Source organism: Eubalaena glacialis, chromosome 9 (genome assembly GCF_028564815.1).
Source record: "Eubalaena glacialis isolate mEubGla1 chromosome 9, mEubGla1.1.hap2.+ XY, whole genome shotgun sequence".
Lineage (NCBI taxonomy): Eukaryota > Metazoa > Chordata > Mammalia > Artiodactyla > Balaenidae > Eubalaena > Eubalaena glacialis.
Window position 1 is genome coordinate 25,791,412 of NC_083724.1, and position 144,179 is coordinate 25,935,590.

A 144,179-nucleotide genomic window follows, 5' to 3' on the forward strand; every position below is an offset into this window, starting at 1 on the left:
CTTTATTTTATTTTTCTCTTTCTTTCTTTCTTTTTTTTTCTCCCTTTTCTTCTGAGCTGTGTGGCTGACAGGGTCTTGGTGCTCCAGCCGGATGTCAGGCCTGAGCCTCTGAGGTGGGAGAGCCAACTTCAGGACACTGGTCTACCAGAGACCTCCAGGCCCCACGTAATATCAAATGGCGAAAGCTCTCCCAGAGATCTCCATCTCAGTGCTAAGACCCAGCTTCACTCAGCGACCAGCAAGCTACAGTGCTGGACACCCTATGCTAAACAACTAGCAAGACAGGAACACAACCCCACCCATTAGCAGAGAGACTGCCTTAAATCATAATAAGGTCACAGACACCCCAAAACACACCACCAGATGTGGTACTGCCCACCAGAAAGGCAAGATCCAGCCTCTTACACCAGAACACAGGCACCAGTCCCCTGCACCAGGAAGCCTACACAACCCACTGAACCAACATTAACCACTTGGGGCAGACACCAGAAACAATGGGAACTACAAACCTGCAGCCTGCAAAAAGGAGACCCCAAACACAGTAAGTTAAGCAAAATGAGAACACAGAGAAACACGCAGCAGATGAAGGAGCAAGTTAAAAACCCACCAGACCAAACAAATGAAGAGGAAATAGGCAGTCTACCTGAAAAAGAATTCAGAGTAATGATAGGAAAGATGTTCCAAAATCTTGGAAATAAAACGGAGAAAATACAAGAAACGTTTAACAAGTACCTAGAAGAACTAAAGAGCAAACAAACAATGATGAACAACACAGTAAATGAAATTAAAAACTCTCTAGAAGGAATCAATAGCAGAATAACTGAGACAGAAGAACGGATAAGTGACCTGGAAGATAAAATAGTGGAAATAACTACTGCAGAGCAGAATAAAGAAAAAAGAATGAAAAGAATTGAGGTCAGTCTCAGAGACCTCTGGGACAACTTTAAATGCACCAACATTCGAATTATAGGGGTCCCAGAAGAAGAAGAGAAAAAAAAAGGGACTGAGGAAATATTTGAAGAGATTATAGTTGAAAACGTACCTAATATGGGAAATAGTCAGTCAATCCAGGAAGCGCAGAGAGTCCCATACAGGATAAATCCAAGGAGAAACACGCCAAGACACATATTACTCAAACTATCAAAAATTAAATACCAAGGAAAAATATTAAAAGCAGCAAGGGAAAAGCAACAAATAACATACAAGGGACTCCCCATTAGCTTAACAGCTGATTTTTCAGCAGAAACTCTGCAAGCCAGAAGGGAGTGGCAGGACATATTTAAAGTGATGAAAGGGAAAAACCTACAACCAAGATTACTCTACACAGCAAGGATCTCATTCAGATTTGATGGAAAATTAAAACCTTTGCAGACAAGCAAAAGCTAAGACAATTTAGCACCACCACAGCAGCTTTACAACAAATGCTAAAGGAACTTCTCTAGGCAGGAAATACAAGAGAAGGAAAAGACCTGCAATAACAAACCCAGAACAATGAAGAAAATCGTAATAGGAACATACATATCAATAGCTACCTTAAATGTAATTGGATTAAATGTTCCAACCAAAAGACATAGACTGGCTGGATGGATACAAAAACAAGACCTGTATATATGCTGTCTACAAGAGACCCACTTCAGACCTAGGGACACATACAGACTGAAAGTGAGGGGATGGAAAAAGGTATTCCGTGCAAATGGAAATCAAAAGAAAGCTGGAGTAACAATTCTCATATCAGACAAAATAGACTTTAAAATAAAGACTATTACAAGAGACAAAGAAGGACACTACATATTGATCAAGGGATCAATCCAAGAAGAAGATATAACAATTGTAAATATTTATGCACCCAACATAGGAGCACCTCAATGCAGAATTCAAATGCTAACAGCCATAAAAGGGGAAATTGACAGTAACACAATTATAGTAGGGGAATTTAGCACCCCACTTTCACCAATGGACAGATCAACCAAAATGAAAATAAATAAGGAAACACAAGCTTTAAATGACACATTAAGCAAGATGGACTTAATAGATATTTATAGGACATTCCATCCAAAAACAACAGAATACACTTTCTTCTCAAGTGCTCACAGACCATTCTCCAGGATGTAGCATATCTTGGGTCACAAATCAAGCCTTGGTAAATTTAAGAAAATTGAAATCATATCAAGTATCTTTTCTGACCAGAACACTATGGGACTAGATATCAATTATGGGAGAAAATATGTAAAAAATACAAACACATGGAGACTAAACAACATGCTACTAAATAACCAAGAGATCACTGAGGAAATCAAAGAGGAAATCAAAAAATACCTAGAAACAAATGACAATGAAAACATGACGACCCAAAACCTATGGGATGCAGCTAAAACAGGTCTAAGAGGGAAGTTTATAGCAATACAATCCTACCTGAAGAAACAAGAAAAATCTCAAATAAACAACCTAACTTTACACCTAAAGCAATTAGAGAAAGAACAAAAAACCTCCAAAGTTAGCAGAAGGAAAGAAATCATAAAGATCAGATCAGAAATAAATGAAAAAGAAATGAAGGAAATGATGGCAAAGATCAATAAAACTAAAAGCTGGTTCCTTGAGAAGATAAACAAGATTTATAAACCATTAGCCATACTCATCAAGAAAAGAAGGGAGAAGACTCAAATCAATAGAATTTGAAATGATAAAGGAGACGTGACAGCTGACACTGCAGAAATACAAAGGATCATGAGAGATTACTACAAGCAACTCTATGCCAATAAAATGGACAACTTGGAAGAAATGGACAAATTCTTAGAAAAGCACAACCTTCTGAGACTGAACCAGGAAGAAATAGAAAATACAAACTGACCACTCACAAGCACTGAAATTGAAACTGTGATTAAAAATCTTCCAACAAACAAAAGCCGAGGACCAGATGGCTTCACAGCTGAATTCTATCAAACAGTTAGAGAAGAGCTAATACCTATCCTTTTCAAACTCTTCCAAAATACAGCAGAGGGAGGAACACTCCTAAACTCATTCTATGAGGCCACCATCACCCTGACACCAAAACCAAACAAAGATGTCATAAAGAAAGAAAACTACAGGCCCGTATCACTGAAGAACATAGATACCAAAATTCTCAACAAAATACCAGCAAACAGAATCCAACAGCACATTAAAAGGTTCATATACCATGATCAAGTGCGGTTTATCCCAGGAATGCAAGGATTCTTCAATATATGCAAATCAATCAATGTGATACAGCATATTAACAAATTGAAGGAGAAAAAACATATGATCATCTCAATAGATGGAGAAAAAGCTTTTGACAAAATTCAACACCCATTTATGATAAAAACCCTCCAGAAAGTAGGCATAGAGGGAAGTTACCTCAACATAATAAAAGCCATATATGACAAACGCACAGCCAACATCGTTCTCAATGGTGAAAAACTAAAACCATTTCCTCTTAAGATCAGGAACAAGACAAGGTTGTCCACTCTCACCAGTATTATTCAACACAGTTTTGGAAGTTTTAGCCACAGCAGTCAGAGAACAAAAAGAGAAAAAAGCAATACAAATTGGAAAAGAAGAAGTAAAACAGTCACTGTTTGCAGATGACATGATTCTATACATAGAGAATCCTAAAGACACTACCAGAAAACTACTAGAGCTAATCAATGAATTTGGTAAAGTAGGAGGATACAAAATTAATGCACAGAAATCTCTTGCATTCCTATACACTAACAATGAAAAATCAGAAAGAGAAATTAAGGAAACACTCCCATTTACCATAGCAACAAAAAGAATAAAATACCTAAGAATAAACCTACCTAGGGAGAAAAAAGACCTGTAAGTAGAAAACTATAAGACACTGATGAAAGAAATTAAAGATGATACAAACAGGTGGAAAGATATACCATATTCTTGGAATGGAAGAATCAACATTGTGAAAAGGACTATACTACCCAAAGTAATCTACAGATTCAATGCAATCCCTATCAAACTACCAATGGCATTTTTCACAGAAGTAGAACAAAAAATTTCACAATTTGTATGGAAACACAAAAGACCCCGAATAGCCAAAGCAAACTTGAGAACGAAAAACGGAGCTGGAGGAATCAGGCTCCCGGACATCAGACTATACTACAAAGCTACAGTAATCAAGACAGCATGGTACTGGCAGAAAAACAGAAATATAGATCAATGGAACAGTATAGAAAGCCCAGAGGTAAACCCATGCATATATGGTCACCTTATCTTTGATAAAGGAGGCAAGAATATACAACGGAGAAAAGACAGCCTCTTCAATGATTGGTGCTGGGAAAACTGGACAGCTACGTGTAAAAGAAGGAAATTAGAACACTTCCTAACACCATACACAAAAATAAACTCAAAATGGATTAAAGACCTAAATGTAAGGTCAGACACTATAAAACTCTTAGAGGAAAACATAGGCAAAACACTCTATGACATAAATCACAGCAAGATCCTTTTTGACCCACCTCCTAGAGAAATGGAAATGAAATAGAAATAAACAAATGGGACCTAATGAAACTTAGAAGCTTTTGCACAGCAAAGGAAACCATAAACAAGACGAAAAGACAACCCTCAGAATGGGAGAAAATATTTGCAAATGAAGCAACTGAAAAGGATTAATCTCCAAAATTTATAAGCAGCTCATGCAGCTCAATATCAAAAAAACAAACAAACTAATCCAAAAATGGGCAGAAGTCATAAATAGACATTTCTCCAAAGAAGATATACATATTGACACACAAAACATGAAAGAATGCGCAGCATCACTAGTCATTAGAGAAATGCAAATCAAAACTACAATGAGGTATCACCTCACACCGGTCAGAATGGCCATCATCAAAAAATCTACAAAGAACAAATGCTGGAGAGGGTGTGGAGAAAAGGGAACCCTCTTGCACTGTTGGAGGGAATGTAAATTGATAGAGCCACTATGGAGAACAGTGTGGAGGTTCCTTAAAAAACTAAAAATAGAACTACCATACAACCCAGCAATCCCACTACTGGGCATATACCCTGAGAAAACCATAATTCAAAAACAGTCATGTACCACAATGTTCACTGTAGCACCATTTACAATAGGCAGGACATGGAAGCAACCTGAGTGTCCATTGACAGATGAATGGATAAAGAAGATGTGGCACATATATACAGTGGAATATTAGCCAGAAAAAGAAATGAAATTGAGTCATTTGTAGTGAGGTTGATGGACCTAGAGACTGTCATACAGAGTAAAGTAAGTCAGAAAGAGAAAAACAAATACTGTATGCTAACACATATATATGGAATCAAAAAAAAAAAAGGTTCTGAAGAACCTAGGGGCAGGACAGGAATAAAGACACAGATGTAGAGAATGGACTTGAGGACACGGGGAGTGGGAAGGGTAAGCTCGGATGAAGTGAGAGAGTGGCATGGACATATAATACACTACCAAATGTAAAATGGATAGCTAGTGGGAAGCAGCAGCATTGCACAGGGAGATCAGCTTGGTGCTTTGTGTCCACCTAGAGGGATGGGATAGGGAGGGTGGCAGGGAGATGCAAGAGGGAGGAGATATGGGGATATATGTATATGTATAGCTGATTCACTTTGTTATACAGCAGAAAATAACACAACATTGTAAAGCAATTATACTCTAATAAAAATGTTAAAAAAAAAAAAGACAGTATGGTACTGGCACAAAAACAGAAATATAGATCAATGGAACAGGATAGAATGCCCAGAGATAAACCCACGCACATGTGGTCACCAAATTTATGACAAAGGAAGCAAGAACATACAATGGAGAAAAGACAACCTCTTCAATAAGTGGTGCTGGGAAAACTGGACAGCTATATGTAAAAGAATGAAATTAAAACACTACCTAACACCATACACAAAAATAAACTCCAAATGGATTAAAGACTTAAGTATAAGCCCAGACACTATAAAACTCTTAGAGGAAAACATAGGAAGAACACTGTTTGACATAAACCACAGCAAGATGTTTTTTGACCCACCTCCTAGAGTAATGGAAATAAGAACAAAAATAAACAAATGGGACTTAATTAAACTTAAAGGGTTTTGCACAGCAAAGGAAACCATAAACAAGACAAAAAGACAACCCTCAGAATGGGAGAAAATATTTGCAAATGAAACAGACAAAGGATTAATCCCCAAAATATACAAACCCCTCATGGATCTCAATATCAAGAAAACAAACAATCCACTTAAAAAATGGGTGGAAGACCTAAATAGACATTTCACCAAGGAAGACATACAGATGGCCAAGATGCTCAACATCAGTAATTATTTGCAAATCAAAACTGCAATGAGATATCACCTTATGCGGTCAGAATGGCCATCATCAAAAAATCTAGAAACAATAAATGCTGGAAAGGGTGTGGTGAAAAGGGAACCCTCCTGCACTGTAAAATATAAATTGATACACCCACTATGGAAAACAGTATGGAGGTTCCTTAAAAAACTAAAAATAGAAGTACCATATGACCCAGCAATCCCACTACTGGGCATATACCTTGAGAAAACCATAACTCAAAAAGAGTCATGTACCACAATGTTCATTGCAGCACTATTTACAATAGCCAGGACATGGAACCAACTTAAATGTCCATGGACAGATGAATGGATAAAGAAGATGTGGCACATATATACAATGGAATATTACTCAGCCATAAAAAAAAATGAAATTGAGTTATTTGTAGTGAGGTGGATGGACCTAGAGTCTGTCATACAGAGTGAAGTAAGTCAGAAAGAGAAAAACAAACACCGTATGCTAACGCATATTTATGGAATCTAAAAAAAAAAAAAAAAAAGTGGTACTGGTGAACCTAGTTGCAGGGCAGGAATAAAGAGGTAGACATAGGGAATGGACTTGAGGACATGGGGTGGGAGGGCAAAGCTGGGGCCAAGTGAGAGTAGCATGGACATATATACACTACTGAATGTAAAATAGTTGGCCGGTGGGGAGCAGCAGCATAGCACAGGGAGATCGTCTCGCTGCTTTGCCATGACCTAGAGGGGTGGGATAAGAAGGATGGGAGGGATGCTCAAGAGGGAGGGGATATGGGGACATGTGTATGCTTATGGCTGATTCACTTTTTTGTACAACAGAAACTAACACAGTATTGTGAAGGAACTATACTCCAATAAAAATCTATTAAAAATAAATAAATAAACCTAGCCCAAATGTGCATCTGAAAAAGAAAAAAAAGAAAACTGTCCCTAAGAAAGGGAGTGTTTGGTTCTTGAAATGTTGAACAGGGAGCTGAGTATTTGGATCTGAGCTCCACTGTACTTTGGGAAGCTGTCTTAAGCAGAGGTAACCATACTTCTTTTCCTTCTTTTCTCAGAAGGAGTTTGTTTTTATCTGCACACTTGTCCATGTGCATAATCCTGAATTTCCTCTGATAACAAAATTTGATCACTACAAGGTGGTAATAGTGTTCACTTATCAGTTTTAATTATTAAATAAATAACTTCAAGCTACACAGGCAATGTGGAATAAAGTCAACATGGAAGAGAGATTACTTAAATCTTGAAGCTCCAATGTTGCACAATTAACAATAAATCCATTATTACTTGATGTCTTTTCTCAAACAAAAAACACATGTGACTGGGAATTTAAAAACTGAACAGGCATTGGCAAATGTTTTCCAAATATAATACACCATCCTGACAGCTAATGCATCAGCAATGTTTACTTCAGCAAATGTTTCCAATTTGGAGGGGGAAAAAAATGAGTGTCTAATAATAATCTTCTACTTTTGAACACGTATACGGTGCTTTAGAGTTTACAAAGCACTTTCAGTGTATACATCCACTCAACTGATCCTTGAAACCACCCTGGGAGGTAGACGGGACGCATATTATATTATCTTCCAACAATTTGCCATTGCCTGCTCTTGTCATGCTGTTTCGTGTTTTTGTGACTTCACACGTGCTCTTCCTGAGTCCTGGAATGCCCTCTTACCCTTCCTCCTCTGTGCCATTTTCCATCTAGTTAATTCCCAATCATCTTTAAAAATCAGTGCAACTGCCACCTCTTTTGAAACCCTGTGGAATTCTCCAGTCTGATTTAGTTCTCTCCCTTCTGTGCTTCTTCCGTGACCCATGTAGTGTAGCAATGATCACAATTTACTGTAATCATTTTTTTGCTTTTCTGTCTCTCTTACTAGACTGTGCACTAACTTGATTACATGGCTCTTTTTTCATTTACTTGACACTGTCACTGTCACATAGTAAGGACTCAATGTTGAAAAAATGAGTACACTCTGTTTATGAGATGAGGAAACTGATGCTCATGAAATTAAGTGTTTTGTTCAAAGTCACACAGCCAGAGAGGTGCAGAGGTTGAACTTTAACCTATGATGCTGGTCTCCCAGTCCTGTAGCCTTTCCTTGATATCATGCTGTGTTTGCTTTGCTTGTTTCTATTGAAATATATTAAATGATCATGGATATAACATAACAGCATCTTGAGGGTATTTCTGCAGCACATATAAGGAACCATTGAGAAGAAATATGCTTTTTTCTAGTTATTTATTCATTTATTATTTTTTTTTTAAAGTTTTTTTTTTTTTTAACTGATTGATTTATTGATTGCTTGATTGCTATGTTGGGTCTTCGTTTCTGTGCTAGGGCTTTCTCTAGTTGTGGCAAGCGGGGGCCACTCTTCATCGTGGTGCGCGGGCCTCTCACTATCGTGGCCTCTCTTGTTGCGGAGCACAGGCTCCAGACGCGCAGGCTCAGTAGTTGTGGCTCATGGGTCTAGTTGATCCGCGGCATGTGGGATCTTCCCAGACCAGGGCACGAACCCGTGTCCCCTGCATTGGCAGGCAGATTCTCAACCACTGCGCCACCAGGGAAGCCCCATTTATTATTTTTAATTTACTTCCTATTTTCTTCCAACAGGGATTTAAGTCAGCTTAAAATAATGTTTATGTAAAACAAGGATAAAAGACAAGGAGCCAGGTAATAGAGAAAGTAAGGAGGGAAAGTATTGTGTCAAAAATCTTAGGCTAAGGAGAGTGACTGTTGAACTTAAAACTTGGCCTTGAGCTTCCTGGGTTCCAAGTAAACAAGGGAAACATAATGTGCTATATTGCTCTTATTATTATGTAAAGAGAAAGAACATCATGGCAGACAGTTTTTCCCCTAGCATTAAACTTTAAGAGGAATTTATTGCATATGTATTTATATGAGTTCATGAAAAACATAATAGAAAAGGTTTCACCTGCAGCTCACAAAAGAGAAATTTCTTAATCAAACATTTATTGAATATCTCCTCTATGTTAGACACTGTATTGGAACAAAGATTCAAAGATGAATAAGATATGACCTTGCCTTCAAAAGATTTCACAGTCATCTAGAAAACAAAAGTAATATACAGCTTACTAGACATAAAGCAGCAGAAATTTTTGACAAGAATATACATATTTAGGCATATTATCAATGTTTGATGAATGGAAGGATTGATGGCTTATTTGTTTTTGTTTTTCTTAATTCTTTCATTTAAAGTCTATGTGCTTTGCAGCAAAGGAAAATATAAACAAGGTGAAAAGACAACCCTCAGAATGGGAGAAAATATTTCCAAATGAAGCAACTGACAAAGGATTAATCTCCAAAATTTATAAGCAGCTCATGCAGCTCAATATCAAAAAAAACAAACCACCCAATCCAAAAATGGGCAGAAGACCTAAACAGACATTTCTCCAAAGAAGATATACAGATTGCCAACAAACACATGAAAGGATGCTCAACATCACTAATTGTTAGAGAAATGCAAATCAAACTGCAATGAGGTATCACCTCACACCGGTCAGAATGGCCATCATCAAAAAATCTACAAAGAATAAATGCTGGAGAAGGTGCGGAGAAAAGGGAACCCTCTTGCACTGTTGGTGGGGATGTAAATTGATAGAGCCACTATGGAGAACAGTATGGAGGTTCCTTGAAAAACTAAAAATAGAACTATCATATGACCCAGCAATCCCACTACTGGTCATATACCCTGAGAAAACCATAATTCAAAAACAGTCATGTACCACAGTCTTCGTTGCAGCTCTGTTTACAGTAACCAGGACTTGGAAGCAACCTAAGTGTCCATCGACAGATGAATGGATAAAGAAGATGTGGCACATATATACAATGGAATATTACTCAGCCCTAAAAAGTAACGAAATTGAATTATTTGTAGTGAGGTGGATGGACCTAGAGTCTGTCATACAGAGTGAAGTAAGTCAGAAAGAGAAAAATACCATATGCTAACACATATATATGGAATCTAAAAAAAAAAAAAAAAGTGTCTGAAGAACCTAGGGGCAGGACAGGAATGAAGACTCAGACGTAGAGAATAGACTTGAGGAGACGGGGAGTGGGAAGGGTAGGCTGGGATGAAGTGAGAGAGTGGCATGGACATATATACACTACCACATGTAAAATAGATAGCTAGTGGGAAGCAGCCACATAGCACAGGGAGACCAGTCTGGTGCTTTGTGACCATCTAGAGGGGTGGGATTGGGAGGGTGGGAGGGAGACGCAAGAGGGAGGAGATACGGGATATATGTATATGTATAGCTGATTCACTTTGTTATAAAGCAGAAACTAACACACCATTGTAAAGCAATTATACTCCAATAAAGATGTTAAAAAAATACATAAAGTCTATGTGCTTTGTACAGTTGCTGTTCAATATAAGAATGTATGTGCTTTAGAAGCTTATAAACATTATCCATACATGGAGGCATCTTTTTCAACTCTAGCCCCCTCGGAAGTAAACCAATAATAAATTGTCTGGACTCAGAAAACATGGTTAGAGTGAAAAGTCCACATTTTGTTCCTGTAATTTGTAACGCACTCAGAAAATCCCAAGGCTGGCTCAGAACCAGCTGACAATCCCTCCAGCTCTGGGCTTATAATGGGGAGCCTATTTTTCTTTTTATTACTGGTAACTGGAAAAGCCTAGCAACTATTTTCCATTGACATTCCCTCCAGGATGGAGAGCTTGTTTTTCCTAGATTTTCGTATATTTTTAGATGGTCATCTTGGGCAGTCTGGCTTCGTATCAAAAGTGTTTTTAATTGAAGAGGTTCTCCCTTGGGCTATTGGGTAGAAAAATACATTCTCTGTATCTCCGTGTCTATTTTGGGGGTCACAGCTGGATTCCAGTTCCCCATCTTTTTGCAAAGTGGCTGCTCTTTCATCTTATCCTTGCAGTGTGCCTGAAAAAGGAAGGAAGGAACAGAATCTATGATCAGTCTTCTAAATGGCTGACTTAGAAGTGGCAAAAGCAGGAACCTTGGGCCACCTACTCCATTTTCTCAAACTTCTGGAAAATGTAAAAAATGTTGATGCAGAAGCAGGAGTGTTGATTATTGGACAATAAAAAAATGGTGGTCTCCACCTTAAGATTTGCTGTTGGATGGAACTTATGGGAGTCTTATTTACACCCAAGGACACTGCCTCCTCCTTGCGTTTTTCATTTGTGTAGTTGTCATTTTCTTAGAGGCAGAACATGATAGTGCTTAACTTTGGGTTTACGAAACCCAGAACTTTTTAAAAATCCTATGGCACATGTATAGCTTTTTCTCCTTTTGCTTCCTGCTTGGTGTGATGAAGCAAAGCACACTTAATTATAAAGGAGAATCATGCTTGATATTTGATCATTTCAGAACATTGTTTAGCAATCTAAAGAAGCCTGGTCTCTCACTGGGTGTAACATGGGGAAGATGGGAAGTGAACTACCCGGAATCCATAGGCTGTAGGTCACTGGTATCATGATAGGTATTTTAGCACACTAGCTCATTTAGTCCTCACAACCAAGTGTAAGAAAGCAATGCTATCCCCATTTTCCAGTGACAGATTTCAGAGATCAACTAACTTGTGAGGGTCACACAGTTGGTAGTGTGGAACAGGGGTGGCCTGTAGTTGATATGACTCCAAAGTCTGGTAATCCATTCTCTTAACCCCATGGAGGCCTGGTGTGCCCAGAACACCATGACACATCTTTAGGAGAATAATGTTCCCTTGACAATTTTCCTTAAATGATTCTTTCCACAAGGTAGGATTATCAGTAGAGAAGAGTTTTAGGCTGTAACCCAGCATTCATCTTCTGAGGAAAACACTGATTCACCCAGTTATATTATTCAGAGGAGACCAAGAATATGAGCCATCAGCAGATGGTGGAATTCCTTTTCAGTGAAGCCAGAGATGTCAGAGAAAAAACAATTAATGACATTTCATAATACTTTATACACAGTGTACTTATCTGATTCTCAAGTTCTCTTGTCCTATTTAAGAGGACAGGATAAGGGGTGTGACGCCCACCTGGTTTCACTTGGAAAAGGGACACATGCTAAAGGCAAACCTTCGAGGTATTTGCTGATATGGTTTGTTGGGGGTGGCTTCTTTTCAGTTGAGGCCATTGTGGTTCAAGTATGGAGCTTAGAGACCTAGATATGTGCTTCTGAGAGTTTCACTGTTGCACTCTATAGAAAGTCATTCTGCTAAAAGGAGTCACACTAGATGCTGCTTAATATCAGATGCTGCTGATAATTTGCTTTCATTGATAACAAAAAAATTTTTGAAACTCTAGTCATAAGTAAAAATCCTTTGGAAGCTTCTAGGGTATCTTGAGTTATTAATCAGCATGTGTATATTCTGGGATTATAATCAAAATATTAAACATCTGCTTTTGGCATGGCCACCAGCTGTTAGAATGGACCCAGCCTGCAGATTTGGGGCTGGATTCGGGGAGGAGCCTTCCTTGTCAGGCTCTAATCCTTCAGGGATTGGGAAGGTCTGGATTGGGGGCGGGGGTGGAGGGAGGCACTCCCATGGGAGGCACTAAGGTATCCAGAACAGCAGGGAGGATCTCAAGGGTTATTTACGAACTGATAGAAAATGTTTAACATTTTAACAATGGTTACTGCATGCCAGTGTTATGAGCTGAATATCAGGTCTGTGTATATACGATGAATCTAAAATAGTAAAGTCCTACAGACATCCAGTGCTATGGGGATAAACAAGGGAAACCCTGAAGCCAATGTGAAACTGCTTTTATAGAGTCTTTTCTAGGAATATCGACAACTAACACTGGAAAGATGACCTAAATATATTTAAGAATATAGTTTCTGGAGTCAGGCTGCCTGGATGTATTAGTTTCCTATTGCTACTGTAACAAGTTATCACAAATTTAGTGGCTTATAATAGTGCACATTTGTTCTCTTGCAATTCTGGAGGTGAAAAGTCTAAAATCAAGGTATTGGCAGGGCTACTTTCCTTCAGGAGGTTTCAGGGGAGAATTCATTTCCTTGCCTTTTCAGCCTCTAGAGGCCACCCACATTCCTTGGCTCATAGCCCCTTCCTTATATCACTCCAACCTCCTGCTTCTGACAACACATATCCTATTACTGACTTTGACCTTCTTGCTTCCCTCATAAAAAGACCCTTGTAATTACCTTGGGCCCTCTTGGATAATCCAGGATAATCCTCCCATCTCAAGATCCTTAAATAATTCCATCAGCAAAGTCCTTTTGGCCATGTTAGGTAACACCTTCATAGGTTCTGGGGATTAGATCGTGGACATCTTTGGGGAGTTATTATTCTGTCTACATAATGGATACCCACCCTATCTCTGCTACTTCCTAGCTCTGTGACCTAGTGATTAGCTATAAGCACATTACTCACTCTCTCTGTGCCTTGGTTCCCTTGAAAGAAAAATGGGGGTAGTAGTAGTACTTTCCTTGTAGGATGAAGATTAAATGTGTTATTATAGGTGGAGGGCTTGGAACCATGCCTAGCCCCTAGGATGTGTTCAGTGACTGCTACCTGTTGTGAACTGTGGGTATCAGTGCTCCTCTGGTGAATCTGGTCTCCAACAAACTCTGTTTTGTTCTCTGCTACTGACTGCAGAGCCAATGTCCTTGTCAGGCCAATTTATGTATGTATTTATGTATTTATGGCTGCACCGCCTGGCTTGCGTGATCTTAGTTCCTGACCAGAGATAGAACCTGTGCCCCCTGCAGTGGAAGCGCTGAGTCCTAACCACTGGACTGCCAGGGAATTCCCCTTGTCAGGCCAATTTAAGGAGACAGTGCCTTTTGGTCCTTCATCAGTCTGTTGCAGTACAATAACCTTCCTGGTTTTGTATTCCTGCAACCACTCCTTCACTAGTCAGGGAGCTTCTTGAGTTCCACCTGCAGCATCAACCTAGCTATGCCTCCGGAACAAGAAAAAGGATAGACTAGCTTTAAGAAATTGTAGCTCAGTGTTACGGGACTAACCATGAATCCATGCCTGAAGTCTACCAATTCCTTGTTTCAGTGACCATCCTTGTAAGAATCTTCCAAAATGGAGTTTCATCCTGTCCTCACCCATCTTCCAAGCACAGGGTTGCTGTCCCCAGTCTGATGGAACCCCTGACATCGCCATCTTCTAGTCTTTATGCCTCACATCCCTACATCCTCCAAAGTGTGTAGCAGCACACCACCAGCATGTGCCCTCCCCCCTGGAAAGGATTTCAAAGCCCTGCCTTCGTATCAAATGTGGGGAATAAACGTCTGTTCCTTTTATAGAATAAATTGGATTTGGACTTGCAGGCGTCTGCTGTCTGAGGGTTGTCATGAAAGAAGAAAGTGGCATGTGTAGATGAGAGTGGAACAGATGTCTCCTTACAGCTTGGGGGATCTATGAATTCAGTGGAAACACTATAAGGAAAATTGTAAGATGCTTTCCTGGCATGACTGAATCCAGAGAGACTGTGTTTCTCCAGAGTATTATAAGAACTTATTCCATTTCTGTAGTGTCAAGGTTTGCCTTTTTTTATATCCCTATTTGTGGAAATTTCTCACCTGTAAAATCATATGCAGGAAAAGAAAATATATTCTCTGACACTAAAAATCAATCTGTTTAAACCACTGGTCTTTCCCAGCCCCCTTTCCTGCCCCATTACCACCATTTGAAAAAAAAAGAATTTCAGTTTGTGGCATCACTTTGGTAACTTCTATTCCTTCTAAACTGGGTTGTACTATTTTGAAAAACAAAAAAAGTATTTTACCCAGACTTATTTTCCTTGTCAACTGCCTTTGCCACAAAAGACTAAATTCGTCTCTATTATAAATAGAGCTCAGTTACAGAGAAGTTTTACTGGCTACCTTAAAAGAAGTATGGTTATTTTAATGAGTAGAATAATCTGAGTTTTGTTTTCTTCATTTTCCAGCCCTGTTTTCAAATTAAAAAATAATCCTTCATTAAAAGAAATGCAAACAATTTGTGTAACATAAAAACTTTATAACTCTTTAACATTAAGCATCCGAAGAGGAAGACACAAATACTCATCCCAGAGTCAGCTTTTAGTTTGATGATGTGAAAAGAACACTTGATTAGGAGTCAGCAAACCTGGGTACTAGTTCTTAGTTACTAATTATTAGGTTAAGACGTTCATGCTTTTTGCTTCAGCTCTTCATCTGTAAAATGTGGGTAATAATTCCTCCACCTCATACACTTATAACAGGGCTCTGAGCAAGTAATCTTTAAGAAAATGAGTTGGAGAGCACAAATGGTCATTTTAAAATATAAAATTCCAGCACAGTATAGTAGAGAATGCACAGGTCTGCAGTCAGCCTATGCGGTGAATTCTGGTTCTGTCAAGTAACAAGCTGTGGGACTTGCCCAAGTTAGTTAACCTCTCTGAGCTTTGAATTCCTCATCTGTAAACATAAAAAACCCTCTGGGTGACTGTGAGCATGGAAAGAGAGCACAAAACAAGTGTTCAGTGATGGTAGCTCTTATTACTTTTCTCCACCGAACAAGGCATTCCTGTTTGTATATCGAAGCTATAAATATACCAGAGGTTTCCCTGGCCCAGGCGCTCTTGGAACATTTGACTCAATAGCCTTTCTCCTTTTTTTATGAAAAATTGATACTGTGGGCAGGCTTGTGGTTCTCCATGTCATTAAATTCAGAAATAAATGTGCTCAACCACAAACCCCCCATCTTGCTCCAAAGGCATCTCAGGTTTTCAGTCTGCACGTTGAGTAGGGTGTACTCTTGCCTGCAAGGAGCATTTCTATCCCTTCAGACAGGGCCGAGGGCCCAGGTGGGGCTCAGGGCTGAGCAACTTTCAATGCATCCTGACTATGAATTTGCTTCACTTTTCTCAGAAAGGCCCAGTGTCTCTTGCAGCTCAGTCTGGCATGGCCTTAAGTCAGCAAGTGCAAACTCAAGTGAGGGCAGGGCGGTAACCAAATGGGTGTTGCAGGGGGCAGCAAGAAGACCATGGAGAACAGGAAATGGCAGCTCTCAGTCTGGTTGATGGTTGCCAGATAAGAATGCAGGCCCAAGTTTACTATATCCTGTTTGTTTTCCCCAAGAAAAGCCACAAATCAGAATTTTCATGTGATATTTTTCCAATTTTTACGTTTTGGCAGCTAATCCTCATTACTCTCTAACTCTATAGAGATTAGAGTTGTCCCATGGACTACCCATGTTTATCTTCTTATATTCAGTGCCAGCCTGTGGGCCTCTAGTCACTCTGTGGGTCAGGAGACACTACCTTTATCTGCATGAACTTAGGTCACTTAGAATCAAAATCACCTTTAAGTGAAAAAGCCACAAAAACCCCATAGAAAGATTTTAGCTCTGAAATTATCTAATATCTTTACTGTTCTTGACTGTGAATAATTTTCTAAAAGCTTAAGAAGATGTAACCCTCGTTGATCACTATCTCTTGATAAAAATTACAGTTTTCAAACCATGTTCATATAAGATGAAAGCACTTCAGAATAGCATGTGTAACTCACCTATACATACAGACTCCGAACACCGGAGTGTTTTTGGAATGGGAGAGAGTAGTCTTGCCCAGATATGATTTCCATCCATATCAAGTTCTTCTGACTTAAAGACCCATCTAGGATCAACAATTTGCAGATTGAAAACCAAATTGGAGTGGAGCCCTTGGCGCACCTATGGAGAGAAGTGGGTTTTGGACTCTATCCCTTCTACCCTCTTAGATTCGGTAGAAGGGGAGGAGGTGCACTCCTCTAGATAGGGGAAGTGGGGAGAAGTGCAGCTGATAGTTAGCTAATTCCTTGTTTAGAATACCAGTGCTGGAAGGGAAAATATACTCTTGGAAACAGTCTAATTCAATGGCTTTAACACTGTGTTCTGAGGTCTTCAGAGGAGCTTGAGGTCTTTCAGAGGCACTGGCCTTTTAAATGACACTGTAAAGCTTACAACAGAGTATTGGTATTGCATATAAGAGGTCATTTGAGGAAAGGGTTCCACTAATTAACGAAAGAAAACCCCACTGGTCTAATTTTGACTTTTAGTTGAAGAACCAGCCCAACGTCTAAATTGTCCAAGGCTACTCTGTTGAAGAAAGTCAAGCCAATCCACACCCTGGCTCTGTTGTCTCCAAGCCCTTTCCTGCACTGTGTGCACATTAGCTACCTCTTTTAGCAACTGATATATCTCTTCTTAAAGGTGCTGGAGGAATTTTCAGTTGTTTTCTGAAAGTTAAAGTAGCTTGAACTGCTTTGTTTTTTATAAGTTTGAGCAATTTTTATATTTTTGACAAGGTCTTAGCAGCCACTAGTTAGCACACCAACCATATACCATTTAGACTCAGATTTCTTTGTCTAGTGGGACTCTGACCACCACCAGACTTTATTTCTGGCTTCCATCCATAAGGACTGTGGTCAGCTGGGAGGATTAGAGGTTGGTATGTTCTAGTGGTGTGTTTTCTGAGGGTAGGTAACCTTGATTTGTAGCATTTGCCAATTTCCATTGTGTAAGTATTCCCACCATGGCCAATTTCATGTTACAAACGAGACATCACTGAGCAAAAAGTTGACAATAGATGTGCACAGTTGGCTCTCTCCAGCAGTGCTAGCTGGCTCCAGCACACCATTGTACATTCTCCTCTTCTCAGTTAGGAATTCATACACCCTTAGCCCAGCCCCAGTTCTCACCTCCATAGCCAGTGTTTTTCATTCTTCCTTACTCCAACATGTCTCTCCCTGTAATGCCAAACCAATGCCTAAGGATGGTCACTGTATCAAATGACTGATTGAATTAAAAAGCATCCTCATATTATCTAAGAATTTAAAAGTGTATTTCAAGTGAGAAAATAAGCTCATTTTTCCCATTCCATCCTTTTAAGACCCTACATCTTCCATTGATTTATACTTTTAACCATTTCTTAAGTTTTTATTTTTAAAAGCCTAAGTATTCTGTTATTTCACTAGATGGTGCTATATATAGTTTAGAGTTAGGGCAAGTATCAGCTCAGAAATCTGGGAGTCCTCTGAGGAACGCATGTCTTCTTATAACCAGAAGTTGTCATCAAACTGAAATCAGGACATTCCAATTTACTTTATTCTTTTCCTTGCCTTTGTCTGTGGGGCTGGTGAAATCTTCTCACCAAGGCAGATTGTCCTTTGCCACTTACTTTAAGCGTTACTTTCCCCAGGGTTGGAAGGTGTTTTAAATTTTCTCATAATTGGCCATAAAGATCTTGCCATATATTTTGTAACTTTGAGCTCTGCCACCAGTCACACTTCATTTGGAAGAAGTCTCTGTCCCCTGCTCTGTGACGACTCCTTAATCTTTATTCTTTGGGTGCCAACATTCTATGTCTCTATAGTTTCATTTCTGCAAAATATGAGCTGCAGAATATGTTGCTGAAATATTTTCAAGAGGGTTCATAAAGATTTGAATTCTAAAAAACTCATTCAGTACTTACAATTTTGGGGGAAATGTATAAGTCCTTCTACATGTTTCATTTTATTTCATTCATTATATACAGGAAATTAGTATTTTAACCCAACTTCTATAGTGTTTTTTTCTACTCTCCATTATCAAGAGACACCTAGAGAACCTCTCTAAAGAGAGGATAAAAACCTTATCACCTGCATTTTGCCACTTGTAAAATAGTCATCAATCATTTTCACTGTTAACCACAATGGTTTATAGGCCTATTGATTGATTGTGTTATTAATTTAAAAAACTTTAATTCTACATTAAGCAGAGAAATGAAGAAAAAACTGCTAATTAATATTGAAAGTATCTTTTCAACCACTCTTTCGCCTCTGTGAAGAAGCCATGTTTTACTTGAAATTGTATCCCCCAGTAGAGTACCAGGTATATGGTAGATGATCAATAATAGCTGCTACATTAATTGTTAAGTTACACACTTTGAGATACTACCCAATTATTCTTTGTAATTCTAGAATAAAACCACATTGTACCCATATTGTCCCATAGAATGAGGACATGGTTTCTCAAAGACTTGTCCTTACATCCCACAGGCAATGTAAGCAAAAAGCCTGGAACTTTATCCCAGGCTTGATTCCAAAGCCATCACCTTACTGATTTTATGAAGATTAAGTATTAGGTCAGCTGGAATTCTTTCAGGTCCTGAAACCTGGGAGAGAATTACAAATGCCTATTTGGTTTTCTTTTGGGGGGAGGGGTGGGAAACCAAATGTTATGGCCAGTAGGAATAGTATAGCACTTAATTTTGATAACCATATCTTTATGTTGTTCACAGAAATATCATTCTCCCTACCTAGAGGGGCAAAGCATTTTACATCACATCTTGCAAATCTTTACAACTGACCATAGAAGAATTCTTAAAAATGGAAACATTGAGGAGTACTTGACAAATCAGATAAGCTGAATTGATTAATAATTCAATCTCCTTATAGGTTCAGATCATTTCTTTATTTTTGAGTCAGTTTTGGTAGTTTGTGTTTTTCTAGGAATTTGCCTGTTTCATCTAGATTGTCTCATTGTTGGGCATACAGTTGTTTAGAGTAGTTCCTTATAATCTTTTTTATTTCTGTAAGGTCAGTAGTAATGTCTCCCCTTTTCATTCCTGATTTTAGTAATTTGAATCATCTTTCTTTTTTCTTGGTCAGTCTAGCTAAATGTTTGTCAATTTTGTTGCTCTTTCTAAGGACTTACATTCCAGCAGGGGAGAGAGTAATAACAAAATGACTTGAGAAGGTCATAAGTTCTGTATAGAAAATGAGCAAGGAGAGGTGATAGAGAAGGAATGAATGGATAAAGAGAGCAGGGCCCACTTTAGGCAGCATGTTTGGAGAAGGTAACATTTTAGCTAATCCAGGAAGAAAGAGAAGGGGACTACTGGAGGAAACTGAGAAACATGGAATAACAGGGCCAAGCGGTGTTAACAGGGAAAAAGCTTGGTATATTCAAGGAAGGGAAAAACTGGAGATAGTGGTGGAAGGGGAAAGGTACAAACAAGGTTGGAGAGTTAGTGAGGCTGATTAGGTGGAGCCTTTGATGTTCTGATGAGGACCCTCGGTTTTATTATCAGTGCAATGTTTGTAGGGTTTTAAAAAGGTGAATGTCATGATCTGATACATTTCAAAAATTTCTCTCTAGCTACTATGTGAGAATAAATTTAAAGAAGCAAGGAGAGACCAGTTAGAAGGGTACTGCAGTTGTTTAGCTAAGAGATGATAGGGGCTTGGACTGGGAAGGGGTGGTGGTGGAATCAGGAATTGTCTACAGTACCTAGTTTCTGATGAGATCTCTATCCTATTGCTAAAAAGGCAAATAGATTATAGTTTTTGAGGTCAGGGTGACAGGTTGACTTTAGAGGAATATGGCATAGAGCAGCAGTCCCCAACATTTTTGGCACCAAGGACTGGTTTCATGGAAGAAAATTTTTCCACGGCGGGGGGGGCGCAGGGGTTGGTTCAGGTGGTAATGCGAGCATTGGGGAGTGATGGTGAGCGGCAGATGAAGCTTTGTTCGCTCACACACCGCTCACCTCCTTCTGCGCTGCCCCAGTTCCTAACAGGCTGTGGACTTGTATCGGTCCACGGCCCCGGGGTTGGGGACCCCTGGCATAGAGGAAGGATGGATCAATGGACAGATAGTGGAAGGAAGGAAACTAGGTAGGTAGGTAGATCAGTAGGTGGGTATGCTCCATGCCTTAAACTTTTACATTATTATCTAATAGGGTTTTAAAATGGCACAGTAAAATGCTCAGATTTGTACTTTTGTGAGCTTCAGTCCTCTGGCGGCTTATATAACACCATGTTGTACCTATATTATGCACAAGTGATATGAAGACTTATGCCCATGCATTTGTGTGTCTTGTTTAGGTTTTATTTTAAATTGAATCTTATTTTTAAAAAGTTTAAGGACACTCTCTTATTACTGATTTTTCATCAGGATGCCTTGCATATGGTATGGACTCCATAAATATTTGTTGAATTTAAAGTAATTGGATCCAGTCAGAAAACTAGCCTCAACTTGTATGCTTTGAAACACATATTGAATGATGCCATTTTTTCCTTCCCTCCCTGCTTCTTTCCTTCTCTCCCTCCCTGCCTCCATCGCTCCTTCCTTCTTTTTTCCCTTGTTATGCCCCCACTTCTTCTCTTCCTTCCTTTCATCTTTTTTTTGACTCACTCTTTCTTTCTTCTTCCTGGGATTAGAAGTATAACATCTAACTGATATCCCGGTGTTTGGTTAGCTGTAGGTGAGTCAGTAGACCTTTAAGTTTGGGGCAAGGAATATATTTACAAGAACTTATAAATATGTAAAAATCCTCAGAGTTACATACTCAGCTATTCTCTGCTGTGTTCAGAAATATCATCATGCAGGCTACTGTTGGTTTGAAGAGATCCATGAGTAAATTAAACTTTTTTTTTCAATGCTCTTGAAATAGAAAAAAGCATCAGCCCAGCTGCCCAGTGAAAAATATACCAGTTGTATATGGTTTCAAAGTTCTTAAATGTTTCCAAGCTAATACATAGATAAATGTTTTAAAAAAATACACATCATTCCTAATTTGAAATGGAATCCTTTCAGTTTAAAGGTCAATTTGATCCTGAAGATATTTCTGAGCATCAGTTTGTAAATTTTCAAGTCTATACTTCAAATACAACTTAGAAATGAGGATGAAACATCTTGCTATGACTGTTAACCATAAGCAGAAGCCTCTCCAGTTGACAAGCTCCGGAGACATCATTTCTACTATGAATATGTCCTTGCCCCATGTACACAGACTCAGATCTTCTGGTCTTTCCTAAAAAACTTAATTGTGAAGGATTTGAGGGAAAATCCAGGGTCCCTTTTCATATGTTTCCCCTTTAAGTCATAGCTCTGCCAAGCATGAGAGACTGGGACCGGAGGTAGACCCCAGGTTGGGCCTGGCCAGTGCCAAGCCATGGTCCAGGGGTCAGGAGGTGGAGTGCCCAGGAGAACACTTGCCTACTTGCCCATGTCTGAGTGGACAGCAGATTTCTCAGTGGGGACAAGGGAATGTGAGCTCAGTGAGCAAAGGCAATTTGGGGTTCGTCTTCCTGTTCTTACCTGGCATGCCACTTATACAGGAGGCAAAAAACTCTTTTTTGTAACTAGGAAGAACTTTTGAGCTATCCAAAATGGGTTATATAAAGGCTGCTTAGAATAATAAAGGAAGGTGGAGAAAATGAGACAAGTTTTACCTAAATATGGGAAAATAGTCATTGTCCTCTTACTTCTTTTGGCAACACTCGCTTTACAATTGTTGTCCATTTCTTCATAATGGAAACATTTTTAAGGCTCATTAAAAATTGCCTGGGAAATGCCCTAAAGATAAAGAGACAAAAGTAAACAAACATACAAACATTTAGAAGGTAATTAAAGATTGTGTTTCTATCCATAGACTTAAAGAAATAGAGATTGATGGTATGTTTAAAAGAAAAACAGTACTTATGTTACCTGGATGCTTTATCCTGAAGGATCTGGGCCATGCCTCGCATTCCCCCAAGGGGTATAGCATGGAATGTGCACTTAAACTTGGTGGAGTCCTGCAAGAGTAGTTCTCCAAAGGTATCCCGTTGTTTTAGGCCAGAGGCAGGTTATAGGATGGCCTCTTCTCTCCCACTGGTTTCCTCACTGCAATGCCAGGTACCCCCATCAAGAGCATTTGGCAGCACAGTAGAGGGAGGCATGCCAGCAAAGCTCTCACAGTGTTTATGGTGCCAGCTGCTTCCTTGGCAGCCAACAAAGTTTCATCAGCTTTTGTTTGGGATTTTCTTGGAGTTCATGCTAATTTCTTTAAGGTCGTAAAAGGATGAGGTATTTCCACATCTGCAACCACCAATGCTGGCTCAGTGGAAAACGATGAGAAATTGTTTGGTTGCTTCTGTAGGAAGCCAAAGGCATGGGTATATAGCACTTTACAAAGTGTTCTCACACCCAGTGTTTCACTGCAGTCTCTTGGAGAGCCTGGGAAGTAAATACTACTTGTACCAGCAGTTTACAAGGCTTAATAAGTTGATTGTCCCAGGGCAACTTAACCAGTAAGCAGCAGTGTCAGAACTCAAACCCAAGACTTTTTTTTGAATTAGTAAACTTTATTTCTTAGAGTAGTTTTAGGTTCATAGCAAAATTGAACAGAAAGTACAGAGATTTCTCATATACTCCCTGTCCCCACACATGTGCAACCTTTCCCACTATCAACATCCTTGGTTGCCCCAGAGTGCTACATTTGTTACAACTGATGAACTACCTTGACACATCATTATTACCCAAAGTCTATAGTCTACATAAGGGTTCACTCTTGGTTTTGTACATTGTTTGGTTTTGACAAATGTATAATGATATGTATCCACCCTTGTAGTATCATACAGAATAGTTTCACTGCTCCCCAAATCCTCTGTGCTGTGCTTATTCATTCTTCCCTCTCCTCTAACCCCTGGAAACCACTAACATTTTTATTATCTCCATAGTTTGTCCTTTTTCATAACGTCATAACTTATAACCATACAAAATGTAGCCTTTTCAGATCAGCTTCTTTAACTTAGTAATATGTATTTAAGTTTCCTACATGTCTTTTCAGAGTTTGAGAGCACATTTCTTTTTAGTGCTGAATAATATTCCATCGTCTGGATGTACCACAGTTTATTTATCTGCTGAAGGACATCTTTGTTGCTTTCAAGTTTTGGCAATTATGAAACTGACTGCTATAAACATCCATGTGCAGGTTTTTGTATGGACATAAATTTCAACTTTGGGTAAATAACTAAGAGTATGATTGCCAGATTATATGGTAAGAGTATGTTGAGTTTTGTAAGAAACTACCAAACTGTCTTCCAAAGTGGCTGTACTACTATTTTGTTCCCACAAGCAATGAATGATAGTTCCTGTTGTTCCATATTCTTGCCAGCATTTGGTGATGTCAGGGTTCCAGATTTTGGCCATTCTAATAGGTGTGTAATGGTATCTCATTGTTTTTTTAACTTGCAGTTCCCTAATGACATACGATATTGCCCATCTTTTCATATGCTTGCTTGCCATCTGTATATCTTCTTTGGTGAGGTATCTGTTCAGGTCTTTTTTTAAAAAAATATATTTATTTATTTTTATTTATTTATTTTTGGCTGCGTTTTGTCCTCGTTGCTGCACCTGGGCTTTTTTTAGTTGCGGAGAGCAGAGGCTACTCTTCGTTGCGGTGCGGGCTCTAGGCACACGGGCTTCAGTAGTTGTGGCTCAGGTTCTAGAACGCAGGCTCGGTAGTTGTGGTGCATGTGGCATGTGGGAATCTTCCTGGACTAGGGATCGAACCCGTGTCCCCATCATTGGCAGGTGGATTCTTAACCACTGAGCCACCAGGGAGGTCCCTCTGTTCAGGTCTTTTGCCCAATTTTAAACCAGGCTGTTCAGTTTCTTACTGTTAAGTATTGTATATTTTGGATAATAGTCCTTAATCAGCTGTGTCTTTTATAACTATTTTCTCCCAGTCTGTGGCTTTTCCTCTCATTCTCTTGACATTTTCTCTCATGTAGCAGAAGTTTTTAATTTTAATGAATTCCGGCTTATCAGTTTTTTTTCTTTCATGGATTGTGCCTTGGTGTTATATCTAAAAAGTCATCACCATCCTCAGGGTCATATAGGTTTTCTTTGTTATTTTGAAGAGTTTTGTAGTTTTGCACTTTTCATTTAGGCCTATGATCCTTTTTTTTTTTTTTTTTCTTATTGAAGTATAGTTGATTTACAATGTTATGTTAGTTTCTGGTGTACAGCAAAGTAAGTCAGTTATACATATGTATATGTATTCTTTTTCATATTCTTTTCCATTATGGTTTATTACACAATATTGAATATAGTTCCCTGTGCTATACAGTAGGATCTTGTTGTTTATTTATTTTATATATAGTAGTTTGTATCTGTTAATTCCAAACTCCTAGTCTATCCATTCCCCACCCCCTTTCCCCTTTGGTAACCATAAGTTTGTTTTCTGTGTCTGTCAGTCTGTTTCTGTTTTGTAGATAAGTTCATTTGTGTCATATTTTAGATTCCACATATAAGTGATATCATATGGCATTTGTCTTTCTCTGTCTGACTTACTTCACTTAGTTTGATAATCTCTAGGTCCATCCATATTGCTGCAAATGGCATTATTATCTGTGGGTAAATAGTATTCCATTGTGTATATATACCACATCTTCTTTATCTATTCATCTGTTGATGGACATTTAGGTTGCTTCCATGTCTTGGCTATTGTAAATAGTGCTGCTTTGAACATTGGGGTACATGTATCTTTTTGAATTAGAGTTTTCTCTGGATATATGTCCAGGAGTGGGATTGCTGGATCATATGGCAACTCTATTTTTAGTTTTTTGAGGTACCTCCGTACTGTCTTCTGTAGTGGCTACACCAATTTACATTCCCACCAACAGTGTAGGACGGTTCCCTTTTCTCCACACCCTCTCCAGCCTTTGTCATTCGTAAACTTTTTAATACTGGCCATTCTGACTGGTGTGAGGTGGTACCTCATTGTAGTTTTGATTTGCATTTCTCTAATAATTATCGATGCTGAACATCTTTTCATGTGCCTATTGACCATCTGTATGTCTTCTTTGGAGAAATGTCTATTTAGGTCTTCTGCCCATTTTTTGATTGGATTATTTGGGGTTTTTTTGTTATTGAATTACATGAGCTGTTTGTATATTTTGGAAATTAAGCCCTCGTCAGTCACATAATTTGCAAATATTTTCTTCCATTCCATAGGTTGTCTTTTCATTTTGTTTACGGCATCCTTTGCTGTATTTGATTAGGTCCCATTTGTTTATTTTCACTTTTACTTCTTTTGCCTTGGGAGACTGATCTAAGACAGTATAGCTATGATTTATGTCAGAGAATGTTTTGCCTATGTTCTCTTCTAGGAGTTTTATGGTGTCATGTTTTATATTTAAGTCTTTAAGTCATTTTGAGTTTATTTTTGTGTATGATGTGAGGCTGTGTTCTAACTTCACTGATTTACATGCAGCTGTCCAGCTTTCCCAACACCACTTTCTGAAGAGACTGTCTTTTCTCCATTGTATATTCTTGCCTCCTTTGTTGAAGATTAATTGACCATAGGTTTGTGAGTTGATTTCTGGGTTCTTTCTTCTGTTCCATTGATCTATGTGTCTGTTTTTGTGCCAGTACCATGCTGTTTTGACTACTGTAGTTTTGTAGTATTGTCTGAAGTCTGTGAGGGTTATGCCTCCAGCTTTGTTCTTTTTCCTCAGGATTGCTGTGGCAATTCTGGGTCTTTTATGGTTCCATATAAATTTTAGGATTATTTGTCTTAGTTCTGTGAAAAATGTCATGGATCATTTGATAGGGATCACATTAAATCTGTGGATTGCTTTGAGTAGTATGGCCATTTTAACAATACTAATTCTTCCAATCCAAGATCATGGGATATCTTTCCATTTCTTTGAATCATCTTCAGTTTCCTTTATCAATGTTTTATAGTTCTCAGCATATAAGTCTTTCGCCTCCTTGGTCAGGTTTATTCCTAAGTATTTTATTTTTTTGGATGTGATTTTAAAAGGGATTTTTTTTTTTTTTACTTTCCGTTTCTGATATTTGTCAGTGGAAAGAAATGCAACAGACTTCTGTATGTTAACCTTGTATCCTGCAACCTTGCTGAATTTGTTTATCAGTTCTAGTAGTTTTTGTGTGGAGTCTTTAGGGTTTTCTATATGTAGTGTCGTGTCATTTGCGTATAATGACAGTTTCATCTCTTCTCTTCCAATTTGAATGTCTTTTATTTTCTTTTTCTTTTCTGATTGCTGTGGCTAGGACTTCCAATACTATGTTGAATAGAAGTGGTGAGAATGGGCATTATTGTCTTGTTCCAGATTTTAGCAGGAAGGCTTTCAACTTTTCACCGTTGAGTATTATGTTGGTTGTGGGTTTGTCACAAATAACTTTTATTATGTTGAGATATGTTCCCTCTGTACCCACTTTAGTAAGAGTTTTGATCATGAATGGTTGTTGAATTTTATAAAATACTTTTTCTGCATCTATTGAGATGATCATGTGGTTTTTGTCTTTTCTTTTGTTGACGTGGTGTATCACATTGATTGATGTGCATATGTTGAACCATCTTTGTGACCGTGGGATGAATGCAACTTGATCGTGGTGTATGATCTTTTTTATGTGTTGTTGGGCTTGGTTTGCTAATATTTTGTTGAGAATTTTTGCATCTATATTCATTAAAGATATTGGCCTGTAATTTTCTTTTTTGGTGGTGTCTTTGTCTGCTTTTGGTATCAGGGTGATGGTGGCTTCACAGAACACCTTTAGGAGTGTTCCCTCCTCTTCAATCTTTTGGAATAGTTTGAGAAGGATTGGTACAATTTCTTTGTTGTATATGTTTGGTAGAATTCCCCAGTGAAGCCATTTGGTCCTGGACTTTTGTTTGCAGGGTGTTTTTATTATTATTATTATTATTATTATTATTATTATTATTATTATTATTATAACAGATGCTATTTCACTTCTAGTGATTAGTCTGTTCAAAATATCTATTTCTTCTTGATTCAGTTTCGGTGGGCTAGAAACGTGTCCATTTCTTCTAGGGTGTCCAAGTTTTTGGAATGTAACTGTTTGTAGTGTTCTGTCTCTCTCTCTCTCTCTCTCTCTCTCTCTTTGCATTTGAGTGGTATTGGTTGTTACTTCTCCTCTTTAATTCTTATTTTGTTTATTTGGGTTCTCTCTCTTTTCTTCTTTCTGATCCTGTCCAGAGGTTTGTCAATGTTGTTTACCCTTTCAAAGAACCAGCTCTTGGGGCTTCCCTGGTGGTGCAGTGGTTAAGAATCTGCCTGCCCATGCAGGGGACATGGGTTCAAGCTCTGGCCCAGGAAGATCCCACATGCTGCCGAGCAACTAAGCCCATGTGCCACAACTACTGAGCCTGCGCTCAGAGCCCGTGAGCCACAACTACTGAGCCCATGTGCCACAACTACTGAGCCCATGTGCCACAACTACTGAAGCCCACATGTCTAGAGCCCGTGCTCCACAACAAGAGAAGCCACCGCAATGAGAAACCCACACACCACAATGAAGAGTAGCCTACGCTTGAAGAGTAGCCCCCTCTCACCGCAACTAGAGAAAGCCCACATGCAGCAACGAAGACCCAACACAGCCAATAAATAAATAAATAAATAAGTAAATAAATAAATAAATTTAAAGAAAAAGGGAAAACAAAGAACCAACTCTTGGTGTTACTGATTTTTTTCTATTTTTTAATCTCTATTATATTTATTTCCTTCTTGATCTTTATTATTTCCTTCCTTCTGCTGACTTTAGGTTTTATTTGTTCTTCTTTTTCTAATTCTTTTATTTTTTTTTTAAACATCTTTATTGAAGTATAATTGCTTTACAATGGTGTGTTAGTTTCTGCTTTATAACAAAGTGAATCAGTTATACATATACATATGTTCCCATATCTCTTCCCTCTTGCATCTCCCTCCCTCCCACCCTCCCTATCCCACCCCTCTAGGTGATCACAAAGCACCAAGCTGATCTCCCTGTGCTATGCGGCTGCTTCCCACTAGCTATCTATTTTACATTTGGTAGTGTATATATGTCCATGACACTCTCTCACCCTGTCACATCTCACCCCTCCCCCTCCCCATATCCTCAAGTCCATTCTCTAGTAGGTCTGTGCCTTTATTCCCGTCTTGCCACTAGGTTCTTCATGACCTTTTTTTTTTTTTTTTCCTTAGATTCCATATATATGTGTTAGCATACTGTATTTCTTTTTCTCTTTCTGACTTACTTCACTCTGTATGACAGACTCTAACTCCATCCACCTCATTACAAATACCTCCATTTCATTTCTTTTTATGGCTGAGTAATATTCCATTGTATATATGTGCCACATCTTCTTTATCCATTCATCTGATGATGGACACCTAGGTTGCTTCCATGTCCTGGCTATTGTAAACAGAGCTGCAATGAATATTTTGGTACATGACTCTTTCTGAATTATGGTTTTCTCAGGGTATATGCCCAGTAGTGGGATTGCTGGGTCGTATGGTAGTTTTATTTTTAGATTTTTAAGGAACCTTCCTACTGTTCTCCATAGTGGCTGTATCAATTTACATTCCCACCAACAGTGCAAGAGTGTTCCCTTTTCTCCACACCCTTTCCAGCATTTATTGTTTCTAGATTTTTTGATGATGGCCATTCTGACCGGTGTGAGATGATACCTCATTGTAGTTTTGATTCGCATTTCTCTAATGATTAATGATGTTGAGCATTCTTTCATGTGTCTGTTGGCAATCTGTATATCTTCTTTGGAGAAATGTCTATTTAGGTCTTCTGCCCATTTTTGGATTGGGTTGTTTGTTTTTTTGTTATTGAGCTGCATGAGCTGCTTGTAAATCTTGGAGATTAATCCTTTGTCAGTTGCTTCATTTGCAAATATTTTCTCCCATTCTGAGGGTTGTCTTTTCATCTTGTTTATGGTTTCCTTTGTGTGCAAAAGGTTTTAAGTTTCATTAGGTCCCATTTGTTTATTTGTGTTTTTATTTCCATTTCTCTAGGAGCTGGGTCAAAAAGGATCTTGCTGTGATTTATGTCATAGAGTGTTCTGCCTATGTTTTCCTCTAAGAGTTTGATAGTGTCTGGCCTTACACTTAGGTCTTTAATCCATTTTGAGTTTATTTTTGTGTATGGTGTCAGGGAGCATTCTAATTTCATACTTTTACATGTACCTGTCCAATTTTCCCAGCACCACTTATTGAAGAGGCTGTCTTTTCTCCACTGTATATGCTTGCCTCCTTTATCAAAGATAAGGTGACCATATGTGCGTGGGCTTATCTCTGGGCTTTCTATCCTGTTCCATTGATCTATATTTCTGTTTTTGTGCCAGTACCAAACTGTCTTGATTACTGTAGCTTTGTACTATAGTCTGAAGTCAGGGAGCCTGATTCCTCCAGCTCCGTTTTTCTTTCTCAAGATTGCTTTGGCTATTCGGGGTCTTTTGTGTTTCCATACAAATTGTGAAATTTTTTGTTCTAGTTCTGTGAAAAATGCCAGTGGTAGTTTGATAGGGATTGCATTGAATCTGTAGATTGCTTTGGGTAGCAGAGTCATTTTCAAAATGTTGATTCTTCCAATCCAAGAACATGGTATATCTCTCCATCTATTTGTATCATCTTTAATTTCTTTCATCAGTGTCCTATAATTTTCTGCATACAGGTCTTTTGTCTCCTTAGGTAGGTTTATTCCTAGATATTTTATTCTTTTTGTTGCAATGGTAAACGGGAGTGTTTTCTTAATTTCACTTTCAGATTTTTCATCATTAGTATACAGGAATGCAAGAGATTTCTGTGCATTAATTTTGTATCCTGCTACTTTACCAAATTCATTGATTAGCCTTAGTAGTTTTCTGGTAGCATCTTTAGGATTCTCTATGTATAGTATCATGTCATCTGCAAACAGTGACAGCTTTACTTCTTCTTTTCCAATTTGGATTCCTCTTATTTCTTTTTCTTCTCTGATTGCTGTGGCTAACACTTCCAAAACTATGTTGAATAATAGTGGTGAGAGTGGGCAACCTTGTTTTGTTACTGATCTTAGTGGAAATGGTTTCAGTTTTTCACCATTGAGGACAATGTTGGCTGTGGGTTTGTCATATATGGCCTTTATTATGTTGAGGAAAGTTCCCTCTGTGCCTACTTTCTGCAGGGCTTTTATCATAAATGGGTGTTGAATTTTGTCGAAAGCTTTCTCTGCATCGATTGAGATGATCATATGGTTTTTCTCCTTCAATTTGTTAATATGATGTATCACTTTGATTGATTTGCGTATATTGAAGAATCCTTGCATTCCTGGGATAAACCCCACTTGATCATGGTGTATAATCCTCTTAATGTGCTGTTGGATTCTGTTTGCTAGTATTTTGTTGAGGATTTTTGCATCTATGTTCATCAGTGATATTGGCCTGTAGTTTCCTTTCTTTGTGACATCTTTGTCTGGTTTTGGTATCAGGGTGATGGTGGCCTCGTAGAATGAGTTGGGGAGTGTTCCTCCCTCTGCAATATTTTGGAAGAGTTTGAGAAGGATAGGTGTTAGCTCTTCTCTAAATGTTTGATAGAATTCGCCTGTGAAGCCATCTGGTCCTGGGCTTTTGTGTGTTGGAAGATTTTTAATCACAGTTTCAATTTCAGTGCTTGTGATTGCTCTGCTCATATTTTCTATTTCTTCCTAGTTCAGTCTCGGCAGGTTGTGCATTTCTAAGAATCTGTCCATTTCTTCCAGGTTGTCCATTTTATTGGCATAGAGTTGCTTGTAGTAATCTCTCATGATTGTTTGTATTTCTGCAGTGTCAGTGGTTACTTCTTTTTCATTTCTAATTCTATTGATTTGAGTCTTCTCCCTTTTTCTCTTGATGAGTCTGGCTAATGGTTTATCAATTTTGTTTATCTTCTCAAAGAACCAGCTTTTAGTTTCATTGATTTTTGCTATTGTTTCCTTCATTTCTTTTTCATTTATTTCTGATCTGATCTTTATGATTTCTTTCCTTCTGCTAGCTTTGGGGTTTTTTTGTTCTTCTTTCTCTAATTGCTTTAGTCTAATTCTTTTAGGTGGTAGGTTAGGTTGTTTATTTGAGATTTTTCATTTTTTTTTTTTTTGAGGAACACCGTATTGCTATGAACTTCCCTCTAAGAACTGTATTGCTGCATCCCATAGATTTTATAAAGTTATGTTTTCATTGTCATTTGTCAAGATATTTAATTTCCTCTTTGATTTCATTGTTGACCCATTGGTTTTTTTTAGTAGCATGTTGTTTAGTCTCCGTGTAATTGGTTTTTTTTCTCATTTCTCTTTCTGTGATTGACTTCTAGTTTCATGCCGTTATAGTCAGAAAAGATGCTTGAAATAATTTCTATTCTCTTAAATTGGTTGAGGCTTGTTTTGTGTCTTAGCATGTGGTCAGTCCTAGGGAATGTTCCATGTGCACTTGAAATGAATATGTATTCTGGGTTTTTTTTTTTTTTGATGTAATGTACTAAAAATATCAATTAAGTCTAACTGTTTTGTTGTATTATTTAGGATCTCTGTTGCCTTATTGATTTTCTGTCTGGAAGAAAATCACAATTGGAAAGTAAATCATTTAAATAAACCAGTACACAGATTTTTAAAAAATCAAAAAAATTTTGTGAAAGCGATGATAACTACAATGAGCAGCAAAAGGATAAACATGAAGATGTAAAAGAGGACATCAAAATCATAAATTGTTAGGGAGGAGAGTAAAGAAATGTATATTTCTTTTTAGAATGTGTTTTAGCCTATATGACTACCAGTCTAAAGCAAGTAGATATAGTAATGGATTAACATACGTGAAAACCAGGGTGGGCTTCCCTGGTGGCGCAGTGGTTGAGAATCTGCCTGCCAATGCAGGGGACACGGGTTCGAGCCCTGGTCTGGGAAGATCCCACATGCCGCGGAGCAACTAGGCCCGTGAGCCACAACTACTGAGCCTGTGCGTCTGAAGCCTGTGCTCTGCAACAAAAAAGGCTGCGATAGTGAGAGGCCCGCGCACTGCGATGAAGAGTGGCCCCCACTTGCCGCAACTAGAGAAAGCCCTCGCACAGAAACGAAGACCCAACACAGCCAAAAATAAATAAATAATTAAAAAGTTGGCAAGAACAGGGCCCTGTCATGCCCAGCCATGCTTCCAAAAAAAAAAAGAAAACCAGGGTAACCATAAATCAAAACATACACTAGATTCACAAAAACCAAAAGGAAGAGAACATAAGCATAATACAAAAGAAAACCATCCAGCCACAAAAGGAAAAACAAAAAGAAAGGGACAAAGAAGAAATACAAAATTAACTGGAAAACAAGGTTTAAATTGGCAATAAATACGTATCTATCAATAATTACCTTAAATGTCAATGGACTAAATGCTCAAATCAAAAAACACAGAGTGGCAGATTGGATAGAAAAACAAGAGCCTACAATATGCTGCCTACAAGAGACCCATGTTAGGGTGAAGGACACACATATATTGAAAGTGAGGGGATGGAAAAATCTATTTCATGTAAACAGAAATGAGAAGTGGGGGTCGCAATACTCATATCAGACAAAAAAGACTTTAAAACAAAGGCCATAAAGAAAGATAAAGAAGGACACTATATAATGATAAAAGGATCAATGCAAGAGGATATTACACTCATTAACCTATATACACCCAATATAGGAGCACCTAAATACATAAAACAAATATTAACAGACATCAAGGGAGAAGCTGACTGCAATACAATAATAGTTGGAGTCTTAACTACCCCACTCACATCAATGGACCATTTTGAATTCATTTCTGTGAAAGGTGTAAGGTCTGTATCTAGATTCAGTTTTCACATGTTCATGTCCACTTGTTCCATCACAATTTGTTGAAAAGATTATCTTTGCTCCATTGTATTGCCTTTGCTCCTTTGTCAAAGATCATTTGACTGTATTTATGTCGGTCTGTTTCTGGGCTCTCTATTCTGTTCCATTGGTCTGTTTGTCTGTTCTTTCACCAATACCACACTGCCTTGATTACTGTAACTTTATAGTAAGTCTTAAAAGTCAGAATAATGTTAGTCCTCCACCTTTGTTCTTATCCGTCAATAGTGAGTTGGCTATTCTGGGTCTTTTCCTTCTCTATATAAACTTTAGAATCATTTTGTTAACATCCACAAAATAACTTGCTAGGACTTTGGACTAGGATTGTATTGAATCTATAGATCAAGTTGGGAGGAACTGACACCTTGACAATATCTTCCTGTGCAGAAATATGAAATGTCTGTCCATTTATTTAGTACTCCTTTGATATCTTTTATTACAGTTTTATAGTTTTTTTATATAGATCTTATATATATTTTGTTATATGTATACCTAAGTATATCATTTTGGGGTGCTAATATAAATGGTAGTGTGTTTTTAATTTTTAATTTTAAATTCCTTGTTCATTGCTGGAATATAGAAAGTGATTGACTTTTGTATATTACCCTTGTGTTCTACAACCTTATTATAATCACTTATAATTATTAGCAGGTTTTTCTTGTCAATTCTTCTTGATTTTCTACATAGACGATCATATTGTCTGTGAACAAAGATAATTGTATTTCTTCCTTCCCACTCTATACCTTTTATTTCCTTTTCTTGTTTCATTGCATTAGTTACAATTTCTAGTTTGGTGTTGAAAAGCAGTGGTGAAAGGAGATATCCTTGCCTTGTTTCTGATCTTAGCAGAAAAGCTCACCGTTTAAGTATGGTATTAGCTGTAGGTTTTTGTTGGTGTTCTTTATCAAGTTGAGGAATTTCCCTTATATTACCAGTTTGCTGAGTTTTAAAAAAAATCATGAATGGGTGATAGATTTCACCAGATGCTTTGTCTGCATTTATTGATATGATCATGTGGTTTTTCTTTTTTAGTCTGTGTGGTAGATTACATTAATTGATTTTAAAATATTGAGCCAGCCTTGGGATAAATTCTACTTGATCATGGTAGCCTGGTGTATAGTTCTTTTTGTACATTGTTGAATTTGACTTGCTAATATTTCATTGAGGATTTTTGCATCTATGTTTATGAGAAATATTGGTCTGAAGCTTTCTTTTCTTGTAATGTCTTTGTCTGGTTTTGTTACTGGGATAGTGCTGTCCTCATAGAATAAATTAGAAAGTATTCCCTCCTCTTTTTTCTGGAGGATATTTTGGAGAATTGTTGTGTCTTTCTTAAATGTTTGGTAAAATTCACCAGTGTGCACATCTGGGCCTGGAGCTTTTAGCTTTGGAACGTTATTAATTTTTGATTCAATCTCTTTAATAGATATAAGCCTATTCAGATTGTCTATTTTTCTTTTGTGAGTTTTGGCTGATTGAATCTTTCAACAGATTTGTCCATTTCCCCCCTTTGTGCCAGAGGCATGAGAGGATTTTTCTCTGATATACACTGTGAAAACCTTATAGAGCTCAAAAGCAAAACTCACCAAAGTATTGAGGCCTCCCTATAACTGTGTCCTCCTAGTGTTTTAACTCTCAGAGTTGTTCACACTGAACCTCCAGAAATTCATCAATTACAATTCAGACTTTTCTACCCTAGTGCTGGTTTCCAAAGAGGTTTCTGTTCACAGGTTTCTGTTCTGGCAAGTTGTGATGCTCTGTATCCACCTATCTGTCTCTTTAATTTAGGAGACAGCAGTTTACCCTGTGACCTCTCTTCTCTGAGAGAGCTAAGAAGAGTTGTTGGTTTTTCAGTTTGTTCAGCTTTTCACTTGCTGTTGGCATGGAGTGGCAACTTTTAAGCTCCTTATGTGCTGGATTGGAAACAGGAAGGAACCTAGGACTTTTGACCTAAAGTTGTCATTCTTTCTGTGTCCTGGAACTGTCTCATATGGACTTGATTTTTGTAGAGAGAATAACGCTGACTGCCATATCTTATATTATCATTCATCTTGTGTGGTTTAGTAGCCTTACTTCATATTAATATGTCGGAATCCACTCATCAACAATCTTGTCGTCTGTCCTCTTATGTTTTCTTGCCTAATTGAAGTAAAAGTTGGAGCCATACAAATTTTATTCAATTCATACTAGGATGATATGGATACAGTTTTAAGCAAAAAATGTATATATAGTCTGCTTAGGATGGTAAAGGGACCACACCTCACCTTTCACATCTTGCTGAATAGGACAAGCTTAGTATAGTTTTTTAAGGGGATGGTGATTCTTCTGGTCATAAAAGTACACTTTAATTTGCTCAGTACATGTTTAGAAGATGCTGTGTACACACCATTATTTTACGAATACATGTTGTATCAAAAGCGTATTCCTTTGGGGGAAGCCCAGGGAGAATAATAATGAAAAAGCCAATGTGGGTAATATGGGGATTTTTGTTAGGATGGAAATTCCAAATTGACATGTAAATGCTAGGGTCTACAAAGGGAGGAAAGCAGGATAATGTAAACAATAGGTATTTATTTTCTAAATATTGATGTGTTTTGGAAAATTTCATGATGGTGGGTCAACCAGATAGTATTTATTTGTGATCAAACAGCCAAATGAAACTGCCTAGGATAATGCAAAATAATTGAGTATAAAATAAAGACTCTCAGAGCCTCAGGAGACATAATTCGGCAGGCCCACTCCCAAATCTGTTCTCAGTAATTTAAGAAGGAAATGATAATGGAGGCCATTCTTCTCAAATATTTCCTGAGTATATATTGGGTGTGTGACATCATGATAAGGCCCTGGGGAGTAGTGCCTAAGGGTTAAACAAGGAGACAAACTCTCAGCTTCCTAGAAGTTTCATCTGAGAGGAGACATTGAAACAGGTATACACGGTAGGAGGGATTAAGAATGGAGTCAACCGAGACCCAGATTGAAAATGTCAACACTTTGTCTTGTTTGGTCACGAGTCATTTTGACCTGGTGTAAAGGAGAGGGAAGATGCCTCCCAGAAGGCTAGGAAAACAGGGAACTCAGGTTCTTAGCTGGGTTTAAAGACTTCTCCTTGGATTCAGTTCACCCACAAAATGATAATGTAACCACTGGTAAATGCCGCTGACCACTGCACCACCCCTCCACCCCACACGTGGGCTTTGTCAGCATGTAATTCTCAGCACAGGCACAATTCTCAGCCCTTATTTATTTTTCCAGTTGTGCTTTCAGGCCTTTCAGAGTAGGTAGATTCCCTTAGACTTGATCAACTACACTCCCCCCTTTCCAAGTCTACTTAGAAACATACTCCAAGCCACATACTTTGTAGGCTATTTTCTTTAGGAAAAAAAAATTTTTTTTGTAAGCATTTCAAGTTGTGGCCTGTAGCATTTATCTAGGACACAATGCTTGACACAATAAATAGTTTTAAAACTACCATTTTAAAATCAGCTTCATTTCAAGTTCTCCCGTTTCATTTTTTTAAAGCTAAAGAGCATTTCTGGAGAAATCAACATGCATATTAACTTTACAACATCTGGGCTAATTCAATATTCTCAATTTGCCTTTTGAATTTTAACTTAGACGCACATGAACAAAAATGTTTTCCAGCCATGCCTTCAAGTACTGACTTTACTATATACATTGTCACAAATTGTGTGCACCTAAAGTAATGAGAGGGTTAGGTACAGAGCATATTCATTCTATACGTAAATTGCCCCACACTAGAAACTCAAACCTGCATCCCAGAATGCACTTGGGTACACAGAAGCTTCAAAGGGAAATGTTTCCCTGAAGGGAATTGGTAAAATTGGAGTTGGGTGAACCTCAAAGGAGTCTCGATTTGCAAACGTTGCTTATGTTTGGATTTGGAATTGAATTTGGCTCCAGCGGTTGGCATCTCTACACTGTGCTGTGAACTACCCCAGCCACAGAGAAGGGGGAGGAAGAGGAGTAGAATTTCCAAAAAACACACAATAGTGCAATGTTGATGCAATTAAGAAAATTAGAAAATGAAGTTTAAATTGAAAAAGTCCGTCTTTATCTTTTGCTTCCTTTGTGATATCCTTTCAGCTCCATATCCTCTGTCTTCTTTGATCTCATTTGCCTTCCACTTTTCCTTCCCTTTCTTTTTCTTATAAGATTGCTATTCAAGCCTGTTCCTCCGTTTCTTTCAGAGTTTGCCTCAAGGGCTTGAGTTATGAATTTCAGGGCTTAAGAAGGTCTGCCAGGTTGCAAAACAGTATGTTCAGTGTGCACTAAATTTTGAAAAGGGAAACTATGCATTTATTTATGTGCATGTATGTATGTGCACAGACAAGAGATTAGAAGGGTACTTAAAATTTTCTAGTGTTTTTTTTCTGGAGTGTGGGTGGTTTTCACCTTCTTGTCCTTCTCCTCCTCCTCCTCACCCTCCTCCTCCTCTCCTTCTTCTTTTCCTTCACCTTCTTCTTCTTCTTTATTGTATTTTTTGTAATATAATGGATTTTCTCACTTTTCTGCAAAGAACACTTCCACTACAATGAATGCAGTATATATAAAAGAGCTGGTAATTGACATGGTCTTATTGTTGATTTTTAGCAACCTTATATTCTTTCCTGTGTCTTTTTTTTTTTTATTATCACTATTAAGTTTTAATAAAGTTCTTATTTTGTGCCTATTGCATTTTAGTTATAAAAGGATGTTTCGCTTTGTCTTCATTTAAAAAAATTATTTTAATTTTAATAGTTTGAATGTAGTATGTATGATTAAATAAGTATAACCTCACTTTAGAGAGTGGATGGATTTCTGAGATGCTGTGTGTAAATAACGTTTTAACAAATAAATAATATTTAGAAGGTTTTAGAGAAATATGTTCTTCTTGCAAAATAATAAAAAACAATTCTTTTGGAAAAGGAAATAATGTCACAAAATTTTCCTTCTTGAAAGTTTCACAGACCAGCTTTTCATTATAACATAGATAGTAATACGGCTCAAGGAAATAAAAAAATAATCAGAGAGAACAGAAATATATAAAAATCACATATTTTGTCAAGGAAATGAATTATTAGCTATCTGTGCATGCATAATATGTGTCCATATATACATTTAAAGAAACACTGACTCAGACCTTTTCAGTTTTCTTAAATGCGTAATCTTTAGTGAAACTCCCTTTTCATGGGCCATGACATAAAGCAAAACTTCTTTAATTCTCATCAAGAATCTGAAACGAAGAGCAGTCCTGATTGGTAAAAGTCTGCATTATGGAATATGTCTAGAAAAGATGGGACTTTGATTATCTAAAAAAGATGGGAGTAAATGACCCATTTACTGTAACTAGCCAAAGGGTTTTCAAGGAGAGATGCCATAAATTCTGCATTACTGAGGCTTAATTTATCATGCATTCTAGTATTGTGGTTGAAATCATGAGCTCTCTGGCCAGACACTCTGGATTCAATCACAGCTCAGCCTCTTACTAGGCCTGAGTCTTTGGGCTCTAAGTATCTTCTCTGTGCTTCAGTTTACTCATTTGTAAAACAAAGAAAATAATAGTACTTACTTCAAAGAGTTGCTCTGAGAATTTAGTTAGAAAATACACGTATGCTCTTAGAACAGGGCCTTGCCATAGCTAATTAGCTATAAGTAGCTATTATTTTTATTTCAATGAAGCAGCATGATACATGAGGACGGATACTGGAGTGGTGGCATTATGTAATGGTTAAGATGGTAGGTTTCAGAGTTAGACTGCTTGAGCTTCAATTCCCATTCATCTCTTAATTGCTAACCAACTGTGCTTCAGTTTCCTCACAAGTAGAAGTGTGCTAATTATAGTACCTACCTCACAGAAAGACGTAAATGTTATTGTAAAGAATTAACACCTGTAAGTCACTTAGAACCGTATGTGGCACATAGCATTTGGTAAATATTGATATTATTATTACTCGGTATTTGACTCTGTTCCAGCACTCACTTTTCCAGTCTGCTTTTTTATGAATAAAATGGGAATAATAACTCTCAGGCTGCTCAAGCACCTTCCTAAATTACTTTATATTTCAGAGGACCGATTGTCAAGTATTGTCTCTCATCTCCAAACCCACCCTTCTATATACCCCACGTTGTGGAACTGGGACAGGGAGCCTGCAAGCCTCCTTTCTGCCATAGTAACCCCTCCTTAGGAATCTTGAGTGTGGTTTCCATGGGCATCTGCGTTTTAGTATTTCCCAACTCTTCCCTTGTTCCCTCAACCTGAGGAGTGAAAGCTGCTGCTTGAAATTGCTACCTCTTTAATACCTTTGGGTCCTCTTCCTGCTGGTTCTGTTACCCAGTTAACCACTTTATGCATATTTAGCAATCCTTTATCTTGAATTATCTCTGTTTGAATAACTGGTGTGGTTTCTGGCTCCTGATTTGATCCTGACGGATAACTTAGGAAATCTTAGACTCATTCAGGAAGCAGAACACCTGGAGGTTATGGTATTTGAAGCAAAACCTTATGAAAGACTGACATTCCATATACACTGAGAGAAGACATCATTTTTCTCCTCAGCTGCTATTGTCTTAGCTTACTACCAACAATTAATAATAGGCCAAAGATCTAATTTACATTCATGGCAGAAAAACAGAAAATTGTGAAACTTCTCTCTACTATTTTTTTCTCCTTGAGTGTATAGTTTTTTGCTAGAATTTTATTTCGGCAGTGAACCGCTTTGATTCAGCTCAGAGGAAATCAGCATATCTCAGTTGCAAAGTTAAGACTCTTTACCCCTCCTATTTATTCTCCTCTTTTAAGGGGTCATAATTCCGTCCCCTCTCACCCAGGACACCCAAGTTGAAGGTAAACTACAACCCAAGCGCAATTATTATGAACTCTACCTTCCATTGGTGAAGTTTAAATTTAAAGGAACCTGCTGTGTTCTGAAACATCTTTGAAAAACAAGAAGGCTACTTGGAGAGAGGCAGGAGCGTTCTGTGACTAATGTGAGACTGAATTCAAACCTTGTTTTCCAGCTCAGTCTTTTTAATTGTGGCAAATTGTGACTTCCTGTTTTTTCCAGGGCAGGGACATGGCTAATGAAAAGGCCCCATAAGGATACTTGGACATCAAATGACTCTTACAAAAGAGCATTTTGATGATTTAAGTGTAAATAAATTAGAAACATACTGCAGTATTTGATGTCTTTTAAAGTCCCCATGAGCTTAAAAATGGAGAGCCAGAAAAGAACTAGAGAAAATGAGAAACTGAGTGACATGAACTATTTTTTTTTTTAACATCTTTATTGGAGTATAATTGCTTTACAATGTTGTGTTAGTTTCTGCTTTATAACAAAGTGAATCAGCTATACATATACATATATCCCCATATCCCCTCCCTCTTGCGTCTCCCTCCCATCCTCCCTATCCCACTCCTCTAGGTGGTCACAAAGCACCGAGCTGATCTCCCTGTGCAATGCTGCTGCTTCCCACTAGCTATCTATTTTACATTTGGTAATGTATATATGTCAATGCTACTCTCTCACTTCGTCCCAGCTTACCCTTCCCACTCCCCGTGTGCTCAAGTCCATTCTCAACGTCTGCTTCTTTATTCCTGTCCTGCCCCTAGGTTCTTCAGAACCTTTTTTTTTTTTTTTAGATTCCATATATATGTGCTAGCATACAGTATTTTTCTCTTTCTGACTTACTTCACTCTGTATGACAGGCTCTAGGTCCATCCACCTCACTACAAGTAACTCAATTTCGTTTCTTTTTATGGCTGAGTAATATTCCATTGTATATATGTGCCACATCTTCTTTATCCATTCATCTGTCGATGGACACTTAGGTTGCTTCCATGTCCTGGCTATTGTAAATAGAGCTGCAATGAACATTGTGGTACATGACTCTTTTTGGATTATGGTTTTCTCGGGGTATATGCCCAGTAGTGGGATTGCTGGGTTGTATGGTAGTTCTATTTTTAGTTTTTTAAGGAACCTCCATACTGTTCTCCACAGTGGCTGTATCAATTTACATTCCCACCAACAGTGCAAGAGGGTTCCCTTTTCTCCACACCCTCTCCAGCATTTATTGTTTGTAGATTTTTTGATGATGGCCATTCTGAGTGGTGTGAGGTGTTACCTCATTGTAGTTTTGATTTGCATTTCTCTAATGATTAGTGATGTTGAGCATTGTTTCATGTGTTTTTTGGCCATCTGTATGTCTTCTTTGGAGAAATGTCTGTTTAGGTCTTCTGCCTATTTTTGGATTGGGTTGTTTGTTTTTTTTGATATTGAGCTGCATGAGCTGCTTGTATATTTTGGAGATTAATCCTTTGTCCATTGCTTTGTTTGCAAATATTTTCTCCCATTCTGAGGGTTGTCTTTTCGTCTTGTTTATGGTTTCCTTTGCTGTGCAAAAGGTTTTAAGTTTCATTAGGTCCCATTTGTTTATTTTTGTTTTTATTTCCATTTCTCGAGGAGCTGGGTCAAAAAGGATCTTGCTGTGATTTATGTCATAGAGTGTTCTGCCTATGTTTTCCTCTAAGAGTTTGATAGTGTCTGGCCTTACATGTAGGTCTTTAATCCATTCTGAGTTTATTTTTGTATATGGTGTTAGGGAGTGTTCTAATTTCATTCTTTTACATATAGCTGTCCAGTTTTCCCAGCACCACTTATTGAAGAGGCTGTCTTTTCTCCATTGTATGTTCTTGCCTCCTTTGTTGTAAATTAGGTGACCATAGGTGCGTGGGTTTATCTCTGGGCTTTCTATCCTGTTCCATTAATCTATATTTCTCTTTTTGTGCCAGTACCATACTGTCTTGATTACTGTAGCTTTGTAGTATAGTCTGAAGTCAGGGAGCCTGATTCTTCCAGCTCCGTTTTTCTTTCTCAAGATTGCTTTGGCTATTCGGGGTCTTTTGTGTTTCCTTACAAACTGTGAAATTTTTTGTTCTAGTTCTGTGAAAAATGCCATTGGTAGTTTGATAGGGATTGCATTGAATGTGTAGATTGCTTTGGGTAGTGTAGTCATTTTCACAATGTCGATTCTTCCAATCCAAGAATAGATATGAACTATTTTGAAGTACTCTTGGACTCATGGATGAGTCCCAAAATAAGGCTGATTTGCATATTCTCAATTGATAATGAAAGTATCTTCATTAATCCTGACCATCAAAGTAATGCAAGTAGCAATTATAGTTGAAATCTGTTTCAGCAAGTGAGGATGTATTTTTTATAAAGAAGTGATCCTATGCTAATACATTCTAACTCATAGGTAATATTTCCTTCAATTCCTAAAGGAAGTATCTTGTGAGAAAAGTGAAAGCATTTTTCTGTAATATGAAGGGTGAGTATAGGGGGTGAGAGGGGGGAAAAAAAAAAGTAGAAGTTATACTTGCTGGATCCTGAAAGTTTTTTGGTAGTGGAAGCATTGTTTTTAATTGATCTGTTTCTAAGTTAAAACAAAGTAAATTATGAAGAACATTTCCTGTTGCATTTGTTAACATTGACGTCAGAACTTCTCATTCTATTAAATCTTCTTCACTGATTTCATAGAGATCAATAAAAGCAAGTCTCTTATTCTTTTCTTCTCCAGAAATTCTGGCACTAAACTGAATGTGGCACTAAACTGAAGGTGGAAAATTAAGGAAGTGCTGTATTTTCACAATACCTGAAGTAGGTTTATGACACTGGGCCATGCCCTTCTTCCTTCTGGACCTTAGTATCATATTCTGTAAAATGACAGCCTGGGAGTCACTGAACTTTCTTGACTCCAAACCTGGGGCATCTGGGGAGTCAAACATTTTACACTGAGAATTTAACACCCTTTACTTTCTCCCTAATTTCCTTTCCTCCTCTTACATGGACTTAATATAATCATATAGTTTGCCTTATATTTGTTAATTTTAATACTTTTTAAAAATAATTGTTTTGTTTTATAATCATATTTACAACCTTTTAACTGAGCTGTATGTTTACTACATTTCAGTAGTTAGCACTGGACCTTTTATACCCTGACTTCTTCATTCTTGAAGTCTTACCTCTCTGTTAGCTTGTGTGTATCTCCAAAAAAATTTTTTTAAATTAATTTTTATTGGAGTATTTTGCTTTACAATGTTGTGTTAGTTTCTACTATACAGCAAAGTGAATCAGCTCTACGTATACATATATCCCCTCTTTTTTGGACTGCCTTCCCATTTAGGTCACCTCAGAGCATGGAATAGAGTTCCCTGTGCTCTACAGTAGGTTCTCATTCGTTATCTATTTTACACGTAGTATCAATAGTGTATATATGTCAATCCCAATCTCCCAATTCCTCCCACTCCCCCTTTCCCCCTTTGTATCCATCAAAAAATATTTTTAAAAATATATATTTTCTGATGACTTACAACTCTGAGAATATCTGTCTCTTGTGTTCACAAATGAATGACATTTTGAGTTGGTGTAAAATCCTTGGTCTCTCAGTTTTTGCCTTCTCAGTACACTGTAGCCATGGCTCTGTTGTTTTCTGTGATCCTCTTCTTTCATCTTACTCTTTTCTCTTTTCATTTCATCCTGTTCTCTTTTATGGCTTCTCCTCCACACCCCGCCCCACAATGCTCACCTCATTTCAAAACAACCATGTCTTTTTTATTTATCCCACAGAAGATACCAAACAGCTTTCTAAAATTTTCTTCTGGTTCCTGTCATAATTCTTTTTAAGGAAGTAACTTCTTCTCTGAGTTACCTGGTTAATATTCTTTTTTGGTTGTTCGGTAGAGTTTTTCAGCAGTACTAGCCTGACTTTTCCCTTGAATTCTCCTCATAAGGAAAGCTCCACATGGGTTTGACTTTTAAGTAGAGAGGCTCTGTCAGGTTGGGGGTAGAGTGTTCTCCTCCCTCACCACCTGGCCCTTTGACACTTGGAACTGATGGAAGCCATTATGACATTCTAGAGTCCAGCATGCATTGCTCTCTTACTCCTCCTCCTGCCTACAGCTCCCACTGTCTTCAGATGGGTGCTTCACCTCCCAGGTGCACCATGCCACTATCAGACCCTCTCACATGTCCTGACATGTGATTGCTTGGACTTTTAGTCCTCACATAGGTACAAAGCAACATTTTTGGTTACTTCAAAAAGCAATGCCCATGCTACAGAGTGGGATTTCCAAGTTTTCTGGTTGTTCCTATCAGGCTTAATTTTCAGTGTTGATGGAGGTTTTCCTCCTTTTCTCTGACTTCATGTGCATTTTAATGGCAGCAGCTCTGGTTGGGGCTGCTAGCCAGATGCCATTGTAAAGTAGAAATAAAATTATTGGGCCAAAGAGTCTGTACACTTAAAACTCTCTGTATATATTGCTGAATAGCATTCCAAAAACTTGGTACTGATCTGCTCTTCTGTCAGCCAGAAACTTTTTCCCAAGGTTGCTCTTGGATCTGTATTACTGTTGTCTCATAGAAATGATTCCTTCAGCCAAACATTTTTATTATCATCTGCCTGTGCCCATAGTCAGTCATGTTTGATGTTTGTATCTTTAAAGTATCTGACTGACAAACTTGTATTTTTTTTCTTAAATACAGTATCAGTGGGGTTTATGTAGCAGAAGCCCAGTGTCTGTTATCAGGAGTTCAAGCCTTGGTTTCCCCATTTACCTGCTGTGTGATCAGGACAAGTTGTCCAAGTTCTCTGAGCCTCATCTGCAAAGTGCTGACTAACATACTACATGCATAGTTATGATGGGCATGTGAATTGAGGGCTGGGTAGGTGCTTTGTAAATATAAATTCTGTAGGAATGTTGGCAGAGTGATTGAGTTAGTGGGTTCTCCAGTCAGAAGGGTATCACTGCAGCCACTTACTTGCTGCTGATCCAGATTTCTAACCTCCCTGAGACTTGGTCTCCTCATTTGTACAAATGTTGAAAAAAGCATATACATGGTGATAAAATGGTTTTAAAAATATACACATACCCCTCAGTGTTGCTGTGAAAATAGTTAAATTAATTAAACAAGGAGGCCATTAGACAGGAGTGGCTCTAATGCCATGGTGCCATCAGCAAATCAAAATCTAAGCCTGTAAATGCCTCAAGGTTACAAAACCAAAATGCTAAGGACAACCAATTCCAAATGGCCAGCTAGGCTTTAAGCTATATGCAAATAATTTCCTTTCTTTGCTTTTGCACTTTCTCTGTATGTCTGCCCCTGGCTTCTGTCGGAGGAGTGCTCCTAACCACTTCCAGTTTGGTGCTACCCAATTTGATCAATTCTTGCTCAAATAATCTCTTAAAAATTTTAATATGCCACTGTTTATCATTTAACAGGATTAAACGAGGAAATGAATGTAAAGATCTCTGCACAATATAAGTGGTCAACAAATGTTAGTCATTGTTATAATCGTTACATTCTGTGGCAAGACACAATACAGGTCACCCACATGCACATATATCTGTAGGGGCAGAATCTAAGCAAAATGAAGTATAGCAATTTCATATATCTATTTCTTTTCTCTCCTAGACTATGACACTATTCTCCTGGACTATGCCTCTTTTCTGAAACACTGATTTAGTTCCTTTTTTTCCTTCTTTCTTCTTCATGTTTTTTTTTCTTCTGTTTTGTTTTGTTTTACAAAAAGCTGGTGGGACAGTTGCAACAGTTTATTTGCAAAGAAATTTCCTTTGTTTTCTTCATCTCACTCTCACAAACAGTAAAACAAAACTCACAAAGAAAAACCAAAACTTCCCATCCCTTTTCTTCTACCCAAGATTCCAAATAATTCTTTCAAAAATTATGCCACAGAAATATTTATGTTGGGTTATCTTTTTTTATTCTTTTGTTGTGTGGTTACAGCAAGATTATTTTTACTCATTGGTTTTACCTGATTCTCTTTCTCCTTAATAGTCTGGTGTGTTGAATGGAAATGATATATAAGATTTGGGGGAGATTTAAAAAGGTGCAATATGAAACATGTCTTAGCAGAGTCCCTGGCACGTGGAGGGAGCTCACCCTGGTGTGCTGCATAGTTTTGTTTGCAGTGATGAATAGAGCACAGGTTATCACCAGCTTTGGGCCTTCCAGCAGTAACTGACTTATTGCTTGTTCATAGTAGCACCTGGGGATCAGCTGAGGCCTTTGTTGTGATAGCATCTCAGCCCAACTTCTCCCTCTGTCCATTGTGGCTTCCTTCACTGCCCAATAGGTGCTGAGCTTCTGGCACTCTCCAGTAATCTCCCTGCATGCAATTCTGTGCTCTGAACCAGCTTCCCATGGAAACCAACCTGCAACATAACACCTCCTACATAAAAGCCTAGGTGGACTTTCTGTTGATTCCAGGATGAAGTTCAAAATTTTTAGCATGTCTTCCAAGGCCCTTCCCAGTCTACCCCCAAACTACTTCTCCTGAATCCTCCCTGAGAATTTTTTGCCCCTGGATTTAAGCCACAGATCATGTCTCCCCTGTCCATGATAAATGATACTCTGTCCAGTCTCTTTGCTTTATTCATACTTTTCTTCTTCTGCCAATGGCTGTTCATCTTTTATCTACCAGACAAATTCTTAACTGAAATCCCACTTTTGCAGTTCAGTTTCTTCCATTGTTCTTCTAGAGTGTCTCAGGCTTGCTTTGGCCGCCACACTTAACTTCAGGTGATGAACTCAGAGAACCATGACCTTAACCCACCAGTGACCCATCCACCGTGCTACACAAGCTCAATATGCTGCCCATGGAATTTGTTATTCGCTTGTCCATCCTTATGCCCTTGCCCTAGTCTTAGCCAGTCCTACCAGCTCTGATCAGGAATTTGTCCCAGGCTTTTGGTCTCTGCTTGGTTTTGAGGATTCCTTTATTTCAGATTTGGTACCTGACTTTCATTCAATCACAGCAACTGCTCAGCTCCTTTCAAAAGCTTTTGGTTTCTTCCTATTTCCTCAGTACATATGACTCCTCCTTCCCATTTGCAGCTTTCCCATTCTGTCTCTGTATTGACAGTTGGAATAAACCCCATTACAATCCTGCCTCTCAAATTGGGAACGGGGAACATTTTTAATGTCTTGATTTCCATGTGATTGTGGACTCCCTGAGTGGAAGGACTACGATGTATCTTTGCATCTCCATTTCCTAGCTTAGGGCCTGGACTGAATAGGTGCCAGTATGATGTGTTTATGGGGTGAAAGGTCATCAGATTATGGAGGCTCTTCATCAGCTGTGCTAAAGTGAGAACCTAACACAAAGACATTTATGGTGCTCACATAATTGAATTGTTTGGAATCTGATATTCTCTCTAAGAGGTGGGCTAGTGCAACAAAACTCCATTATTACGATGCAAGGGATATTTAGGACAATTGTCAGTAAATGTTTCTGTGAGAAGAACCTCCCATATCCTAGACACTGGGCTGAATGCTATGATGATTTAAAAATAAAACCTACAGGGATTATGTGCCCAATATGCTCACAATCTTATGGGGCTGACAAGAAATACCTACAAAACAGATTAGAAAGCAAAATATTTCAAGAGAAAGCTACTGATCATAGAACCTGGGAGGTGGGAGAAAGAGGATGGGGATCTGGGAGGAAGTGGGATCAGAACTGAATTTTAGTTCCTCACCAGCCTCACTGCATTGTGCTTCTCCAAGGCAAAAAAAAATGTCTTATATATATTTATATCTGCAGTGTCTCCTAGCACACTTCCAGCTAATTCTCTAATGGAGCGTCTGGCACATATTTGGGTTATCATGAATATTGGATGCACAATCGTTGACGGGCTAGAGAATCAAGCTCAGAGGATGGACAGGAATCCTGGAGAACTGGCACTGGGGAACGGCCTTGGGAACAGTCTCCTTAGGCCTCCACTACTGGCATCACTGGCCCTGGACAATTTTGGTCTTTGTCTCTGGATTAGCGATGCTCCTCCTTCCTTTGTGAATAATTTCTCAAATTACCCTGCATCTTTGTATCACTTCCCTGGGATCCAGTGTTCCACGGGTAGACATTCTATTCTTTGATTGGCTAGGCCTCGCAGGCTGATGTCCCAGCATATGAGGATGGCAGATGGGAAGAGATGTTGGTTTCATAGTAGAAACATGTTCCTACCTGTCCCTATAGAGATTCCCTTTCCTACTCCCTGCCCCTATATAGGAAGGGCATATAGATGCTGCTTAGTCAAAGATGACAAATGTTCATCCAGGGATGATGAGTTACGAACTTAGGCTTTTGGACAAACTTGTGTAAATTTTCTAATTCTGCCAGTCGACCATGTGCTGCACCCACAGAAAAGGCTTAGAAGTGGATAATTAGTCTCACATCTTCACTAGGGCTCTGACAGTTGGCAGTATTTAACTACTCTTAAAAGAATGATCCATGAAACTTGTCTGGATCTTTTTCAGATATGAAAACTAAATCCAGCTTTCTCCTGTTTGCCTGAACAACCATGATGTGTATTGTACAACCACAGAGATACGTTTGTAGTATGAGAAGGTTTCCCCAAGGGAGAAACACACACATGAGAAACAAGTGAAATAGCCAACAATGAGTGGGCAAGACAGTTGAAATTTGGCTTCGTGACCACCCTACACCTTCTGAATCACTAGAAGAGTCAGCTTCTAGTGGTAACAGACATGGGTAGCCAGTTATATCAGCCATATAATGTGCCCTTTGTATGGGAGTAAACATTTTTTCATGTTAATGCTTATGCCATGTTTTCTTTGGAGTTCAAACTCAGCCTGGTGTCTCAAATGAAACATAAACCATTTTCAAAGATCAGGAAATGGATTATTTCTCTGGGAGCTGATCAGTTTGTGCAAAGATTAATTAATGAGCACATCACCAATTTCAAATTTTGCTAATTACATTTTGAGTACCCTGAATAAAGACTGTATTTTTATTAATTTCGCATACTGGTTCTCATCATGAGGTTAGCTCATTTTGTAGTTCACATCTGTGTAGAGTCCCACTATTCATATCTTATGGACATCTATTTGATTTTCATGATGAAGCTCTGAGGCAGGTGAAGAAGTGCTATCCTATTTTACAGGTGAAGAAACTAAGGCTCATAGAAGCTAAAGGATTTGTTAAGATCATATAGTTGATAAGAGACAGGTTTAGGTCTGCATCCTAGATTTCTTATCTTCACGTCCATTACTTTTATAACTAACATCTTAATGAAGCCAAATGAAGGAAATGGTCAAGAAATGATGTTTGAGTCGAGACCTCCTGTGTTGCACATTTATAAGGACTTAGTGATATCTTTTAACAAAAGATGTTTTCTTGAGTGATCCTTCTGATGGTTATGAAACCCGTGGACTGATGTATTTTGACAGAAATGTTACAGGATAGCTCTCCTCCTCCTCTTTGATGAATAATGGAATTGGTCACATCAAGGAATTTTCATACTCAATCACCAGGATGTAGTGAGAAAGAACCTGGTTTTATCTTGTTCTACTTTGGAGGAAGCAGAGAAATGTTGGTGATCCTAGCACCAGGGATTTGAAATGAATTTAGGAGGCCCCTAAACCACAAACTTTACCTGTATTAATATATGTGATTACACAGTTAATAATGAAATATCAAAGACGTCTTGTTCATATAGGTCACTTGAGATACAAGGAATAATCTCATTATGTTATTCTGTTGCTCTTGAGAAGATAAGAAATATTAACCCATGGGGTTAATTAAACTATGGGTTAGTAATAAATACCTTTATGCACTGTATTATGATCAAAATAGGTGATATATTTAACAATTATCTGTTGTAAAAGCTTTAAAATTATTTCTTAAATTAATATTAAATAAAATATATAATGCATACAGTCACTACCACCTTCCTGTCACCTGTTATTATCAGCATTTATAAATCAACAGGAATGGTTTTCCTGTAATTACTAGATGCTTGTGTTTCATTGAATGAAGTGATTATGTGAAAGCTACACTCATTTGAACCTTAGCTATGAACATGAAAACTATGTAAAACTGAACTTAGAAGAAATATTCCTAAGCATTTTATGTAAAGAGAGACCCTACTTTATGTGGAAATATTCAAATTATTACAGAAATATGAATGCCTACTTTCTCTCTTTAAAACTTCATCTCTCTTCCTTAATAGCTACTAAAAATATAAGTAGATTTTCATAGGTACACAGAAAAATGATATACTAATCCTAATGCACTATTGGTAGACTGCTTGAACTTTTGTTCATGGGTTTTTTCTGGTTCTCTAGGACCGTTTCTTGGTTTAAAACTTCATGGCTATCCTTCTGAAAACAAAACAAAAATCCATGGATTAGTCAGGTACAAGTACTCATGTGAATGGTTTGGTTTTTATTCCCTGCTTGGGTTCTGCTAGTGCCCAGTAACACTGATTCAGGTGGTTGCATTGTATGCTGTTTTCCAACTGTCTTAGATGATTGATCATTCATTCATTTCAAAGTATTTATTGTGTGCCTATTAGGTTCACTGTGTTTGAGGCACTAGATATATATGTGGGAATAAGACAAAACCCCTTCCCTCGGTAGAGCATACATTCCATTTGGTTGGAACAGATGTTAAAATAAAGTTAATGTAATAAGGGTGAAAAATTCCATGGAGGAAAATAAATCAGTATAAGGGGATAGAAAAATGTGAGGAGATCAGGGATGGCTATGTTGAGAAGGTGCTCTTTGATCATGGACCTGAAGGATACGAGAGAGTGAGCATATGTGAATATCTGGGGGAGGAGTGTTCCAAGCAGAGGGAACAGCCAGTGCAAAAGACCTTGAGGTAACATTTTTTCTTGGGTGTTCAAGGAACATAAAAAAGAGGCTAAAGTGGCAGTACAGGTATGGTTCTGATATGCACACCAATAACATGGTTCAAATTTCAGTTACCAAGATATGTTAGTTGTTAGTAATTGCATAAAGTACAGCCTTTGCTGCTAGCTCTTCAGTCCACAAATCACTATGTAAATAACAGATGCATGTTGTGATCAGCAACTAATCACATCATTTCTTTCAAAGCTTGTGGTGATTAGACACCATAAATCTGTTACTTAGTTTACACGTAGAAGGCAGAGGGTACAGTTATGCTCTTTCCTTGTCTCCCAGTGATAAGACCATACACATACTAACATAAGAATACTTATGAAAATACAGGACTACACACAAATACTCAATAGCATTGGAAGTTAAGGGTATCAGTCTTCAACGTACATGGATGGCTTTGAGAAATGGTCTGGATTTGTGTCTAGAAATAGAACAACTCCACCTGTCAGAAAGGAATTAGAAAGAAAATTAGAAAAAGAAAATTAGAAAAAGAAAATTTGCATCCACTTCACCTATGTATCTCAGACCTGGAGGCAGTCTCAGATTGGAAGATCTCACAGTCACCCCCAGGTTTGGAGGGAGTTAACTTTTGGGGCAGCCACAATTATGTCCTATTCCCTACCTTGCTGCTCACTGAGGAATCACTGTAGCTGGTCAACCCTCCTTCACCTATGCTACAAACACAACCCTGAGATATATTGTATTAATCTTTTTAAATTTAGAGAGTTTAGAACAAAACTTGTAAACAACGATGTGCTCTTATCTTTTCATTTCTTTGTTCATTTTCAAATTTTTAAATCTCTATAAGAAAACTAATAGGAATATATTATGAAGGTAAAAGAATTATTGTTTTATTTTCTCTCAGTGTTTTTATAAAAAATGTTATGTAAGAAGTTGAAACAATAGTATAATAAACACCCATATACTCTTTATTTAGATTCAACGATTATTAACGTGCTGCTCTATTTACTCTCTCTCTCACGCCATAAAATTTTCTACACCCTTTAAAAGTACATTGTAGACATCATGGCACTTCATCTCTAAATTTTTCAGTAGACATCTCCTAAAAATAAGGACAATCTCCTACATACACCTTATGAGTCATAAGAAAATTAGCAATAATTTCATATCATCCAATATTCAGGCCAGATTTAAATTTTCCCAGTTGTCTCAAAAAACATTTTTTTGGAGCTTTTAAAAATATTTTTAGAAACAGGATCCAATCTAGGATCACATAGTGCCATTGGTTGTTATCTCTCTTAGACCCTTTTAATCTGGAATAATCACATCCCACACCCCCTCCTTTCCCCACTATCATTTTTTCCCCCTGATATTTTACATTATGGTGAGTCCAGGCTAGTTGTCTTATAGAATGTTCTGTATTCTGAGTTTCTCTGATTATTTTCACTTGGTGTCATTTAACTCATTCCTCTATCCCTTTATTTTCTATTAATTGAAAACTATGTGTAAAGGCTTAATTAGATTGAGGTAAAACATTCATGGCAGGAATACATCGTAGGTGATGTATATTTCATATTTCGTCACATCAGGGGCCATAAAATATCAGCTTGTCCCACTATTAGTGATGCTAATTTGGATTAATTGGTTAGGTTGGTCACTGCCAGATCGTACCAACACTAAAATTGAAAATGTAGTAGAAAGAATTCCCATATACCCTTCACTTATATTCCTCAAATGTTTCTATTTTAAAATATTTGCTTTATCATTTCATTCCCCTCTCTGTCTCTCTCTGTCTCTTTCCCTCTCTGTCTCTCTCTCTCTTTCTCTATATATGTGTGTGTGTGTGTGTGTGTGTGTGTATATTTTTTTTTTTTTCTTTTTCTGAACCATCTGAGATAAATTACAGACACAGGACACTTTATCACTACACACTTCAGTGTGTATTTCCTAAATGCGAAGGCATTCTTTTACATAACCATAGTGTAACGGTCACAATTAGAAAATTAACATTAATACAGTATTATTATCTGGTCTACAAATCTTGTAATTTCACCAATTGTCCTCCTATTATCCATCAGAGCAAAAGAATGTATTTTTCTTGGTCTAGGATCCAATTTTGAATCACATGCTGAGTTTAGTTGTCATGTCTCTGTAGTCTTTTAAAATCTGAAACAGTTCTACAGTATTTCTATTTTTGGCATGGCCTTGACATTTGTGAAGAGTACTATTCAATTTTCTGTAGAATATCCTTTGATTTGGGTTTCCCTAGTGTTTTCTCATTATTAGATTCAGGTTTTGCATTTTGGACAGGAGTACCACAGAAGATGTTTTTGTGCCTTGTATCAGAAGGTATGTAATACCTACTTCTCCCATCACTAGAGATGTTATCTTTGATCCCTTGGTTAAGGTGGGTTCTGTTATCCTTCTCCAACGCAAAAATCCTGTGGCTAGAGTAATGGTAATGCACTAATTGGCTAAGGCCTAGGTTACATTCTCTTTCCTGAAAATGGGTGTTGATTCAACCCTTTCCAGTTAATTCTTTTTATTTTTTATTTTTTTTAATTTTTGAATCTTATTTTATTTATTTTTTTATACAGCAGGTTCTTATTAGTTATCCATTTTATACATATTAGTGTATATATGTCAATGGGAAAATATTTGAGACTATATAAATGTTCTGTTCTCTTCAGACTGTCACCTACTAGTTTTAGCATGTGTTGGTAAGTTTTGTATGAACGATTATTACTGTGATGGCTGCTAAGTGATAATTTTCTATTTTCTTTTTCATTTTAAAGTTTTATTTTATCTCATACTTGATATAAAAAACTTGTGTTTTATTGTAATGTAAAGATATCCAAAATGTTATTTTTATAAGAAGTAAACTGCTGGAGTAATGTCATAGTTTGTGCTTCATTGGCTTATTTTAATATATTCTCCCTGTACTGTAAGCCCAGTGAGGACAGGGATTTTTGTTTTATTCACTGATGGATTCCCAAGCGGTTAGAGCATATAGTATAGTTGCTCAATAAATATTTTAAAATTTATTCTGTAGATAGAGGAGTGGAGGCTTAAAGAGATAAAGTAACTCTAAAAAATGGCAGAGTCAGGATTTCAACCAAGCTGGCACACTTTCATTCACCTCATTACTACAACAAATGGTTAATGTTTATTTTTCACAAATTTCCAGAGTCTGAAGAAGCCATTACATTATGTTTTATTTTAAATGACATTCTGACGCTTATAGACCACACCAGGAATAGAAATTAACGAGACAGAATCAGTAGTAGAACTGTATGACCAAGTTTATTCAATCATGTCAATAAAAAATGAAAGCAAAACTGTCGTACATAATCCGATGGTGGATTATCCCCATTGTATTTCATGATGCCAGAAGAAGCTGCTGAGACAGGAGGCTTCTGCATGGCAGGAGGCTTTGGCACCTAATATAGACATTTCAGAGCTTCCTGAGCACTAGACGTGACTTAATGTAGAAACAAACTCATGAGTACAACACATTCCTGATTTCTTTTTCAGTATAGTTGATGCATTGCTGTGATCTGAGGCAAAAGAAACAAGATCTGAAGAAATTGGGGGACTCCTTAGCGCATATCTTACTGTATTTATCAATGTTGTGCTCTGAGGTGAAATGGTTTCAGCATAAATGATGTAACCTCAGAAGGAAGTCTTTACTTATATTCACTTAAATCTGTACTGGGAAGGGTGCAGCTCACCAATTTGTATTCTATATGTGACCAAGTTCTGGTACAAGAAACATAGTTAGTAGTTGATAATGAATGGATCTCAGGTAGATGTGACATCCTATCTGCCTTTTTGGACATCTTAGTTCTCTACCTCCCTTTGGACTTAACAGGGTTGAAAATTAAAATTGGGACACAAGAAAAATCTTTAAATTCAGAATCTTTAGGCTATAGTAAAATACTTTGGGAGAGGTCATGATCAAAAGTTGGTTAAATTTACACATTTTTCATGCCTCTAGCCATAAAGCAATAATTGGCCAAATTATGATCTATCTTTACTGCTATCAAAAAAAATTAAAAAGTCATAGAAGAATTTATTGTGAATAAATTAATTTTCCAGATCACTAAAATTTATCCATATAAATGACCCGACACAACATTTCTGATTTTAAATATTCTGGATGGAAATTTTTTTCTCACCAAATTGTATTACATAGTTTAGGGGATACACAGAATAATTGAGGCTAGTAATACTAGGATAGTTTATTAGTTGTTGTTTGTTTTCTTTTTTAACATAGGCAGATCCACCTCTTGCTTTTCAAACCTTGTTAATTAAGATATATACTCTGGAAATACATGGGCTTCAAAGTCAAACTTGTAATTAGCCTTCTTAGTAAGCATTTACTTTCTGTGTAAGGCATTTGAGATAGAATCTGGAGTGTATGAAACAGCCTCATCAAGTGTAGGATTTCACAGACATTATCTCAGCCAGCCTTCCAGACAATTCCACAAGGGAAGTAGGAGGGATTAGTTAGTCCCATTTTACAGATAAGTAGCTTGTTTGGAAGCACAAAGATTCCGTTCTAGCTTGCAGCAACCCAGTTGAGCCTTGTTAAGATCACCTCTGACCAAATTCCTCCCTACCTGCCTAAAGGCAATAGTGTTTAGAGCAAGGCTTCTGCTTTGGTTGTCTTTTGGTAACAGGGCATTTGCAATCTTTGGCCTCCTTATCGAGCCTGAACTTCTGGTTTCAGTTTTTGTAACCATAATACATCACAGAGGAATTTTTACTGGAATATGGGAAGAGGAAGAAATCTTCATTTGTGTTAGTTTTATTGTTCCTGCATGGATTAAGAGCAACAAAACTGTCTTCACTAAATTAGGTAAATACAATATAATGAATACCATTGAGGGCTGAAGCAGAAGGAATCACTAGAAATCATTTAGGCTTCCACTCCCATTCTGCAGATGAAGAGACTGAGGATCACACAGGGGACATAAGTGGCCCAGTTCCACAGATTTAGCTAGAGGTAGAGCTGGGATTAAAATTAGACTTTTCTGATGTCTAGCCATTGTTTTTCTCCTCACTCTACACTGCCTCTCTTACCAGATATGTCTCCTGTGGAAAAACTATAGTTCATTCATAGGACTAAACTGTTTTATTTTACTTGCAATTATACAGCCAATGAAAAACAAAACAAAATTTTAAAATGTGGAATATTTAGGTCCCTGTATTTAGCCCCATCCTGGTATCCCCCTAGGGTGTGCTTCAGCAACCCTCAATAGACCAAGCTTTCTAGCCCCTGCGCCTTCATTTTAGGGTAGAACTGTCAAATTTAGTAGATAAAAATAGAGAATTTCCAGTTCAACTTGAATTTCAGATCCACAGTGAATAATTTTTTTAATATGTCCCCTGCAATCTTTGGGACATACTTAAAAAGTTATTTGTTATGTGTCTGAAATTCAAATTGAACTGGATGTCCCCTATTTTATTTGGCAAGCTACTTTGGGAACCCACTAGAAGAACTTGCCTTTGTTGGGGGAGGGAAGCAGTTAGTCAATATTGATTGATGATTGTGTTGCATCCCAGAGAAAGAAAAGATTGATTCAGAAAAACTCTCCCCTGGTCTCTCTCAAGCTTAAAGCTTTGAGGAAGAAGATTCCAATTACTAGAGGAACAGAAGTGGGTTAAGGCATGATCTTCCAAAAAGAGGTGCAGGTTACAGTCTGAGTCAGGTTAAACATGAACAGTCACACATATCAAAAGCAGGTTAGGAAGGGGGCAGCTGGCTCTCCTTGCTCTGCCATGATGATTGTGTCTTAGGGTACTCGGTGTCTACAGAAGGTGGGTAAACACACCCGTCCAATCTGCTCACCTACATGCTCACCTTGTCGAAATTGAAAGCCAAACCACTTACATGATTGCATAGTTCATTATTGGTTTACTTCTTAAACAGTTTTCTGATTAAGAAAATTCCTCAGAATTAGGGACTTGGGACAAAGAAGGAAGGGATTAGGTGAAAAAACTGACATCTAAAGAATACCGTCTCTCTACCGTGTATCTGCCAGACAGCTCTGCCAGTTGCTTGAGAGTTAAACCTATTCTTCCTCCCTTTCCTCCTTTGTTCCCTCTCTCCCTCTCTTCCTTCTTTCCTTCCTTTCCCCAGTTCGCTTTTCCTCCTCTCCCACAGGCAACCATTCAGATGTATATTTTTGTGTACTTTTTTATTTGTATGTTGCAAAATATTCATTGTATTTTTGTATGGATGCTTTTTAAATTTACAGAAATACCACTGTGTTATATAGCTCATTCTTTTTTAATCAGTAACATGTATTTTAAGATCCATTTATGTTGCCATGCCTACGTCGGTAAGGCATTGGTTGGTTACTTTTAACTGCTTGATTTTTTTCTTTATCCACAGTATACTCCTTGAAGGCCAAATTTGTCTTATTAATGTTAGAATCTCCAATGCCAAGTTTAGAGGCTGGCGCTTAAAAAGTACTTAAACACTTTGTGTTGAGGATTGAAAATATGATATGAATAGGAGTGTTTAATTAAAATTTTGGTGAACTGAAAGGAATGAAATGTTACTGAAAAAGCAACTGAGTATTATAGATATTAAGGATTCACTTAGGAAAAATTTTTATGTTGTCAGAATCTTTGACAATCATTAGTTAGCTTTTCTAACTTCAACTTAATACCAGTGAGCCATAGTCGTAAGCATGATTACCTTGGGACTTCTGAGTGTAGTTGAAAAAGTTTTAACACAGTCTTATTTAAAAGTACAGCTTTAGGAAAACAAAAGTGATACACCCAGCACATAAATTCCAACTTAACTCACAACTGGGGTAGGATTAACATTTAACGGAAATCAGTTAATAGCCTCGCTAAAGTCCTATAAGTTCTTGTGAAATTCAAATCCCTGCCTTGAATAAAATTAAATGCAGAAAATTCCACCTTCATTTCCCTCAAGTAGGAAACTTGAATGTTTGTGTAAGAAAAAGACATTGACTCTGACAGTAACAGCACAACAATCATGGACCTAATAAAAAAATTTTTTTTGAGCTGAAAAATATGAACAATGTTAGTGAATTCATGCCTTGATCTTTTGTTTTCAACTGCTGTTTTTTGAGGGAGCCCCAAACATGCATTTGGCTGGGGAACCATGTGGAGGTGTCACTCAGTATCAGCACAGCCATATGAGCTACGTGTTGTAGAAGAAAAACCATAATGTGATTGAATGGGGCTTGGTGGGACTTCTTAGAAGCAGGGCCCTAGAAACCAGTCATTCTCCTGTTGTCCCCTGCGTGTCCCTCAGGAAGAGAGGAAATACTCAAAGGACACTTAGCTTGTCCTCTGGGATTCAGGGGACTGGCTGGGGGTTGTTGAGGCAGACATGCAGATGTTGGTATGAAGGAACACTAGGGCAAGTTCATCCTTGGGTTTCTGCACTTTCAGAAAGAAGCCTTCTTACAGGAAGATTATTATAAGTTCCTTCTCAACTTTACAATATTGTGCAGTCATTATAATCATGGACTTTGGAGCCAGACACCCCCGATTTACAGACCAGTTCTGCCATTTACCAGCTGAAGGAGCTTTGCCAAGTGACAGAACCTCCATGAGTATCCATTTCATCATCTTTTTTGTTATCCAAATGACAAGGCTGAACAGGTTTCTTTACAGCAGAACTTCTTAGGGTCTTTAATATGGTAATGTCAACTGTGAATCTCTGAGAGATTGTTAGGGTAATATAGGATTTCCCAAAGTATTTCATCATGGAGTACTTTTTTTTCTCAGAGCATCTTATAGGGCTAACTTTCTGAGCCACACATTTGGGGAATGCTGCCATATAAGGATGTTCTAGACAGTTATATTTAATAAGTCATGACTGAATAATAATTACTGTTTGATTGACTGGAAACTAAGGCACTATTCTGATGTTTTATATTTATTTTTATACATCAACCCTGTAAGATAGGTACTATTATTATCCCTACTTTGCAAATGAGAACACTGAGGCACAGAGAATTAATAACTAGCCTAAGGTCATATGGCTCTCCTCAGCCCTCTAATTTGCTGTTTAACCTAGAGCTCAAGTTTTTAGTTTCAATGACTACATTTTTCATTTCTCCAAGTTCTATTTGGTTCCTTTACAGATCCATCTGTTCTTTTTGACAGTATCCTGTTCTTTCATTATAGTTTCCATTCCTTCTTTTATCTCTTTAATAATTTAAGGCATTTATTTTGTATTGTCTGAGTTTGTTTTATAATTTCTGGTTCTTGAAGTACAAATTATTGCATTTTCTATGTCTACTGACCATCCATCATTGTGGCTCATTTCCTTATATAGCTTTAAAATTTTTGTGAGTGACTTTATCTCCAAGACACATGGTTATTTGTGGCTTGTTGCTGTTTATTTCTGGCACTGCAGGGTTGCTGAACTTAGCAAATAAAAATACAGAATACCCAGTTAAATTTGAATTTCAGAAAAATAACTAATTTTTTAGCATAAGTATGTCCCCAAATTGCTGCTTAAAAATTGTTTGACTTAAATTCAAACTGAACTGGGTGAACTGTATTTTGTCTGACAGCTCTATCTGGAGGAGTCCTCAGTACCCTGCTTTGTGAAAGTCTGTGCATAGAATGATTGCATAATTGAGTCCATTTGAATCCACAGTGACTCACAGGGGTCAGACCAATTTTTATATACTTACTTGGCTTGGGTTTCCTAGAAAATGTGGGTTGTGTACATTTGGATGCTGTGTGGTATGATCAAACTTCTAGGTTGCCCTGGGGCAGAGATACTGCCTAAGATACAGGATTTTCAGTGCTAAAACCAGGAGAGTATTAGCAAATGTGATAAGTTGGTCACCCTAATGCCGTGCCCATGTGTGGTGTGGACTTGGAGTCCAGATTTCTTACAGAACCTTTTTTTTTTTTCCCTAACTCCTGAGTATTTAGCAAATTCCCTTGATATATCTGAGAGTTATTGCTTAGGATTTTCCTGATTGCAATTCTCTTTTTATAAAAAGGGAAACTTCTGAAGGTCCAAAGTTAATGCAGGTATCTCTCCATCTGGCCATGTTTCCTGTCCCAAAATGGATGTTAAATTCCCATCTCCTGGCCCTCTGGCCTGTTTCTGGGTTTAATACTCATAGGCCAGGGTGCTTGCTAAACTTTACTGGTCAGACTTTGAGTTTCCTTTTGTTTCTTAGATTTTGTTTTTTCTTTTTCTTAAACTTTGCTGTGTATATTTTTTAGTTGTTAAACTTAATACAGCATATTTATGCATTTTTATGAGAGAGGGTTCCTCCTTAACTGCCCACCATCTTGCCAGAGTGGTAAACATTTCTATAATAATTGCATTTTCTATAACAAGGATGTAAATAAAAAATTAATGTTGTAAAGGGTATAATGATACTGAAACTCTCATTTGCTGATGGGTAGGAGTGGAAACAGGTGTAACCTTTTGAAAAGATAACTTAATAAGAATTACCAAGTGCCTTGAAAATGTTTACATGCCTTAATCTAGGAATTGATCTTAAGGAAATAATCTAAAATGTAGGAAATGTTTCAAGCACAAATATATTTTTCATAATGTTATTTATGGTAAACAACAATTGGAAGCAACTTAAACATCCCAAAATAGGAGAATGGTATCTTACAGTACTTTCATATTCTGCAGTCTTTTATAAAATTTTGTTTACAAAAATTTTACTGAGCTCCCAGCCCCCGCCTGACCCTGCGGGTGAGCAGACAAGCCTCTTGGGCTGATTAAAGAACTTGTCTGAAGTTAAGGAACTTCTGGAGAGAGAGGCTTAAAATTTGGATGCATACCATTTCTTTAAAAGGTGGCATATCTATTTAAAATATATTGGGAAGGAATCGGAACCAAGATGGCGGAGTAGAAGGACGTGCTGTCACTTCCTCTTGCGAGAACACCAGAATCACAACTAGCTGCTGGACAATCATCGACAGGAAGACGCTGGAACTCACCAAAAAAGATACCCCACATCCAAAGACAAAGGATAAGCCACAATGAGATGGTAGGAGGGGTGCAATCACAGTAAAATCAAATCCCATAACTGCTGGGTGGGTGACTCACAGACTGGAGAACACTTATACCACAGAAGTCCACCCACTGGAGTGAAGGTTCTGAGCCCCACGTCAGGCTTCCCAACCTGGGGGTCCGGCAACGGGAGGAGGAATTCCTAGAGAATCAGACTTTGAAGGCCAGTGGGATTTGATTGCAGGACTTCGACAGGACTGGGGGAAACAGAGACTCCACTCTTGGAGGGCACACACAAAGTACTGTGCGCATCGGAACCCAGGGGAAGGAGCAGTGACCCCAGGGGAGACTGAACCAGACCTACCTGCTAGTGTTGGAGGGTCTCCTGCGGAGGGTCTCACCGTGGGGACAAGGACACTGGCAGAAGAAGTTCTGGGAAGTACTCCTTGGCGTGAGCCCTCCCAGAGTCTGCCATTAGCCCCACCAAAGAGCCCAGGTAGGTTCCAGTGTTGGGTTGCCTCAGGCCAAACAACCAACAGGGAGGGTACCCAGCCCCACCCATCAGCAGCAAAACGGATTAAAGTTTTACTGAGCTCTGCCCACCAGAGCAACAGCCAGCTCTACCCACCACCAGTCCCTCCCATCAGGAAACTTTCACAAGCCTCTTTGATAGCCTCATCCACCAGAGGGCAGACAGCAGAAGCAAGAAGAACAACAATCCTGCAGCCTGTGGAACAAAAACCACATTCACAGAAAGATAGACAAGATGAAAAGGCAGAGAGCTTTGTACCAGATGAAGGAACAAGATAAAACCCCAGAAAACAACTAAATGAAGTGGAGATAGGCAACCTTCCAGAAAAAGAACACAGAATAATGATAGTGAAGATGATTCAGGACCTCGGAAACACAATGGAGGCAAAGATTGAGAAGATGCAAGAAATGTTTAACAAAGACCTAGAAGAATTAAAGAACAAACAAACAGAGATGAACAATACAATAACTGAAATGAAAACTACACTAGAAGGAATCAATAGCAGAATAACTGAGGCAGAAGAACGGATAAGTGACCTGGAAGACAGAATGATGGAATTCAGTGCTGCGGAACAGAATAAAGAAAAAAGAATGAAAAGAAATGAAGACAGCCTAAGAGACCTCTGGGACAACATTAAACGCAACAACATTCGCATTATAGGGGTCCCAGAAGGAGAAGAGAGAGAGAAAGGACCAGAGAAAATATTTGAAGAGATTATAATCGAAAACTTCCCTAACATGGGAAAGGAAATAGCCACCCAAGTCCAGGAAGCGCAGAAAGTCCCATACAGGATAAATCCAAGGAGAAACATGCTGAGACACATAGTAATCAAACTGGCAAAAATTAAAGACAAAGAAAAATTATTGAAAGCAGCAAGGGAAAAATGACAAATAACATACAAGGGAACTCCCATAAGGTTAACAGCTGATTTCTCAGCAGAAACTCTGCAAGCCAGAAGGGAGTGGCATGATATACTTAAAGTGATGAAAGGAAAGAACCAACAACCAAGATTACTCTACCTGGCAAGGATCTCATTCAGATTCGATGGAGAAATCAAAAGCTTTACAGACAAGCAAAAGCTAAGAGAATTCAGCACCACCAAACCAGCTCTACAACAAACGGTAAAGGAACTTCTCTAAGTGGGAAACACAAGAGAAGAAAAGGACCTACAAAAACAAACCCAAAACAATTAAGAAAATGGTCATAGGAACATACATATCTATAATTACCTTACACGTGAATGGATTAAATGCTCCAACCAAAAGACACAGGCTTGCTGAATGGATACAAAAACAAGACCCATCTATATGCTGTCTACAAGAGACCCACTTCAGACCTAGGGACACATACAGACTGAAAGTGAGGGGATGGAAAAAGATATTCCATGCAAATGGAAATCAAAAGAAAGCTGGAGTAGCAATACTCACATCAGATAAAATAGACTTTAAAATAATGTTACAAGAGACAAGGAAGGACACTACATAATGATCAAGGGATCAATCCAAGAAGAAGATGTAACAATTATAAATACATATGCACCCAACATAGGAGCACCTCAATACATAAGGCAACTGCTAACAGCTATAAAAGAGGAAATCGACAGTAACACAATAATAGTGGGAGACTTTAACACCTCACTTACACCAATGGACAGATCATCCAAAATGAAAATAAATAAGGAAACAGAAGCTTTAAATGACACAATAGACCAGATAGATTTAATTCATATTTATAGGACATTCCATCCAAAAACAGCAGATTACACTTTCTTGTCAAGTGCACACGGAACATTCTCCAGGACAGATCACATCTTGGGTCACAAATCAAGCCTCAGTAAATTTAAGAAAATTGAAGTCATATCAAGCATCTTTTCTGACCACAACGCTATGAGACTAGAAATGAATTACAGGGAAAAAAACGTAAAAAACACGAACACATGGAGGCTAAACAATACGTTACTAAATAACCAAGAGATCACTGAAGAAATCAAAGAGGAAATCAAAACATACCTAGAGCCAAATGACAATGAAAACACAACGATCCAAAACCTATGGGATGCAGCAAAAGCAGTTCTAAGAGAGAAGTTTATAGCTATACAAGCCTACATCAAGAAACAAGAAAAATCTCAAATAAACAATCTAACCTTACACCTAAAGGAACTAGAGAAAGAAGAACAAACAAAACCCAAGGTTAGCAGAAGGAAAGAAATCATAAAGATCAGAGCAGAAATAAATGAAATACAAACAAAGAAAACAATAGCAAAGATCAATAAAACTAAAAGCTGGTTCTTTGAGAAGATAAACAAAATTGATAAACCATTAGCCAGACTCATCAAGAAAAAGAGGGAGAGGACTCAAATCAGTAAAGTTAGAAACAAAAAAGGAGAAGTTACAACAGACACTGCAGAAATACAAAGCATCCTAAGAGACTACTACAAGCAACTCTATGCCAATAAAATGGACAACCTGGAAGAAATGGACAAATTCTTAGAAAGGTATAACCTTCTGAGACTGAACCAGGAAGAAATAGAAAATATGAACAGACCAATCACAAGTAATGAAATTGAAACTGTGATTAAAAATCTTCCAACAAACAAAAGTCCAGGACCAGATGGCTTCACAGGTGAATTCTATCAAACATTTAGAGAAGAGCTAACACCCATCCTTCTCAAACTCTTACAAAAAATTGCAGAGGAAGGAACACTCCCAAACTCATTCTACAAGGCCACCATTACCCTGATACCAAAACCAGACAAAGATACTACAAAAAAAGAAAATTACAGACCAATATCACTGGTGAATATAGATGCAAAAATCCTCAACAAAATACTAGCAAACAGAATCCAACAACACATTAAAAGGATCATACACCATTATCAAGTGGGATTTATTCCAGGGATGCAAGGATTCTTCAATATATGCAAATCAATCAATGTGATACACCATATTAACAAATTGAAGAATAAAAACCATATGATTATCTCAATAGATGCAGAAAAAGCTTTTGACAAAATTCAACACCCATTTATGATAAAAACTCTCCACAACGTGGGCATAGAGGGAACCTACCTCCACATAATAAAGGCCATATATGACAAACCCACAGCAAACATCATTCTCAATGGTGAAAAACTGAAAGCATTTCCTCTAAGATCAGGAACAAGACAAGGATGTCCACTCTCACCACTATTATTCAACATAGTTTTGGAAGTCCTAGCCATGGCAATCAGAGAAGAAAAAGAAATAAAGGGAACACAAATTGGAAAAGAAGAAGTAAAACTGTCACTGTTTGCAGATGACATGATACTATACATAGAGAATCCTAAAGACATTACCAGAAAACTACTAGAGCTAATCAATGAATTTGGTAAAGTTGCAGGATACAAAATTAATGCACAGAAATCTCTTGCATTCCTATACACTAATGATGAAAAATCTGAAAGAGAAATTAAGGAAACACTCCCATTTACCATTGCAACAAAAAGAATAAAATACCTAGGAATAAACCTACCAAGGGAGACAAAAGACCTGTATGCAGAAAACTATAAGACACTGATGAAAGAAATTAAAGGTGATACCAACAGATGGAGAGATATACCATGTTCTTGGATTAGAAGAATCAATATTGTGAAAATGACTATACTACCCAAAGCAATCTACAGATTCAGTGCAATCCCTATCAAATTACCAATGGCATTTTTTACAGAACTAGAACAAAAAATCTTAAAATTTTTATGGAGACACAAAAGACCCCGAATAGTCAAAGCAGTCTTGAGGGAAAAAAACAGAACTGGAGGAATCAGACTCCCTGACCTCAGACTATACTACAAAGCTACAGTAATCAAGACAATATGGTACTGGCACAAAAACAGAAACATAGATCAATGGAACAAGATAGAAAGCCCAGAGATAGACCCACGCACCTATGGTCAACTAATCTATGACAAAGGAGGCAAGGATATACAATGGAGGAAAGACAGTCTCTTCAATAAGTGGTGCTGGGAAAACTGGACAGCTACATGTAAAAGAAGGAAATTAGAACACTCCCTAACACCATACACAAAAAGAAACTCAAAATGGTTTAGAGACCTAAATGTAAGACCGGACACTATGAAACTCTTAGAGGAAAACATAGGAAGAACACTCTTTGACATAAATCACAGAAAGATCTTTTCTGATCCACCTCCTAGAGTAATGGAAATAGAAACAAAAATAAACAAATGGGACCTAATGAAACTTAAAAGCTTTTGCACAGCAAAGGAAACCATAAGCAAGACGAAAAGACAGCCCTCAGAATGGGAGAAAATATTTGCAAATGAATCAATGGACAAAGGATTAATCTCCAAAATATAGAAACAGCTCATGCAGCTCAATATTAAAAAAACAAACAACCCAATCCAAAAATGGGCAGAAGACCCAAATAGACATTTCTCCAAAGAAGACATACAGATGGCCAAGAAGCACATGAAAAGCTGCTCGACATCACTAATTATTAGAGAAATGCAAATCAAAACTACAATGAGGTATCACCTCACACCAGTTAGAATGGGCATCATCAGAAAATCTACAAACAACAAATGCTGGAGAGGGTGTGGAGAAAAGGGAGCCCTCTTGCACTGTTGGTGGGAATGTAAATTGATAAAGCCACTATGGAGAACAGTATGGAGGTTGCTTAAAGAACTAAAAATAGAATTACCATATGACCCAGCAATCCCACTACTGGGCATATACCCAGAGAAAATCATAATTCAAAAAGACACATGCACCCCAATGTTCATTGCAGCACTGTTTACAATAGCCAGGTCATGGAAGCAACCTAAACGCCCATCAACAGACGAATGGATAAAGAAGATGTGGTACATATATACAATGGAATATTACTCAACCATAAAAAGGAAAGAAATTGGGTCATTTGTAGAGACGTGGATGGATCTAGAGACTGTCATACAGAGTGAAGTAAGTCAGAAAGAGAAAAACAAATATCATATATTAACGCATATATGTGGAACCTAGAAAAATGTTACAGATGAACTGGTTCACAGGGCAGAAATTGAGACACAGATGTAGAGAACAAACGTATGGACACCAAGCGGGGAAAGCAGCGGGGGGCTGTGGGTGGTGGTGTGTTGAATTGGGCGATTGGGATTGACATGTATACACTGATGTGTATTAAATTGATGACTAATAAGAATCTGCTGTATAAAAAAGTAAATAAAATAAAATTCATAAAAAATTTTTTACCGAATTGGAAAGTTTATTCCATATTTTTACTGAGGATATAGTACCACAAACTGTGCTGAATATTTTATATTAACTGACTCTCCATAATTCATGAACTAGCTGTTATTATTCTCTCCATTTTACAGGTGAAACTTTCAGAGAGAATGCCAGTCTGCCTGACTCCAAAGCTTATTCTCAAAACCACCAAGCTAGGACCTCACAATTGTATTTAAATTCTAGAGTAAAATCAAAAGTGTCTTCACGTCCTTTATCAGATATGTGTTTTGCAAATATTTTCTCTCAGTCTATGGTTTGTCTTTTGATTTTCCTAATGGTGTTTTTTGAAGAACAGAGTTTTGTATTTTGATGGAGTTCAATTTATCAGTCTTTTGTGGATTATGTTTGGTTAGTTTATGTAAGATATCTTTGCTTAACCTAAGGTCACAAATATTTTGTCCTGTTTCTTTCAGAATTTTCATAGTTTTAGGTTTTATTGTTAGTGCTATGATTCATTATGAGTTAATTTTTATATGTTCTGCATAGTATGGAGTTCTGGTTTTCTTTTTGCACATGAATGTTCAACTTTTTCAGTACCATTTGCTGAAAATGTACCTTTCACCTTTGCTTAAAATCAAATGTGTGAGTCTACTTCTGGAATCTATTTTGTTTAACCGATCTATGTGTCTGTTCTTTTGCCATTTCCATACTGTCATGATTACTATAACTTTATAGTAAGTCTTCAAATCAGATAATGTGAATTCTCTATTGTTGTTCTTTTCCAAGTTGTTTGGGTTATTCTGTTTCTTTGCGTTTCCATATAAATTTTAGAATTGATTGTGTATTCCAAAATTGTGACTGTTTTGAATCTATAGATAGATTTGAGTAGAATTGTTATCCTAACTATATAAAGTCTTCCAATACATGAACACAGCATCTCCATTCACTTAGCCTTTCTTTGATTTTTTAATCTGTATTTTGTTGTTTTCAATATATAGATTTTGCACATATTTTGAAGATTTATTTTTAAATATTTCATGTTTTCAGGTGCTATTTTAAATGTTATATTTTTTCAATTTCAATTTATAATTGTTCATTGCTAATATATAGAAATACAGTTGATTTTTGTTGTATTAACCACATATACTGCAATCTTACTAAACTCACTTATTAGTTTTAGTGGCTTTTTTAAAAAAGATTTGTTTATTTATAATTTATTTATTTAATTTATTTCTGTCTGCATTTGGTCTTAGTTGCGGCCTGCGGGATCTTCATTGAGGCATGCAGGATCTTTCGTTGCGGTGCATGGGCTTTTCTCTAGTTGTAGTGTGCGGGGTTTTTTTCTCTTCTCTAGTTTTGGCACGCAGGCTTCAGGGCTCGTGGGCTCTGTAGTTGTGGTGCATGGGTTCCAGAGCATGTGGACTCTGTAGGTTGCAGCATGCGGGCTCTAGTTGAGGCACACGAGCTTAGTAGTTGTGGCGCGTGGGCTTAGTTACCCCGCGGCATGTGGGATCTTAGTCCCCTGACCAGGGATTGAACCTGTGTCCCCTGCATTGTAAGGTGGATTCTTTACCACTGAACCACGAGGGAAGTCCCTTAGTAGCTTTTTAAAGATTCCTTGGGGCTTTTTATGTAGACATGTCAGTGAAGAGAGTCAGTTTTATTTCTTATTTTATAGTCTGTATGCCTTTTATTTCCTTTTCTTTCTGTATTGCACTGGCTGGGACCTCCAATATGATGCTGCATAGAAATGGGGACAGTGGACTATAAAGTGGGTTTTATGTAGTTAACAACAATTTAAAGCAATTGAAATTAGAGGAAAATTCGTATGTATGTTTTGTGTATGTGTTAGGGTGACCAAATGATTCTGGTTTGCTAGGGACTTTCCATGTTTTATCAATGAAAGTCTTGTGTCCTGAGAACCCTCTCTGTCCCAGGCATTCCTGGACAGTTGGTCATCCTGGTGTGTGTGCTCTGTGTGTTTGTGGTGTGTGTGTGTGTGTGTGTGTGTGTGTGTGTGTGTGTGTGTGTAGGGGCATTTGAAGATGGAGAATAGGGAATGAAATAACTTAATTCTCTTTCTAGACCCACCTTTAAATTACATGGTAACTTCTACTTATTAACACTTTATTATAAGAAATATGTATATAAGAAGAGGAAGCTGGGAGAAAAAGAAGTCTTTAACTATCATTCAACTGGTTTTTGGCACTAACAAGTAATTATAATTAAAGAGAAATAAATATCGTTTTGTTTTCTAAAATAGGCACTGTTTAATTGAGAGTAAAATATGTGAAGAAAACACTACAGTAAGTAAAAGACAAACAGCCCAATAGAAAGACAGACAAAATATAAAAATAGTTCACAGAAATATAAATCAAAATGGCCTACAAAAATATTAAAAGATGCTCTACCTCATTAATAATCAGGGAGATGCCAGTTAAAGCAGAGAAATACCATTTCACACTTACCCAATTGACCAAAATTAAATAGTTGAACAGTGCCAAGTTTTCGTAAGAAATGAGCACGGTCATTCTGGGGGGAGTGCAAATTGTTTAAACCCCTTTAGAGAGCGATTTGGAAATACCTTGCTAAAATGAACATATGTGTCCCTATGACAGCTAGTTTTATGTCTAGATATAGGTACCCTAGAAAAATTCTCTCCTATGTGTAATATGACATTTAGGATGTTTATTATTGAATTGTTTGCAATATTGAAAATTTAAAAACAATCTAAATGCTCATCGATAGGGCAATGGAAAAGCAGTGGACATTTCATAGCCGTGAACCTCATGAGCTAGACACATGTATCAGGAAGGATGATTTTGGAAAACCCAAGTTGAGTGAAAAGAATCAAATCTTGTTAATACACCATTTACATACATGTTTAAAACATACAAAGCAATATTGTCTTACTTATGGATTTAAACATAAGTGGGGTAAAAGCATAAAAACAGAAAGAGCCATACAAGTTCAGGAGGATGGTTTCTTGGAGGAAGGGGGAGGAAAATAGGCTCAAGGACAGTACAAAGAGGATTCAGCTCAACCTATAATGTTATATTTCTTTAATTAAAAAAAATTAAAACAAATTCCACCAAGATGTTAACATTGCAACATTCTGTGCTATGGGTATTGAGTGTTTGATGTACTAAACAATTCAAGAAAGACAAAGTTAAAAAAAAAGAGAGAGTAAAATTAATGCAGGTGATTTAGAACCAAAATTCTTTTGGGCTGCACTTTACATTTCATAGATAAGCAAGCTTTGTTTTTCCAATTTGGTTAAAATGCTTTTTTTAATCTTTATGTTTTCTGAGCAAGTAGTCATAAGAGGAAGATTCATGTATGGCTCATACCAAAAAGAAAAAAAAAACAACGAATCCTGTAAACTTTTCCAATTTAGAGTTTGGTACAAATCTGTCATATGTCCCAATGAATAAAATGAATAATTATTTATCCTAATATATATTTTAGTGCCTAGTCACATGCAAAAAAAATGTAGTTTTGGCATAATCTTTCATAGTAATCCTTAGGACGCTCATGAAAACCATACTCAGAGTATCATCTGAGTCATTTACGTTTTGATTATGATTTGTAGAGTGGAGTTAAATCTAAAATGAAGAAGTCCTTAGTTATATTAACTACAGATATTATCATTATAATTCTTTATATTTTTTGTTTCTGTCATTTTATGAATCATGGGCAGTCATGCAAGGATCCAAGACACAAATGGGGCTGAGCAAGAGTAGTTTGATCCACCCAGTTTTTCTGAGTCTGAAAAGCAAACTCTGATCTATTTTACAGTTTCTCTAATAGACCTTCAACCCTCTTCTTTACACTATTTGACCAGTTATTTCCTGCCTCTTCCTCCCCATGCCAGGGACCCACTCTTCACCATCAACGTTAGAGTGTTCTTCCCACTCTCAAAAATATCATGCCTGTTCTAAACATGGCAGTGTTGCTGTGGATTGTTATTTTTTCAATGACACAGATATATCTCACATGTAATCTATAATTGTGGTTGGTTTGGAGAAATGAAATTGGGAGTTGTCCAGGTATTCCTGTTCTTTTGAAATGTTCAGCTTTATACTTTGGCTTCTGGACTATGATTCACGAGTGTCTGCTGTAAGCCAGATATTCTTCTTCAAACTGTACCACATAGCCTCATAATTTGCAGGACTTTAAGGAACCCTCCCTCCCTCCCTCCCTCCCTTCCTTCCTTCCTAATCTAATGTGCACAGAGAAAGCCTAATAGCCTACCTATCTGCTTTTAAATGCAAAGTATAAGGAACAATAAAATGTATGACTTTTATTTTCAAAGTCTGACTTACTTCTTCCACATCAGCTCTTCCTTTTATATTCTCAGTCTCAGTTAATGACCCAGATAGAAACCACAAAACCATCTTTGATGTTTCTCCTCATTTCTTCCTCAACTAACGTGTCCATTTTCGGTCCATTCTGACTTCATTTCTTTAATTTGGCCTCTCCTCTCTGTCCATGTAACTTCATCCCAATTCAGGATTTGTTTTCTCTCCTAGACTAGAGCAAGAGCCACTTAATTAATCTCCCTGTGTATTAATTTCCTAGGAATGCCATAACAAATCACCACAAACTTGGTGGCTTAAAACCACAGAATTTTTTTCTCTCATAGTTCAGGAGGCCAGAAGTCTGAAATCAAGGTGTCAGCAGAGTTGGTTCCTTCTCGAGGCTCTGAAGGAGAAACTGTCCCATGCCTCTTTCCTGGCTTCTGGTGTTGCCAGCTCTCCTTGGCATTCCTTGGCTTATAGATGTATCACTCCAGTCTCTGCCTCCATCTTCATGTTCCCTTCTTCTCTGTGTCCTTTTCTGTCTCTTATAAGAAGCCTTTCATTAGATTTAGGGCCCACCTGAATCCAATATGATCTCATATCAATTCTTACCTTAAATACATCTGCCAAGACATTATTTCCAAATAACGTCACATTCTGAGGTTCCAGGTGGACATGAATTTTTGGCGAGCACCATTCAGTCCATCTATTCACCCTGCATCTCATAGCTCTCCACGCCATGATTTTTACTCCATACAGCACAGGAGAATTTTCTTCAGCACAGATTTCATTATGCTATTTCCTCACTTAAAACTCTTCAGTGACTTTTAATTGCCTACCAGCCAAGGAGCAATCCTTTAACTTGGAAATCAAGGCTCTTTATGCTCTGGATGCAAACTTCCTTTAAAGTTTTGTTTCTTTTCACTCCCTCCCAACTGCAAGCATCCAGATACTCTTGCCACATGAGAACACTTTCTCCGTGTGCCTTGGCTCCTGGTAATCTGTCTGCTTGACTCTCTCCAGTATTCCCATTCACCTTGTACAGACCTATGCTGCTCATCTTCCAGGCCCAGCTTAAATGTCACCTTCTGGATGAAATATCCCAAGCTTTCTTTCCTGCTCCACCCCCCTCACAGCACTTTATGCATCTCCACTACAGTATATGTCACACTAGACATCATAGTGAGATTACTACTTTATTACATGATGAAGTTTTAAAGAAGTAAGTTGTTTCTTTACTCTACTCTGTAGCTCCATGAAGAAAATCATGGCTGGCATGTTGCTATAGCATAGTGGTTGAGCACTTGGACCCTAGACTAGGATTGTCTGGGTCTGAGTTTCTGCCTCACTGCTACCCATGTGGCTTTGACAAGCTACTTACTTAAGTTTCTCTCATCTATAAAATGGATGAAATAACAGTGCCCACATAATAGGGTTGTTATGAAGACTTAATGAGTTACTCCATGAAAAGTGCATAGAGCAATGCTATCTTATTATGTTACCAGAGTTGCTCAGTTTGTTTTCATTGAGGGAGGATGAGATGAGTGGAAGGATGAATGGGGGGGAATGAATGTGTGAATGAACACCCAAAGATTGGTTTCCTCTTTTCTGACATTCTTATTTCCATTAATACTTACCAGCTTTCTCCATTTTTGCCAGGCCTCAAATCTCAGGCATCTCCTCCTTACCTTGCCACTCATATCCATCTGTCCATGTATGAATGAATTCATCCAACATGCATTTATTTATTTCATTAATTCTACAAGTATTGAGTGCCTGAGTAAAAATTCTTAGAAACACTAACTTCTCAATTGGAAACTAAAAGTTTAATTCTTGTCACTCAGAACTTCTAGTCTAGTAGAAAAGAATACACTTGATCAAAATAGAAGGCACAGAGAAACACAGGTACAAATAAAGTGCTGTCAGAATCTGAGGCAGAAAGTATATGTAGAGTTCTCTTCATGTGGGAATATCTGGAAAGGCTAGTTAGAGAAGGTGGCATCTGAAGTTTATTTCTTCAGCTCATAAAGTTTAAAATAGGTATTTCTGTTCAGTGAGTGGCTCTCTGCTAGAAGACATTCAAGGACCTAGCACCCTTCCATTTGTGATTCTTGCATCTTCATTACATGACTTCCAAGGTTGCCATACTTGTCTGCTTCAGGCTGGCAGAAGGGAGAAGAGCATAGAGGATTACATGTGAGAGATTTTGATGGGTCAGATCTGGAAGTGGCACCCATCACTTCAACTCACTCTGTACTGTCTAGAACCAAAGCTCATGTCCATGTCTAACTACAAAGAAGCCTGGGAATGGTAATCTCACTGTGTGCCCAGGGCAAAGAGGAAATGGGTATGGTGAACAGCTAGCTCGTCTCTGTCTCAGTGCATGAAGAATTTAGAATAGCTGTGTATGCTATGAGAGTATGTACATAATAGTTAAAAATAGCCAACCCCTTGCCAACTAGGAGCAGTTGTCGTCAGGAAAACAATGCTGCAGAAACACGCATGAGGAACAGAAAAAAAAGGAGATTTACTCAGAGGCAAGCGTTGATGTTAAAGGGATAATTAATTAACTTTCTGTGCTGGTTCTGTGAAGTGTATTTTCAAAAAGAGAGGAAGAACGACTTCCCTTTTAGTTTCCTTGAAGCTCTTGTACAAATCGTTCTTCTGAGAAACCAGCTCATTCAACTAATGTCTACAGTATACCATTGCTTTAGCATTTCATAGACATCTGAAACTCAGAGTACCAAATATTGAACTCATTATCCTTTCCCCCTATTTTTCCCAACTTATAGGATTCTTAATTTCATTTATCAAAATAAGGGTAAGAAAAACCCAGCTATAAAATCCAGCTATAGATTTTTAAAAACTTTTTCTTGAATAATAATATATACATGTTACTCATGTGTGGCTCAATGACTTTTCACAAACTAAACACACTCATGTAATCAGCACACAGGTCAAGAAAGAGAACCTGACTAGCACTCTAGAAGCTATCCTGGGTCGGCCTTCCAGCCACTATTTACCACCCCTGACCCCAGTCCCCCAGTCATGATCCTTATGACTTATTATATATTGTCTTATTTCTATATTGTCTTATTTCTATACTTTTTATAAATGGAATCATGTAGTATATACTCTTTTGTGTCTTGACACCTTTTGCTTCACATTATGCTCTTGAGATTTATCCATATTGTTTTGTGTGATTGCAGATCATTACAATAGGTCCCCCCTTATCTGTGAGGGGGGTACATTCCAAGAACCCCAGTGGATCCCTGAGACTGTGGATAGTACCAAATCCTATATATACTATGTTTTTCTCCTATACATACATACCTATGACAAAGTTTAATGTATAGATTAGGCACAAAAAGAGATTAACAACAATAATAGAAAGAACAATTAAAGAGACCGTCTTTTTTCCATTGTATAGTCTTGCCTCCTTTGCTGTAGATTAATTGACCATAGGTGTGTGGGTTTATTTCTGGGCTTTCTATCCTGTTCCATTAATCTATATGTCTGGTTTTGTGCCAGTACAATACTGTTTTGATTACTGTAGCTTTGTAGTATAGTCTGAAGTCAGGGAGCCTGATTCCTCCAGTTACGTTTTTCTTTTTCAAAATTGCTTTGGCTGTTTGGGGTCTTTTGTGTCTCCGTACAAATTTAAAATTTTTTGGTTCTAGTTCTGTGAAATATGCCATTGGTAATTTGATAGGGATTGCACTGAATCTGTAGATTGCCTCGGGTAGTATAGTCATTTTGACAGTATTGATTCTTCCAATCCAAGAACATGGTGTATCTTCCAATCTGTTTGTGTGATCTTCAGTTTTTTTCATCAGCATCTTATAGTTTTCAGAGTACAGGTCTTTTGCCTCCTTAGGTATGTTTATAAATTAGAACATTCTCTAACACCATACACAAAAATAAACTCAAAATGGATTAAAGACCTAAATGTAAGACCGGATACTATAAAACTCTTAGAGGAAAACATAGGCAGAACACTCTTTGACATAAATTGCAGCAATATCTTTTTCAATCTGTCTCCTAGAGTAATGGAAATTAAAAAAAAATAAAACAAATGGGGCCTAATTAAACTCAAAAGGTTTTGCACAGCAAAGGAAACCATAAACAAAATGAAAAGACAACCCACAGAATGAGAGAAAATATTTGCAAATGATGCGACCGACAAGGAATTAATCTCCAAAATTTACAAACAGCTCATGCAGCTCAATATCAAAAAAAAAACACAACCCAATCAAAAAATGGGCAGAAGACCTAGACAGACATTTCTCCAGAGAAGAGATATAGATGGCCAATAGGCACATGAAAAGATGCTCAATTTTCTGCTTTTGGCTTTACTAATAATACTGCTTATGAACACTCTAGTATATGCCTTTTGGTGATGAAATATATGCTTTTCTTTTAGGGATATACATAGGAGTGAAATTACAGGTCATAAAGTATTAGGCAATCTTTTAATCTTTAGAACCAGTTATAATTTTATGGTTTTCTTTTCATTCTCTGCATCATCTGAGCTCCCAAAATCTAATGCTCCTGATTGGAGCAAGGCTAAAGAGGAGGTAGCCACTCATTCTCTTGCAGTTCTTCCATCCTGCTTATGGATAGGAGAAACTAGTTGTCTGTCCCTCAGCTTTCCTAGCCTGGGTTGATAGACTCCCAGAGATCTCTGGAGTGTCTTCTCACCTAGTCTGGAATAAGAACTGGGAGAGAGAACATACCTGACCTAGCTGATGATAGTGAGACCCTGGTAAGGACTGGGCTGTAATAAACTCTTTCAGAGGACCAAAAGCCTTTTAAAATTATCTATTCATAGGTTTCCATTGTTGTATCATCAAGAGAAATAAAGTCTCTATGTCCTTCCCTCAAATGCCAGTGGAAGGCATGACTAGGTCGTGAAATGGTCAAAGAGAAAGGATGGCAGGAGCCACAGCAGGACAGGATGCCAGAAGATTAAAGTAATCCCCCCTCTACTCTTGCTGCTCTTCCAGGCATCTGGCCACCCAGGCCAGGAAGCTGGGAGTCAGCCTTCTCTTTGTTTTACTTTCACATCTAATCAATCACTAAGTTTCATTTATTCTGCCATTATTGTCTCTCAAATCTGTTCTTTCTCTGTCCTCCCTGCCATGGTTCAGTCCCACATCATCTGTCTTCTTCTCTGTATCACCAATGTCTTAACTGTCCTTATTCCTCTATTCCTCACCCCTTCTCGACACTTGCCCTCCATTTATCACTTCTCCTCATTTGCTAGCACAGGTGATTCTAAAATAGAAATCTGGTTGAGATATTTTTTCCCTAACCAAAATCCTTCATTAATCCCCATGGCCTTCAGTGTAAAGTGCAAACTCCTTATTTGGATATACCTGACGAGGTCAAGGATCAAGGATGAATACAATTTGATTTCTGTCTATTTCTTTAGTCTCATGTCTTACCACTTATCTCTCTCCCATAGAACCCTTTGTTCCAGCTATACTACACAGCTTGTAATTCTGGAGAATGTCATACTATCTCTCATTTTGCACACACTGCTCCCTCAACCCTCATTCCCTGCCTGCCTTCCTCTGTTATCTCCTTTTCTCTTCAAGTGTAATACAAGATGTCAGGTGCCTTCCAGCCAACCTGTGACTCCCTCAAAGTTGGGATGGGATCCTTGCTTAAGGGTCTAATAGATCTTATACTTTCCTCAGTAACAGTGTATGACAATGATCTATTTGTCTGTCTCTTTCCTAGTGATTCTCAACTTTGGCTCCTCTTTGGGCTTCGCCCCAGTGATTATAATTTAATTAGTTAGCAGCGGGGCCCATTAGGAATTATTTAAAGCCTTAGGTAATTTTAATGTGCATTCAGGGTTTAGAAACACTGTCCCGGACGCTAAGTTCCTCTGATCTTGAGCCCCTTCTTAACTAACAGTATATCTCCTCAGGACCTGCGTAAGAGTGGGTTTTCCAGGCTCTGTCACAATTTGTTGAGTAAATCAGTATAGAACATGAAAGAGGAAGTTTTGGGGGCATAATTAGAGGTTCAGGAAGGGGAGGGTTTATTCTAGTCTCTGGTTGAGACCAAGCATCTTTCCTTGAATACTCATCCCTGCAGAGCTTGGCCAAGCTTAAGATGCTGGAAACGTGCCAATCCCCTACCTGGGAGATGTTTAATCTTGGAATGTTTCATCTCCATTTACACATTTCAACCTCACTGGTTCATCAATCACAAACGTTCTATGCATGAGTGAGTCTGGAAAGAGTGGGAGTTTCCTAGCTCTGTAGCTTATGGTATAATACAATAATTAATAGAATAGACAGAGTTTATTTAAGTGGGAGGATGGGATCATGGCTGTTAAAATTATTTTTTATGGCTCTTCTCTAATCTTTTAGAGTTACATTTAGTAGAAGACATTCCTGTTATTCAAAGAGAAGCTATTAAAACAGCTTATATCCCCCCACTCTATGTACACTACAAATAAAAGAATACTTAAACTGATAATATTAGCCATGCTCTCAGTGAAGGCTTTAGTTCTGAACTCATATTTGTCTTCATTATGTCTTTAAAACATGTACCCTATCAGCTCTTTTTTGGCACTTTGTACATAGCAAATACTGAAACTCTTTCTGAATTCAGAAAGGAAAAAAAGAACAGATATATTTTCAGTGGATACCAGACTCCAGCCTTTTATTTTTCCTTTCTTCCTCTCTCTCTGCCAGGGTGATGAACATATCCTACTTTGCTATTTAGAATTGTGTTATTTTTAATGTTTTAATGACTAGAGTAAAAGCCTTCACTGAGTCTGACCAGTGAAATGAAATGAAATGCAGTGAAATGCAGACCATCTAATGGAGACAACCTTGTTTATAGCTCCTGTCTTTCTGTTGGTTTTGTAGCCTTCAGTGGATCCTGGGTCCTAAGGCAAAGAGTAAGGACACAGGTTGTCATTTCAGAAAAAAAGCGAAGAGCGGATAGAGATTAACAATCTTGTGGACCCTAAATATATCTTTCCTTGTAAATGCTGCACAGATAGAAATAGGGCAGTGATGTGATGGGTGGGTTCCCGAGCCCTTCTGATTGTGTGCTTTCATTCCTAACAGAACCAGCTGAGAATGGGTTCCTGTACCTCATTCCTGAATCTTTTGTATCACTGGTCTGCTTACGTCTTGTCTCAGTCCCTCTACTGAATTCTCCATACTGCTTCCAGAGAAGTCCTCAAAATATATGATTTTGCTCTGCATTTCTAAATTTAAAAACCTTTAAGACTCACCAACTGCCCACTACTCAACTCAACCTCTTCTACTGGCATTCAAGGTTCCCAAATATCAGGCCCCAATATTCTTCTCCTGGGAAGTAAACATGCTAGCTTGATATTTTAGTTGAATTTGAGGCCTGAGAAGTAAAGTGACTTCCTCAGGGTCACACATGTAACACTAGAGTCGAGGTTCAGCCATCTGACTCCTGAACAAGTGCTCTTTCCTCCACACTACATTATCTTTACACTTAACCTCTGCTGCTCCACCTGTAAAATGGGTTAATGATGATAACTTACTTCTTTGAAATCGAGGGTATGCTGGCAAGTCTCCACAATGGCCCATATTAGTTTCACCTCCTGGTATTCATGCCATATGTAGTCCCCTCTTACACTGAATAGGGCTGACCTGGGTAAACCAATAGAATATTCTGGAAATGATAAATGTCACTTTTAAGGCTAGGAAAACTTGCTCTGGAGTTTTCATCTAGCAAGGAACCGAGGCCTCCTGCCAACAACCAGAAAGGAACTTACATGTCTAGCCAACAGCCATATGAGTGAGCCATCTTGGACATGGACCCTCCAGCTTCAGTCAAGCTGCAGATGACTGCAGCATGGATGACATCTTGACTGCAAGTTTCTAAGTTAGAACCACTCAGCTAAGCTGCTCCTGAATACCTGACTTGTGAGATAATAAATATTATTCCATAAGATATTATGGAAAAACCCAAACGAACATTTTGGCCAACCTGATATTTGTTGTTTTAAGCCACTAAGTGTTGGGGTAATTGGTTTGCAGCAATAGATAACCGCTGCTTAGTGGCTAATGACTGATTTTTTATTCCAGTGATTATAATTAATTTACCAAATTATCCCCCTTTAAATAGAGAGGTATTCATAGACAAAAAAAGAGAGGTTTTACAGATTCCTCCTTTCACTCATGCGCCACCCAGTGGGTACTAATACTGGTGTATTCTATCCTCTAGAGTTCTCCTCTCTGTCCCCTCCCCTCCGTCTCACAGCCACAGCCACAGTCCAGGCTTTTGTCTTGTCCTCACCCCCTGACTGAACTATTCCTATGACTTTCAAAGTCTCTCCCTCTCATTTACCTTCCATGCTGCTGACATGGCCATTCCCAAGCCCAGATCTGGCAATTTAACTGCCCTGTTTGAAAAGACTCTCTCTCCATCATCCTTAAGCCTCTTGGTCAATGGCACAAAGCCCACCATGATCTGGCTCCTGCTGGCTTCTTAGCTCTACCTTCCTTGGCTCTAGGTTCTCGCCTCACTGTATTACCTAGATCACTCTAGTTCCTCACTTCTCCATCCTTGCTCATGCTGTTTTTTCTGCCTGGACTATCCTTCTCTCAGGCCTACATGGTCTTCTCTCTTTCCTGCCTGGTAGGTAGGTAGGTAGGTAGCCCCTTCTCGTCTTCAAGGACTGGCCCCTGGAGTTATCTCCCTTGGTGTCCCACAAAGTTGTTTACTTTCTCTCCTGGCCCTCCAGGCTCCTTGTGTCCCCTTCTTTTAATGCACTTAACACACTAGGTAGGAACGCTTTGTTCAAAGATCTGTCTGCCCACACTAGATTGGGAATTCCAAAAGGATGGTCATTGTGTTTTATTATTTATTTTAGTGTATCCAGCACTTTGTTTTGAGCCTGGTATGGCATAGACATCTGTCAATGGAAAGATGGATGAAATAATTAAAAATGCTTTAGTTTCCTCCGGGAATATATTGTATCCTTAATTGTTTAGAGTACATCTGGGCTGTTGAGTCTTCTTTTAAAAGTTGGCCTATCTCCTTTATTCCCCAAAGCCTTTGGAACATTTTACATTTTAGCTTTAATCTGTGAAAGTTACAAGGATCCTAAGTCCTGAAGAATTACTCAGGACAAGACTGGGTAGGTTTTGGTAACTGCTCAGGGTTTGGTTTGATAAGGGGTCTGGACTGTGCCCTAGACTGGACAAGTGGGGTGAGGCAGGAGCCAGGGATGGTTCTCAAGGACACCCAGGGTGGCCAGCAGAATGAGATACAGAAAGAAAAAGGCAAAAGTGGAAAGGGGGTCTGGGAGAAAGCAGGTGGTGCCTGGAAACATAGGGGTCTAGGTAGGCAGATGATCAGAGTGATGGAGGATAAAAATCTGGGAGAAGCGATGTCTGGAAATGCAGCTGGACAGGGAGATCTATCTGAAGGGAGCAAATGTGGCCAAATCATCTAACTTCTCCTTACCTTATTTTTTTTTAATCTATGAAGAGGGAAAACTAATAGCATTTACTTGATAGGATTGTTTTTAGGATTAAATGCACAAATGCATGTAAGAGTCTTAGAACAGGGCCTGCTACAGAGCAAGCACTCACTACATATTATTTCTTCATATTCATATTACTATGGTATTAGTATTAATGCAAGGTCCTAGGGATACTGGTTCCTGAGGGCAGAGTCAAGAGGTCTGATGGGCTAGAACAGGGTATAAACCAATCCCCAGGACTCAATTCAGGGACATGGAGCAAGACAGAGGCTTGATAGTAGATCCGAGGCACAAAGTTGAGATTGAGTCTTGGCAATATAGCAGGACTGTTCTAATGAAAAAAGTAAAGCAAAACAAAACAAAAAATGAAAGAGAACACAAAAGACATTTTATTGAAGGTTGCTTATATTTCAGACTCTACAAAATCCCCTTAAAAAGGTATTGGTAAAAACATATAGAATTACTGTTTGCAAGGATCAATAATGCTGGAATATTGGTGATTTCATGCAGTTTAACCTCGTACATCACATAGCATGCCCCAGTAGTTTGGAGTATGATCTTTAGAGTTCTCCATTTACTAGCTGTGTGACTTTGGGCAAGTTATTTACCCTTTATGCCTCAGTTTCCCCATTTTGGGGGAATGGGGAAAATAATATATTACCTCTTCATTGGATTATTGTGAGGATTGAAGAAAGTCAGAGGACTATTGTGAAGATTTAACCTGTTTAGAAATTTGAACTGTTGAAGAATAACATGTTTATCAAACAGATGGACACAGGAAAACTTTTGCAGGTGATGGATATGTTTACTACCTGTATTGTGGTGATGATAACATGGGTGTATACATATGTACAAATTCACCAAATTGTATACATTAGTGATGTGCAGTTTTTTTTTGTATACCAATTATACCTCAATAAAGATGGAATTTAAAAAAAAGAAATAACTTGCTTTGAAATGTGCCTGGCACATAGGAAATGTTCAATAGAATTAACTATTATTATTCCAGACCTCAGCAAACAGTGCCCAATAACATGGTAGGTAGTCAGTAAATATGCATCAGATGAATGAATGAATCCACATAATGTGCTATACACAGAACCTGGCTCATTTTACTCCCTAAGTGTTAGCTACTATAATTATGTTTTCTTATGAAATCTTACAATGATCTTGGTGGCGCAGTGGTTGGGAATCCACCTGCCAATGCAGGAGACACGGGTTCGAGCCCTGATCCGGGGGGATCCCACATGCTGTGGAGCAAGTAGGCCCGTGCGCCACAACTACTGAGCCTGCGCTCTAGAGCCCGCGAGCCACAACTACTGAGCCTGTGTGCCACAACCACTGAAGCCCACGCACCTAGAGCCCATGCTCCCAATGGGAGAAGCCACCACAGTGAGAAGCCTGCTCACCGCAGTGAAGAGTAGCCCCCGCTCGCTGCAACCAGAGAAAAGCCGGCGTGCAGCAACGAAGACCCAACGTGGCCAAAAATAAAATAAAATAAATAAATTTATTTTAAAAAAAATCTTACAATGATCTTATGAGATAGTTACTGTTGTCTTTGTTTTATTAGGTGAGATAAACTGAGTTACAAAAAGGTGAAGTAACTTTCCACGGGACATACAGTAAGAACAGGCAAACCCAGCACTGAAACCATGCTTGTCTGACTCTGTCATCACAGTGGGTTCAAAGTCAAGGCATGGAGAAGACAGAGGATAGTTGATGTTTCCTATTTTTGAGCTGAGGCTTAAATCCCTCTTGCTTCAACATGGGATGGGCCCTTAATTTTGGGTGAGGCTGAGACAGCTGGTGGGGGATCACATGGCCCAGTTGTGTATATAGTAGGTTAGGCTAAGGCTATGGTTCTAAAGCTTTAGATTACAGTTGACTGCACCATTTATTTTCTAAATTTAACTCTGGAAAAACATTTCCCCCAAAAGATTATTGTAATGAAAATAGAGATCATTATGAGACAGATGCTTCTGGAAGTCCTGAACTGCAGCTGAAAGGGGTTGCATAGTGAGAGTGTGCCTTCCACTGGTCTTGGTATAGGGCCTGGTTTGAGGGAATGGGTGAGAGGCTTGAGCTCGCCTCTATCCAGCTCTGCCTTCCTAGGGACTCATGGTATGAGCTGATGTCTCGGGTATGATAGCTGCAACGTGATTTCACCTCACGGGGTCCTGAGGCTGTTCTTAAGAAGGACATTCTTGGTATTCTGCTTGAAAGCTCTGCTGGATAGCCCCTCTCCTGGCCAGCCAAGAAGCTGCTTCTGCAGTGCTGTACTAAGTCTGTAGGGCCTGCTCAAAGCATCTAGTGTCCAGCCCATCCCTGCACCTGCTTACAAACCTCAAACCTACCAGCAGTTACTTTTTGTTCAGTTATAAGGAATGCTTTTTTAAATCTAAACTCTGAACCCAGAGCAAAGTCTATAGTAGCTTCCACTCACTGAGTGTGTACTGTGTGCCGGTTACAAAGCATTTAGGAACAAGAAAACTGAGACTCACACCAGTTCTTCTCAAACTTTACTGTGCATATGACTCACTGTGGGATCTTGGTTTTTTGTTTTGTTTTGTTTTGTTTTTTAATTTATTTTTGGCTGCATTGGGTCTTCATTGCTGTGCATGGGCTTTCTCTAGTTGCCGCGAGCAGGGGCTACTCTTTGTTGTGATGCACAGGCTTCTCATTGCGGTGGCTTCTCTTGTTGCAGAGCATGGGCTCTAGGCACGTGGGCTTCAGTAGTTGTGGCACGCGGGCTCAGGAGTTGTGGCTCGTGGGCTCTAGAGTGCAGGCTCAGTAGCTGTGGCGCACAGGCTTAGTTGCTCCTCGGCATGTGGGATCTTCCTGCACCAGGGCTCAAACCCGTGTCCCCTGCATTGGCAGGCAGATTCTTAACCACTGCGCCACCAGAGAAGCCCTGGGATCTTGTTAAAATGCAGATTCTAGTTGAGTAGGTCTGGGATGGAGTCTGAGATTCTGCATTTCTAATATGCTCCCAAGTGATGCCAATGCTGCAGATCCATGGACCATCCCTGTGAGTAGGAAAGGCTTTGCTCTGAATTAGAATCTGCATTTTAACAGGATTACCAAATGAGTCATGTTGAGAAGTTTTTTCCCTCAATACCAAATATGTGGTGTCTTTTCCAATATCAGTTCTGCAGTTATCCAGACACCAATTGGGTGTCCAAGAATTCAATTCAGTTATGACGCTCTCTACCTGGAGTTAGTGTCAGATCCCATTAGTTAAAGGGTTTAGTCCCACAAGACTGCTGCTACTGCAGACACCAGCTGAAAATGGGTTGTCCAGGCTACCCACATTTCTGATTGGCAAACTACAAATTTGGGGGTTCCCACAACCTTCCCTCAGATTTGATAAATTGCCAGAATGACTCACAGGACTCAGGAAAGCTCTTTACTTAACTATTCCTAGGTTATCATTAAGAATAAAATTCAGGAACAGCCAAATGGAAGAGGTATATAGCGTAAGGTATGTGGGAAGAGGTACAGAGATTCCATGTCCTCTCGGGGTATACAACCCTCCCAGCACCTCCATGTGTTCACCAACCCAGAAATTCTCTGAACCTGTCTTTTAGAGTTTTTTGAAAGTTTCATTATGTAGGCCTGATTGATTAAATCATTGGCCCTTGGTAATTGAACTCAATCTCTAGCCCCCTTTCCCCTCCTGGTAGGTAAGAGTAAGGGATGAAAGTTCCAGCCCTCTAAGCATGGCTTGGTCTTTCCACCAACCATCCTCTATCCTGAAGATATCCAGGGTCCTCTAGAGAGTCACCTCATTAGCATAAACTTAGATATAGTCTAAAGTAGCTTGTTATGAATAACAGAAGACACTCCTGTCAATCCTATCCTCAGGAAATTCCTAGTGTTTTAGGAGCTCTGTGCCAGGAAATAGAGACAAAGACCAAATATATATTTATATTTCCCATTATGCCACACATGTAAAGGTAAATTTAGGTGTGCTTAATAGTATTTATACTTTCTGCATGTTTCTTTGCTATTTAGAAAGTACTTTCCCATATTTTATCTTCTTTGCTCCTCATCAAACCCTATTCAATATGTGTGGAGTAGAATTAGCCCCATGGGTGTGTCAGTCACATCTGTAGTTCAGATAACTTGCTAGGTTGCCATAGTTGTGAATTTTTAAAAGTGCATCCAAACAACTGAGGCTTATACACACCTCATTCGTTATAAGAAATGGCATTTCTTTAGGAAGAAAGGAGAGTGGAGATAAAGTAATGAAGTGTGAAGTTGCCTGGGATTTGCTTAGCCAACTGTTAAAATGCTGGTTAGCATCCTTCATTTGCCTGGATTGGGTCTGGGAGTGGAAGGGGAGCAGGAGAGCCAGGAGGACTTTCAGAGCTCAGAGAAGTCATGTCCGAGACTGAGGAGAGGAGAACTGGCAAAGATTTCCACCAGGGGCTCATCCAAGCTGCTAGTAAATGGTTTGAGTAAAAGCCAAATCACCTGCATCTAACAAATCTCAGTTCTGGGCATTTATTTTAAGGAAAAACTATACCTCCATGTTAATTTGTTGTAGCTTGTTTTGAAATAACACAGAACTGGAAACAAACCAAGTGTTCAAATTACTAGAGGACTGACTAAGAAAGTTACAGTATTTGATGAACTATGCAGCCAGAAAAAACAGTAAATTTTGTACCAAAAAATGAAATAAAAAATAAAAATTACATATCAGCATTGAAAATATTTGCAGTTGAGAGTGAAGTGAATAATTTATGTGTTCTATGATTGCAATTATGTAAACTAAAGCTAGGAATGGGGTTAGAGTGAAAATAAATTTTTTTGATGGAGTGTTGGGATTAGAGATGATTTTTCTTCCTTAAAATTTCCTTCAATGTTGTTACTGCTTTTACAAGAAAAAGTAAATAGTCTTGAGAGTCTAAGTTTGCTGTTTCATTAAGTACAATTGTTGTGTCCCAACAGTTCATGACAAGGGAGGACAAAAGCTATAAACAAACTTTATTAACCTAATAATACTTGTATGAATAAAATTAATTTTCTTTTTTTTCCCCCTCTAAATGTGTCCTGTGGGTGTGATTGGAAATTGTTGTCAAATTCAAAACCATATCTGGGTGGATCTGACTCAAAATATAGGCCACGTGGCATTCATGGCCTCCTCTTGGAGAGGCCTTAGCATGGCAGCTCACAGAAGCAGGCAGTCATACTCCAGGGTTCCTAAGCTGTGGACAGAGAAGACGAATAATCATTTCAAGTGTGAACCGAAGTCAATGATCACCTGACACATACCTCTAACTATAGACATTGATTATGATGGGACTTTTTCTCTCAGGGGCAACTCTATGTAGAAAACTGATGGTAAATTTGAGCAAGTGCTTATATATTTAATGATAGAAAAAGAGTTGTGCCGGCAACACCAGGGATGCTGCCTAGTTACCTAATAATTGAAACATCTTACATATCAAAAACTGTTTCTATATTACAATTAAAAATTAAAATTAAAAAATGTTTCCATGCTTTGATAATTGTAATATCCTGTAATCATATTGCTAAAATATGGGTAATTATGAAGAAATGAAATATTTTGTTACTCATGTAGTTTCTTTAATTTACTCAGTTGATGCTATTGGAAGGTAGATGGACTCAGTAGTTCTCAAACTACCCCATCCCACCCACCTGCCCAGGAGTAACAAGTGACACTTTTACTAAAGGCACTAAGACAGGCTTAGTGGAATATGCCAACTTCCTAGAGGCTCCTATCACATACAGGAGCCTGGCCCATGCCATCGAAATCAAGCCTGAATTCTGCCTGCCAGGGGCTGTCTGGTATATCTCTGACAACTTCCTGCCCAGCAATGTTCACCCATTGGTCCAAGCCCACCATGTGACTCCATTCCCAGAAGCCTCACCTTAGATTGCCTTCCTCATGCAGCCTTTCTTATTACCATTACTGATCATGTACTGATCATTTGCTGGTCCTTAGGATCTATGAACCAGCTTTCAGAAAATGAGATTATATATCAAACCAACAAAGACATTGGGTTCCCTTCTATCAGTGGTGAATAACAGTGATTCTGAAAGTATAGAAAATGAGTATGATTAAAATATAGATCTCGAGATATATTATTGACGGAAGAAAGTCTTTTGAAAGAAGATCCTAGTGTTTAATTAGAGACGCTTACAACACTAGAACAGCTATTCCCTTTTAGTTACAGCACAAGTTAAGGCATCTTGAAACTATTTTTAAAGGATAATTTAACCTCAAAATCAAAATTTAGCACTCGAAACCTCTAAACAAACAGCTGAGATGAAATTACAGCAACATGTTTACCAGAGAAGGATTTTGGGTCAACTGTGAAGTAGAAGTGGATGCATCATGATAAACAGGAGTGGGGTTCTTCTCGCACCATTTAGAGATGTTACCAGGCAGACAGGATAAACTGTCTTTATACACACTGCCCCCTCATCCTTGCACACATCTCTTTCCCCTTCTTTGATATCTGGCTGATACCCCCGTTTGACTTGGAATACTTAGCTTAACTCTAGAGAAAACTTGAGTTCCTAAGTTTTCTTTCCCAAGGTCACACAGTTATGAAGAGGCTGGATCAGCTCTGATTTCAAAACCCATGACTTAAGCTCTTTGTTTTACTGCCTCCTATTTTTTCAACTGCGAATATCTTTCCCATGGATTTCTATGTAACTCTCATCATCTCTGTTCTCTAGGAAATGGGGAACATATTCCAGGCTCCTGTAGGAAGGAGTGATCAGGGCCCTCTGTCAGCATAATTTATCTCTCTCCCCTACTCCTAATGAAAATGAAAACATAAATGTAAAAACAATTGAACTGTGTCACTAAATGTGATATAAAAACTAAACTAATGGCTATCAAACAGTTTCTAATAGTTGTCACCTGGAGGTTCCCTCCCTGGAAGACAATCTCGGGGGCGGGGGGGTCTCAGCTCACAATCTCTTGGCACTTCTGCTTGACCTCTTCTGGAAAGGCAGTCCCAAATCCTTTTGCCAAGACTCCTCCCTGACAGTAGCAGAACTTTTAGTACCACTTGACTGAGAAAGTTCCTGATGATGCTTAAAACTGACGTCTTAAATATCCTCTAGACTTGGCTTTGGCTCTCCATTCCCCAGGTGTGTCACATTGGTTGAGTTATGTAACCTAAGACTCAGTTTCCTCAACTGTGAATTGAGGGCAACACCTCTCATAGAGAATTGGCTAGAACTTAAATGAGATAATAAACCATAGGAGATACAGAGGGGTTATGCATGGGACTAACTTGACTTAGGCCTCAAAGCTAGTAGATGAGGAACCCAGGATTTGAACCAAACAGTCTGACTCTAGAGTCCCCCTTGCAACATGATAAAGGCTAATTTAATGGGAGAACACAGGAAGGACCCAGCCCGAGAAGGAAGGGGACAAGGAAAGCTTTTCAAGGGTGATAACGTCCAAGTTAGGAGCTATAGGAATTAACCAAAGAAAGGGAGGTGGTGTGGTGGGCGCAAGGTGGGATACTGGATGGTGAGGATGGGAGAGAATGTTCTAGGCAGAAGGAACAGGATGTACAAAGACCAGAAGGCAAGAGAGCATAGCACATTTGGCTTGATTAGTCATACCTAGTCATTGGTGACTAAACAATATGATAGAAACATTGCTATGCTAGTGCCTTCTGTGCCAGGATTACTGCATTTACAACTCTTCTTTGTGCATAGAACATTTGGGCTCTATGGCCCATGGCCAGTGTGGCTGCCTGTGGTTGCCTTGCGTGATCTTTGCAATTCCAGTGCCATTACAAGCTTCCTGAGGGCAGGACCCAGGCTTTGGACTTAGTTTCTTCTCCAGAACAGAACACATGCCAATATCTCCAAATATACTGGGTATAAATTTATGATCCATGAATGACTCAGTAAAGCTACCCTGCTGTTAACAGAGAACATTCTCTAAGTACCAAGAATATGGAGTGGTGGGTCAGTATTTGTTTTAATCTTTGGGGTACACCAATGCCACATGGTTTGTGTGGACAGTCAGTACTGGCATAGACTCATGAAGCAGACAACTGACAGGCACTGCCCAGAAGCAGATGGCAAATTCAGAGAAGAGGGTTTGCTTTCCATTGGGATGAGCAGGCATTGCTATTGCTATTCTGGGTCAGTGTAAATAATGACTATAAATGAAGCTCTGTCATGAAGCTGATTGTTCAAGCCTCCAGGGAAACGGTCATTGTCTTCCCTCTTTAGAACCTCAGCATGGCCTGATGTGACCATTTTCCTGTTCATATCCAGAAATGTAACCTTTAGCTTTTTGTTTTTTTAAAGAGAAAACATGTGGGTTAATTATTTCGCTGTAATCAGTAGGTATCAATTTTCTCATTGTAATTTTTAGGAAAATAGAAAGTTATTTTTTTTTCACTATGAAAGATCATAATAAAATGGGCAAATGGCAGCAGTCCCAGAAGGGGTAGTGCCAGCCCAAAATCAAGACATAAACACCAAGTTGGGAGGCCTTCTGAGGTGACCCTACTCATTGCTTTCATTTATTAAGATTTTGGTTTTGTAGTAAATATGCATGAAGGATGTCATGACTCTATATTTTTGGAGATGTTCTTAAAATGCCCTCTTTTGCTCTTGAATGGAGAGTGGTTATAATTTTGTGGTGCTGGTGGTGATCATTTGCATGGCTTAAATTTTCTTTAACTTTTTATTTGGAATAATTTCAAACATAAAAATAGAGCAAAGAACACTGTTATAGCCTATATCCAAGTTTATCTATTGTTGACATTTTGCCTTAATTGTCTTATCTATCTGTCTGTCTATATAAAATTTTTTCTGGTCAAATTGAGAGTAAGTTGCATGTCATGTTCATTTATCCTTAAATACTTCACTGTCCGTTTCCCAGGAGTTAGGATATTCTCTTTTATGAGCACAGTTATCAACCTTAATAAGTTTAACTGTGACTCATACTTTTATCCAGTTTATGGTCTATATTTCAATTATCAATTAACCCAATAATGTCCTTTTTAGCACTTCCTCCTCTAGTACAGTCCTGTCTAGGCATGCATTTAGTTGTCTCCTTTCATCACAAACAGTTGCTCAGCCTTTCTTTGTCTTTTATGACACTGATACTTTTGGAGAAAATAATTTCTTCCCCCTTTTTAAATTAAAATGTTCCTCATTTGGTGTACATTCCATGTTTTCCCCCAGCTAGATTCATGTTATTCGTTCTCCACTGGATGTGCGACTTTTAAAAGGGACTTGATCACATATATAGTAATCTAATGGGTCACCTAGTCCCACCTAGGATATTTTTGTGAGATGTGTGCCACCAGCCTGAGTTATGGGCTCAGCCTGCCAGTGACTCACTGTGCTATCCTGGGCTAGTTACCCTTCTGGGCCTCAATTTCCTCACTTACAAAAAGAAGGGATTGAGTTAGATGGCCTTTAATAGCCCTCTGGGTGAGACCATTCACGATTTTTTATGAATCTATGATAAATGCTTGCGTTCAAAGGCAGTTAATACTCTTATTAAAAGTGAAAACAAGGATTTCCCTGGTGGTCCAGTGGTTAAGACTCCATGCTTCCAATGCAGGGGGCCCGGTTTCGATCCCTGGTCTGGGAACTAGATCCCTCATGCCGCAACTAAGAGCCCACACGCGGCAATGAAGATCCTGCAGCGAAGATCCCACGTGCTGCAACTAAGACCTGGCACAGACAAATAAATAAATAATTTTTTCTTTTTTTAAGTGAAAATAATAGTAGCAACTTTCTTAGCTGTCTAGATCTTTGGAAAGCTTGGTCTGGATTTGATAGAAAAGCTGAAACTTTAAACTAGAAAAGTCCATTGTATCTTGATTAGTGAGTGGGAAGATTATGTCTTGGCCTGGGCACAAAATGCAGTTTATTTCATGCAGATAAACTGACACGTTAACAACAAAGTTTCAAGATGCTCACATATTTCAAACCATATACCTAGGATCTAAAGACTTCTTTCTGGCTGATAACAGGATTCCTGTAATAACATGCATTTAGGGTATTTTCCAAATACCCAAAGGCACACATGTGCATTTCATTGCAGTAACCCACTTTTGTGCTTAATTAAATTCCTTTTGGCAGAAGTGGCGTTTTGAATTTGATACACTATTATCGCATCACATTACCAATACGCCTCTCTGGCTCCTGCCCTGGACACCCCTGATATAGAGCACTCTGCAGCAGAAAGAAGAAGTCTGTGGAGCTGCCAAAAGGCAGGCTGAGCATTCCCTAGGGCAGCCCCCAAAGACGGAGAAAGAGGAACATGAGTGCTCACAGGTGGCACAGACTCATGGTGCCTTGGAAGGCTGCTCAAGTACCCCTTGCCCAACTGGGGAGCTGCTTTTTCAGTACTAGCAAGTGGTGAGAGACCCTTTCCCACATTTGTGTTTAGACAGTCAACTGGGCTCTCAGACATTTGTGTTGGAAGCAGTGTTCACGCAAGACTGTAGAGTTGTGTGGCAGTTTCCAAAGCATTTGTGTTTGTATTCCATGGGAGGCAGCCTGGAGGAAGGAAGGCAGCAGGGAACAACTTAGGAGATAGAGAAACTGTGTACAAAATCTGACTTTAACACTGCCTAATAATACCACCTTAAGCAAGTTACTTAGCCTCTTCGAGCCTCCTTAGTCTGCCAAATGGGCTTTACAATGTCTGCTGTCACTGTGAGGATTCAAGAAGATACAGGTATGTAAGCTTCCTGCCTGGCACAGAATTGACACTCAACATATATTTCTTTCTCTTTTTCCCCTTTCTTTTGAAGTAGGTAGGCAAGACAGATATTGCCAATCCTGTTTTATGTAGGAGAAGGTGGAGGCTCATAGAGTTTTGTTTTTTTTTTTAATTTATTTATTTTATTTATTTACTTTTGGCTGCGTTGTGTCTTCGCTGCTGCGCGTGGGCTTTCTCTAGTTGCAGCGAGCGGGGACTACTCTTCGTTGCAGTGCGCGGGCTTCTCATTGCGGTGGCTTCTCTTGCTGCGGAGCACGGGCTTTAGGTGCACGGGCTTCAGTAGTTGTGGCTCACGGGCTCTAGAGCGCAGGCTCAGTAGTTGTGGCACACGGGCTTAGTTTCTCCAAGGCATGTGGGATCCTCCCAGACCAGGGCTCGAACCCGTGTCCCCTGCATTGGCAGGTGGATTCTTAACCACTGCGCCACCAGGGAAGGCCCTCATAGAGTATTAAAGTCAATCAACTGTTAAGGTCCCAGGATGGATTTGAACTTGTGATTTTTGGCTAGTCCATTATTATTTATCTCCCTTGCAAAGCTGTCTCCTGGAAGTTGATTATATCACTGAGCCAGTTTCAATAAGGCTTGTGGCAATTTGCTTTTTAACAAACAAACAATTTTTTACAATAGTTTTAGATTTACAGAGAAGTTGCAAAAATGACAGAGTTCCTGTAAACTCTTCATCCAGTTTCCCTGATTGTTAACATCTTACATCACTGTGGTACACTTGTCACAACTAAGAAACCAACATCAGTACATTACTATTAGCCATTAATTACTATATTAACTAAGCTCTACACTTTATTTGGATTTCACTAGCTTTTCCCTAATATCCTTGTTCTGTCCCAGGATCCCATGTCATATTTAGTTGTCAGACTTTCATTGTTTTTGATGACCTTGACAGTTTGAGGAGTACTGGTTAGGTAGAGTGCCCCTCATTTGAGTTTGACTGATGTTTGCTCGTGGTTAGACTGGGGTTATGGGTTTTGGGGAGGAAATGTTTTCTGCTCTGAAAACATTTTTATTGTTCATCTTTATTACCCTCAACTGGGATCAATCTTGTGATTTTTATCTTACCATGTGCAGAACCCAACTCTAAGGTAAAACCCCTTGTGACCAGCCTTGGGCTGCTCAAAAGATTCTTTCACATGCTATTTAATTACCTCTCTGGGTTGACTCTCCATTTGTTTTGCATGCATTTAGTTACCAGATTGCTCCGGGTGAAATATTCTTTAATAATTACCTTATTGAAATACCAAAAAGTGGCTCAAATAAAATTTATGAATTATTTATAGGACTTAAAAGTAAGTTCCATTTTCCCATCAGGTTCAGACATTCTCTTCTCTGTGCAGCCTTCCTTGATCTTCCTGTTTCTTTTTTCTTGATATTTTAGACCTTTCTGGTAACATCTTAATTATAGTGTCTATAGGATGCGTTCCTAGGTTAAAAACAATATGTATATGATAACTACCTGGATAAGTCAGCATTGCCTATTTGGTGTGTCTTGTTGTCCAGATGTACCCCAAACCCATCTCAGATTGTTATGTCAACTTTTGATCAGTGTGTACATTTAATTTTGTTTCAACTGAGAATATATATGTTTCAGAAAAGTAGTACAGAGAAAAATCAATCAACATCGAAGTGTGGTTTTGTGTTGGTTGGAACACACGTAGTGCTTTGCCTACTGAATGTATAGTGAGGACAATTAGTAAAAATTCTCAAGGAGTGCTGAAGAGTGATCAAGTGAAAGACACAATAACCATCGATGTAATTCAGTTCCAGCTGGGTGCCATCAAAGTTTGTCACAAAATGTATTTGTGCAAAACCTCTACAAATTAGTGTGGATAATAGTTGTCCTAATGAAGGGCAAGTTTCTTAAGGACAGACTTTGAATAATCGATCTTTGTATTCCTCATAGCACTTAGCCCACTGCTTTGAACAGAGTAAATGTTCATTTGATGAGTATTTTTATAGAATCATTATTTTGCCAGGCACTGTGCTAATTACTGGGGTGATAAGTAAGTATAAGACATAGTCTTCTGACTTGAAGAACTCACAGTCCAGTGGGGTAGATGGATAAGTGATCATATAACTAGATTTCAGTGTGATCAGTGCTCTAATGAAAGAAGGGCGTGGCTAGGTCTACCTGGAAAGGTCTCGATGACTCTCAGGGGATGGGGCCTCTATACTGGGTCTTGAAGTACAATTAAGAGATCATGAGGCAGAGAAAAGGCACAAGAGTAATATTTGCAAAGTAACAGGCTGTCTTGTTGAGAAATAAATCATCAAATGTTGGAGAAGAGGCAATCTGGTGTGAGGTGGAAAAGATCAGCCTCATAGGTTGGGGCCAGATTTTCAAGCACTTGTCTACCTACCATGCTGATGAGTTAGTACTTCATTCAAAAAGTAACATTCAAAGGTTTTAAGCAGGGGAGTCACATGATGAGATTTATATTCTAGAAGTATCACTCTGAGATGAAGCTACGGAGTTGGGAGGAAGCAGGGAAACTGGTTAGGAGACTCTTGCAACAGTTCACCCAAGACGTGAAGTGGGTGTGAATTTACCATAAACCAATGTCTGTTGTATCTACTTAAGGTCTCATTTGCTTGGTACAACACTTAACTCATGTTATACATCATAAATACAATCAAACTATATAGTTCTGAATGAAAAATAATCCCACTTTCTTAGATCATTATAGAAGCAATTAAGTGAGGGCAATAGGGAAGTGTTTACTTGAGACAAAGCAGGGGAGCGCCCAGGAAATGAGATAGATAGTGTGTGATACCCGCCTCAGGAATCCAGACTCCAGCCCTCCTGGAGGAGCAAGAACTGGTGCCCGTCAGAAGCACAGGTTTATATTTGCATTTCCCCTTCCTTTGCTTCCTGATCCCCATTGCTGTTGTTGACTCTGGTGTCTGCAACATGCATGGATGCAAAGAGCTAACCTGAGGAATTATCTAATAATGTGGTCATGCTTTTAGCAATCTGTATTAACCTTATTTGACACACCGTCAGGGTACAGAGACAAAGAGAGATCGTTATATTACTGGTTTCAATGTTAAATCCTGTCATAAACTGTTCAGTTATACTTCATAGAAAGAAAAATGTATTTGGTGAACAATGGAGTCAAGTTAAAACGAGAAAAAGAACATGTTCTGTTCTTTGGTAAATGTTCCTTTGCCAAGTGTAAAAGTCCCACAGTTTTCAGGGCATATACAAGGCTAGGGGCTAAAAGGGCCAAGAGCTGCACACAAGGCCACCCAGGGTAGACAAAATTCATGGAGTTGATGGGGGTCAGAAGGTGGTATGGTGGGTGATTGTGGAACATGATTTAAAGTACACTTGAAATTAGCTCTTTTGAGTTGAACAACTTTATGACTGATGGTTACATGTCCTCTCTACATGTGGTAGTGATAGGAACAAGCCAGAGGCATCCAAGCAGAGCAGAGAGATCCCTGACTGAGATGGGACATCTGAGTTCAGGTCCAGCTGCCAACCCTAACCCCTGTGAGACCTTGGCAAAGTCACTTCAGCTATCCAGGGGTTATTTTCTTTACCAGTAAAATGAGAGGGTTAAGTTAGATCATCTCTAAGTTACCTTTTGCTCTGACAAATCTTTCACTCCATGATGCCTAATCTGTGAAGAGTTACTAACAGCCAGTATGTAGTAGTGAGGGCCCTGTTTCTTTCTCGTGAAACAAGAGTGATACCACCTACCTCACCAAGATGGCTTGAGGATCACATTTAAAATGAGATCATGAGTGAAAGTGATTAGTACCAAACCTGTCAAATAGTGGTTTTCAGTAAATCGGAGTGTCCTTTATTAAGTCTCCCATTCATTAAAAATGTTTATTGAGCACCTACTATGTGCCAGACAGTGTTCTAGGAGCTGGGTACATAATAATGAATAAAATAGATGAATTTGCTGCCTCCATGGAGCTTTTAGTAAACAGACTGATGAATATACACTAGCACAGCATTTCTTCCCTTCCTTCCTCCCTGGCTCCCACTTCTCACCTCCTCTTTAACCCATTTGCTCTCAGCTCCTGTTGCAGATTCTGGTTGGCTAGAATCTCGCCCCAGGAGTGATAGATCTGAGGTCAGGACCGGTGTGTGAAACTCAGTGTTTTCACTCGATGGTCAGGGCTTGGGAAAGTGTGTGGACAAATGAGCATGAATTGCGACAAGAGTAGGAACAGAGTTAACCAAAGTAAGTGGACACTGGGACTGTACTTTAGGATTCCCTGCATCTAAGAATGTTGACAACACTATACTGGTTAGTTCTTTAGATGAAACACCTGGAAAGCCATACATACAGAAGAGTGTATAAAGAAAACCAAAACATTTATGATTCTACAATCAATCTACCTTCACTCAACACCATCTGGGGCAGGCTGAGCAAGGCGTTGGCTTCCTGGTGGTGAATAATACTTAATTTCTTCCTTCAAGGAGCTCACTTTTCCTGAGGGAAGCAGACATGAATCTCAATATATTGTGCTAAATGCTTTTTAAAGATGTGTAAATCCAAGGAGGTACACAACGTAAAGCAAAATATTTTGACCTCATCATTTTGACATTGCCATTTTAATCCTGCTGAGGTAAAATTAAAAGTTCTTCTAAAATTGAACAACCTCTAAAAACATTGACTTTATTTTTAGGTAATGAAATCACAACTAAATATTGCAGGTAGAGATAGTGAACATAAAGTAATATTGATAACAACACATATACGTAAACTTGTTGATTAAAAATTGACAAAAAGATTGTATTACCTTAAAGAGATTTTTATCCACAAAATTTATCCAGATTTTTAAAAAGGTGGACTCCGTAGAAAGAAACCTCAATAACAACAACAACAGATCAGAGGGCAGAAGGTATAATTTGAAAATTTTAACACTGGGAAAAAATACTGATAAATTAAAAAATGTCTTTATTGTGATGTATATAGAAAAGACTATGTGGACATAATTTAAGTAAATATTAAAATACAAAAATACATATAATTTCGCTGTGCTATAAAGATTACTGATCAGTGAATTCAAATGGTATAGTGGTTTGCCTATACAAAACACATTTTGGAGGAAAATTAATCAATGTTGAAATCTACTAAGAGTGTACTTTGTGGGTCACAGAGCAGAGTGAAAAGAGATAATAGGTCTGGTGGAGGAGCAACAGGAAATATCTAGCATGTGTGTTGTCTCTCTTGTAAGTCAATAAAATTGACAAAAGAATTTGTGCACACTGTTTTATCCAATTCATTTTTGTGTACCCCTGAGCAATTAATAGCACATTGCAAATTGTGTTTACTTGGTAAAGATTTGCTGAGTGAATGAAAAATAAATAAACAAATGAATATTAAAAGGACAATATACCACTGACCCTCAAAGTATCACTAATCCACCTTTGGACAATAATACTTCCTGTCACTTTGTACTGTAGTAATCTATTTTTATGGTTATCACTCCTATCAGAGGGTGATTTTCTGAAGGGCAGAGAAGATTTTTTTTTTCCCCCCCGCAGTTGCGTTTTTAATTAATTAATTAATTTATTTATTTATTTTTGGCTGTGTTGGGTCTTCGTTTCTGTGCGAGGGCTTTCTCCAGTTGCGGAGAGCGGGGGCCACTCTTCATCGCGGTGCGCGGGCCTCTCACCGTCGCGGCCTCTCTTGCTGCGGAGCACAGGCTCCAGACGCGCAGGCTCAGTAGCTGTGGTTCACGGGCTTAGTTGCTCCGCGGCATGTGGGATTCTCCCAGACCAGGGCTCGAACCCGTGTCCCCTGCATTGGCAGGCAGACTCTCAACCACTGCGCCACCAGGGAAGCCCAGGGAAGATATTTTTTATGCATGTTTATATTCAGTGCCTGTAATTTAGCAGGCATTCCGAGAATGTTTGCTAAATAAATGAATGACAAAATTTTATATTAAGGGTCAGGTTACTTAGTCTAAGAAAACTGAGATGTTTCCCTCATATTTCATTTTCATAATAGAAGTTCAGAGGAGAGCCAAGGGCTGTAGAATCTCCAACCCCTGTAGAATCAAATCTGATTAGGAAATATACTTTGTAAAGGTAACACCTACACCATTTAGGGGAAAATATGAAATAAGATGATATCTACCAAGGGCTCTCCCCAGAGCTTGTTTCTACTCTATTATTTCCCTGGAGACCCCTGGCTCAGTTTGCTCTGTTCTTAGCACAGCTTTTGGCCTCAGCCTTGACAGCAGCTTGGAGGCAGATAGGAACATTATTTCATGAAGTAATTTAGATATGATTTTTTAAAAAATCTCATCTTGGCACAAACCCTACAAGAGCTTGGGTTTAACCTGTTATTATGAGATTTCAGGGAATAATAAATAAATTGCAAAATGGAAAACTGCAGAAGATTGGGATGAAAGAATTTAAATTGAATTTGCATACAATCCACTAAACATAAAAGGGCACTCAAAGGAGTGAGGTACACTAGTTAGGTAGTATAAAGTTCTCATTTTCACATATAATTACAGGAAAAACACTTGAAGAATTCCTTCTTTGCTCTAATTTTCAGACAAGATAGGTTATTTGAATTTCACAACTATCGGTAGAGTCTTTAGCCAAGGATGGTTGGAAATAGTTGATGTTAGGCCAGGAGTTTTAAGTGTCTGGTCATGGTTTATAATTATAAGACCTCTTTTGAGCTTCCACCTTTGGTTTGGTCTTAGAGATCCACTTTATTATCTAGCCCGATTCGACCACTGAAAAAGTAGTACTTCAAGAAATGGGAGATACAGAATTCAGCTTTGTTGTAACACAGATGAAATATATGAATTTGGGCAAGTTATTCAACTTCTCTAAGCCTGTCTCCTCATCTGTAAATGGAGACTGAAGGAGGAAAAGCACGTAAAGCCTGTAGCCCAGGGCCAGGCACACAGAAAATGCCCCAAGCTATAGTTAGAAGAACTGAGGCTCAGAGTTGGGAAGTGACCAACTCCAGGTCTCAAGCACACTTGTGTCTGCTTTCTAATCCAGCATCCTTTTGTATGTTTGTTGTTTTTAAAATAATTTATTGAAGTGAAATTCACATATCATAGAATTAACCATTTTAATTGAAAATTTTAGTGACATTTAGTACATTCACAGTGTTGTGCAACCACTCTATCTAGTTTTAAAACATTTCCATCATCCCAAAGTAAAATCCCATACCCCTTAAGCATTCTCTCCTCCCTTCAGTCCCTGGCAACCATCAATCTGCGTTGTCTCTCTGGAGTTATCTATTCTGGGCGTTTCATATAAGTGGAATCATACATCATGTAAACTGTTCTGTCTGTCTTCTTTTACCTAACATAATGTTTTGGAGATATCTTTAAAAAAAATCTGACCATCTATTTTTTATTTTCTTGTCAGTATATAGAAATATAATTATTTTTATATATTAACCTTATATCCAGTGACCACAATAAATTCACTTCTTCATTCTAGTAGTTTTTTTTTTTTTCCTTTGGTAGGTTCCTTAAAAATTTTCTACATAAACAATAATGCCTTCTATAAATTAAAAAAAAAAAACAATTTAACTTATTTTTCCATATTGCAGGGCTTTTACTTCTTTTTTTTTGCCCATTGCTATGGCTGAGAACTTCAGTGCATGAAACTGGAAGTATGAGAGTGGCCATCCTGCCAAAATGAGTCTGAGAATGAAGCCATAGATGCTAATCACACTAACGGAATAAGAGAGGCAAAAGTAAGAAGAAAAGGAGAGAGAAATGGAGGGCTATAGAGTCAGAAATACCCCATGATGACTCTTACCAGCATAGACAGAAGACAAGCCCTTGCAATGAAGTATACTCAAGTCCCTCTTCTGTCTTTTTGGATCCACCCAGACTGTAGTGTGACCTAGAGTGGTGGATTCTTGCAAAAAAATTTTTTTTTATAGCAATTATTAGGTACTCTCTGCTTCCCAAACATGTTGTTATAAAATTATCATGGACACAATTTAGGAATGTTTGCTGTTCAAGAATTGTGATTTCTACCATGTGGTGTTTTATAAACTGACTCAATGTGCTAGAATCAAATCTACTCAAAGACTAGCAATTTTTAATGAGTAGGAGGTCATCCAATTTTTTCACTCCTAGGATTTTATTTTCCTTAGGCCTTAAGACACGCTCAAAAAGTTGAGAGTTTACCTAGACTTTTCATGTACATTATTCATGGTTGTTCCTCACAGAAACCCAAGGAAGCAAATCCAAGGGCATTCATTTTTCTAGTTGAGGAAACTGAGGCTCAGAAAGATGAATGACTTGCCCAAGATCACTCACAGGACAGATGGCAGCACTGGGATTGGAATCTAAGTTCACCCTCCAAAGCCTAGATACTTTCTTCAACCTTCTGCCTCCTGCAGAGGTGATGCAAAGACCCAGGCCCTTCATTCAGCTTCATGAAACACTGGGAGTTCGGGATTAGACAGGCTCCCAAACAACATATAGGGGGCTGTTACTCTAATGAAGGCTGTGTTGGTGCTACACAACATAAACCATACATATCAATTGACTAGTACAAATGGGTAAGACAGTCAAATTTTTGCCTCAGCAGAAGAGAAGCTGGAAGGTATTTATAAATTTTTCTGCTCAAGATATTCTCAAAATTCATAAAAGAAGAAAATTAGGAAAGTATCAAGTCAGAAGAGAGATAAAACTTTAATAATTGATGGTGTAAAAGTGACCTTGAGAAAAGGAATGGCCAATTGGGTGACAGGAGTCTAATGAAGTCTTCATAAATTGAAGTTCTAAGACATCTTTTGGGGGATGGAAACTATATTGAATGGTCAGCATATGAAATCATGTGCAGTTTCTCAAATATTACCTGCTTTTCTGACCTCACAACTTTTCCTCTTGCTTTTGTCTCTTTGTAGATTGCCCTTCCACCCACTGACCAGTGATGAACTCCTACTCATCCATCAAGACCCAGGTAAGCTTACACGCTCAGTGAAGGCCTCAGCGGGCCCCAGAGAGTCCTCTGCTCCTCCCTCCTATGAGCCTTCCCTCTACCTTGTCCATATTTCTAAGAAATGAGATGCAATAATAGCCAAAAGTATTTAAAGTATTTGTATATATCTAACCATTTAACTCTAGGGTTCTTGAGGCAAGAGACCATGTCTTATTCATCTCTCCACCCTAGGACCTATATTATGTTAGCACACAGTAGGCTGTCAAAGGTTTTTGCAGCAAACTGAAAAATCTCACAACATGGGAAGTTCTTCTATTAAACATACCTTATATAACTAGGAAAAAACTCATATACATTTGCATATTGTCTCTAGGTTAGACGCACTACTAAATAGAAATAAATGTCAGCATTTAATGAGATTTCTCTGCTTACAGTCATGCTGTGGAAAGAGAACATTGCCACTGCTTGTAGAATTTATTGACATCCAAGATTACATGTTGCTTTTGGAATGCACACCATGAAATAGAAAAGGAATGGCTAGGAAAATGGGTGGAAACGTGAACATGTTGGTAAAAAATATTTAGTCTCTAAAATTATATTTGAATATATTTTTATTCAAATTAATGATCATAAATTACACATTCACTTAGGTGACAACTGAACAGATCCAGATATAAATCTTGACTCTGCCACCTGTTTCCTCTGTGAGCTCCTGAGCCTTTTTGACCCTTATCTGTCTATTAAACAGAAGCATTGCATATTTTTGGAAAATGTAAACTATTTGTTATTAAAATTATTTTGATGTGAAGAGGCTAATTACCCCATATCAATCCATAAGTTCAACCCAATCCCAATGAAAATTCCAATGGAATTTTTAGAATTTGATGAAATATTTTCAACTTCATCTAGAATAGCAGGATAGAGTGAGTCAAGAACACTTTGGAAAAGAGGAATGAGGAAGGCATACCTACACCAGATGTATGAAAGCACGTTATAAAATCAGAGTAACTTAAAGTGTTGGTACAGGGATAGGGCCAGACATACAGATAGTATCCTAGATTGTAGTAAACGATAAAAATGGGATTTCAATTAGGAATGAGAGCAGAGGTTATTCAGTGAATGGATTGGCACAAGTGGCTAGTCATTTGGAAAAATGATAGCTAGTGCTATGTATTAGGTGTGGCTCTACATTCTTTAATACCAGTTAACATTTTTAATTTTCACGGGAATTTTACAAGTAGGTACTATTATTGTCACCATTTTATAGATGAGGAAATTGAGACACAGATAAGCTAAATAATTTGTCCAAGGTCATACAACTAGTCAGGAATAGAGCTGGAATTTGAATCCAGGCAGTCTAGATTCTGGGTTCATGCTATTAGACACTATGCATAATGTCTCACAGTCTCATGCCTTGTACCAAAATATGTTTCAAATGGATTGAAGTTTAAAAAGTAAACTTAAAACCAGAAGAAAATATAAGCAAATTTTTCTATAATTTTGTGACATGTAAGGCAGTTTAAAATGACATTAAAATCAGAAATTCTAAAAGAAAAATATAATAGATTTGACTATATAAAAATTTTAAAATATCTTAGCATAACCAAACCAAACCAACAAAAATACAAACATAAAAAATTAACCAAACCAACTAAACAACAACAAAAACAACACAGAAAATTGACACCATCAAATGACAAATTGGAACACATTATAAGCAACTTATATGGTCAAGTATTAATAGATCAATTAATAAAGAAAGAGTTCAATGGAGGATTGGTGAAATAACTCCTGGTATATTCATGCATTGTGGGAAATCACTGTTTTTAAAAACAACAGTGTAGAGTGTTATTTACTGGCATAGAAGTATGCCTGTGGTACATTTGTTAATCAATAGAAAATTGCAAACTTACACTATAACCCTATTTTGTGGGAAAAAAGCATGTGGGTGCTTGTGTGTTTGTGTGTGTGTTAATGTATGTATACATAAGAAAAAGCCTGAAATGGTAAAATCAAATATATCTCTGTGTAGTGTGGTTATGGATGATTTTTACTTTTTTCTTTACCTTTTTATTGATTGTCAGAATTCCTTGCAATATGCATGTATTTCTTCAATTATGAAGTGGTTTAAGCCTTGAATTATCTTTTTCCATAAAGTCAATAGAAGAGGAAATTCCAAGAGCATAATAAATTTATACATTCCTAGATTACAGTTATTTCTATGATGTTTTGGTGGAATGCTTATGGTTTGGGGAGAATGGCTTATAGTAAAAAGCCAATGAGACCATGTAAGTTATTAATTTCTACGTTTAAATTGCACTGTGCTCTGAGTACATGACCTATACAGTTCCTACTTTGGGGAATTTATCTTGGCTTTATTTTTGCAGCCAAATATATGATCTGTACATGTAGATGTTCCATCAGGTCTTAGACGAAGGTATATTCTCTGTTTCTTCCCCTGAAATTTAATATGTGTACATTAAGTTATTAACTTTATTATTCGTATCTTCTATATCCTTGGTTGGTTTTTATCCACCTGAGCGGCTAAGCCTGGGATATTTTAGTCTCTAATAGTTGTGTTTCTGTATATTTTGCATAGTATTTCTAATATATATGCATTTTTATTTTTGAAATCTCTGCAGACTGTGCTTTTTGTCAATATGCAAGGATACTCCCTGTCCTGTTTAATGCTACTTGCTGCATATTCTCATTCCTTTCTGTTGGGGCCTGCTAAAACCAAAGTGTGCCTTTCCCTGTCTTTGTGCTTTTAATCTTTTAAAATAAGTTAATGCTTTGGTTTTAGAGTTGTCTGTTAGAGTTAGCTTTTGATTTCTGACCATTTATATTTGTTGTCACAACTGATATGTTTGGTCTCACTTCTATGATCGTCTTTCTGTTATAGTTCCATACTGATTTATTTTATTCTCTTAAGTGGGATGCATATACCCCAGTTGGTATACAAGATCATTCATTGGAGACTCTGAAGAAAATCTTATTTTTTATTTAAAAATTAAGAAAGATATTAAGCTTTACTGATTTTTTTTTAAAATCAATGAAAGCTTTTACTTTTTTTAAATTTTTTTTTTTTTTAATTTTTATTTATTTATGGCTGTGTTGGGTCTTCGTTTCTGTGCGAGGGCTTTCTCCAGTTGTGGCAAGCGGGGGCCACTCTTCATCGCGGTGCGCGGGCCTCTCACTATCGCGGCCTCTCTTGTTGCGGAGCACAGGCTCCAGACGCGCAGGCTCCGTAATTGTGGCTCACGGGCCCAGTTGCTTCGCGGCATGTGGGATCTACCCAGACCAGGGCTCGAACCCGTGTCCCCTGCATCAGCAGGCAGATTCTCAACCACTGCGCCACCAGGGAAGCCCAAGCTTTACTGGTATTTAATGTGAGTTAATACTGATACTTTGCTCCGGTCCACATGTAAGGCAGACTCAGTTTATTCGTAATAAGCGAGGCAGAGGAGAGCGATTTCTAGAAATCGGGGTGAATGACAGTGACACTTTTACATTTTGCTCACTTTCCTTGACTCACTGGAATTTTAGTGTACATAGTTAAGTGAATTTAAGGGTTATTTTGTTTACTTTTATCTAAGCTAAGACACAGAATTGGCAAGGTTCTTAAAATGATTCCTGGAAAAAAAGAAAAAAAAAAGCAGGTTAAAAGTAATGTCCATTATGCAAACGCGGACACAAAAGAACAATAATAACAGTCCTCTCCCCTCCCCCACAAAAGACCAGGTCTAGCTCATACTTTCCCTTTTCCTGGCAGGAATTCACCGTTAGCCACATTACGAGGTAATAGAGAGCGTTTTCAAAACGGATGTTTGGAAATGTTTCCCGCTGTGTTTCCATTGCTATCTGACACATTGTTGAAAACGATATAAATGTTACACCTATAAAATATAATCTCTCATATCAACACACTTAAAAAACTTGAAACAGAATTTTTATTCTGTTTAAAGGTTTTAGAGAATTTTAAACCCATTTGTTGAAGCATAAAAATATAACATGTACTGATCCCTTTTCAAGAACAATTGATGGATAACATGGAATGTGGAAATATACTACCACATTTCAACAATAACAATTACATAATTGGTGGAGGGAATAGAACATAAATATTGTTATTATTAAGAGTAGTCAATGACATACTTCTTCACTTTGAATTTGTCTCTCTGTGAAGGATATTATTCAGCTATTACAGTCACTAAAACCAAGTTTGAAATAAAAATGGATGCAGAATCACACCTTTGAATGCCGTATTGCAGGATGTGGAGCCGAGCTTTTTAAAAACAGTGAGAGCCAATTAGTCATCCTCCTCCTACTAAAAGTTATTATTTTAGGGAAAGAAAAGTTATTAATAAATGCAATTAAATTTATTTTAAATTAAGGTTAATTTCAGGTTTATCTCATCCTTTTGATAATTCTATCACCATCTATTCTATAATACATGCACATAAACGTGTTCATACGATGGTACATGTGTTTGTATATAATTTATTAAGAAATCACTGGACTTGGGATGTATTGGTCAAAGTCTCACTCACCTTTAACTAAAAAATATATTTGAATATATTTTCTTTAATTATTGATGTTAAGAATTAAGCTATATTAATTTCCATTGCATAAGAAATTTAACATACTTTTATACATCTTTTCCCACATGTCCTACTTTTATTGATAAAAATTTTCGACTTTAACGCAAATTATTGTCATCTTAATCATATAGCTTCTCTTTTATGAATTATTATTAACATCTGCATTAATTTTAAAACTATATTTATAATTATTTAAACAACTCTTTATTAAGTCCCATTGCATCACTGAAGCTTTTCTACCACAACTTTCATATTCTTGAATTTTAAATTTATGGTTTAGGTCTTGATTAAATCTTCAAGTAATTTTTATCCACATGTGCTTTTCTGGAAGCACATATGGGTGATACAATTTCCATGTCTTATATCCTTCAGTATTACATACTCAGCCTCATATATATAAAGCAATTGTCTAGTTTTAGAATTTTTTGTCACAGTCTTTTCCCCTCAAAATGCTCTAGATATCACTCCACTGTTTTCTGGAAGTTTGTAATACAGAGATATCTGTTTTAACTCTATTTTATGTTATTTTCCCCTGAGTTTTATATTCTATGGTTCTTCAACTGCTTTCTCCTGGGCTCACTCCTATGACTATACTTTGTCATCTGCTCCTCTGGGGCTGGAGAGTCTAAGATGGCCTTTGATGGCTTCATGCACAGTCTGGGACCTGTTACGGGGTCTTTCTCCGTTCAGTCTCTCTGCTGACCCAGGCCCCCTTACGTGTTGATAAGAGTGCTCCAATACGTGAGGATAGGAACTTACAGCCTAGGCTCTAGAACTCCCACAATGGCATTACTGCTACATTCTTTTGGTCTAAACACATCACAAGGCCAGCCAGATTCTATCCACTTCTGGATAGAAGGTGTACTATTGTGATTTACAATAAGACATATATATTTGATCTTTGTCCCTGTTGTTCCTGGCACAGAGCTCCTAAAACCCTTGGATTTTTCAAGGTGACAGTGTCTTTTCGTATGCTAATGAGCTGATGGTGGCTGGGGGGGCTCCTGAATAGCTTCAGAATGGGGGCTGGTTACCAGGAGAACCAACCTTGTGATTAGGGGGTTGGAACTTTACGCCCCACCCTCTGACCTCTAGGGAGCAGAGGGTTGCTAGAGATAGGTTTAATCACTAACTGCCAATGATTTAATCAATCATGCCTAGGTAATGAAGCCTCCATAATAATCCTAACTGAAGGGGTTTGGAGAACTTCCAGGTTACTGAATACATGGGAGGGTGGCACACTCAGAGAGAGTACAGATATTTCGTACCCCTTACCCTGTACTTTACCCTATGCATCTCTTTCACTTGGCTGTTCCTGAGTTGTATCTTTTTATAATAAACTAGTAATCTAGTTAGTAAGCTGTTTCCCTGAATTCTGTGAGCCATTTTGACAAATTATTGAACCCAAGGAAGAGGTCATGGGAAACCTTGATTTATAGCTGGTCAGTCACAAGCACAGATGACAGACAACCTGGACTTGTGATTGGCATCTAAAGTGGAGGCAGTTTTGTGGGACTGAGCCCTTAACTTGTGGATGTGATGCTAACTCTGGGTAGATAGTGTCAGAATTTAATTGAATTATAGGACATACAGTTGGTGTCCACAGAGAATTGGAGAATTGCTTTGTGTGGGAAAAAACACACATCTGGTGTCAGAGGTGAAGTATTGGTGTGAGTGTAATAGAATATGGAAAAGCAGAGTTTTCCTTTAGTTAGCAAAGAGAAAGTAGAGAGGAAATAGTTTTCCCTTTCTGAAGGCACAGCAAAGTCGTATTGTGGATACTGTGGGGGAAGGAATTTGCAGCCATTAAACCATCTACCACACTAGCAAACTCCAACATTCTACTTAACAATAGAAATTCATTTGTCCACCCTCTACTTGCCGGTTCTGGATCCCAGATTCGTTCCATCCCTAAGGACCTCTGAGTCCTCTGTCTCCAGCCAGCCAAGGCAGAAAGATTCGATAGAGAAGGCATGCTGGCTTTTTAAAAGCCTAAGCCCAGGAGTGACATTTCACTTCTGCTCATATTCCTTTGTCAAAAACTATTCATATGGCTCTACTCCAGTGTCAAGGGGCAGGTGCCTCCCAAGAATAATAATGGAAGGGGGACCATGAATTTTTGGTGAACAATCAACCATCTATGCCACATTCAACAACTGTGTTTTTTTTTACTTCCACTGCTGGCTTAGCTGTCAGATACTCATTCAGAAACCCTCCAGAATCTTTCTGAGACACAAACTGTCATATTTGTGTTCTTATTTCTTACAGTAAATATTTCAAAAGAAGCATTTCATCTTTTCAAGGTGATTTTCTTATTTGGACTTGCAACGTGGCATCCCACTTGAAGTGGCTTCTTGCTTCTGTTGTGAGCACTTTCTTCTTGAGATGGCTCCTGGCTCAAGGAGAAAGCCTAGCAGCAGAACTAGCATTTTGATTATTGAATTTTCCTATCCTAAGGTCTCTTTTCACCCCTGCAAATTAGTTGGTCTTATAGGAATTGTCTGGGTCCTCCACTTCCTTGCTATCCCTTCTCTATTACAAGGACATGCATGAATGGAGCCTAAATGGTACATTCCGTTCATTATCATCAGCCTATATGAAATATAGATTCCCTAATGTGTCAGGCATATGCACAGCGTCCTTCCTATTTTCCAATGCTGATGCTGGTTTTCCCCTAATTTTATATTCATTGGTCATCCCATTTGACTGAGGGTGGAGGGCTGGGTGTTTGACGCCTGCACTTACGTCACCATCAGATGCAGAGGAATTACACCGTCTCACGTTCAAATGCTTGTGGAAATTCTATGGCCTGTAATAGCAGTTTCTTTAAAACACCTTGTAAACTTCTACTTTTGCAGAACTATCATAAATCTGTTTAATTCAACAGTTTACACTAAGTACTCCAGTATTCTACTTAGAAGTAAAACATTTTTCTGCTTTTATGAAACTTTGCTCTGTTGGAAGTTAAGAATACCATTTATGGCAGGCAAATTTCTCCATACCTGATAATCAAAAATTGTGATATCTCACACGTGTATCCATTTAGTGAGTAGTTCTGAGGCTGCACAGCTGAGCCAGAAGTAGTGCTAAGCAGTGGGGTGCCGGCATCAGGAGTGGCACTTCTGCCCTCAAGCGGCTCACAGTCATTGAGGGGCAGATAGTGATTGAATCAGTGTGATGTTTGGCAATATCAACCATCATACTTTCTTTTTCTCTTCTTCCTTGCATATGACCCTTCCTCAGTGGTTTTCACACTAACTCTGGGGGAAGCAGGACTGAAAGGGTAAGAAACAGTGGGTGGGGTGAGCTTTTCTTTTTCTTTTTGTTTTTCAACCTTCAACATGGGTTTTTAAGACCCGAAAGCCAAAAGGCAAGCTTGAGGGAAGCAGGGCGTAAATTTTATGCCAACACAGGAAATTTTGAAAGAGTTCTCTATCTCATTGGTGGCTGGGGTGTGGTCTGGGGGGAGGAGGAGCAATGACCTTCTGGAGCTGAGTGGTTTGAGATGGAGGGTCAGATCTGGGCATCCATGTGGAGGGCAACAGGGGCCACACAGCAATCCTCTACAACTTCTTCAGCCCAAGACCTTGTTGAGCTGTAAGTGGTGCCCTCTGCCATCTTTTCCATGGCTTGGGACAATGATAAATCCTCCTCTAACTAAAACAAACAAACAAACAAAAACAAACAAACAACCTTCCCACATACACACACAAAACCAAACCAGATTGAGGGTCATGACACCTGAGAAGTAGTTGATGGACTGACTTTAGGACAAAAATGGGCAAGGGCGAAACCCACTTCCTTTTCACAGATAATTACAATGCGAGATTCTGAAACAGATTTTTATGTAGCTGGCTATTAAGCAAAGAGAAAAGGAAATGGTGCTGAGAGTGGCCAGCAAGATGGGGCTTCACTAACTTGTGTCCTTCTAGGTAAGGCCAGCAAGAGGGTATGTGATAACACAGGTGGAGTGAAGACAGTTATGGGGTTTTGGTAACATAGTTTTTGAACTCAGTATAAAGATACCATCCAGTAAAAGACTCCCAAATGTATTTATCTGAAAGCTTTTCGAAGTCATATGAATCAAATCATATATAACCATATGTTTAATAAAAAACACCTTAATTAAAAAAATAATTACATAAAATTATTATCATCCTGCAAAACCCTAATCCCCAAGCACAGAGTAGGGAAAAGATTATGAGCATTCTAAAATAGAGCCTGAAATATGTATTACATATGTAATATATAAACATATTTCTACTTGTAGGAAAATTATCATGGTTTTGTGGGATTATGGGAGGGTTTTCTTTCTGATTTTTTCAAGTTTCAAATGAACGTGTATTTTATAGTTAGAAACAATGTGATTACAATTCCTTTGAAAATAGGAAATTGAGGATATCTTCTGATGAATAAAGAATTTTTTCTATAAATTTTTCTCTGTAAATTGTCTTGGTATATCTATCAAAGTAATAACTAATAAGAAAACTTGAAATTAAGGTTGTTTTAAAAATTATTTTTATAAATTTTGTTTTAAAGAGGAGATTGGTTTTGGTTTTGTCCAATGTCTGTTGAAGCTTTATCTCATGACTAATAACTTCTAAATACTATTGCTTTGAAAAAAGAAAAAAAAAATTCTTTGTTCTTGAAACCAAAGACAAAAGATCATATGGCCCTGTTTCCTCTAACTTACTTCATTTGGTTTGACTTAACTTTGACATCTATTCCGTGTCCTGTTTCAATAAACTGCTTGACATTGATCTCAACATTTCATTAGGAATTCATGGTGGAAAGAAATTACTCTGAACATTTGTACCTTGTTCTTACAGTAAATGACATGTCATTTACATTTCATATCTTTTCTTGCTAACCTGTAACCCCTTGAAGACTTTGGTACTTTTCCATTATTAGCTCAAAGACATTTATTATCATTTTCCCTCTTGATTTATGCTGAGGCCTCAGTGATTGAGCCATGATTCTCAGGGTCATTATATAAAATTGCATAAGTGCTCCATGAACAAAAAATTTTCTGTAAACTTCTCAACAGCACACTAAAAGGAGTTGGTTTCCTAGCTTTTCCGTTTAAAAAGGGCTGTGTTATTATTATAGCACAGTTTTAGCTACTGTGGTTTGATCTTCTGGCTGTGAAAAGGTACAAATTTAGATTTCAGAAATGACATTTTATAGTGAAAAGAGCACCAGCTTTAGAAATGACAGACCTGAGTTCTCATTCAACACTCAGATAATTACTTGCTGTGTGTTCTTAGACAAATTACTTCACTTCTCTGAGCTTCTATTTTCTCATCTTAAAGTGAGACTAAACCCCCCCCCCACCAAACTGTCCTTCATGATTGTTATAAGGTTGAAAAGTATAATATACCAAGTACCATGTGTGTAGTAAATGGTCAATAAATGGTAGTAATAGTTTGTTCATATCTTTGCTTTCTCCTCTGTTAATTCCTATGTTGGTGGAACAACTGGTACAATATGAATGATGAATTACCAACTGTGTCTCTGAGTTTGGGAATTTAGGAAGGCATGGTTTGGGACTCATGAGCTCTTACCTGTACAGTAGCCTTGAAAATTCAACTGCTTTTTTATTGTACAAACAGCAGGGTGCTCAGTCACACGTTTGTGGTGACTAAGTTGAACAGCTGCCATAATTGACATTTTAACTACTTTAAATTACAACCAAAAATCAAAGACTGCCTAATCTTGTTAACTGTGAAACTCGTAGGTTTTTAAGTTCAATAACTATTCACTGAGCTATTACCAAGTATCTGGGTACAGAGTAAAAAGGACAGGCAAGGCTCCTGGTTGCAAGGAAATGGCTTTTGAGTGGGGAGAGAGTTAAGAAAAAAACAGATCTGTGAATAAATAAAATAATTAGAGCTTGTCCAGAGTGTTGGGGGACTGAGCTGGAGAGTAACAGAGAACTTATTGAGATAGAGTGATCCTACTCCTGGAAGGCCTAGGGCTGCAGCTGACATTTAAGCTTCAATGAGAAGCAGCAGCTTCTGCAGAGAGCAGGGACAAGACTGGTCCAGGAAGCCAGAAAAGCATATACAAAGCCCTAAGTCTAGAAACATGGAACATTGATGAATATTCAGGTTGTTTTCAGGGCCATGATAATCTTTTCTTCTATCATTCCAGTTGATGAATAAGTACTGAAGTGAGACTTGTGATAATTTGAGACTTGTTAGCCATGTATTAAAATATTCTGGAATAAGACTGTCCAGAAGATTATATATAGGCAGGCATAATTTCTACTAAAATAGGTTTACAGGTCACTAAGTAAAAGCTATTCAGTCCTCTTGTTTGTTATTCTAAATAGTAATGATGATGATAATAATAATAATACCACTGTTTCTGTAGAGTGTACTTGTAGTCCTCAGAGAGCCAAGGAAATATTAGAATACTAAGTGGAGCTGGGGAATTGTGGTTGGTGTCTATTTCCTCAGACTCTCATGAACACTATTGATGTTCTCATCATCCAAGTCTACAGAGTATCTTAAGTTCAGGTGGCTCTGAAGCTTCCATCACAAACTTGACTCCAGAATTTTTGCTTAGCCTGGGAGCCCCAGTGACTAGATGTTACTCATAGGACCTCCCCGACTCCAACACCTTCCTTGCCTTAGGGATTCTCTCTCTTCCATCCCTTTGTGTTCCCCTCTCCCTACTCAAAGGCACTCACTGCTCCAATTTCCCCCCGCAAAATCCTCTCAAGGTCTCACTTTTGGAAGACAAGAGCCAGGAAGGGAGGTTGACTGTGGGCAAGAGAATGACTTTGGCTATCCTTTCTGAATAGGTTGGGAAAAACATAGTGAGAACCAGACCCTAATACTTGCCATCAGGAAGCAAAGAATGTAATAGAATATATTTTCTTTTTTGAAATTTAGGTTTTATTTTATCAAAACTATACATGTACATAATTCTATGAAAAACAACACTTCTCTATCTATTCCTATATTCCTCTTCTCAGAGGCAACAACTTGCAACACTTCTAATAGAATCTTTTAGCGTTTACCTCTATGTATTTAAACCAAGCTTATGTTGCTATTTCTTGATGTGTGAAAACTACTGTAAGTACTAATACTACTTTAAGTACTACACTATGGTAGGTAAGGATTTATCCCTATCCACATTTCTCATGCTTTTCATTCTCTTAATGTAATTGTATGACCATATAAAGATGATTTATATCTGAGCATGCAGTATTGTATGATTATTTTCTTGCACAATATTTTCTTGTCCTTGGAGTTAATCATGTTATTATCCTTTGCTTAGGTTTCTACGTACTCATCATTCATTCATCTCCAAACTTAACACCCAGTTGTATAAATTTAAAACATATAAGGTTGTCTATCAATTTCATCTCTTTGAAGAACTTTCTTCTGGACTCTTTTAACCTGCTCCAACCTGGACCAGTGTGGTGGACATGGAGATGTATTGTCCAGAAGCCCTTTCAAGGAGGGACGTTTTGTTCCAGCTTCTGGGAATGAGTCAGCAGACAGCCTCCAGCTGTCAGCATCTTCATCTTTTGTCTCAGCTGCAGAGCTGTCCCACCCAAGAGCATGCCTTTGCCCTGGCAGCCCATATCCAGTGACTGATAACGGAGAGGTTATAAAAGTCGCTTCAGCCCACTGAGGAGCAGCTCAAATGGACTGTAATGCCCCAGAGCTCCTTGAGGGGTTGGCCAAGGCTTTATTGTATCTGCATCATCATTCAACTTCTCCTTCTGCTTGGTTTTGCTTCTTCCCTCTCACTTCTTCCCAATTCCTGAGAAGTATTGATTTCTAATAAATATTCTGCATGCCAAACTCCTTCTCAGCCTCTGCTTCTGGAGGACCCAACCTGAACTAATTACTCTCTTAGGGCTTCTGCATAGGAGTTTTCTTGCAACATCCTGGAGATTCCCTCTGATGTATTGTTATGTTGGGTTCTCTGTCTCTCGGATCTCCGTCTTCTTCTCTTTGGTTTATTCTCTTGTTTTGATGGAGCACATTCTCTAGTAGTTTCCCGAGGAAAGGTATCTGGAAGATAAAAAATTTTAAACTTTGTGTGTCCAAATATGGCTTTATTCCCATCACATTTAATTGATAGCTTGGTTGGATATAATTTTCCTTCAGAATTTTGAAGGCATTGCTCAATTTTCTTTTGGTTCCAAGGTTTCTGTTTAGAACCATGATGCCAATATAATTCTTGAACTTTTATACGAAAACTGTATTTCTTCTCTGCAAACTTGTAGGATCTCCTTTATTCTCATTATTTTGAAATTACTTCTTCCAGTTTAGGATTCTGCTTAGTCTATTCCAACTGATCCAGTTGCTTTCCACCTTCCAAAACTCTGTTGCTCTTAGCTTCTTTCTATTTTCTTTTTCTTTGTGTATTTATACCTTAAAACAAACAAACAGGCAGACAGACAAATAATAACAAAGCATTATAGTGCCTAATGACATTTAACTAGACTTTTGGAAAGGAGGGGGCAGAGGTTAAATATGTGTGTTCATCTTAGCATATTTAAGGAGAAGCAGAATTCGATTTTTTCAAGGAAAAGTTTATCTGGTGAAGCTGCTGTCTGTATCTTTCTTCCTTCCCTTCTCCTCCCACCCCCCCCCACTTTTTTGGACTCTTTTCCATAAGCACTAATTGCATAACTGTACTCTATCCCACCTTGTGTCTATAAAGTCATTGATATGGTGCCTTTCACTCTACATATCCATGACTAGGGTGAAGAGCTCTGCTCTCTCATGATTCCAGTCCTGTGCAGACTGTGCTAAGAGCTAACCCAGCTGCTGCTGACAGGGTGAGGGTCCTGTTTATGCATTAGAGTTGAGCTGGATACCTGTGAGTGTCCTTAAGGCTTGAATCCAGGAATGTCCTTCTTCAATAAGAGCATGGAGTTGCAGGTCCCTCTAGGAAACAGAAATAGTGAAATAGAACCTTAAGAATACTATTGAAAATTCCTACCTACAATCACTTTTTTGGCAGGAGTGACTGACAAGGTGAAAACAGAACCGGACATGAATGAATAATTAATACTGAGACAAATGACAGAAAATGGATTCTAATGAATCAGCTGCCTAATACTTTACATCCTTTGGAATTCAACATGATCTGTAGATGAGATACAACTCTTTAGCATTATGTGCCAAGTTATGCGAACTCATAGACCATAATTCTTATGGGGTTTAATTAGTTGAGAAAATGAGAAATAAAACTGAAAGCTTTTAACTTCTTGTTCTATGTGTTGTAGTGATAAAAGCACTGGCAGAAGAACAGAAACCCCTGATTTGTTTTTGTTTTAATTTCAGCCACTATACTTAATAGCTTTATGAATTTGGGTAAGTTACTTTATCTAAGATTTATGTTCCTTATTTGTAATTTGAAGAAAATATTAATTTCTTCATAGGGTTGTTGTTAACGAATTAATGTATGTAAAACTATGAGCACAGTGTCCATATATGGTAGGTGTTCAAACAATGGTAGTTTTCTTCCCTTGTGGCATCTATATTTGACCAAGAACATAGTAATTTTTTGCGTGCAAGAAAATTTGGGGGCCATACTATTGACGCATCCTTCAAAGAATCTACAAGATAAGGAGGTTTCATCTGCATTAACTGAATTGTGAATTTGATGGGTCTTAAACTCCTCCATACACACTCAATCCTCAAATTAGGGCCAATTTAAGGTGGCATGAAGGCCTCAGAATCAGGGAACATTTCATAACTAGAGTTAACTGCAGCAAAGAAAATTGGGTCTGTAAATAAGAACTGACAGCTAAAGCAAAGATTAATTTTAATGGCATGCATTAACAGTATGCAATTTGAGATTGTTAGTGGAGAATTCTCCCCGAGAACTGGCATTAGGCAGTATGGGTCTTGACATGGGAATTCACATGGGCAAGCACATTCATTCAATACACCTTTTCTATCCCAAAGACATTAGCATACCTAGAGGCCCACATCAGGGAAAGTATCAGGGAAAGTGGCCTATTTATTCACATCAAATCATCATATGTATGGACTGTTTCCATTTAATATAATTGTCAGGAGCAAAGACTCACTTGGTATAACTTAGAAGTGACAAGGAAACTGGATGGAGCTTCATATGGTTGACTCTAGAAAAACAATGAAGCAGTGACTGGAAATCCTAAAGTTAAATCCTAATGTCTATAAAGGCTTGGAGGGTTTGTGTCCACATAAAAAGTGATGGCAGAAAGGAGCCCAGTTTAGTTATTGAGGACTTTCACAAGATCCTTGTCTTGGGTCAGATTCTAGACTGAAGAATGATACTGCCATAATCGCCAGCTCTTCTTCATGACTGTGGGTGGGGAAAGGCCAAAGAGAAGGGGAGCCATGAGGTGCCTGGATGTTACGTGCATTAGAATTTTTCACACTGATGTTGATTCCCTGGGCAGGCCAGAAACACATAACTTTTTTGTACCTCATTTGAGTAAATCCAGTTACCACTGTATTTGTGCTTCCTGATGAGAATGTTAAAAAAAAAAATTAATGGAAGTTATCTGAAAGTCGTAGAAAGGGGAATATGCAAGAATATTATAGTTTTTACATTTCAAAATATACATTTAAGTTATAAACTGGTAAAAAGCTTATTAACTGTGCTTTCTTAGCTGAAAGATAAATCTTTTCTAAATTCATACTTTCTAAGAAAATGCAATTCCCCATTTATTGAAAGTGCTCTTTTATTCTTCTATTAAACAAGTTATAGATTTTTGATGCATAGAAAATTATGTTTTCTAATACCACATACCCTGTATTTGGTATATCTTTACAGAAAATGTAAATATGTGATTAGCGGTTATTGAGTAATTAGGTATTTGCTAGATGGACATAATCCTGAGAATCAAGGGTGAGATGGGATTTTTTTTTGGTGGGAGAGGAGGCTTTCCCTGTAGAGTTATGACAAGATTTGAGAAACCCATACATGTCCCAAGAACTACCTGTAGATTGAATCAATGTTGCATATACACAGGGAATATTGGAATAGCACATGAAAATTTCTTTCACTTCAAAATGTTGTCCTCACATTTGAGAAGTTTTGTAGCCATTTTTCTGTTCTGAATTTTCAAATATAATCTGTCTGCAACCTCACCTGGTGCACACTGTCATGGATAGGAAACAGGTACTAAGGTCTCCTTGGCCCAGATACTGAAATCAAGCTCAGAGAGACTCTGTAATGTGGTCAAGGCCATGCAGCTGGTTAGCAATAGAGACAGGTTTAAAACCCGAATTGGTCTGATTTCAAAGCCCAGACTCTTTTTACTCTACCATGTTGCCTTTCAACTGAGCAGATTTGCTTTTTTATACCATACTTCCAAAGATTCAGTTCCCATGAGGAGGCACCAAGAATATGTATACACTGGGAGGTAGAACTACCTTTTTATATGTTGGTTTGAGCCTCAGTCATCAGCTGTTTAATGCAATAAAAGAGAGGGTTAAGTGGTGCCCAGTGTGGAGGAGGAAAAGGAAATGACTCTAAACCACTAAGGAACCCCTGGAAGAGTGAACAGAACCCTGCCTGGGGCATCAAGCGGCCTAGCTTCTTATTGCAGCTCAGCCATCCCCTTTCTGTGTGACCCGGGGGAAGTCCCTACCCTATTCTGTCCTCTGTTCTCCCAGTTGTAGAATGAAAATGTGAAACCCAGCCCCAGAAACAAACTGGATATCTGCTCTGGCTTCCTAATCCAACTGTGCAAAACAACCGGGCCATGGAACAAAATTAGACTCAAGGCTTCATTGTTATCACTGACTGTATTTCTTGAGCAAATAACTTAATCTATTTTAACCAATCCATTCTCTCCCCAAATTATATTGATGAAGAAATCACAACAATTATTCTCTCATTTACTTTCCCAAGAGGCAAGTAGTGCTATAAACCCAATTTCTGACGCCTTAACATGATATTGGCTTCCTTGTCAAAAAAGAACAATGAGAAAATATACACAGAAAAATTACAAAAACTTTCTTTACAAATCAAAGTATTACGAAATAGCCACGAGAGAAACTGTGTTATCAAATGGGTCCCAAAGACCCATTATAAACATTATTCACCATAGAAACAGTCCCAATGAAATTTTCAAGGAGACTTATTGGCAAATGAATATATATACATACATATATATATATTTTATAAGCAAACCATCTCAGAAATATCATATTAAACCGATTAAGACACAACAGTAGCACAAGTATAACTAGAACTCATTGGTACTTGAGGGTGGTGCTGGTGAGGTGTCCGTAGGTTTCCAGCCTTCAGGAGATGGATGAAGGCTGAGGAGCTTGCCCTGGGGCCATCCTTAACTCCCAAGGCCATCGTGGTGACGGAGCAGAAGAGCTTCCTCCCGGTCTAGCTCTACAGCCCGTTCAGCAGCAGAGTCTCTAGGGGACCCAGTACAGCTGTCTTCATTTTTTGTTTGTTTGTTTGTTTGTTAGTTTCTGCTTTATAACAAAGTGAATGAGCTCTACAGGAGTGGCTGTCTTCATTTTGAATTGTAGAGAAAAAGGGGTTGTAGGTATTATTTTTTCTGAATTATCTGAGAGTAAAAACATTGCTCAACACCGAGAGAGAGAAACACAAAATTTTGAATCAGAGCATTTTATAGTTATAAAGGAGTCCTAAAGTTATGATGTTTTACAAACCATTGGAAGGAGATAAAGGCTGCAAGGGTTTGACTTTCTGACTTGTGCAGTGAGAAAAAAAAAGTCAGGGACAGGATGGGAGGCAGACCAGGGTCAGATAGATGGTAATATTTCATGTCAGTATACGGTCTTGGTAAATAAGCCAGAAAAACTAAGGTTTCATTTAGGAATTGAGAGATTGAGAGTGAGCCCAAGATGACAATGACTGCCACCACCACCAATCAATCGATAAGAATGATAACAAAAATAGCAATAATAACAATGACTCTTTTTAGACACACAGCATTGCCTTGAGGTGAACCAAAAAGAAAGAAAAGAAAGAGTTCAGGAAGATGGTCTTGACTTGGATCCTATTCCCATTATGTCTACATACAAAGGGGACCTTTCATCTTATAAATAAAATCCAAATTTGATGGAGTTCCTCTGCATTATGAAACTACTGCCCTACAGCACTTTGAAAGGGGAGAGAGAAATTTGGCTTGAAACTGCAGCATGTAATTGTGCAGTAGTGGGAACCAGGGCCTCGCTGTTCAATCCCTCAGGACATTCAAGGAGAAAACTGCTTGGCTTTTCAGGCAGTCTCCCTTCTAGTTCTGGAAAAGCCACCTTCATCATAGTCCTCATTTGTCAGATGAGAAGTTGTTGATATTATCTGCCTCATCTGTCCTAAAGGGTCATTAGGGGGATAAAAGGAGACTAAGGGTGCCAGGAAACCCAAGGAAGTCCTGCTTTTCAATACTTCAGCCAAAGAATCAGTTCTGTACAAACATGGTGGAGGGAATAATTGCTAAACTTGGGCAATAATTTTCAAGGAAACAGAAAAAGAAGTGTAATGACAATCAATCTGATAAAACTAGGCTTGATTGAGGCTGACTGGTAAGGATGAGTGACAGGCCCCCGGCCATGATCCGTCACACCTTCCCCTGGGCCAATTCTACCTTTCTTAAAAGCTTAGCCATTGTAAAGCAATTATACACCAATAAAGATGTTAAAAAAAAAAAAAAAAAGCTTAGCCTTCCAAACAGATTGAATAGTGATTCTTTGGCCAACACACCTGAGTTTCTTCATGTTGCCAGCCGGCAGCTCCTCATCAAACATGTAATTCAGGGCAATGGCTTTGACTGGTTTCTAGAGAGCTTGGTTCTTGCTCAGGTGGCTCTGGTCTTGCCCAACATCCACATTGTTATTGGCCGTTATTGACCACTTTCACCTGGTAATAGGTCTTGGCAAACCTGCAATCTGCCAGACCACTAAAAAATAAAAATCACCATCTTCTTGAGAATGTGGGCTTAAGACAAAGACCAAGGTCATTGGTAAACTCCTCCTGATTGACCCCACAGAAGCAAGAGTGTAGGGAATCTCCTTTTCCAGGTAGTTTACCCCAAGGAAAAAGCCTGCTGAAGAAATTGCCTGTGAGTTGGAGTGATTTGGACCCCCAGCACCACCTTCTGTCTCTGTCAGAGGGAGGAGATGTGGGAAACACTGTTGGGCTGGGTGATGAAATGGTGGTTCCCCCTAGTTCCCCCAGTGAAGTGCTTCTTCATGTCCCAAGGCAAAGCTTTACGTCTTTTGTGCAAGCACTATTTATCCAGTTGTGATGTTCTGGGGTCTAAGCATCTTTTGTATATCAATGTTGAAGTTCTAAACAATGGAAGAGAACAAAGGTGTTTCAGGCGCTATGAAATCTTTATCTGGGGATATGCCATCTTGGTAATTTTTAAATTTACTGGATATTCATCTTTCCTCCAGCTATCATTAGTTCACAGCTTAACATCTAGCTTCTGTCAGCTTCTGGAAACCATAATCATAACAGCCCCTAGAGTGGACAGATTGGCGGAAGAAAACCAATGTGGTAAGGACATAGCATTTGGGTTTCCCAGCCAGCACTCAGAAGAGCTTTGCCATGCCTCTCAGTCCATCAGACAGGTACAGGGCACTTGGCCCTCGCCCACTGCATGGGAGCACATCCCGGCCTGGAGTGGTACACGCTGATCCCCAGTGGTCAGCCTCAGTGGGAAGCAGTGCAGTGATGCCTCTTCCCCCATTAAAGTTTCTGAACCTTAGCCTTCCCATGTATAAAATGTGTGCAATAACAATAGCTTGTGATGAAACAGGTGCTTGCTGGGGTGTTGTAAGGATCAAACAAGATAATGTGTTTAATTTCCCAGCACAGTGTCTAATTAATTCCATTCTTTTGCTTCTTCTCTCCTCTTTCCATTTTTGAATTAGAACCAATCTAAAGTCGCTATGGAATCAACCTCTACACCCACAGTCTTCTAATCCTACCCTCTCTTGAGGAAAATAAGAAAAGTCTACCTTTTTTTCTCTCATAAAACTGGAGCTTTTTATGACCTGCTCTGGCTGATCTCTCCCAACCCACTTATCTCCCATCTCACTGTCCCCTCAGACCCCGTACTGCTGCCAGAAACACCACTGCATTAATCACCACTGCATTAATCACACCTTCCCCTGGGCCACATCTGACTGCTGCATTCTTATCACTGCATGAATCGTACTGCACTGTAATGTACCATGTCTACTTCCTCTTCTATACTATAAGCTCCTTGAGGGGAGGGACTAGATCTTGTTTGTATTTGGTATCAAATGCCTAGTAGGTAGCCAATAAACTTTTTGTTAATAAAACATTCAACCAGACTCTGGGGGGTTGTAAAGATGGCCTGAATATTTTAGAGGGATACTTTTGATTTCTTTGAAGACTTCCCACCAAATAAGTACATATGATTTCATTTTAGAAGGAGAATAATTGATTTTTCTTTGTGAGCAAGGAAGACACTTGCTTTTTTTTTTCCTTACTGGTGTATGGTGAAGGACATAAGTTACACAAGAAACAGGATGCAGAGACATAAACCTGCTTAATCCAATTATATATTTCAATCAACAGACAGGGTCCCAAGAGAGGGGAGGATGATGCATGGGATAGAGACCATTGAAGGGGAGCTAGGAGGCTGTGTGTTTCACTTTTCTTTAGAAAGAGGAACCAAGAGAAGAGAAGACGATAGAGCAGCTGTCATAGGAAGTGAGAATCAATGTTATTTGTCATACAGTATAAAACGAATCTTGAAGAGGATATTCATTCTTTGGAATGTTAAACAGTGGATACGTAAATAATTTTCTGAAGACAAATGAAAAGAAGCAAAAAAAGCACACAAACAAAACAAAACAAAGAAACCAAAGTGAGGAAAACAAGAACCAGGCTTTTAAAAGGAAAGAAAGGCAGTCTCATTACAGCCATTTGACTGAGAAAAAGTCAGATGCAGACAATACACGACTTGACTTCTAATTTCCGAGAGAGTACCTGAAGACGACCAGTGGGGTCGGGGAAACAAGAGGAGCAGCAGGGACACTGATAGTTAATGAACATGGGACCAACCATTTTCACTTCACATACTATACCTTATTTCAATGCAATAGCTCTGTAAGCAAGAGCTTGTTACTTGCATTTGCAAATAAACTGAGGTTCAAATATTAACTATATCAAGGTCAAGGTTTTTGTTTAGCTAGTTAATGGCATAGCTGAGATTGAGCCCATGTCTACTTGACACACCTTCCACAGCTCCTCCACTATACGATGCTCCCTCCACAATGGGATGTGACTCATACAACCCTATTCCCCTGGCTGCAGGCTCTCGGCTATTCGTACTGTTGGTTATGAACTCCAGGGCAGGGCCTCACAGTTCCCCTTATTGTGTTACTGCTGATTAAATGTTCATTACTTACACTGTAGCAGTTGAACCTCTTTCTCTCCCATATAGCTTTGCCCTTCTTTCCTGCAGTTGAACTCTTGGGTTCTTACCTGGGACCCAGATTAATAGAGGAATCATCATAGCAGGGGACAGAGCGTCCTGGAGAGTTTCAAACTAGTAATTACATAGTCCAGCCCAGAAGTGACACTGCTTACCACTCATTTGCAAGAGCCAGACACATGGAAAGCTGACCGCAGGAAATACTTAGTGAACAACATCAGTGACTACTGCAGCATTTGTTGTCTTTAACATACTGTACTTTTTATGTATTTATCATGTTTATTATCTGTCTTAATGTCTAGAATGTCTGTTCCATAAGGACAGAGGTCTTTGTTTCGTTCACAAACGTCACTTCAGTGCCCAAAACGGTGCTTGGCAAAAGCAGACTCTCAACAATTAGTTGAATGAGTAAATAAATATTGTCAGTTCTGCGCTCACTTACTAAGCAGTCTTGGGCAAGTCTTCCGTACTCTGAGCCTCCAAGTTTCCTCTTAGAAAATGAGGGCAAAGGGATGATGTCTCACAGGACTGTGGTGAGAATTAATGAGATAAGCAGGCTAAGGGACTAACACAAGACCTAGCCCCTGAAAAGCTCTGGACAAATATTGGTTTCTTTTCACCTCCAGCGGCCAAAGTAGTCTTCCGACTTTAAATCCAATTTTCAAGCAAATTTATGTAAAGAAAGGAAGGAAGGAAGGAGAAAGAGAGAAAGAGAGCAACTGTGTAATTTGAATACATTCCATAATTTTTCTGTTTCTTGCCCAAGTGTGCAGAACAATATTGATGTTCCTCCCAGAAATTTTTTCCCTAATTGCTGGAAAACTCTGTAAGTGGAGCAAGCTTTATAACTCGGGGTGGGAGTGAGGCTGAGTACAGCCACTGGCCAAGCCTTTCAAATAGTGTAACAAATGACGTGTGGGTACAGCGGGGGAAAATGCACACAATCTTCATGGGTCTGGAGAAATCCTGTTTGGCCCCCAGGTGCACTTGACCTGTTAACAACATTTAGACAGATTTATCAGCTGTAAACTTTGCACCAAGCAAAAAAAAAAAAAAAAAAAAAAAAAAAATCACATTTTTTTCTCCTTCTTAACATAAAGCAGAAAGATTTGTTAGCAACAGGGGGAATTCGAACAAAGTAAGTAAAGGGCTTGATTCTCTCTGCCCCTCAGTTGCCTGCGTGTGGCACAAGGACTCCAGGCAGGAAATTCACAGAAACCTGGAGAATTTCTGGGTACAAGCATGGATGTGTGGTGAGTACTTCAGCGAGGGCTGGTGACCTCTGGCTACAAGAGCCTGCAGTGAGTAAAAAAAGGGACAGCACGTCCTTAATTAACACCATGACGAAGAGGGAAAAAAGAAAGAAGGCACATACAAAAAAAAAAAAAAAAAAAAAATAGCACACAAAACTTTCCAGAACTTTTTGTGGTTCTATTCTTTATGTAGTTTTATGAGATCATCTGCTTAGAAACGTATTGTTTGAAAAACTAGATGGAGTTCGTTTTAAAACTCCCCAGATCAAACCGATTGCAACACGTCAGAATACCATAAGCCTTATGTTTATGAAACAACTTTCATGATACGGGGGAAAGAGAATGGGATTTGAACTCAAGAAGTGAGTCCATGTTCCACAATTTACCGGCTGTGTGATTCTGGGTAAATCACTAACGCTTTAAACCTTAGTTTCCTCATTTGTAATACAGGGATCGGAAAACCAAATTTAAGGGGCTGTTGTGAGAATTTCATGACCTAATGTTTGTGAAATTATGTTACCAATTTTAAAGTGCAATGGTGGCATTTATAATTTTTCTGGAGAATTATAAACAATATGAAAAAAGTTTTCCTATTTCTCCTTGGAGAGGAGGTAGACTCATTAATTACCCCCTTCTCCCTTAGCCACCCCCCATTCTCCTATAGAGCTAGTTAGTGTGTGTGTGTGTGTGTGTGTGTGTGTGTGTGTGTGTGTATTATATACTACATATATATTAGTGCATAATTAGTATTATATATACATATTCATATTATTATATATCAGTATATAATTAGTATATATGCTAATTATCATTTAGTATATATGTATATATCTATATAAAGAGATATATATCTATATACTTATCTATATCTAATATGTCTTGCTATAGCTATAGAGAGAACATGTCTTCTTTAGTATTTCTACTGTCACTCGTAATCTCTTTCCTAGGTGGTTGAAATAGCCAGCTTGGCTGTCTTTGTGCTGACTTTCTAATCCAAAACAATCTAAATTAAATGTATATCTGACCATGTCACCTAACCTTAGGAGCCTCTGGCCCAGTGTAATGTTCAAAGTCCTTAGTTTAGTCCAGTGGTTCTCAACCAGGAGATTTTTGCCCCTTAGGGGGCATTGACAATGTCTGGAGACATTTTTGTTTGTCACAGTGGGGAATGGGGTGTGTATGTGCTACTGACATCTGGTGTGTGGAGGCCAGGGATGCTGTTAAACATCCCCCAGCGTTCAGGACAGCTCCCATAACAAAAGTCATTCTGCTAAGCATGTCAATGGTGCCAAGGTCGAGGAACCTGAGTTCAGCCCATGGGATCTCCCTGGTAAGCTTCTACTGACATCAGGCTCCAACTTCATTGCTGCCTTCATCCTGGCCTCTAGCCAAGATGAATTACTCTCAGGTCTTCTGGTCATTTCAACAGTTCCCAAACTGTGTGGCATCTCTAGGCCTTTGTCCTGGCTGGCCTTCCTGCTTTGAACATGCTTCCCTTGCCTTCTTCTTCAGCTGGTGAACTCTACCTTCTCATTCTTTTGTGTCTCCCCTTGAACCTTATGTCCTTTAGGAAGCCTTCCACACACGCTGGGCCCCTTCTCTGCGTGTCCACAGCCCCCTGCCTTCCTCTCTCACTTGACTTATCACACCGTAATGAGATGGATCTTATTCTGCCATGACATCTTTTTGGATCTGACTCTCCCACCCTGCAGTGAGTTCAAAAAGGGCTGGGACCATTCCTCCTACATCTTTGTATCCCCAGATGCTTGGAACTATCTGGGCACATAATCTTGGTAAATATGTGTTGATTGACAAAGAGAACAAATCCAAATCAGTGACCATCTTATAATGGAAGCTACAGGACTCTTTTGCAATGTTATGAGGTGAACCGCTTGAGCAAAGATTCTGTCCTGGTCAGTCCTGTGGCTGCTGTATGCCCCAGATTGTCAGGAATAGTCCGATTTCACTAATGGTAGTTAAAACATATTGATTCTTAGCTCCTCTAAGGCAGGAGCTTGCAAGGATTTAATATTAAATAAAATATATTCAATATAAAATCCTACTGAATCCTTACTCCTATACAACTTCTCATTATTTCCATTTTACAGATGTGGAAAGGGAGGCTTGCAGGTTAAGAAAACAAGTTATACACAGTTGATGGAGCCAGAGTTTAATCCAGGCATTCAGACCCCAAAGACCACCCTCCCAACTGCTGTGCTGTACCAATCCACTGTCAGATCCACTGTCCTGATTTGTGGTCTCCTGGGAACACAGTTTCAGTGGATCTGCATTTTAGAGATGAAGAAATAGAGCTTGTAGGAGACAATCATCAATGACACATCCATATAACATCCAAACTAGAAATTGGTTTGAAGTCTTTCTACACGACAATATCTCAAGGATCCAACTAAGCCTATATTTGTCAAAATTTGCCCATCTGTTGGGACAAAGAAGCCTGCATTTGCAGGTCTCACATGAGAACAGGCCCTTGGAGTCTTAGTGTCCACCTTGGGGATCTGCTGCAAATAGATCTTTGGTAATTACTTAAGTCCCTAGAAATCTTTACCAGATCTGAGACAGCTTTCATTCCTGTCTGGGACAAGTTCTACATCCTGGGAGTTTGTGCTGAATCCCATTTGCTATATATCTCTAAAAGCTTCCAGGCTGCTTAACTCTTCCCAAACTTTTTGGTTTAAAAATAAATTCCTAATCAGTGGGTCTGGGTGCATTCCTTGTGCCTAGAGAATGCCATTCCCTTCAGCTCTGGAGCAGGCCAGCGCACTGCACAGACCAAAAAATGTGACACGCCATTTCCAGACTGAGTGCGCTAAGAGTACAATGTGGGCAGAGGGGTTTCCCTTGCAATTCTGAGAAGTGGGCTTTGCTTTGCCAGGGTGGTCCAGTGGTCTTGGATTGCAGATGGCCCCATTTGCTGGGATCCTTTGGGAAATCTCGCAGAAAGTTTATTGTAGAAATTCTCACTTTTGCTTTCTTTCCTCTATGGGATATGTTTTCCAGGGCCCATAGCCTACTTTAAAGGTTGTCATTTGTCATTCCTGACATGCTGTAGATGTTTTCATGTATTCACTCTACAGTCACTCCCTGAGTGCCCCTTAGATGCCTGGCATCTTGGTAGGAGCTGTGGTTACAGGAATGCACATGCAGGCTCACTCTCAAAGTGCTCATAGTCTATTGGGAAAGACATAATAAAGCCAACTGATGGTGATCAGTCCTATAATAGAAGCTTAGAGATCCAGGGATGCAGACAAGATGGATCCTGAATCAGCCCTGGGAATCAGAGATAACTTTCCAGATGATAGCTAAATTGATTCATGAGGAATAGGGATGAGCCCGGCAGAAGGATGTTGAAGGAGATGGGAGAGAAGGATTCCAGGAAATAGAAATAGGATATACAAAGTCCCTGGGATAGGAAAGAGTGCAGCACATTTGGGAAGTGCAGGTAGCTCGGTTTGGTTGGAAGGTAGAGCACGTGTGTCGGGCTGGTTGTGGCTGATGGTGGGGGATATTGGTGAGAGAGGAAGTAAGGTTGTCATAAGTCGTGTCTTCTGGGACTTTGCAGGTCATGTTAAGGATTTTGGACTTGATCTTGAGAGCATATGAAGCATATTTTAATCAAGAATGTGACATTTTCAGGTTCGCCTTTTTAAAGTCCAGTTAGGAGGGGATTCAGCAGAAAGGCCTGGGGCCTCCATGACTGAATCCTTATCAGAACAGAAACTTGTTCCTGACCCTCTCATCAGAGCCAGTTGCAGGGAATGTTAGGGGGTCCTGGGCAGTTTGATGACAGAGAATTGAGGCACAGTCTGGGCAGACCCAGCAGATCCAGGAGCAAGGGGTGTACAATATGAAGCCTGGGGTGCAGGAGGAATGCAAGACCCAGGAAGAGAGGAAAAGAGGGAAGGAGCAGGGAAGAAGACTAACTTCCAGCAGACTCAGGTAGTCTGGAGGTAGGTGGGGTTCCAGGCAAGTTAGTACAGCCAGGACTGAAGTTTCAGGATTCTAGACAAGGTTGAAGCCCAAGGTTCCATATAGGTTACCCAAAGGAGAGGGAGAGTCAAACAGTTACCAAGTGCCAGGCACTGGCATGGGCACTTTGCAAACATCCATCTTAACATCAGTACTAGGAAGCAGCTGCTGTTATCTACGTCTGCCAGCTAAGGTGAGGGAAGCTCGAGAGGTAAAGTAACTTATCCAAGCCTGCACAGCTAGCAAATACAGAGACATGATTTTGACCCAGTATTAGAGTCAGAATTTTAATGCAGCATTCTCTGGCTTCAAACTAATTTTCACCAAATGTTAGAGTTAGTACTCAGCCCCAAGTATATTGTAATAATCCATTGTGCTTTGATGTCTCTTTAATTTTTGTTCTATAAAGAAAAGTGTGTCTGCATTACTATTTAACAACATGAAACCTCCATCCCACAATACTTTGCATCAAGGACTCTGTGGCTCCATGTCTTCTACCAGAAACATCTTCTCATACCCGGGTGTACTGCCTGCATGGCCACGTTCAAGTCTCCCCCACTTTTTCACATCAGTGTTCAGCTTCCCAGGTGATGAGCACAAGTGCCCAGGTGAGCCTCCCTGTTCCCTCACAGAGGGATACCCCTCTTTCCTTTGGAGCTCAGTGTCCACCCATTGGGTCAGGAGAGGCATTGACACCCACCTGATCCTCGGGGTGTAGAACACATCATCCTAATCCTGAAATTCTTTTGACCTCACCTTAATCTTCTCCAAAGTACCACTCCCAGCCAACTTGCGTGGGTAAATTTAGTTGCCAAGAAGAAACAGCTCCAGTTATCTCAAATATGGAGCCAGTGTGGTGCTAAGTATGCCAAGAGCTACAGCTTTGACTCCGTCAGATCTGGGTCCCCAGCTCTGCCACTTAGCTGTGTGAAGTTGGCAAGTCCCTTCACTTCACTGAGGTTCATTGTCCTCATCTGTGTATGGGGATCATAATGCCTACCTCCCAGGATTGTTTTGAGAATTGCTTGGATAGAGCTTGCCGAATGCCACCTTATAAATAAATAGTATTCAGTATAACCATTATTATTATGAGCACACCCTCCCTGAAAATCTAGGTGATGCTCCATCCTAAGCAGGTTTTATAATTTGTGTGCATAGGGTAGTGGGGTTCTGGTCTCATTCCTCTAAGAGAGGTTGGGATGAATCCTATGTGCAAGTGAGACACTGTAGCTCATGAACAGACTGTGTGATTTTGTAATTTTTTTCACAAGATAAGCTTGTATACATGGTTACTTCACAAGGTGGTGGTAAGGATTAAGAAGATCAACTGAACATTGAAATGCCTTTGTAAACTGTAAAATAGCATGCATGTTTCTGTTATTTTTATTTTTTAATCAAATTTCTTCCAGTGTAATTGACATATAATACAATACTTACATTTTAAGTCTATACTTTGATGAGTTTTGACAAATGTATGCACAAGGGTAACCACCACCTCAGTATGATACAGAACATTTCCATCACTCCAGAAACTTCTCTCATGGCTCTTTGCAGATTCTTGCCCAGCCCCCCATACTCATTGCCTTGGGCAAACACTTATCAGTTTTCTATCACTATTAATTAGTTTTACAAGATCAAGCACTTCACGTAAATGGAATCATATTGGGTGAGTACAATCATGTCTGGCTTCTTTCACTCAGCATGTTTGAGATTTATTCATGTTGTTGCATCTATCAGTAGTTCATTTCTTTTTACTGCTGAGTAGTAATCCATTGTTTGAATATACCACAGTTTGGTTGTCTGCTCACCAGCTGATAAACTTTTGGATTATTTCCAGTTTGGGGCTGTTATGAATAAAACTGCCTTAAGTATTCACATAAAATCATTTTGTGAATATATGTTTTCATTTCTCTTAGGCAGCTACCTATGACTGAAATTGCTGAGTTGCATAAGTGTATGATTAACTTTAGAAGAAACCACCAAGTGGTTTTCCAAAGTGGTTACACCATTTTACCATCCAAGTAGCAATGTATGAGTTGCCCCCTCATCCTTGTCAACACTTGGTATTGTTGGTCTTTTAATTATAGCCATTTTGTAGGTATATAATGGGATCTGATTGTGGTTTTAATTTGTATTTGCATGATGATTAAAGATGTTTACTGTATTTTATGTACTTATGGTCATTTGAAGCTCTTTTATTAACTATTTCTTTAAATCTTTAGTGCATTAGTTTATTTTTATTTTTTCTCTTATTATTGGTTTTGAAGAGTTCTTTTTATATTCTAGTCCTTTGTCATATGTCTGTATTACGAAAATTTTCTTCCAGTGGTTGACATTTTCCATTTCTTAACAGTGTCTTTTGAAGAACAGAACATTTTAATTTTGAAGATAAATTTATCATTTTTTCTTTTGTGGTGCATGCTTTTTGTGTCTTGTTTAAGGAATTTGTGTCTCATTTGCCTAACCAAAGATTATAAAGATTTCCTCCTGTGTTTTCTTCCAGAATTTTTACAATTTTTACCCTTTATGTTTATGTCTGTGATTCATCTTAAATTAAATTGGTGTATGGCATGAAGTAGGAGCTGAGATTCTGGGGTTTTTTTGATTTTTGTTTTTTTGTTTTTTGGCATATTGATGTACAGCTGTTTCAGAACCCTATGTTGAAAAGACTCTCCTTTCCCATTGAATTACACTGGTGTATTTTTCAAAAATCAGCTGGCCATGTATGTGTGAGTTTATATCTGGACTTTCTAGCCCTTCTTGTTGGTCTGTATCTGTATCCTTAGTCAATAGGATGATGTCTTGCTTAACAAAGTTTATGGTAAATCTTTGCATTAAGTTGTATAACTCATCCAACCTTTGTTCTTTTTTACTACGACTTTTGCTATTTGTGGCCCTTTACATTTCCATATAAATTTTTGAGTCATCTTGTCTTCTAGAATTTTGAATGGGGTTGCATTAAAGCTATGAATCAATTTATAGAGAATTTACATATTAACAATATTGAGTTTTCTGATCCCTAAACATATACCTATACATTTGTTTAGATTTTAAAAAATCTATCTCAGAAAATTTTGTAGTTTTTAATGTAGAGGTTTTGTACATCTTTCACTAATTTATTTCAAAGAATTTTATATTTTTCATGCTATTGCAAATGTTATTTTTAAATTTAATTTTCTACTTATTTGTTCCTAGTTTTAAAGTTTATAGTAGGAAAGCCAGCTTGGTACCAGATATTCTAGTATAGGCCAGAAGCAAGGTTTTATTTTTAATAATAACCATGGGAAAGTTGAAGTATCTTCTCATGAACTACTATTTTTCTTCTTTCTAAAATGTTTCTAGGACTCTGTACAAAATAGACATTTTTCTGGTCTCTGTCAGATTCCAAAGCATTAAACAGTTGGGCAGATTGTGTGTGTGTGTGTGTGTGTGTGTGTGTTTGTGTGTGTGTGTGCTCTTGATGCTGCTACTTGGATTTCATAAATTCTCTTCTGGAGAAATTTACCACTATTACTCTTTTTTTTTTTTGGCACCAGTAAACTAAGACCAATTTGTGAGCAGGTATAATAACTATGCTTGGTTCATTCACAAGCCTGGGAAGCGTCTCAAACTTCCCTACGGCCAGTTTAGAGGCACTGCTGAAATATTAGCTGAATGGCCAAGCTTAAATTAGAAAGCACAAAAAAGGGTAAATATTGACTTATTCAACAAAATTGTTATATTTGCATTCAAGGCACTCTTGGAGGCTTGAAGAAGAAGCTAGTTTACAAGAAAAAAGAGTAAGTCTGAAAATAGCCTATTTATGTAAGTTCTTAGACAAAAGAATTTCAAGTTATTGATAATGACATATTTCTGTGTCTACTTTCTACTTTTTAAAACATTTTCAGATTCCACATTAAACATATGTTTCTATGCACATATGTTTATTCTGCTCCTCTGCCTTGAGTACCACTCCTTTCTTTCTCTCAACTTCTAGTCATTCTTCAACAATAATCTCCGTTTGTTCCCAACCTCCCCACCTCTACCTCCACAACTTTAGTACAACTCCTGTCATAAAATCCCTCCTACTGACTTGGTCCACACCTTCTTGGTGTTCCCATCGTGAAAGTTTTACATTCAGTTACATTTAGCAAGTATTACATGTGCCTCAGTTCTGCTTAAATTATGGTGTCAATGAAACTTCTTAGGCATTCTCAAATACCCTAAGTAGCATTTGTAGATTTTTTTTCCTCCTTTCTCTAAGTGTAATCCTGTCAGCATTCAGGATTTGTTTTAGGTATCTTCTTTTACCACTTTCAAGGAAGGGGAGTGAATCCTAAATACACACAGACTGAGGTACCCAAGATATGCCTGAGATCACATGATGATTTCTGAAAAAACTAATTCAGGGGGAGCACTGAGGGTAGGAGTGGAAGGAGCTCAAGGTCAAAGGTCCTGAGTGCTGGTCCAGACTTTGTTAACAACCAACTCTGTGACCAGCCCAATGCTTGCCACAAGTCACTAACCTCTGTTGGCCTCAGTTTCTACATCTTAGAATAAAGGAGTTAGAGTTGATGGTTTCTAATTCCATTTCAGCTTTATAATTCATAAACTTCTTATGAACCTTTAGCACATAAATCAATCATTATAGTAAAACTTAATGTTTGGATAATTAGGAAAGGAGAATAGAAATGACATTTATGGAGTGCCTACTATGTGTTAGATATTTTTGCTATCTTTGAAGATGTCTAAACATAAGAAATCATACTTATCCTATCCTCTCATTTCTATGGGTTCTGTTAGATTTTCATTATCTTTCTAATTTCTCCAACTTTCAAGTGAGCAAGGATTAAGAACCACTCTTCTAGGATGAGAGAGAAAGAGAGTGAGCTGCTCTATGAAGAGAGACGAGTGCTTTAGACTTGGTACAGTCATTATTTACATGCAAATTCATATTTCTAATGCACTTGAAGCTGAGCTAAGTAAATATACCATTTCCTTGAAGTTGATTGATTGATTTCCTTTATTATCTCATTTATACCTTGTATAAACTTTAGTATAACTCCTATCACAAAATTCAAATAAGTGGGAGGTTTGAGTTAACGTGCTCTTATTACATATGCCAGGACTATAAGGTATAGACTAAGGATGTTTGATAGAATAGACATTTTCTTGGGCAGGATAATCTTTGGATATGGGTTGCTCCATGAAATATTACCTTGCCCCATGGGTGCCAAAAAGAAATCCACCTTGCTGCAAGGCCACCATTCTTCCCTTCCATTGTTTGAGAGATTGATTACCTTAGCTTGTGCTTCTTCTGAAGGAAAATTTGTCAGATTCAGTCATGTCAAGTGACATAAAGCACAAAGATTCTTGCACCCTTTGGGTGCTGGGCTGTAGAATCAAGGAGTTTGCTAGGGCTGCCATAACAAAATACCACAGACTGGGTGGCTTAAACAACAGAAATTAATTTTCTCAGCGTTCTAAAGGCTAGAAGTCCAAGATCAAAGTTCAGCAGGTTTGGTTTCTCCTGAGACCTTTCTCCTTCGCTTGCAGAACTTGGCCATCTTCTCCCTGTGTCCTCACATGGCTTGTTCTTTGTGTGTACACATCCTGGTGTCTCTCCTCCTTCTTATAGGGACACCAGTCATATTGGTTTAAGGCCCCACCCTTATGGCCTCATCTTACCTTAATTACCTCTTTAAAGACCCTGTCTCCAAATACAGTCACATTCTAAGATACTAGGGATTAGGATTTCAACATATAAATTTGGGGTAGGGGACACAATTCAGTTCATGACACCATCTGAGGACCTGAGCATCTGAGCTGATCTGATAACACATCCATTCTTTCCCACCTTCCTCGGTAGAGGGAAGGTTCAGGCTGATTTTGTGTGGTTTATGTTAGGGCCATACCCCCTGGGTCACTGAGAAGAAAGATTCACTTCTCCTGTGAGAGGAAGCACAGGGAAGAAGGACCATTCACCTCTCTTTAGACCCTAACATGTCGTAGAGGTAAAATATAGTGACCCTCCTGAAAAAGTCGTTTGGAAAAAGAAAGCAGCCTGGTTTCTGTGTTAGTGACAGCTCTAGAATTTTAGAGGAGGTACAACCTGCAAGAAAGAGTTTCTGTGAAGGGAGGCAGTCCTGGGTCTCTAAGGAGGGGTGCAATTCATAATCCACATCCATACTGCTATGTTTGCAAGCGTGTGCAAGACTTTGTCCCAAGGCAGAGTCTCCCTTTGTTGCTCTGTGGCATGTGTGTATTTAAACATAGATTCATTATGCTTGCACCAGCGGGCTGATCAGAGTCATCCTAGGCCTGCTGCTGTTGAACATGGCATTGGCAGGAAGACCCACTGGGGCCTGGTGGGACACGTGCAGAAAGCTGCCGTTGTACAACCAGAAGAGTGAGTGTGTGACAAGGTTAATAAAACCCCGTATTCCTCAAAGGTGAAGCTTGAGTGACTTTGTTCTTTTCTGAGGCCTACCTGTCGTCAGAGACAGGAAATCTGATGGATCTGGGAGGCTCCTTGCCCTGGCTCAACTAACAAGCTCTGCTTCATGCAGGGTGGTGCCAAAGGCTGCCACAGTGCTGGAAGGCCAGAGGCCTATGTGACAGTAATGGCAAGAATGTTAGATAGGGAATATGGCTGACTCTGTGACTAACTGCAACACTTCGGGCAATGTATTTAGCTCCCTGCAGGTCTCAGTTTACTCCTCCATAAAATAGAATAAAAGATCTTGATGGCACCTTCTAACTCTAAAGTGCACATTTTTCAGGGAATAATTCTCTTAAAGCATCTGAAAATTTTAGAACAAGTGGATTTACCCAGGATTTATTCAGGACCTCAAAATTCCATAAACAGTCACATTACTAGATGGGAGTTTATGTTTTTAAAGTACACTGATTTTTACAAATCTCTTAAGAAAATAAAACATAAATTTTTTGTCTTTAAGACCGTGTTCAAGTGGTATTATAGGGAAATACATCATTCCTTTTTAAAAATGCTGACTTTTTAATAGGTCAAATTATTGGCACTGAATTTCTAATTAAGATGCTTACACATATAATGGCATTTGGAAATTGTTTATGTAGTAGACATTCTCTGTGTCCAAAAAGACAGGTAAAGAAATTAGAAGACGGGAATTCCCTGGCTGTCCAGTGGTTAGAACTCGGTGCTTTCACTGCCAGGGCCCGGGTTCAATCCCTGGTCAGGGAACTAAGATCCTGCAAGCCGCTGCAGTGTGGCCAGATAAAATAAATAAAGAAGAAAAAAAAAAGAAATTCGAAGACTATACACATGGACACATATGTTAATTATTTCTCTATCCTTTGTGCTGGTCTGGAATAAATGAAGAGGACAAAACCCCTATCATCTTTAGGGAAAGGATCAGGCTAAATTTCCTTCTTTTTATGATCACTGAAAGCTGATGACTTCATTCCAGTATTTAAAATATAGGTCATGAAAATATTTTTTTCATTTTTACGGTAATACTAATAAAAACAAGTTAACAGTACAGTCATTATATAATATTCTTATGAATTTATCATTAATAAAATGACAAAATTAAAGTTATTATGTATTAATTTAATCAAGGTGATTGCTTCTTGTCAATGTAAATGTTCTAAATCTTGCCTTCAGTTCAACAAACCAATTTGTCATTGGAGTGAGAATGTCTTTTAAAATATCTAGCGTGAGCTTCAAACTCACATTTTCAAATAGGTGCTTTTCCTGTCACCTCAGCCCAGATCAAGCGCACCTCCATAGTTTCCTCCTGGTCACTGGGATGGCTACTTCCTTAGTCACTCAGGCTCATCATCATTTCCCAGACACCCATAATGCTTCCCTTTCTTCTCGCCAAGTCATATTGACTCTGCTCAAATTCACCCTCTCCTTGCTATTTGCAGCGCTATTGCCCTGCCTTAGGCTTTCCTAAACATTACTTACTTAAATCTCTTGCCGTTTACAGGTTGAACTTTCTAAAGAATAAGTTCGGTCATCTCATTTTGCTTAAAACCTTCAGTGACTCTCTAGGCATGTGGAGTAAAACCCATACTCCTCAATTTGTCCACTCAAGGGCCTCTGCGATCTGATTTTCCCTAGATTGCCAATCATACTCTCTAGTATATTCTCTGATGACTCCCAAGACATAGCTCCATTGCCCTAGTTACTTTTTTTTACTCTGTACTGTGGCCATGCTGTCATCTCTACTTAGAATGTTTTTCTTTTTTTTTTTTTTTTGCCTATTGAGAATTTTCTGGTCCTTTAAACTTTTTCTGAGCATCCAGTCTGGAATACAGAGCCCACAGCTGGTAGTTAAATACAGGGTACTTATCCTGGGGAATGAGTCAAAAAGCTGTTGGAAAAGCCAGAGGAATGGTGAGGCAAATGAGAGATTAGCATCAACAGGAAGCTGTAGCATGGCTAGGGTAGGGCTGGAAGGACAGCAGAAGGAGATGATATTCCTGGAGACCAGGAGCTGGGGCCATCCGATGGGAGCTGAGGCATGAGGGAGATTCAGCCACAGCCGGAGATGCTACCTAAAGCGCAGAGAGAGAGAGAGAGAGAGAGGGAGAGAGATACCCATACCCTGCCCTCCTGCCTTCCTCCAATCTCCTGCCTGAGGCTTGCATTGGCTGAACCTAGCCTGAAGCTAGTTGGCAAAGGAACCTGGGAAATGTTGGTTTCAGGATCAACCCTCCAGTGACATAGGGTGGAACAGGGGGTGAGGAATGGATCTCAAAGCAAAGAGGCAAATAACTAGCAGGTACCTGCTCCTGAAATCATTCCTTTTCCATTGGAATTGCACTCAGTTCCAATTTCTCCTTTGTGAGTCTCTAATAAAAATTCCCTTATATGAGACTTATTTCTTTTGTATGTGCTTATATGCACCACCAGATTGGAAGTTAGTTGAAGGCAGGGACTCTATTTTATTAATCTTTGTAACCCCAGAACTCTGTACAGTCTTTGGAATTTTGTACTAACTCAGGAATATTCCATACTGAATTAGACAGAAAACAGCATTAACAGCAAGAAAGATTAGGGAATAATTGATTAAGGGATATCAGAGGAGACAGAGACGAGAAGAAACAAGAGTCAAAGAACACCTAAGAACAGAGTAGAAATGAGTAGTAAAGAACTGGTAAGCACTTAAATCTCATGGCTTTATAAGTTGTCTATAATATCAGAGTCTCTTTATATTTCAGTTTTCCTCAGAGTGGAGTCCTTTGGTATGGCATTCACATTGGGAGATCCCGTGCAATTCTGCAAAATGCCACATGCAGTTATGTTCTCCAATCCTTTTCATGGCTTGTCCAAGGTAGAAAGCACTTATTAATGCTTCCTAATTACTAAAGGGCAGTCTGTAGAAGGGGAGTTAAAAATGGAGAGGGAAGTATGTGTCATTTCTCTGGGCTTTCATGGGGCTGATTTCAATGTTAGGCTTCATATACCTTTTGTTAAGTCAAGAATAAGCTTCCAAATTCTGACCTAAGAACTTTGATCCAGCTGTCCTTTCCCTGAGTCAGCACCTCCTCTGCTTTACGTACATGTTTCCAGTTTGTAAAATGAAAGGATCAGGGAAAAATATATTTTTGTTTAAAAAAAAATCTCTTTCGCTGTTTATAAAATCAACACATTTACTGCATCATATTTGGAGAATACAGAAGTACATAGAAGAACATAGAAAAATTCCACCACCAATGATGATCACTGTAAGTAATTCGAAATAAATATTTCCAGTTTTCTTTTCTTTTCTCTCTCAAAATGGAGTCATACTCTATATATACTGTCTTATAAACTGCTTTTTTACTTAAAATTATAACATACGCATTTTCCTATTTCAGTAAATATGAATCAACACTTTTTAAAAAGACAGCATTGTATTCCACTATAATTTATTTACTTAATCCCTGGTTGTTGGATGTTTTGGTTGTCACTCCATGTTTTTGGTATAATATGTTACACTGTTATATTAGTTTCTTATTGCTGCTATAGCAAATGACCACAAACTCAGTGACTTATAATACAAATCTTTGCTTTTACAGTTCTAAAGGCTAGAAGCTCACATCAGTTTCACTGGGCTAAAGTCAAGGTATCATCCAGGCTGGTGCCTTTGGAAGCTCTAGAGGAGAATCCATTTCCTTGCCTTTTCCAGTTTTAAGGGGCTGTCTATATTCCTTGGCTTGTGGCCCCTTTCTCCATCTTCTAAGTGTATTGGTTCAGTCACTGCTTCCATTGTCCCATGGCCGTCTCTCTGACCCTGATTTCTCCAGCTTCTCTATTATAAGGACCCTTGTGATTATATGGGGCCCACTTAGATAATCCAGAATAATCTCCCCATCTCAAGATCCTTCACTTAATTTATGTTCAAAGTGCCTTTTTTCATATAAGTTCACATTCACTGGTTCCAGGGAATAGGCATATTTGGGAGCTATCATTTAGATTACCTCATTGCTCTACAAAGCAATATAGGAATCTTTTCAGACCTATCCCAGCTCTGTAATTCTATGATGAGGCTTTTAGAGAGATGACTGAAATTACTGTAGCTTCAGAAAGATTTATGAGAGCAAGTGGAATAGTTGACAGAAAAACTGAGTCAGGACACTGGGTTAACTCTGGATCTGCCACTGCATTACTGTGCATCCTGGGGATCAGTGGGCTTTTTATTCTGCTGCAGCATCCTCAACATGATCATCTGTAAGGTGAGGGAGCTGGAGATGCCTTTCAAACTGAATTTTCTATGACCTTTGAACTGAAGCGCTGTAAGTTGTATAAATTAAAAACAACAAAGGTGTGTTAAAGAGATTGATGGGGGGAGATGCCTGTGCAGTATCCCAGGGCCAGACACACAGTAGGCATGTTTTAATAACTACAAGTCTTGGAAGAAAACATCACCTCAACCTTAATTAATTAACTATTTATTAAACATCCACTGTGTACAGGATGTTTCATATGTATCATCAATAGCAATCTCGTAAATTAGGGCTACTCTGCATACTTTTCAAACAGTTTAAATGCTCTGTTCTAGGCTCCACAGTTAGTAACAGAATTGTCATATCCATTTGGATCCAAGTTTATGCTCTTTTTCTTAGATCCTGCTGCCTGTGTACACACTGTATAGAATTAATAGCAGCAGTGGAGTTGGAACATATACCTGACATTTCTGGAATAATTGGTAATACCACATCATTGAGGATTTGGGCATTTTTGATGCAGTTAAATGGTTATTTCTTTATGAACCTGCCTGGCAGGGTAGAATAGAACTCCATTTCTCTCGAAAGCAACTTTTCCTGCCCTAGACTGCACAGAGGGACTGGGGGAAATTTCTTCATTCTTCTGGCTTCTTTTACTGGTGCTCGTGGTCAGGATGTGCACGTGCTGCACTTACGTGGCCAGTCATTCGCCAAGTTCCCTTGCCTTATGGAAACCAGATGGAAGCTGGAGTCAAGGTTCTCGGCCACAGAAGTGAGGCTGGGCTGCTCTCTGGATGGAATCTCTGAATTTAGGAGGTATAATCCTCTTTCCTCCCCCTCCCCTGCCCCACTTCTGCTTCTAAAAACCAAGAGTCAATTTCAGAGATATAGCCTTTCTCTGTGTGTTGCCCAGATACTTTTTTTTTTTTTTTAATTTGTAATTGCAACTTTGTTTGTAGCAAAAGCTCTGTTTGGTTGTCATAAATTGTAACCAAGAGAATAATATCCACAAAACAGTCAGTGCTAAATAACATATGCTTTGAATAGCCTAGATTGATAATGTGAGGTCTTGCACAACTTTAGTAACTTCTACCAGCATTTTGGGAGAATTAAACAAATGCACAGTAAAACAAACAAACAAAAACAGAAAACAAACAAAAGGCTGGGAGAGTAGGGAGGGCAAATTTCAGATGTGTTGGTTACCAGTGAAACTGAACAAGATTGATTCTGAGTCTTATTCTGGAGTTTTCAGTAAATCAGCGTCTCAAGAGTAGGAGTGATCTCAAAGCTCACTCAATAATAAATTGTATCTAGCTGTTCCCTATCGGAAGAGCCCAGGAGTAGTTCTATTGTGAAATATGATTGTCATATAAAGTCCTGCTTTCTAGTTATTAACTTTTATAGTAGTAGGAGGAGTAATGATAATTGTAAGTGTAGAGCAACTGGTGGAATGTAAGATATGAAGGATTGAGGATATCATAAATAGTCACGCACTAGTTACATGCCTTGGGGAAAATCCAGTACTGCGGTAAGAGCATAGGATATGAGTCAGAAAGGCACTGGACTCTCTTACTTATTGGCTGTGTGGCCTTAAGTAAAGTATTGAACCTCTCTGTGTTTTCATTTTGGCATCAGAAACGAAGTTAGGATGAATTTTAAAAGTGATATATCTCAGTGCTGGGAACATGATATGTGCTTTAAGAAGTGTTGTACTCATTCCATAAATTCTCTGCCTGTGTATTTACATCTACCCTTCAGGTAAGTTTGCAGCAGAGGACCACTATAGGAGAATTCATCTGTGGACACAACCCCTATCCTCCACCCAGAGCCCCTGCCCTTTTCCAGAAGGTCATGGTCCTCTCTGGAGGAGTCCCAGTATAGTGGAAGTTGGTGCCAGATAGCCTTGAACTCAGTCTCTGAGCTGTGTATCCTTGAGACAAGTCACTTAAAGCAGGGCCAGACACAGTGTAGACACTAAATAAGTTTTGGTTGAATAACTAAATAAATAAGGGAATGAGTTGCTTTTTTCTACCCCTTTCTACTTGGAAATTTTTTTACCTCATTCTTCAAGGTCCCATTTACATTACTTCTCCTGGAGACTTTCCCCCAAACACTGACAAACGTATATTATAGCACAGGTCACAGCCGGTGCTCTTCAGTGATAGATAAATGTGATTTTCAATGGCAGGACTGTAACTTTGCATTCTCTGAATGTAGCCTGGCTTCTGGAAATTGATTTTTAAAGAAATTAATTAATTGAGTAAATGAAAAAAAAGAAATCCTGAAGACAGCATCCTAACCTCTCCCCCTCCCTCACTTCTGGGCTACTTTTGTAGTTCCCATACTCAAGTCCTTTACAGATAATTGGCTACATATTGCTTACTTCCTGCCCACTGTAAAGTCACAGTAATTTACTGCCAGTACTTATGCTTATCTTGTCAGGAAGGTGACCTAGAATATTTCCTGAGTAGAAGCAGAAAGCCAAGGTGTATTGCAGACCTTTGCAGCATCCAAGACAGATTGACTGATTAGGCAAGCATGATTTTGGCGGAATATTTTCAAGACATTGGCCCACTGAGGAATTTTGCATCTCTCAGGGGATTCCGAGCATGATATACTCCAACCCAAACAATTCTTTCTTTCTTTCCTCTTAATTTCTCTATTTCTTTTCCAGGAAGTGTTCTGCTCTCAGTCAACTCAAAAGCCCATCTTCTCTTTCTTCCTTAGCACATTCAATCAGTTATCAAACCCCATTATTTCTATTTTGTTAACTTATATAAATTTGCAGTATTGTTCATTATTTCTTTTGAATTAAAAAAAATTATTTTATATTGGAGTATAGTTGATTTACAATGTTGTGTTAGCTTCAGGTGTATCCAGTACTTGTTAACTATTTGGTTTAGGGTAAATCACTGTATTCTCTGAGCCCCAGTTTCTTCATAAATAAAATGGGCTGATAACCCATTCAGTCTTCCTTACCTGGTTGTTGCCTGAATGAGATTTGATCATGGAAAGGAAAGAGCTTTGGCCTTTGTGAAACACTGGCATCGTTAGTGGTCACTGTTTTTATGATTTGATCCTCTAGAGTGACTGGCCATCCCAGTTCGTGCCGGGCTGTCCGGTTTTAGCACCAAAAGTTCCACATCCTGAGAAACTCCTCAGCTCTGTGGAAACCAGGATGGTTGGCCATCCTCCCCCTTATCTCTGTTCCCTTTGCCTCTTCCCCAGTTCAGTTCCTTCCTATTGGGCATTCGAGACTTTCCAAGACTTCGCAGGTCTGTCTGCACCAACATAACTCACCTGTTATCACTGGCATTATTTCTCTGGAGGAGTGTGTAGATGGTAAGAGATACGTCTGCACAGTAAAACAGAAGGACTGTCCCATGGGAGAGAGAGAAGGAGGGAGAAAATGTAGCTATGATCAAAACTGCTACTTGGGCAGGAAGAATGGTGGATTTCTTCTCCAGGCAATTGGTGCAGAGCCCCAGAGGTACTGCAGGGGAGCTGCCAGGTTCCTGCCAGGACTTCTGGTGTGAGGCTGGCTGAAGCCCTCTGACCTCAGACTCACACTTTGCTGTGTGTGATTCCCAACCTTATGGGACATTAAATGAAACAAAGGCTTTGAAGTCATTCTGGTCTGGATTCGGGGCAGGGCCTGCTACGTAATTGGCAGAGCCCATGGAAAGGACATGGGGCATGGAAAGTGAAAATGAGAGGCCCCAGATGGGGAAGTCAATCTCTCCTTCCCATAGAATCACTCCCTAAGGGACTGCAGCCTCTCTGCAGGGACACTCTTGGTACCTGTATGGGAGTGAGTAAGAGGTCCCCACTGAGTCACCTGCCAGACGTATGTGGCACTGTAGCCTATGGCAAGGACCGACACTGCCTTGCCTTATCCAGAGATGCTGCAGGGCACATGCCTGACACTAACTCTCCCCGTGCCCACAGGTCCACTCTAGGGTGGAGCGTAAGGGCAGAAGGCAGGCCTCTTCCTGCCAACAAGACCCCATTGCTACTCTGGGTGGAGGACCCAGTGGTTGTGGGTAGAGAGGGGAAGGCCAGACAGTGGGGAGCTGGGGTCAGGGAACAGGAGGCCAAGAACTCATCCAGGCAGTCAGGGAGGCATTGGGAAAGGAGAGTGCACATGAGCTGGGGGTTCCAAGCTCCTGGAACATGTGCCATTGGCCTATTAGACTCCATTTATAAAACTCAACTTCAGAGATAAAGTTATTAAAAATTTCAAAATGGTGACAACTGGGGCCTTTTTGAGCACCGGGGCCCATGTGACTGCACAGATTGCACACCCATGAAGCCAGCTTGTTCTAATTCTAGTTCGCCTACCTATCACCCAGGACAAGTCTCATCTCCTTTCTGCCCTCAGTCTCTTCACATGTGAAATGGGCTCTCATACCCACCTCTCTGGGCTACAATGAGAGGTAAATGATATTTTATATATCATGCAGGGTAGAAGCTCCATATGCAGTACATTGGTTTCCTTTTCCCCCTGACTTACAGTTTAGTAAGAACTTCTAGCTGCCTTTGGTCAGATTAAGTTCACTGAAAGGGCATTTTTCTCCCCTTAGGACAAAAACAAGATCTAATTCAGCTTTATAATCCTTAGAGCCTAATATAACAGCACATAGTCTGTATATAAAATGTGAGTTGATGAGTGAGCAACTTCTTTTCATGCTTTTTAAAGTAGGACTTTTCCTTTTCCTTCTTTGCATCTTTTCCTTTAATTCACAGTTTATTACTTAATCTTGTCCTTTTATCCTTGAGTTGTGAAAGAGAGTTTAGGAAGCCCTTGCTGATGATGTACTATAATATAGTATATGTTAAAATACAGTATGTAAATTTTGGAATGGATGATGCCCTCTAAAATAAAAAGCAATAGAAAATTATAAGGGAAATAACTAGTTTATTTGACTCTAAAATATAGGAAATTTAACTATATTATTTATTTGTTATAAATAATAATATATGAGGAGAAAGAAGGCCAGACAGAAGTTTAGTAAAATTTCGGGAGTGTTTGTCTCTGGAAATGGGAATTGGAGTTTATTTTTTAGCATTTATTATATTTTCAAAATTTTGTACAGTTAACAAGCATAATAAATTTATAGTACGTTATTTACAGTATTTTTCAAATATAGAAACCATCACTTAAGGCCTAGGACAAGTGCCATTTCTTCCATACAACAAGTTATTTTCCAATCTGTTCTAACTTTATATATACCACAACCCTATGAGGTGAATATTCTTATTATCCTCATTTTGCAGATGAAAACACTAAAGTTAAATGACAGTAAAAACTTGACCAGGGTCAAATAGCTAGGAGTGGCAAGCCTGGTGTTTAAACCTCAGTTTTTCAATTTTCCAAAGCCAGGCACCTTACCTACTACACTGTCTTCTAAACTTCTTTAGTGCTTTGTATGTTATTTAGTACACTCTGCTTTGCTGTTTAGGTACGTGAGTTCTTATCTATTTCTCCTTCTAAACTGGAAGCAGTGTGTGTTTAGCGGCTGTGGTTTGCCTTGGATTCCCACAGAACCTCACAGGCAAGAGGGGCTCAATAGGAACCACATGTGGGTTGAATGAATGTTTGAAAATGAATGAAGGGTGACTCCACCTAGCATGATGGTAAAGTTTGTAGCCAGTACCATCTCTGCTTTTTATTGTAGCTACCTCCTGGGAAGACTTGGATTTTCTGCCAGTAGTTTAGCTGTGGGTGCCAGCTTCTCAAAGCAAAAGCAGCCTTATGTTTTAAAAAGTGTTTTTAAATATCAAAACAACGAATATTAACCTGGAGGTCATGTGCCTAAAAGCCAAAGTTGTTCTCTTTTGTTTGACCCCAGTATGCTCCAAAACGGATTAACAAGTGCTTTGGTTCCTGAGGCATTATGACAGATCATAATAATTTATGTGTTGTTGGAAGAGATTTTTTAAAAATAATAATTTAGGCCAGTTGGTGGCCTTGAAAAGGCCTTACAGTTTTTGAGAGGTGTTTATGGGATAGAACGAGGGCTTCTTTGAAACTAAGAATTACAAGAGTAGGGTTCTAATACATTTTAACCACACCATTCTTCTTATGAGCTTCTGCCAATTGCTGCTAAGGTAGCCTCACCGCATGAGCCACAGTCTTCGCATCTTTGGGCTAAAAATTGAACATACTACAAAGCAGTGTTTCATCAAATATATATCAGAAATTTGAGTGCATTGTATTTCCTAGGATATAAGGATATCTTTTCCTTTCTCCCCTCCTCCACCCCTTTCTCTTTTAAAAATTTTAAATTGACTCCCACTGAGTTTATGTGTTCCTCAAAGAAATGTGACTAAACCAGCCAATCATGTTAACTGTATCTATTGACTCTACTGTCTTATTGGAGAAAAAACAATACAGAATGGGAAAATATTCTTTGTTTCTCCTGAGAGCAAATTAGAGCTTGCATGTGTGGAGTTTCAGAATATTGATTTGCATTTGCATAAAGTAACTGCCACTTAGCTGTAGGAGACAATTTGCCACTTGGCTACACCTGATTGGCTCAAGGATGGATGTTGAATCCAATCAGATTATCTGCCCTGAAATTTCTGAATTGTTACCAAGACAT